At 45.3% G+C, this 143,679-nt stretch overlaps 3 protein-coding genes and 1 non-coding gene across 7 annotated transcripts in view; 2 read left to right on the forward strand and 2 right to left on the reverse strand.

The window, feature by feature from the left end:
* Positions 1 to 15,592: 15,592 nt before the first annotated feature.
* Positions 15,593 to 45,183, reverse strand: DERL1 (derlin 1). Of its 3 annotated transcripts, none has more exons than XM_036263996.1 (8): positions 44,849 to 45,182; positions 29,910 to 30,021; positions 26,437 to 26,501; positions 25,109 to 25,135; positions 24,202 to 24,297; positions 22,511 to 22,563; positions 20,813 to 20,923; positions 15,593 to 16,323 (listed from the first exon to the last, which is right to left on the reverse strand). In XM_036263996.1, exons 1-8 carry the CDS (start codon positions 44,999 to 45,001, stop codon positions 16,266 to 16,268), a joined length of 675 nt encoding a protein of 224 aa, XP_036119889.1. In that variant the 5' UTR covers positions 45,002 to 45,182; the 3' UTR covers positions 15,593 to 16,265. The 3 variants fall into 3 exon arrangements, with proteins under 3 accessions (XP_036119889.1, XP_036119887.1, XP_036119888.1); XM_036263994.1 differs by lacking the exon at positions 15,593 to 16,323 and adding an exon at positions 17,411 to 17,790 and having other exon boundaries at positions 44,849 to 45,183; XM_036263995.1 differs by lacking the exon at positions 15,593 to 16,323 and adding an exon at positions 18,203 to 18,388.
* An 11,969-nt stretch (positions 45,184 to 57,152) lies between these two features.
* On the forward strand, positions 57,153 to 113,677 carry TBC1D31 (TBC1 domain family member 31). 2 transcript variants are annotated; one of them, XM_036264157.1, is made up of 21 exons: positions 57,153 to 57,273; positions 61,277 to 61,423; positions 66,309 to 66,424; positions 69,537 to 69,715; positions 75,579 to 75,730; positions 78,610 to 78,769; positions 81,030 to 81,230; positions 85,439 to 85,615; positions 87,872 to 87,951; positions 88,256 to 88,402; positions 90,807 to 90,940; positions 92,585 to 92,718; positions 93,034 to 93,213; positions 95,117 to 95,349; positions 95,627 to 95,779; positions 96,822 to 96,957; positions 99,141 to 99,233; positions 101,844 to 101,984; positions 103,953 to 104,147; positions 106,751 to 106,889; positions 113,529 to 113,677. In XM_036264157.1, exons 1-21 carry the CDS (start codon positions 57,197 to 57,199, stop codon positions 113,660 to 113,662), a joined length of 3,108 nt encoding a protein of 1,035 aa, XP_036120050.1. In that variant the 5' UTR covers positions 57,153 to 57,196; the 3' UTR covers positions 113,663 to 113,677. The 2 variants fall into 2 exon arrangements, with proteins under 2 accessions (XP_036120050.1, XP_036120051.1); XM_036264158.1 differs by lacking the exons at positions 106,751 to 106,889; positions 113,529 to 113,677 and adding an exon at positions 105,336 to 105,356.
* A 3,450-nt stretch (positions 113,678 to 117,127) lies between these two features.
* Positions 117,128 to 117,200, reverse strand: TRNAM-CAU. The gene has a single exon. It is a non-coding gene; the product is annotated as a tRNA-Met (tRNA).
* Positions 117,201 to 130,159: 12,959 nt separating this feature from the next.
* The window catches only part of FAM83A (family with sequence similarity 83 member A), a 16,404-nt gene continuing 2,884 nt past the window's right edge, over positions 130,160 to 143,679 (forward strand). The window contains exons 1-3 of the mRNA XM_036264383.1: positions 130,160 to 130,789; positions 136,428 to 136,595; positions 138,086 to 138,210. Of these exons, the coding sequence (XP_036120276.1) occupies positions 130,313 to 130,789; positions 136,428 to 136,595; positions 138,086 to 138,210 (770 nt within the window). The 5' untranslated portion in view covers positions 130,160 to 130,312. The remainder of the gene's footprint in view (positions 130,790 to 136,427; positions 136,596 to 138,085; positions 138,211 to 143,679) is intronic.

A 143,679-nucleotide genomic window follows, 5' to 3' on the forward strand; every position in this document is an offset into this window, starting at 1 on the left:
CAGACTGACAAATCTCAGAGGGATGGGGGTGGGGTGGGAAGAGATTAACCAAAGAACTTTTATGCATGTATGCATAACCAATGGACACAGACAATAGTGCGGTGAAGGCATGGGGGGTAGGAGTGGGGTGGAGGGGGTCAGTGGGGGAATAAAAGGGGACCTCTGTAATACTTTCAACAATAAAAATAAATTTTAAAGAAATAAACTAACGAATCACACCAATTAGTGTTCACACAGATGATTTAAGACTCCAGAGAGACACATTGACATTTTCTAGACATAAAAGTTAGAGCCTGGATAGACGAATACCCTGTCCCGAGATGCCAGAAAGGAAAGACATGAAAAATGGAAAGGTCTAGAAAGCACTCTGACAGAGACAGGAAAGGAGTTGAAAACTTCACTCACGAGGAGCACACCTAGGGAGGAAGAACACTGACTTTAAAGCCAGGCGATCCAAAGCCTGTAGTTTCGGGCAAGTCCCTGAACTTAGCGGAGCCTGGGCTCCCTGGGGTGTGAAATGGGAAGGTAATGGCTGCATCCCAGAGGTTGGTGTGGATTGCCTTAGATGACAAAGATGAGGTACTGGTGCAGAACCAGATGGTCAGAGGCCTACGAGGAAACATTACTCACCACAGGTGGTTCACCCGAAGAGACCTCACTGGGGGGACTTCTCAGACACTGTGTGCAGGGTAAGAGAACAAGCAAGGTACCCAGGGGCTAGCATCAGTGAGAAGCCTTTGCCACCTCCAGGGCTAAAGGAACCCGGTGATTTCTAGCACCATGGAGAAGGGACCACGGAGTTGGAGTTGCAGCTACTGCTGGTGACACAATATCAAAGAGGAAGAAATGTCAGGTTCCCCCTCCTCCGGTGTCCTGCCATTGCCTCCCACGGCCACGCTCAACCGGAAGCCAACGACAGGCCGAGACGCTGGACGACGCGGACCCGCTCAGATGCACGTTTCTCGTTCAGATGTCTCAGAGTCGGGAGCACTGACTGCCTTCAGCAGCACCTGCAGCAGGAAGCAGTGGTCCTGCCAGGTCATGGTGGAGCAGGGGCACCAGAGGAGTTCAAAGGGAGTTCAAAAGCTCAAATGGACTCAAGTGGATCCAGCCAGGAATCCAGGTAGACAAGCCACTGATTCAGAGACACCGAAATGCGCGGCGTTGGAACTCATGTAGCCCAGCCCCGGTTTTAGAGATGAGAAAAGAGCAGCCCAGGATGAGTAACTGATTTGCCCAAGGTCACCTTCTAATTATTTTGACATCCAGGACTAGAACTAAAACATCATGACTCCAGAAACAGCTTCTTCTTTTTTTTTTTAAATAAACATTATTGCAGCCATACATCAAAGTTGTCTTTGGTAGAACTACCAGTGCCCTTATTCCTAAATAATAAGGTTAATTATTAGACATAATAATTATTATGAGACATAAAAGGTTAACTGTCCCTTGTAAACTTTGCCCAACAAAAGCCATAAGAAGACAGAGTAGCCTCTTCTTTCACGGGCTCAAGCAAGTAGGAGATATAAACAGTCTTCAGATCTCAAGGACTAATAAAGGACAAATCTTCCTCCAAATTCCAATTCAAATTAATAGTCCAAATTTAAACTGAAGCTTGGTGGGAGAGCAATGAAGCTGAGTATCCCTTAAGGTGGTACTGGATGGTTGTTGATGTCATTTTGATTCATTCATTTTATTTCTCTCTCCCTGCAATTACAGCAAGGTTTCCTGACATTTATTGAGCACCTACTATGTATTCAGCACTGTACTATGTGCTGAGTATACTAATATAAATTGGACGAGATTTTTGTCCTTGGAGCATTTGTCTATTTCTTTATTCTCCCCTCCCAATACATGTGCACACACACAATAAGCACTTAATCTTTCTGCTGATGACAAAACCATCCCTCGGTCCCAAAGTGTGATCAATGGCATGAGTTCACATCACACCAAGTATTTTTACAATCATTACCTGCAGAAATGAGCCTGTGTTCCTTCATCCATCCATGGCAGGGAAGATAGCTGTTCCTTCCTCTGATTTCCTACGGCCCTTTACGTAGACCTCTGTTACAGCACTTACCACCCTGTTGCCATCATCCGCCAGAGCTCCTCAAGGGCAAGAGTCATATCCCAGGCATCTTTGGCAAAAGAATGGATTGATGAATGAATGGATTATGAATATATGGATGGATGGTTGAATGAGTTCATGAGTAGGTAGATGAGTGGATAGACGCTTGGGTGGGCCAATGGATCGATAGATATTTGGGCAGACAGATGGTTGGATGTTGGGTAGATGCATGAATGGATGGATGGATGGGTGAATGGATGGATAGATGATAGATGGATAGGTGAATGGATGGGTAGATGAATGAGTAGTTGGCAGATGAATGAATAGATAAATGATTTAAAATATATTTATTTTCCTTGTGGCTTTAGGATAATAATACGTACCCTGTTTACCTCCTAGGACAATGCCATACTAAGCTATAATAATAACTTCCTAGTGTAGTGGGAAAAAATCTGGGTCAAAAGGACTGAGTTCTATTCCCAATTTTGCCACTTAGTAGCTACATGTGACTTGAACAAATCCCTAACAATGTGGACCACATCTGTTCAATTCGAAAGTGATAGCAACGCCTGCCCCAAAATCAGGTAGTCATTCTACAAGGTGATACACTAATATACACCATGGTGCTTTGTCACAGCAAGTGATGCTGGTTGTGATGATGGATTATATGGGTAGCTGTCATCACATTCCACCATTGCCCATAGGTGGAAATATCAAGCTTCTTCTATTAAACTCTACAGTCCTAGACCTCAACATCCTCTGGTCTCAGCCTTCCCAGTTCCCTAGGCTAGAGGTGGTCCATCAACTGCAAGCCCCTTGCTCATCTTCCTCCTTGTCAGGATGCGGTTCTGTGCCACATGGTACCTGCGCCTCTGGGCAATATGCAGACAGGTGCACTGGGCCTGCACCCACTGTTCTGAAGGAGAGCAGAGCTATCCCTGGGGAAGGGCACCTCGAAAGAGTGCTGTTGGCAAAGCCCTCACTGGTGAGTTACTTTGCAAAGTGCTTTTGAGTTTCTTTTCTTAGAAATTCAATAAATACATCCACAATGCCAAAACCCATTCACTTATTGCGAGCTTACTTTGTGTCAAGCACTGTCATTGCTGGGGAAACAGAACTGAATAATGGCTGGCCCCTGCCCTGAGTGGACCCCACTGGTCTGGGCCCTCCGTAGATTACGGGCCGCTCCCGGACCTCGTCCAGGTCATCCTGACCAGCCAGGACCTAGCACAGTCCAGCTCATAGGACTGTGTTCAATTCACTTTTGTTGAACATAGGAGCTCAGACTAAGGGGGAGGCGGACAGGTCAACAGCTACAAGAGGGCATATGCAGAACTGGGAAAACAGAGGTATCAATTCAAAACAGGAACACGGAGGTGCCTGGAGGAGGTGCCCCCTAAGTTGATTCTGAGACAAATAAGAATCAACCACAAGAAGTAGAGTGGAGGAGACAGAGTTTGGCAGAAGTGAGCCATACAAGCTTAGTTTTTTCTCTCCTCTTGTTTTTGCTGCCTAATTTTCACCTGCCTCTCCTTACTCAGCTGATAGCTTTTACACTCCGAAGGGAAAACAACCCATGTCCCATGGAAATGTCAGTGGGAGCCTGCTCGGTCTCCTTACAAAAACCACCTGTCTGGCCCTGGCCAGTTTGGCTCAGCGGTTAGAGCATTGGCCTGCGGTCCAGAGAGACCCGGGTTCAGACACCCACTCGGTTGCAGTTTGTCCCCAGCCCTGGTTGGTTGTGCGGGTGGCAGCCACTTGATGCATCCCTTTCACATCAATGTTTCTCTCTCTCTCTTTTCCTCTCTCTCCCTCCCACTCTATCTGAACAAAAAATGGAGAAATGTCCTCGGGTGAGGATTAAAAAAAAAAAAAACCCACCTGTCTGAAGGGCAGGTGGAAAACCACAGTGCATTGCTGCCTAGCTTGTCAAACCAAGAAGAGAGGGTGTCAGATTCTGACCAGGAGCAGGCGACAAGAGGTGGAGAAGGTCCTGGCCAGAGCAGCTTCTATTCCTGGGACCTTTCTCCTGCCCGCTGGGGAGCAAAGGGCGAGGGCCAGAGTCCGCAGGGTCCCAGAGGCAGCCTGTCCTCTCAGCTCAGGTTAACACCGGACAAAGGCACAGAGAGAGTTCGCCCCTGAGCTTACGTGCCTCGGGTTTCAAAACAGGTGATGCAGCCACTCTTGGCACTTGGAGCTTGTAAATCAGCCTGGAGCTGGGCCCAGGGCCAGCTGTGTCTCTGCTGGCACAGAGCATGTGCCCGGTAAACCCAAACCCCTAGGAGGACGTGACCTGCCTCACTCAGCCCCATCGCTTCCTCCTCACCCTTTGCCTACATTCTCTGTCTGCACACACTGTCCCCTCTGCCAGGGACCCTGTTCCTTGTCTGGTTAACCCCTGCACCTCTTTCAGGTCTCAGCGGAGAAATCCCTGCTTCTAGAAGTTTCCTGCCATCCCCTCCCCAGGGGGGTGCCTACGAGTGGCTGAGTAGCTTCTGCTCAGCTCTGCAGGGCACCTCTCACGCTGACCAGAATTGCCAGCTGCACACCCATCGCCACTAGGGCTCCTTCGGAGCAGAGACCAAGCCTTTTCTTCTTGGTACCCGGCACCCAGCGCGGCCACACCGGACGTGCCGAATGCACCGCCGGAGACTGGGAGCCCAGGCTGCTTCTACGCTGACGGGCCTTCTCTGGGGACGAGGGTCCCCTCTGCATAAAGACCTCCCCCTTCTCTTTGCCAAGGGCTTTCCCAGCACTGTTCCATTTAACTTGCCCCCCGCCCTCGGGGGTAGATATTAAACAATCCACTTCACAGACGGGGAACCTGAGGCCCAGAGAGGCTAGGTGAGTTCCTGGGACACCCACTGGGAGGTGGCAAAGGACTGGTCCAGGTCTGTCTGACTCCAGGTCAGCATGGTTCCTCAGCATCTTTGCTTTTTCAGACACGTCCTGGGCCTCCCGCGTAGCCTGGGGGAGCCCCTGGAGCCTGTCAGCCTGAGATCCGGGTGAGCGGTGGCTGCTCGGACCCGTCCAGTGACATGTTAACTGCTCCACAAAGGGCCTTGAGGGCCGCCTGAGTCTCCTTGGTGTGGTACGAAAGCCGCCGTTCTCCCGAGTACTTGTGCACGCGCCTAAGCCCCATCCAGGCCTTAGGGTGTCATGGGTGCCCATGTCCACAGGGAAACAGCCGTCGGGTGCTGGCTGAAGGTGCAAATGGAGGGAAGTGGTATTACCCAGAGCTCAGGAGCCCACGCCCCGGGATGCTGCTGCCAAGGGGCAAATCTTGTCTGCCTTCTTCCTGCCTTCTGATCCCACACAGCTGCCTTTCGTTTGCCAAAATGAACTGGAACCCAGTTGGCAAAGGACTTGGGAGATCGAGTTCCTCAAGCGTGGTGGTACAAGAAGACATGTAAAACAGCACTGGGCCCGCCGGTGTGGCTCAGTGGTTGAGCGTCGACCCATGCGCCAAGAGGTCGCCGGTTCGATTCCCAGTCAGGGCACATGCCCAGGTTGTGGGCCCGATCCCCAGTGGGGGGCATGCAGGAGGCGGCCAATTGATACTCTCTCTCACTGATGTTTCCATCTCTCTCACTCTCCCTAAAAATCAATAAAGAAAAAATATTCAAACAGCAGGCATTGAGCTGAACACCAACAGACATCGTACAGCGTTAGGGCCACTGGCATAGGTGCCGGCCCCAAAGGGTAGCGTTGGGCCACAAGCACAGCGGAGACCTGCTGTGTTTCCTGGTTGCCCTGCACCTGTTGGTAGTCTTCATACAGCTGAGAGTTCCTGCTTCTGCCCCAAAACAGAAGCTGTGGTCTCACTCTGCCAGCGTCCCTTGCGGCTGGGAAAGGGCATCCCCTCCAAAAATCAAGTATGCCAGCGGGAGCCCTGGGACAGGGGCAGGCACCTGGCAACGCCCACGTCCTGGGAGATGGCGCGGCTCCAAGGCGAGCTCTTCCTGCAGCAGAGGCCTCGGAGCGGGGGCCGCACCCCATGGCATCCGGTCAGGTCCCCGTGCAGAAGCGGCCGCCCTGCCGTTACAGCTCATGCTCGGTGGGGGCAGTTTCCTCATCAGGTCAGCTCTGCAGCAGAGTCATGAATGGTATTGCCGGGAACTCTGCCTCACGCCTGATTCTCCTGCCCTTCCAACGACCCCCCCAGTTATACTCAATGATCTTTTGAAACAAACATTAAGACTAAAGCATCATGTCCTTACAAAAAGCATACAAATCACGCAGATACAGCTCAATATATTTTTGACAAGTGAACCATCCACCCATGTGAATAAGTAGGAGATTACCCTCAGGTGCACCCCCCAATGACCCCTCCAGTAACTGCCCCCTCTCTAACTATGACCATTAACCTGATTTCCTATTTAGTTTTATATAAGTGGAATCATACAGTGTATACTTTGTTGCACCTGGTTTCTTTCACTCAACATTATGTTTCTGAGATTCGCCAATGTGTCTATGGCAGGGCTTTGTCCGTGTTCCCAGCTGTATAGTAGTCCATTGCAGGAGTGAAGCACAGTGGACCCACTGTGTTCTTGATGGACACCGGGTCGTTTCTAGTTTAGGTTTGTCCTTCCACATGCCCTTCACATGCATTGAAGGGGTAGGTGCAGTCATATGAGGAGAGGCAGAACTGGGGCCAACTCAGGTTTTTATAGAGAAAAACAGATGATTAAAAAACAACAATTCTATCAACAACTGAGTCTACAAACCAAATGAACAAGCAGAACAGAAACAGACTCATAGATACAAAGAACTTTTTGATGGTTGCCAAATGGGAGGGGGTTAGGGGGATGGGTGGAAAAGGTGAAGGGATTAAGAAGTGCAAATTGGGCCCTGGCTGGTTTGGCTCAACAGTTAGAGCATCAGCCTTCAGACCAAAGAGTCGAGGGTTCGATTCCAGTCAACGGCACATATCTCAGTTGCACTTCGATCCCCAGCCCTGGTTGGGGTCATGCAGGAGGCAACCAATTGATGTGTCTTCCTCACATCGGTGTTTCTCTCTCCCTCTCTCCCTCCCTCCCACTCTATCTGAAAATCAGTGGAAAAATACCCTTGGGTGAGGGTTAAAAAACAAAAAGAAGTACAAATTGGTTGTTAGAGTGACAAACCGCAGAGGGGAGGGGGCTGGAGGGGTGCAGGGAGAGATAAATCAAAGAGCTGATATGCATATATGCATAACCAGTGGACAAAGACCACAGTGTGGGGAAGGCAGGGGGGAGGGAAGAGTGGGGAGGAGGTGACCAACAGGGGAAAAGAGGGGGAGACATCTGTAATAATTGCAACAATAAAGGTAAATTAAAATAAAATAGTTCCCTAAGCTAGCTATAAAGCAAGTAGAATTATTTCTAAAGGTGAAATTTAGGGCGACTCCCTTGTGATTCAGTCCACCTTGGTGGCAGGAGGGTGCTAAGTGACATTACTGCTGCTCACTGCCCTGGGACTCGGCAGGGTGCCTGGGTCCCACCTCTCCGAAGCTCGGTTTCCTTATCTGTAACAATAACACTGACCTCATCAAGCTGTTGTGAGGGGCAGGGTGATGGTTGACCTGAAGGAAAGAGAAAGCAGGTGCATTAATATTTGGGGTACACAGTCTTTGTACCAGTGCCTCCCAAACATCAGCTCACTGAGTCTCACACTGATCTGCCAAGGGGGTCTTGTCCTCCCTTTATAGAGTTAAGGCAACTACAGCTCATGGAGGTTTAATAACTGGCTCAAGGTCACAGGGCTGGTACAGGGCAGCCTTAGCCTGGCCCAGGTCAGCCCGACTCCCCAGGCCACACGGACTCCGGACAGAAGGTAGGGCTCTGGATCTGCCTGGAACTGGTGGGGGGTCACAGATTCCTGGGAGCCTGGCGTCCTATTTGCAAGCACAGGGACAGAATACCCTCAGAGGGTCACTGAGGGTTAAATGAGGTCACGGTTGGGAAGGCAAGGGGAACCAACATTTCTGAGGAGAACCAAATGAGGTACATACATCCCCTGACCGGATCCCCACGACAGCCTTCCATGGCGGGAGCCGGATTATTTCTCTCTGGTTCTGAATTCCGGGTGTATTGTGTCTGTGTCACGCTTACGTCCCAGAGGGAGTCCAGTCCCCCACTGCCCCCACCACTCCCGGAGGTTCCGCCTCCTGCCCAGAGAAAGATGCCCCATCAGAATTCACCCCAAGACTGGGCGGTTTCTCTCCTGCCATTAAGGTCAGACCCATAATTTCACCCACTGTCTTTGTTCCTCAGGCCCTGAAGCCAGGCCTTCACCCAACACACACACACACACACACACACACACACACACACACACACACACCCCAGGGCCCTGCACTGCAAACTCCCTCCCGACCCCCCACTGCTATCAAGAAAGCCATTGTCAAAGGCACACACTCAATATGCTAAAAGACTGTTTTTCTTTTTCAAGGGCCTTCCTAATCACAAGAGGCCACTCAGTCTGAGTGGGGACTGGCAATGTTGATTAATGATCATGTATTTCTCAAGAGACGATGCTCAGGCCTCAGTACCTCCCCACCCCCCACCCAAGTGCATGTTAATCAGGGTGGCCAAGTCAGAGCTGTGGCCAGTGACCTTCCTGCAAGAGACTCCAGGTCCCAGCACAGGGCTCACACTTAGGGCCTCTGCTCCGCCCTCTTCAGTGACCCTACACTCCTGTACCCCCTCACTCCGCCACCCCTTCCATAAGGGAATTTGCTTCCTCGGTTCAGCACCTGGTGCCCCCATCACAGGCCAAGTGGGTGTGAATATTAATTAGAACCTCCACTCCTCCAGAATGTTCTTCTGAATGAGTTTTAAGGGTTTTCTCTGTGTGACAGATACAAAAATTGTCAATTTTTCTCAGCTTTCTCCCTCCCAGTCTCCATGGAAATGTTATCTTTACCTAGTCAGCCCCCACCTCCTCCCCTCCCCCCTCCCCATCACCTCCACTTCCTTATCTTGGGGCCAGGCCTGTCCCCACATTTGGGGGAGGCACAATCAGGAGAATGGGCCGAGAGGGGCCAAACTAGAGGTGAGGATACAAACGGAAAGGGGGAGGAAAGTTGACATGTAAAACTTTAAGGTTGGGGAGCAGTGTTATTGCAGGTGGGGGTCAGGGGTTCTAACAGCTCAGACACGAGGGACAAATGGAAAGACGGCCTGTGCTGGCACCGCATACACCACACCACAGGGCAGTGCCATCACTGGGACACAAGGCCCCTTATCCATGGGGGATACCTGCCAGGACCCCAGTGCATGCCTGAAAGCAAACCCTACACAGACCGCTTTTCCTATACATACATACCTATGATAAGGTTTAATTTATAAACTAGGCCCGGGAAGAGATGAAGATCAATAACTACTAATGAAATAGAACAGTTATAACAATGTACCGCAATCAGAGGCGTGTGAGTGTGGTGTCTCCCTCCGATGGCCGAGAGGCTGTGACTAACAGGAAGCTTGTACAGTGTGGAGATGCGGGACAAAGGGATGACTCAGGTCCCAGACAGACGGAGTGGGAGGGTGAGAGGTTTCAACCGGCTACGAAGAATGATGCACAATTTAACTTCTAAGTTGTTTCTCTCTGGGATTTTCCATTTAATATTTTCTGGCCACAGTTGGCTGTGGGTCACTGAAACCGCTGGAAGCAAACCTGCAGACGGGGAGGCTGCTGCGGTTTCTCCTGCAGCTGGACATGCATGTCCTCTGTGGTCCAGCAAGTCCCACCGCCAGGGACCAGGTACGGTGGGTCCCTGTCCAACAGGTGCGCGTCTGCATGTTCACGAAAGATGTGCACTGCTCCTTAACTCCTGAAACACCCGAATGCCCACCCTCAGCGGCATGGATAAATACAGCACGGTGTATTCATACGGAGGAACACACGACAGCAAAAAGAACAAAAGCACTACAATTCCACACACCACCAGGAATGACTCACAAGTGTGATGTCGAATACGGGGAGCCAGACACAAAAGAATACATTTGGTGAGATCCCATTGATAGAATATCCAAAACCAGGCAAAGTGAATCTATGTGCTTACAAGTCAGGGCAGAGGCTCACTTGGGGGCTTAGTGGCTGGCTGGGGTTCAAGAGGGCTTCTGGGGGGCTGCCAGTGTGGTATTCTGATCAGGGTGCTGGTTCCATAGGGGTGTTCCGTGTAAAGACACCTCACGCTGCACACTGAGGATGTGGGCACGTGTCTGCACGCGCAGTGTCCAGTGACATTTCTGTTTTAAACAGAGCAGCAGCGCTGTGGCGGACCTTTCTCCAGACTTCCCAGAGGTCCGAGTGTGAAACCGCTTTGGCTGGCTGGGCTGTGTTGATGTGAAAGTGATGCTGGGCTGAGACACCGCTTTGTGTTCTCACAACTGCAATGGAGGTTCCCCCTGTGCCCTCCACAGACGAGCTGTGGGTTTCTGAGTTGGGACCACGTGACCGAGTGCCAGCCAATAGTACGTGGGCAGCAGTGACACATTGCTTTCCGCCTGGTGCCTGAAATCTCCTGCACAAGCCTCCACTGGCTCTTTCTCATCTGTTCACCACCTGCACAGTTCAGTGGAGGACGCTGAGGTCCTGGAGCTAGTGAAGTGACTGGTCCTTCGTACCATGGCACCAAAATAAAGTTTAAAATCGCTGCACTAAATGAAAGGGAGTCCCCTCCTCGTTCCCCACTACCTCTCCCCCCACTACCATCCCACCTGCCTACCCACAATCCCATTGGACTGTGATTTGAACAAGAACCATACGATATGCAATGGGTTTGCGGGGATTGTTTGTTACAGCTTATGCCCAACCTGACTACTGACTAATACACAGTATCACTAAGAGACGCCATCTGGGTCCTGATCTCCAAGCAGAATCTTCTCTATCTTGTTCTTGGGAATGGAAGTAGACATTCTTAGAGAGAAATGTTTCCTTGCATTTCCATGGAAGAGAGGGAATTTCCCAGGAAGGAAAAGTAAACTAGAAACTCTTAATGTTTCTCCCAAGGGGAAGACATAACATCGGGGCGTAGATGAAGGAACAGAGCCTGGCCCTGGTGAAGCCAGTTGGGCCTCCAGAAGCCGGCTTCTCTGCTCCTGCCCAGGGCAAGCTTGTAGCCGTGGAGGTCACGCTGTCCTTGCCGGCCTGCGCGTGACCAGGGGAGCCTCAAACTCGGGGGTTCTGTTCTAGGATTACCCACGACTTCGCCCCTACCGCGTATCTTCCAGCTCTTCTCGGATATGAAGCTAACATTTTTTATCTCTAATAACTGTGATTATCTCTCAGTGGGTTCCAAACTAAGAGGAGGAGAGCGATTTATCAACCCTCCATAAAACCAACAAAGACCAGGAAAGAAGCTGCTCTCTGTAGCGACGGCCCAGAAACAAGGCCAAGTTAGAAAAATAATTTTTAACAATAGAAGCAGGGTCATTTCAAGGGATTGGTTTTTTTAATGGGAGAAAAAAAGGAACTGAAATGGGGTGAGACACTAGCTGTCACCCTCGCTTCCCAACCAATTCCAGATTACTTTTACTTATTAACATCTGAGATTTCATTAGAGCACCGAGTTCCATATCTACAAATCATTTGAAAACCTCTGATTTAGACAGTCATTTAGGTACCCCCTGGCCTAAAGGATATTTAAGCTTATTAGAAAATGCAAAATTTCATTTCTCGGGATTTTCTTGCCAGCGATCATGGTCTGCAATGACAGATACTGGGATGCAGAGAGAAGCCTCGCAGTTGGCTTCTAAATCCAAGCTCTTTCGGGAAGCGAAGAGACGCATCCAAGTCATCTTAGCTGGTGAGACAGCGATGCTCAACCTTTCCTTCTGTCTTGGGCAGAGTCTGATTGGCTCACCTGAAGATGAAACAGGATTAACACCCCTTGCTCAGCCAGAGCGCGAGCTGAGAGTGTTCCGGGTGTGAGAAGCAGAAAGAGCATGTTGCATTTGGAAATCGAGAGAAAACAGTTGGGAGGTTATTACAGTACTTTAGGGGGTGTATTAGTTTCCTAGGGCTGCTTAATAAATCACCACAAACTTGATGGCATAAAACAATAGAAATTTATTCTCAGTTCCGGAAACCAGAAGTCCAAAGCCAAGGTGTCAGCCGGACCACACCCCCTCCGAAGGCTCTGGGGGCGTCCCTTCCTTGCATCTTGCAGCTCCTGTTGGCGTCAGGCATTCTGTGGCTTCCTTGTCTGTGGCCACACCGTCCAATCTCGACTCCCTCTTCGCATCACCTTCTCCTCGGCGTGTCTGTCGTCTCCTCTTCTGTCAAATATCCCGTGTGCCTCTCATGGGACAGGTGCCATTGGATTCAGAGCCCACCAGATAATCCTGAATGATCTCGTCTCCAGATCCTTCACTTAATTACATCTGCCAAGGCCCTTTTTCCAAATAAGGTCACATTCATAGGCTCTGGGAACTAGTACATGGACATACCTTTTGGGGGCCACCATTCAACCCACTATAGAGAATAGATCAAAATTTGGGGGACTATGTAATAATAAGATGTTTGCAATAATGTTTGAAATAACTTGAAATAGTAGACATGATAAAATAAACTTCTTTTAAAAGCAGAACTGCCCTGCTTCTCCGCCCCAGTCCTGCTTGGTGTTTGGTGAGTACCTGAGCCTTTCTGTGGCGGGTAGTTCTGATTAACTGCACGGCTTTTCTTGCTGAGCGTAGCGCTTTTAGAGCCAGAGTTAAATTGACCCAGACGTCAGAGGGACCAGGAGAAGCGGTATGGGGAAGGAGGGGAAGGAAAGCGGCAGCCAGTTGATAGCTGGAGAGAACTGAAGTTATGAAACGGATCCATTCCTTCAGTGACTGTATCTCAGGAAGCCCACGCACGCCAGCTTTGGGCTAGGTGCCGGGGCTCAGCGATACACAGCCCCTGCTCCCAGCAAGTGCGGGGAGTCACTTTCCCCGTGATGTTCAATGTCCACCTCTCCACGCTCTCTCTCCAAAATCTTCCAGCAAAATCTACACTGCTGCCCTGGCCGGTTTGGCTCAGTGGCTGGAGCGTCGGCCTGCGGTCCAGAGAGACCCGGGTTCAGTTCCCGCTAAGGGCATGTACCTCGGTTGCAGTTTGTCCCCGGCCCTGGTTGGCTTGTGCGGGTGGCAACCACTTGTTATGTCCCTTTCACGTTGATGTTTCTCTCTCTCTCTCTCTTCCTCTCTCTCCATCCCACCTTATCTGAACAAAAAATGGAAGGATGTCCTCTGGTGAGGATAAAAAAAATATAAAAAAATCTACACTGCTTTCTCGTCTCTGCAGATGAGCTTGAGGGAGGAGACGAGAAGAAATCCTGTCTCGTTCCCACACTGGAACGAGGCGAAGCCAGAGGCTCCTCCAGGAAACCACACGTGGTTAGCATGCGCCCCTGGGCCAACTGGGTGTTCTAGTTCAGCATCGACTTCCGCCTCTTCGGAAGCAAGAGCACTTTGACTTGCTTTTGGAAAATTACCTCTCCCCTATTACCAGCAGTTCTATTGGGACTGTCAGTCAAAGGGTTTTCCCTGAATTCCTAGCCAAGGGAAAGCGAAGTCCAAGCTGGGCCCATGAGACTCGGAGCTGAAGCCTAACGGGAAAGAGGGAAGCACGGACTCCAGGGGGGCTGACTTAGCCCAGCAGATGGGGTAAGGAGTGTCCCTGCTGCCTGAATCCAGGGGACCCTTCCATGTCAGGTTTCTCAGCAGACCCTTGGGATCCAAGGTATTCTGTATCCTTCCAATACAGTTCCTTTGGCTGAAGTTAACCAGAGTCCTTTTGGGGTACCAGCAATCAAAGAGCCCTAACTGATGGAAGGGATCAGGAAAGTTCAAAGCCTTGTCCTCCAGGTGATGAGGGCCTGCCGTGGGGAAGATGCATCTCACATCCTCAGAGTCAGGTTAATGCTTCTCTCTTGGGAGTTTCCACTGAAATCCATAGTGTCCCTTAAGCCAACCGTGACTGCACTTACTTAACAGGGACACTCACCAGTCAGCACCAGCCCTCAGGAAAAGCCGACACACTGGCAGGGAGAGAAGGGTCGAACCCATCTAGGTCAGCTGAAGGCTTCAAGCGGCACATCGCGCTTCGTAGACAGTTCCCCAGTGATCCTTAAGCCTTGCACCTAAATCCTGCACTCCCTGTGGGTCACTCTGGCTTGGATGGCAGTGACTTGGCAGGGGTTTCTCCCTTCTCATTGCATTTGCACAGGCCACAGGGGCACTGCTCAGAGAGAAAGCTGAATTCATACCTTCCCTCGCTCTCCCCAACTGCTCTTGCCTGCCTTCCGTCTACACTGGTATCCACACCTACGCGCAGATAATTACACGTTGCGGAGAGAAGCTGCTTGGCTGCTTTTTTGCAAGTATCTCAATTTCTAATCCATTCTTTCTAGTATCTCCAACCTCTCCTAGTATCTTCTTCCAGGAGACCATGACTCCCCTACATGAACAACAAAATCTTGAAGGCTCCCGAGAGACCAAGCTGTTAGCTGTCTTCCTCAACAGGCCGAATTCCTCCCCGACACATTACCCAGTCCAAATTTCAGTTGGGTGCAACACCCAGATAAGCACCTGGTACGTGGCGGGCACTGTGCTAAGTACGGGAATACAATCGTGGTAAGATGTTGACACTGTCCTCATGATGCTTCCAGACCACAGAGAAGACATTAAACAAATCACTGTAGGTGTGATGAGGGTCTAAAGCAGAGACCTGGGTGCCAGAGGACCACATGCGAGAGCCTCTACCTCGCCTACAGATCTATAAAGGCCTCTCCTTTGATGCAACGATGTCTAAGCTCGAGGGACCCGAAACACGGGGACAGAGTGAGCAACACTATTCGAGAATTGTTTCTCTTTCACTAGGGTCTTCTGCAAAGCTGTCCCCAATTCAGGAAGAGAGCATGTTCTAAAAGTTCATCTTCAAATTCATGGGTTTAGCATTCATAATGTATCTTCCCACAGAAACACACACATAGTGCTAGGTTCTCCAGCTGGTCCACCAGCACCCAATTATTTATAATGTGCTGCACCAACAATACCTATAAATAGCATCATTTTAACCAGTCTTGCTTGTTTCTATAGGAAATTTATATCAAGTGGTGATGTCCAGTGGAAACCTCTGTTCATAATCCCTCCCCTTCCTCATTATATCTCAGCAATTCTCTCATGGAGGTCTCTTCAATCCAGCTCCCAGCCCCCATCCCACTGCCGTGGTTCAGTCCAACCTTATACCTGTACCTAACCTTACACCACCTGCACCACAGCAACCCACTCAAAACTCCGCTATCTGGTCTGCAGTCCCGCCTCACGGCAGCACCTCCCCCAGTGTTCTGAAGCATCCAAAAATCCAGAAGTTCTGCATCCAGGAATGAATCCTACAGATATACTCCATCACGTGAACAGAAGTCAAGCTATGTCGCTATAACAGCAACAAATACTGGACATTCCTAAATGTCCAAGAGACCACTGGTTACAGAAGTTATGTAGTATCTCAAAGAGGGAGCAGAGGAGACATACAGAAACTTAGGACAGACAACCGTCAAGTTGTACATTTTAATTTACAATTTTTACCAATAAAAATGATTAGTTACAAAAAGGGAATTTCTCTACACAAAAATAAGGATTTTTTTTTTTTCATTCATAAAGAGAATCCACTGTCGTGTCTTGCCTTGCCAAATCAAATCCCAAACAGCTTGCTTAGCTAAAATTATTCCCAAGAGACAGGTAATCCAGACAAAATTAATAAAATTATCAGCTCCTAAACATGTTTAAGCGGAAGAACGTAATGAACGTTTTGCCTTGACCTGAAGAATTCTGTAACAGCCTTTAGAAAAACCTCCACTCTCAGGCAGTCGAGTTGCTAAGAGGGCGGATGAGAGACCCCAGCTCACTTACCATGAGACTCTTTTCCCGGAGTTTCACGCCTGCACACGGGGCACATGCAACATGGCGGGAACATGGCTTCCAGATTTTACAAGAGCGTTTTATTATGGCCACAGGTCAGCAGCAGAACACATGGCAGTTCAGGTTCAGATGCCCACACCTCCTATTCCACCGTATAAATTAAATGTGGAGAAGTACACACACCCAAACTTGATGAAAGAGGAGGAGCTGTTTGCAGATCCCCACTTCCTAAGACAACGCACATCACGTTTAGAGCAGGGCAAAGAGCAGTCACCCTGTCAGCACACATTTCCGGGATGGAAACCTCATCAACGTGTTCCAAGCCTTTTTAGTTGACTAAAGTATGGCAGCCACTCAACACGACTCCTACAATTTGGAATAAAAACATCAAATAAGAAACTGTGTGGGACACCATAGCCTTCAAAAAACTTTATTCGGGACAAGCCTAGGTCTGATGGAAAAGCCCACCTAGGAGAAGGAGCTGTGGTATTTACGTTGGTCTGATGTACATTCATGACTCAAAAACGCTCAAGACCCTCACTCACAATGATTCTAAAGCCATTACAACCCAAAATTATGTGATTCACTTAGATTTGGTTGGATTAGCTTAAAATATGATCAGACGGAGGATCTGATCTCCTCACAATAAACTGAAGTATGTGGCCTTTAAAGGGGGAGGGAGGTCAAAAAATGACAATTTAAATAGGGTATAAGGTTCTCCCGCCACTCTGCTCAATAAACATATATCCAGAATGAAAATGAAATGGAATCAATGAATCAATGCCCAGAGGCTTCTCAAAGACAGCATCTCCCTCGGGCCAATATGATTTGGAACTTTCTAGCACAGTACAACCCAGCTACTCTGGGTACACGCAAGCAGTGTCTCACACACAATATGGAAAGGGGTCATCCCACCACAGTCTACACCCAGCCCTGTGGAAGATGCAACTCCACTACAATTGTGATCATCTAGGGAAATGCCCAGCACCACCCTCGGGCCTGATTAACACCCGCTGCGGCCTCAGTGACCCTCTGGTGCTTGGTAAATAGGAACATCTGAGGAGGTGGCTGCAGCTGAGACCAGGTCACAGCGACTCCAAAGGCTGAGGAAAAGCTCTGTCCACTGTTCCAGTCTTCTCCCCTATGGTACAGTTCCGCCACCACAGAAGAAAGGTCTGAGCAAGGTTTTTGGGACTGAGCCTTGGCAAAAGTCAATAAATAAGAGAGCTTGTCAAAGGCAGAGCCATTTTACGGGCAACCTCCTCTAGCTGCAAATCTGGAGGCTGGAAAAAGTTAAGAGGGAGGCATGTGTGCAAGAAAGAGGTCAGCGTCCCTTCGACAATCATTTGGTGGCCCGACCCCATACGCCCAGGTTGGTGACAGCAGACCAGGACCCAGCAAAACCCATTATTCAGACGGAAAAGGAAGAGGAGACACCAGAAAATAGAGTTGCTTCTGAAATTTGCAGTTGACATTTGTTCTTCATAGCAGTAAGGACTTGTATAAGAATCACGAAACTTGAGGAACACATATTTTTCTCCAGGATTTAAAAAACGTTGTCTTGTACGGAAAGACTACATTCAGTGTGGGTCAGGTCCACCAGCGCTGGCTGGAACTCGGTAGTTAAGCACGCCCAGCACTGGGAGGAAAACATCTGAGCAGAGTGGCTGACGGGCAGGCTGGAGGCCACTCCTTCACTGGTCCCCAAGTCGAAAGCCCTGTCCCCAGTTGTGCCTGCCGCCTCCACCATTCTGATCAGCAGCTCGCCTCATGCTGGCAGGGGGCACGCCAAATCCTGACACCCCTCCTCTCCTGCTGGGCAGCCAGCGGTACCTAGAGCGGGGGGACAAGGGCGAGAAGACAACATCACTTGCGCACAGTTGTCAGACCACCTAGCGCAGCCCGTCCTGGGGCCCCTCAGTCTGTCACTCGGAATCGGATTAGTCTGGGGCCAGTGGAAGGCTGGAACAAGGTCCTATTCAGCTGCCCTTTCAGCACTCAGCTCACCGCCCTGCCCACAGAAGGCACTCACTTTCCCGTTTCTTAAACTGACTAAGTTTTCAGCTAAGTTCGCACTCTAAAAATTTTTTTTCTGATTATAAAAGTAATTCATGCAGAACAGTACAGAAACAAAAATATTACTCCCATAAGCCTGACCACCAGAAAAAACCACCTATATACAGTATTTTTATACATCTACATATGGATCAAAGGATACAAAATAAATTCACTTTCAAAGGACAAACGTGCAGCCCCCATGGCGTCTCCCCATGCAAGCCGCTGGTCCGCAGCGCCCAGCAGGGGGTCTGGAGAAGGCAGCCTTGGCCCTGGAGTTCAGGTGTGTTTCAAGTTTATCCATCATCTGCCCTCCCACTGCTTCATCTGAGATGGTGGCAAAGCTGAAGCCCAAAGACACTCGCTGGATCCCCGCCTTACAGTGTCATAAATTAAGAGTGACAGAACAGCTATGAGGACTTAAATCCAAGTCTAGCTTCCGTTTTACCTACAATTTCCCTTCCATAACTATTAGGAAACCGAGACTGTGTCTAAACTGATTCCACTTATCAGATCCTGAAGTTTAAAATTTTGCTTGAAGGCAGAGACCGGGATCTGATAGCCATTTAAACCAGGAGGGGTGACTTGCCCGCAGAGCACAGCCTGGCCAGAAAGCGTCTCCCCTACTTACACCAGGGACTGCGTGTCACTGAGTTCATCTCACCTGCACAACTCTAGGAGGTGGGCACTACTGTGAGCCCATTTCATACATGGGAAAACTGAGGCAAGATTGAGCAAAGCTCTTCTAAACTGATGGGCAGAATCCAAATGTGGGCAGCCCGGCTCTGGAGCCTGTACCTAACACCACCGACTGCACTCCAGGCCTCATGCTGCAATGGGTGACAGCGAGGTTCGGGTGACAGCAGCTGCTGACTCAGCCGTCCTTTGGTCACATCACCTCTGTGGTTTCATGCTCCCTCCCAGAAAGACAATGAGCCCCTTTTAGACAGTGAAATAGCTGTACAGCAGAGAAGAGGGTCTGTGTACTCTTCTAGACGGAATGCAGAATGGTGATGCATCTCAGAATTCTATAGCGTATCTTCCCCTGTCAACGAACACAGCTCTAGCTTTAAATCAAAATGCATTTCCAAGCACTGTTTCTCAACATCGGTGTCGCCCTGGTATAATCATATTCCTGCAAAGTATATAATAAAATAGAACACTCAAAACAGGCAATGCTAGGGCCTTCTTGCTTTGGTTCTTGCTGTAAGACAATATGGAAGCCATCTCCATTGCTTAAACAGATACTGAAATTAAATGCAAGTAATTAGTATAAAAAGATACCCAATTAGACATAATCAACAAAAATTTATGGTAATTTCAAAGCAGTTACTGTTTTTTCAAGGAGCTACATTTTGTCATCTGATCTTTATGTAAAAGGAACAGAAGGCCTCCCCCAGCAGAGACAGCTCGAATGGAGGCAGGCCCCAGCGTGCTGCTGCCGCTAGAATCTCGTGCACTTTGTTGCCCACAGCTGAGAAGATCTTCAAGCCGTTAAGTCAGAATATGGCCATTTAAAGTATAACAACTGTTGGCTCCCCCCCAAAGCACCGAGTTTTCTTTAATTGCCGCATCTGCCATCTGACTTGATAGACCTAGATCAAAAATCCAAGCCTGCTGTTACTGTGTGCCCTTTGATAATTAGAAAGCAAACTGGTCATTTGTTTTTTTTTCAGCCTAGAGGCAACTCAAGACTTAGAAGAGAAATAAGTTTCTTCGTATGCTCTTAAGGGAAAACCACAAACCAACCGTACAACAATAGTGTACTTCTCTGTCTGTGAATTAAATTTCACAATGAAATTCTTTCAAAAACCTATCCCTAACCTAAAAAAGGGGGTGGGGGGAACCTACTCAAGTTTGACTGCCCTCATGGCCCCTCGGAAGAATGACAAACTACAAAATATTAAAATCAGCAAGATGTGAAAGGGGCTGGGTGTGTGAATGAAGCTGTTACTGCACACCCCCAGCTGGAGACCGGGCGTGACTGTCAGGCAGGCTGGGACACCCAGATGGTGATGTCACAGGACCCTTCTTCAACAAGATCCTACTTACTACTTACACGCTTGCGGGTGTCAGCACCTCCCCTGGCTCATCGGCACCTCTCCTGCCCTCAGCCCCGATTTCAGGAACAGCCGAGAGCCCGCTGAGTACCCACTCCCGTGCTGCCAGCAGTCCCTGAGCCGGGGCTCCCCCCAACTCACTGACTCGCACCTGAAGCCTGGAGCCTTCATTAAGTACATTTCTCAGTGTCAAAACTGGCGAATGAGGGGAACGGGATTCCAATCCAAGTCTGTCTCAAAACCAAAGCTGTGCCCGAGGCCTCCTCGCCTGAGGAAACCCTAAAGCAGAGGACTGTATGAACCTCAAGTCTTTCATTTCACCTCTGAAAAGTCCCATAAATAGCCTCACCTATACTATTTAATAGGAAAGTGTGTTACATTGCTGACCAGTCAGCTAACGTACCCCCTTCCTCACCCAAACTCCTGGGGAACTGTGGGCACCGCAGCCCGCCGCTGCTGCGCACACAGGAGCTGCCCACTAGTGCCCGCCTTCGCAGCTCCTGTGATGCCCGAATCTAGTCGCAGTGGCCCCTGGCCAGGCTCCCTGAGGAAGACTGGGCTGTGGCTTCCGTTCCTGGCTTCCTGTGGCTCTGTGACAAGGGCAACTCATTTGCTGGCTCACAGTTTTCCATCAGACAGAGAGGTGAATCCTACCCCTCGTGGAGCTTTTATCAGAACACACATGAACACAGGCAGTAAAATGATCGCTAAACAAGAGAAGGAAAAAAAGAAACACTTACAAAAACTGAGGTGTGGATAGAAAATTTCTTCCTCCCAAGTCCATTGGGTATCTGAACATCAGGAAGAAATAAAGATGTCCAACCAGATTTCCAATTAGCTCATTGATGACCCTGTGAACAGAGAGCCAGATCAGTTTAAAGACATTCCAGCACGGAGGTGCAGTAAGTTTTGACCCATAGCACAGGGAGAAGACCCTTCATGGCAACCCATCACTGGTCCCTGGGGGTCTGTGACAGCTTGACAATGAGCCCTTTTGTAGTCTGAGTGGCAAATGGATTCTGAGGGAGAAGGGAAACCAGTCCTGCTGGATCGATGGGGTCTGTGCTCCTCAAGGCCAGCTGCCCCTCTGACATCTCTTTCAAGCCCCAGCTCATCCTCAAAATATTGTTTTTGCCACTTCCTGCCTTAAGAGTTGGGGAAGTTGCAAACTTTTGAATGCTTGCAGGCAAAAATACTGTGTTTGCAAATCGGGGGCCAACAATGAAGGCCCGCAAGAAAGAACGGGGGCAAGGAGAGCAGAGGCCGGGAATGCCTGCTGCCCGGTCCTGGCGCCAGTGAGCACGCTCCTTCGCCTCCTGCATCCTGTGTAAGATACCATGGCGATCGCTTCGGAAAGGCGACCTTCACCTTGCAATCCTAAAATAAGCACTGACCTTCTTCAGCTTTCCCATGGCTTACATGGAGGCCACTGCAAGGTTTTATAGATCCACTCTTACTATTAAATTTCCTCCTCTGTCTTCACTGCAACATGATTCCTGACAGAGACAAACCAGCACATGCAACTGCACCCAGCGCTGCCCTTCTGGGGGCACAGGGCAGCCCTCCCACACTCAGAACTGGCCAAGCTCTGAATACAGTCTACTTGCTTGGTTCACTCATTTCTCCCTGTCAGTGTGCAGGAGAAGCGAGGACCACACACCGCAAACACGGACTGTGTCCGTCTTAGTGAGCCGGACTAAGAACTAGCACTGTTAGAATCTACTGAAACATTCCCAGTATGCTGTAGTGCAGGACATGGGAGCTCTCAGGATAGCTGCCTGTTGCTGTCCTCCTCCTAGAGGTCTGACTGGATGCAGTCAAGGTTTTCCTAAGTCTTCGTTCTCACTCCAGACTAGAAATTTAACCCTGTTTGGTCAAAACTTCTGAACTATCCAACCATTTACAAAGCTACTTCTCATCTGAGAAGATGCATTTCTGTGACTGGTGAGTTTTAAGCATTAAGATTGAAAAACATAGTTACTGTATGCACAGGTCTTAGGTGAGTCAGTTCAGATAAATCAGGTCTATGTTCGCTCAATCTGGAGAGTGAATCCAGAAATGAGTAATTACTCAAAAACACATGTGGAAGCATACTGTCATAAAGAGCTAACCACAAAACACAATCATTCAATGCTAAAATGCACTTCAAGCTTTGCAATTAAATCAGTTACATCAAAATGAAATTATTTTGTAGTTATAAGGTTCCAAAGCATCAATGTTGAGATTCTTTAAGTTTCATAAAAAGTTTCATAAAAAGAAAAGGAAGATAAAAAAGAAAGGAAGTCATCCAAGGATTAGTTTCCAATTAAATAAACCTAATAGGGGACACTATTTGGCTTTGCGCCTGAATCGGTGCTTTGCAAATAGCTTTTCTTATGAATTCAAATAAATGCTTGTTGCCTCTCCAGAAATAAATAAATAAATCTAATATCACTTACGAGCCTCCAATGATGTAGTTGAACCCAAGGATAACCCAAGGCAAGTAACAGGCCTAGAAAAGAACAGAGACACGCAGGAGTGGCCACACCAAAAGAGGATACAGAGTGGGCAATGAACTGACAAGCGCCTTAGGAATCCTTTGCAAAGTCACGCCCCAAATTTCTCAGCGCAGACTAGCATCATTCCTATTATACTTGAAACTTCCTATCTAAATACTTATTCATACATTAGTAACTGGAGAGAGAGCTCTTTGCTGATAGTTACTTTTTTTTTTATCCTCACCCAAGGACATTTTTCCATTTTTTGTTCAGACAGAGTGGGAAGGAGAGAGAGGGAGAGAGAGGGAGAGAGAGAGAGAGAGAGAGAGAGAGAGAGAGAGAAACATCAACATGAAAGGGACACATTGAGTGGCTGCTTCCCGCATGACCCAACCAGGGCCAGGGACAAACTACAACCGAGGTACAGTGCCTTAGTGGGAACCAAACCCAGGTCTCTCTGGACCGCAGGCCAATGCTCTAACCGCTGAGCCAAACCGGCCAGGGCTTTGTTGATAGTTTCAAGTGCAATACATGTCCTGCTGAATCAATATTAACAAACAGCTCCAGGAAGTGGATGAGCGTCCTCTGGTCATCCACTTAAAAACGTGGTTTATAATAGAATCACATTAAGACTCCAACCAGCATATTGTTACCAGTCACTTTAAAATGCCCCATCTTTTCTGGTTCTCCTTTTACATATTTCAAAAAATTACTTGAATTTTTATTTCTTTACACACTGACATCTTGAACTGATACTCTCCGGAATAAGACAGTTCTCCAGATGAACTGAACACCCTACCAAGAGTTAAGGGAGTTGCGAGAAACTTTACAAACCAGTAAAGAAAGGGTTATACCTGCCCTGGCCGGTTTGGCTCAGCGGTTAGAACGTCGGCCTGCGGTCCAGAGAGTCCTGGGTTCGGTTCCCGCTAAGGGTACATACCTCGGTTGCAGTTTGTCCCTGGCCCTGGTTGGTCGTGCGGGTGGCAGCCACTCAATGTTTCTCTCCCCCCCGCCCCCCACTCTATCTGAAGATAAATGCAAAAGTGTCCTCGGGTGAGGATTAAAAAAAAGAAAGAAAGAAAAAAGAAAGGGTTATACCTAAATAACTCGAAGGCAGACGTGGTAAGCACTGTAAGAGGAACACGGAATACTGCAGAAGCCCAAAGGCACAATTAATGCCAGACAGGTGACTTGTGCAGTAAGTATGTTCAGTTAACAGACAGGATTTGCAGGAGGAAGATAACAGAAAAAAGTTACAGCTGGAAAATTGTGAGAAGAGGCACAAAAGAAGTGTTTGGAGGCAAAAAAAATCCCACAATTTTTTGCCAAGGTGTAAGATATGTAACAGGCAGTGATGAGAACAGAGTTTAAAAGAGAGGGCTTCAGATGAGGACCCTTCCTTCCCTCCCTACCACACACAGGAGATCACTCAGGGACGCAGGGCTGAGGGGCCTGAGGTAAGGGAGTGAGAAGTGACAGCAAAGGACTCTGGGTCAGCTGAGGAAATACAGGGACTGAGAAGGTGAGAAGGAGCTTGCCTATGGTATACTGCTCTGCACTGACCTCTTCTGGACGAGTCAGAAAGCACACCTCTGGGCTGAGGAGGGATTTCTGCAAATGAAAAGGAAAATTTCCCAACGAGGTTTAAGTACCTTAAATCGAGTTCCGAACCAAAATGACACAATCATGTCTCTGTTCAGCTGGGCCCAGACATAGAGCACCGACATGATCAGAGGGATCATCAGCAACTGCAAAGAAATCAACATGTAAGGACCGAGCTCCAGAAGCTCTGCACAGGTTTAGTATGAATCTACCTTTTTTTTTAAACCTCTCCCCTCCAAACAAATCCTCACATGGCCATTCAAAAAGCAAAAGGAAATTCAACCTATCAGGATTATAAGTTGATCCTTTTAATGAATCATACAAAGTGTGCTACAAAATCCTATCATAAAATACAACACTTATATTATTTTAGATAGACTCAGAAATATCAGGGCCAAGCTCTGTTACTTGAAAAAAGTAGGCATAACGTTTTACTTACTGTATATTCTCAATTTTTAAAAAATGTATATCCACGTACATGTATAGAAAATACTGGACGCCCTGGCCGGTTTGGCTCAGCAGTTGGAGCATCAGCCCACAGACCAATGAGTCACGGGTTTGATTCCAGTCAAGGGCACGTACGGGAGGCAACCAGTCGATGTGTGTGTCTCTCACATCGATGTTTCTCTCTCTCCCCCTCTCTCTCCCTCTCTTCCACTCTATCTGATGATAAATAGGAAAATATCCTCAGGTGAGAATTAAAAAAAAAAAAAAGAAAGAAAAAGAATGAAAAGAAAATACTGGATAGCCATCATCCTCAATGTTCAATGTTTAAAAAAGCCAGAAATGAGTAAAAGTGAAGTTTAGTAAGATCTTCAAAATAAAAACAGCTATAATTCTATCATTTCAAAATACCACATAATTAACCACATAGTTAATGCAATTTCAACTTCTGTCAAAGGCCTTGAATTTTATTTTTGAAACATACAAAAGGGCAGATGGATAGTTACCACTCACCTGCATGTCCATTGCTAAGCCAGTAATCTTGGTTTGTAAAGTTAAAGATCAGACAGAAACAAAGCATTCTGCACCCAGCCAAAGTTCATTTCCTTCCAGTCTCTGAAGGAACACACTTTTCTATAGTTCAGGTGGCTTAAAACAGTCTGAGCACAAAGGTGTCTAATAATCTTCACTCTGAATATTCTATGAGACTACACGACGACAAGGAAAGGTGGAAAGTATCTGCTTCAGAATACGACTCAGTTTGGTCACCTGTGTCCTCTTTCGCTTGCCTCACCTCTGCACTGGAGCATCTCTCCTTTAATTAGAAGATGGAGACACCTGTGCCCTCTGGAACAAATAATGCTTCTACACGTCAGGCCTCCACAGTGTGGCTGAAGTCCAAAATATTTTTTTTTCTTCTTTTCAAGGAGGGAAGGGCATCCAAAGTGTCACATTTTCTGGCTCTTAGCCATGTGTCAATGGAAGCTAAACCCCAAAGCAAGGACTTGAGCCACCAAGTCCCTTTGCCATCTGTGAAGGTCCGCAGCTGGAGGGCTGCTGACAGCTGTGGATGAAACACAGCAGAGACATGCTGTGTCCTTTCCCAGAGCCGGGACTTAGAGGGACTGCCTTCCTACCCAGGACCTCAAGACAAGGACAGCAATGAAGTCAGAAAAGGGTGCTGGTTGTAAATTAATTTTCTGGCCCTCGCCAGTGTGGTTCAACGGCTAGAGTGTCAGCCTGCAGACCAAAGGGTTGCAGGCTTGCTCCCCAGTCAGGGGCACATATCTGGTTTTTAGGTTAGATCCCCGGCCCTGGTCGGGGTCATGTGGGAGGAAACCAATCGATGTGTGTCTCTTACACTGATGTTTCTCTGTATGTGTGCATCTCTCTCTCTCTCTTACATTGATGTTTCTCTCTCCCTCCCTTCCATTCTATCTAAAAATCAATGGAAAAATATCCTCGGGTGAGGATTAACCAAAAAAAAAAAAAATTAATTTTCTGATCCGGACCAGATTTCAAAAGCTGTCTCAGGGCCTGGAACCTCTTTGTGCTGCATTCAACAAGCTGTCACACATGAGAACACAGAGAACTGGGAACAAGAAGCGGCAACAGCAATAAAGCCCCACTGAATGTGGGAAAATCCGAGAGGCCATGGCAAGAAAACACGTCACTCGGGGACCATGTGCCTTACTACAGCGTTTAAGAACTTACTTATTCTTAATTATAAACTGTAGTAAACAGAGATGCAAATACTGTCATGTGAACACTGTCTATTTTCCCAAACCTGGAAGAGAAACCAAACTGGTGTCTTTCTGGCCCAGAGTGGCCGCCAAGGATACGACGATGCACGCCCAGTTGAAGAGGAGCATGAACAAGTAGTCCGCCGGCCTCCCGTCAAAAGCTCCTGGGAACAGGAAAAAGCCAAATGTCACGGTTCAGAATTTCAGAACAAAAGTAATCACTTCTACATAGAGAACTACTTCAAAAATTATAAAGGAAGCCAAAATGAGAATATTTTAAAATCACTCCTCTCCAATAAGAGTAAATGTTTTAAAATATCTAAATCTGTATCTCAATAAAGCCCGGAACTGTGGTCACCTAGGAAGGCTAACCTGGGTTTTCCAACTGAATTCCCGTGCGCACCTCGCTCTTCAGAGCAGGGGCTAAGACACCCAGTTACTGAGCGCCATCACGGCCCGTCGGCCCTTCCTTGACAGCGCATCACAACTCAATCACACGTGTGGTCACTTGGTTAATCTCCTCCTTGCATTAGACTGTGAGCTCCGTCAGGGGAGGAACCGCACGTCTTGCCTACCACTGAGTCCCCCACAGCAGAACTATGCTGGGAGGTACTCCCTGTTATTATTAGACACACACATACACAAAACCACTTAGTCCAACACTGGGCTTCCTGAGAAGATTCGGTCTCCATTGTCCAGGAGCTTACACTGCAGGAAGAGACAATTGTGGGGGTAGGGGGTGGGGGACAGCCAAACCTTTTCATAGCCTCTGACTCTTAACCTCCACACTACATCTGTGAAATAGAATGGAAAGACCTAGATCCCCTTTCAACACATGGGGAAAAAAAGTTACGTGAGCAAAGTCACATGGCTTGTTAGAAGCAGGGTGGAGTCTAATGCCTGGTTCAGTGCTCCTGTCACTGCACCATGTGCCAACCTCTGTCTTATCACTGGGCACAAAGATCACCACCGCCCAGCTCCCCGTCTAAGGGAGAGCCCTGCCTTTGGTTGGGAGACTAGAAGAAAGGCAGAGAAAAGAAACAAATGAGTAAAGTAAGGTCACTCTAGCTCAAGCACTTACCTTCCCTCCCTCCAATTTAAAACAAGCCTGACAAGTGTCAGAAAGGCAGAAAATAAATACATTTCCAACAAATGTCTCTCCTTTCTCCCTTGTCTCTCCCCTGGCACCTCAAAGGCACACTTTGGCCACAGTGTTAAGGATGCTTAATGGTAAGGATCACTCTGATGAATCAGAGCTGAAATTCTAATAAATGTTTCCGAATTTTAATGATAGTTCTGCTTCTTTCTGATATGGTTTTGGCTTTGTTGATTTCTAAGGATTCTTTAGGTTGAAATCTTAAAATATTGCACTCACATAAACTACGGTACTTTATTCTTTGGCAAGATGACAACAGGGAATATACAAATTAACTGGCCTTGAATTGCAGTCTTCGGTTTAAATAAAAAAATAAGCCAACACTGCTACATACTAATTCAGCCAGGCAGGAAACATGCACATAGAAAACAATTCGTCACAATGGTCCCTTGAGGCTGTATGGTGCAGGGAAGACTGAGGGTCAGCAGATCTGGGCTGCAGTCCGAGCTGTGCTATCTCACAAGGCTTTGTGGCCTTTGGGACACGTCACCTCTCTCCAGACCATTGCTTTCTTGACTATAAAATCTGATTTAAACGAAAAGATCTTAGAAGTTCCTCTCTACACGAATGTTCATAGCAGCATTATTCATAACACCCCAAAAAAGAAAAGTCAAATGTCCCTCAACTGATAAATGGAAAAACAAAATGTGGTAATGGCATACAAGAGAATCTTATTTGGCAATAAAAAGGAATAAGGATTAATATATGCTACAAGGAAGAACCCTGAAAACACAATGGTAAATGAAAGGTTGTCACAATTCCAAAGACCATGAATTGTATGGCTCCGTTTACAAGAAATGTCCAGAATTACACACTTTCAAATGGTTAAAACTGTAAGTTTTATGTTAAGTGATTTTTTTTCTCAATAAAAAGAAAAAAAAGGTTCATTAACCTTTCTCTCTAATAAATGCTTGAAAATTTTCTATAATAAAAATTTTAAAAACTGGTCATGGGTCATCTATGCTTAATCTAGAGTTTACTAGATAGATAGATAGATAGATAGATAGATAGATAGATAGATAGACAGACAGATAGATAGATGATAGAGATATAAATAAATTACTCAAACAACTTAATCCTCAATTAAATCACATCAGTACGGTAGAATGCTAAGCAAGTCCATATCATAAGCAGGTCCCCCTGGGACAAGAGGGAATGAAAATCATCTATTCTGGTGGATTTTAGGATCACACCCTTGATATGGGACAAGGGTCCTGTTGTGATCTCACCTCAGCCAAATTCACTTCCTTGAAGTTCCTGCTCTTCCTGGATTAAACTAAAACAATGGGCTAGGTCCCTCCAAGTAGTAACAGTCTATGACCCAACACTTTGTATTAATGTAACGATTTCTTTCTTTTTAAAAAGCACCTAGTTGCAAATACCAATTTTTTAAAAACTTGTATTTGACACGTAAGTGCCCGCTCTTCTGGTTCCCTGCAGTCAGGAGACTGGTCCGCAATGCTCACACTAACAGATCTAAGGGGAGTGCGGCAGTCCACGCCCTGAGCTAACCACCAGCAGGTTTACAAAGTCTGCAGCCAGCCATCCTTTGCAAAATCATTACGTTCACATTCTGACACAGCAGCATCAAGTTATTGCTTCTCAGGATGAGCAACTCAGAACAGCATATAAGATACTTTAGGAAATAAGTAATGATCAGTAAGAAACCTTGTAAGAAAAGATTTTTATAAGAAAACTTATCCATAACATCGTATATGGAGTCATATCTGATAAACTATCATATTACTAAACCCTAGTTATGTATTTTATCTTATTATTTTTGTTCTCCATTTTTTTTCTCAATTTTTATTAATTTATTTTTGTTACAGATGTTTCTCTCCCCCCCAGACCCCCTCCTCCCCATCCCGCCCCCCACCCCCAGCACTGCCGTCCACGTCCATTGGTTACGCATACATGCATGTAAGTTCTTTGCTTTGCCTCATCCCTGGTTATGTATTTTAAAGTTGAGTGTTTCAATTAGAGAATACGTCTAGGCTTTTAATTGCACAGTGTTCTTCAGCCTCAGCCCAGGAGACACGTGCACTTCAGCCCAACTGTGCACTAAAGGACAAGGACTGCTGTGCGACAGGAGCGAGAGGCCAAGTTCAGTGCAAGGCAAACAGCGCAGCCACTAAGGGCCTGGGCAAGATTTATAAACCCCTGGTCTTCTTGGGGTTTGTTTGTTTTTACATCTATGAAATGGGGACACTAATATTTATACTCCATGATGATGATGTGAGGATTAAAAACCAAATATTCTAAATGCCTGTCACAGCCCTGGCACAGCTACCACTTCCTGAGCACTTACTATCATCATGCCCTTTCTTTACACATGCACCGTCCTCAAAATTCCTCCAAGTAAACATACGGATTAGTAAGTTAAACAGAAACAGTACAACAATTACAGATAACGTACCTGTTTCGAGTCGTGTAGAATACTGATATAAGAAATATAAATTGACCAAATAAAGAAATCCAGTTCCTGGACCCACAGGGAAAAAAAAGGTGGCAGTGATTGGTCTCCAAATCTGTCCAGATCAAAATAAACACAGCTGTTAGTCTCTTTTAGCCTGGTCAATTGTTTTTTTTCTTTCTTTTAATGATACAAAACACTCTTCAATGATGAGAGCTACGAAAGGGACACAACTCCAATATCATTCAAGAAAACAGAAGAAAAGTTCGTATCAGTTACAATCACATCAGTATGCAAATCAATGAATGAAAACAATATCATAAAATAAGCAATGACTATTTCTAAGCAAGTGGGAAAAATTCAATACTGTAGAAGTAAATGGTTAGTCTTCCCTGGAATAAAGCAAACAGTTAATCCTGTCAAAAATGAATTACAAGGACAATTCCCAACAGTACAGGAATATCTCCATTTAGGAAAATACTACTACTACTCACATGACAAACCTTGTCAAAAAATATCATATTCAAAAGGTAGAAAATAAGAATTTTTTTTTTTTACCCAAATCACTGTGCTAGTTAGGCAATACAGACGCTTAACTTTATAATATTAACTCTCCCAAAATAAAAAAATAAAATAAAAAAATCACAGAATGTTCTACATTGAAAAGTAAGCCTCTCTCCTGATCCTCAGTCTCTCAGTTTCCTTTCCAACAATGGGTCGGTTTCTTGTATTTCGTTCAAGAAATAATAGTATGATCATAAAGGCCATATATGAAAGACCTACAGCCAACATCATACTCAATGGACAGAAACTAAAAACATTTCCATTAAGAACAGGAACAAGACAGGGATGTCGACTTTCGCCACTCTTATTTAACATTGTACTGGAAGTCTTAGCCACAGCAATCAGACATGAAGAAAAAATAAAAGGGATCCAAATTGGAAAAGGAGGAAGTGAAACTGTCATTATTTGCAGATGACATGATATGATACATAGAAAACCCTAAAGACTCCATCAAAAATATACTAGACTTGCCCTGGCCAGTTTGGCTCAGCGGTTAGAGCGTTGGCCTGCGGTCCAGAGATACCTGGGTTCGGTTCCCGCTAAGGGCACGTGCTTCGGTTGCAGTTTGTCCCCGGCCCTGGTTGGTCGTGCGGGTGGCAGCCACTCGATGTGTCCCTTCACATCGATGTTTCTCTCTTTCTCTCCTTCCTCTCTCTCCCTCCCACTCTATCTGTACAAAAAATGGAAAAATGTCCTCGGTGAGGATAAAAATAAAAAATATACTAGACTTAATAAATGAATTTGGCAAAGTAGCAGGATACAAAATTAACGTCAAGAAATCGATGGCATTCTTGTACACCAATGATGAACTCACAGAAACTGAAAAAACAATCCCATTTACCATCGCGCCAAAAAAATTACGATACCTAGGAATAAACTTAACCAAAGAAGTAAAGGACCTATTTGCAGAAAACTACAGGTCATTGAAAAAAGAAATAGAAGAAGATATAAAAAAGTGGAAGTACATACCCTGTTCATGGATTGGAAGAATTAACATCATTAAAATGTCCATACTACCCAAAGCAATCTATAGATTCAATGCAATCCCCATCAAAATACCAACGACATATTTCAGAGAACTAGAACAAATACTTCAAAAGTTCATATGGAACCAAAAAAGACCCCGAATAGCCACAGCAATCTTGAAAAACAAGGACAAAGTAGGTGGGATCACAATACCAGATATCAGGTTATACTACAAAGCGACGGTAACCAAAACAGCCTGGTACTGGCACAAAAACAGGCATATAGACCAGTGGAACAGAACTGAAAACCCAGAAATGGACCCAAGGCAATACGCTCAACTAATATTTGACAAAGGTGGCAAGAGCATACATTGGAGTAAAGACAGACTCTTTAATAAATGGTGTTGGGAAAATTGGACAGCTACATGCAGAAAAATGAAACTCGACCATCAACTTACACCATACACCAAAATAAACTCAAAATGGATAAAAGACTTAAATGTGACCCGTGAATCCATAAAAATTCTAGAAGAAAATGTCGGCAACAAAATTTCGGACATCATACGGAGCAGAATTTTCACTGATACATCACCTAAGGCAACAGAAACAAAGGAAAAAATGAACACATGGGACTACATCAAACTAAAAAGCTTCTGCACAGCAAAAGAAACAATCATCAAAATGGAAAGGCAACCCACTGTATGGGAGAACATCACTGCCAATGATGTATCAGATAAGGGGTTAATTTCCAATATATATAGAGTGCTCATACAACTCAACAAAAGGAAGACAAAGAACCCAATTAAAAAATGGGCAGAGGAGCTGAATAGACACCTCTCCAAACAGGACATACAAATGGCCAAGAGACATATGAAGAAATGCTCAACATCACTAATCATCAGAAAGATGCAAATTAAAACAACAATGAAGTATCACCTCACACCTGTCAGAATGGCCTCCATCAACAAATCATCAAACAACAAGTGTTGGCGAGGGTGTGGAGAAAAGGGGACTCTAGTACACTGCTGGTGGGAATGCAGACTGGTGCAGCCACTATGGAAAACAATATGGTGTTACCTCAAAAAATTAAAAATTGAACTTCCATTTGACCCAGTGATCCCACTTCTAGGAATATACCCTAAGAAGCCTGAAACACCAATCAGGAAGAATATATGTACCCCCATGTTCATAGCAGCACTATTTACAATAGCTAAGATCTGGAAACAGCCCAAGTGTCCACCAGTAGACGAATGGATAAAAAAGCTGTGGTACATATACACAATGGAGTACTATGCAGCGGTAAGAAAGAAAGATCTCTTATCCTTTGAGACGACATGGAGGGACCTGGAAAGTATTATCCTAAGTGAAATAAGCCAAGCAGAAAAAGACAAATACCACATGATCTCACTTATATACGGAATATAATGAACATAACAGTCTGAGGAATACGGTAGACCCAGAAACATGGAAGTAGGACACAGACTGACATCACTCAGAAGAGGGGGTGGAGGGGTAGGAAGAGATAAACCACAGAACTTATATGCATGTATGCATGACCAATGGACATGGACAACTAAGCCAGGGACGGGGCGGGTGTGGGTGGGGAGGGGGGTGCCAATGGGGTAAAAAAGGTGAAATATCTGTAACAAAAAAATAAATAAAAAATTTAAGAAAAAAAAAAAAAAGGAAATAATAGTATGTGTTAATATTATCTATTATCCATCCCCTCTCATTGTACCTTATATCACACTGCTCTATACCTAGTTCCCTCAAAAATATATTTATTGCCTTCACAGGATTCCTTTTAGATGTCTAAACTTCATTCAAACTGTTACAATGCCACAATGAATGTTCTTGAATATCCTCTTTTTTTTTTTTTTATCCTCACCCGAGGATATTTTTCCATTTTTTGTACAGATAGAGTGGGAGGGAGAGAGAGAGGAAGGGAAAGAGAGAGAGAAACATCGACGTGAAGGGACACATCGAGTGGCTGCCACCCGCATGACCAACCAGGGCCGGGGACAAACTGCAACCGAACGTGCCCTTAGCGGGAACCGAACCCGGGTCTCTCCGGACCGCAGGCCGATGCTCTAACCGCTGAGCCAAACTGGCCAGGGCTTGAATATCCTCTTTATACATACACATATAAATTACAAATTTCTGAGTCATTCTACTAGATCAGACATTTGTAGATTAATGCCTGTCTTCTCTCCACACCCTCACCAGTTAGTGTATTTTATATCACCAATCATGTTTCTAAAACTTTAATATTCTATTTCTTCATTTTCCTACTAGACTTAAATTTCTTTATAAATTAATGAAAGTTTCCTTTGTTACTGCTGCAGATAGTTTCTGGACTTATTAGACTTATGCATTTATGATATTTTTGCCATATTTGACATGTAAAGGTTTAATTTAATGTAGGCAAATGTATCATGCTTACGAGATACTTCTCCACTCCAAGAAGATAAAAGAGCTCACAGTGTTATTTTAGTACAAGCATGGTTTACCTAAGGAGTGAGAAAGAGATCTACCTTATTTCTCTAGACAGTCATTCACTTGTCCCTGTCCTATTTACAGACTAACCCATCGTTTCTCCATTGATTTGAGAAAGTACTTTTATCATATATATATTCCTTTTTATATTAAGGTCTACTTTTAGACTATTCTGTTTGGAACTGAACTCCTACACCAATACCAAGCTATTTTAATGTCTAGTTTTATAATATGTTTTCATACTTGGCAAAGTTACATAATTAAATAATTCCCCTCCTGTTTTTCTTCCACGTGTGTCACAATTTTCTTGGCTAGTCTCATTTTATTTTTCTAAATGAACAGGAACCAGCATCTGTATGGTATCAGTGTGATACCAGCCAGGAAGAAGTCTTTCACGGCATTTATAGTTTTCCACAGAGCTGCTGCCTCCTACCTCTTCTTTATTTTATTTTATTTTTTTAATCCTTACTTGAGGATTTTTTTCTCTTTATCTTCAGATAGAGGGGGAGGGAGAGAAAGGGAGAGAGAGAGTAACATCGACGTGAGAGGGACACATCAACTGGTTGCCTCCTGCACAACCCCAACCAGGGCCGGGGACAAACTGCAACCCAGGTACGTGCCCTTGGCCAGAATCAAACCTGCAACTCATTGGTCTGTGGGCTGATGCTCTTACCTCTTCTTATACCCTAACCATTAAAGCTGAATTATCTTATCTATAATATTTGAAAACTAAGCCTCTTGGGCTTCCCAAGTACAGAACTCTATCTGTAAATAAAATTGTGCATCTTATTTCATTCTTATCTAACTACCTGCAGAACATGTTAAACCATAGTGGTGGAGGTAGAGGGCCGTCCCAGACTTTTGGCAATGCCAGCATAATGCTGGCTTTGGCTTGAGAGCAGTGTCTTACTCACAAGCACAAAAGGCATAGCCACCACTCAGGGAGTTCACAGTGAGGGAGGCTTCCCCGAGAAGTAAGAGTGAACACAAGGGAGGGAAAGTGTGGTCTTGGAAAAACGAGTACCAAGTCCCAAAGAATGGCATCAGCACAATATATAAATGAGTACTGCTAACAATCGGAGTGGGGCTGGAACAGAGGACATCAGTGATGGGGCCTGGCCAGACAGAGCTGGCAAGTTATAACCCCCAAGTAGTAGGATCCCCAGAGCTTAATTCCCTGGGGAGGAAAATGCACTTTCCACACCCACAAAGTGACTTTGCAAGAACTGTATATTAAAGCAGTACAACAAAATTGGTTAACATCATTTTGGTTTATTCACAATTTTATCATAGAAACAATATAGTCTGATAGGGGAAAAAACAAACACTAGAAAGGTTTTGAAAAGACTCACATTAAAGTCTTAGCTTACAAATTCTCATTTCTGAACCTCAATCCCCATCTATAAAAGGGGATGATAACCATTATAATACTTTCTGTACTTTGGTTAATGATTTCTAAGAAAATAGTGTGGTATTCCATTCATTTACCTGCACTGACTCACTGACTCAGGACGTGGATTTTATAGATGAGGAAACGGGATGAGAAATGGTTAAGTAATAGATAATAAGTGGTAGAGTCCGAATTCTGTCTCAGCCTGACCCTGGAGTTTATACTAAACCCCTATCTGTACAAAGCCTCTCACAAGTAACATCACCATTATAAGGTACATTACAAGTGAACGTTTTCAGTTCTACTATACTGACACAATCCTGACTCTTCCTGCTTATGAAAAGCACTGGGAGTAAAGACCAGCCGCAAGCAAGCCCTCTCTGGCTCTTAGGTGGCCAGGGGCCTTGAAAACTCTGGCCCTTTGAGTTTGTGTCTTCATCTACCACCCGATGCCATCTGTCCTGCCTCCTGCCTCCTTATCTCAGGGATTTTGTAAAAGGCTGGAATTAGGAAAGTGGGTTAGAAAGGTGCTTTGTAGGGAAAAAAAAAAGTTTACGTGTGGGTGTATCACTATTACAATCTTTTAGGAGATGCACCCTGACCTGGTTTTTACAGACACACATTTTAAACTACTCCCATATTCCTGTAAGTTACTAGAGACCTGATCTCAGAAAAGAAACCTCGGTGTTTTTTTTCTGACTACATTTTTTCACTACACTGACAACACGACACTATTTTTAGCACCGTGTGCACCTGTTCTTTGGAAATCAGTGTCTGTCAAAATACCTCACTTCTGTTCCCTGTTCATTAAGCTTACCCTTGAGTTGTGCTTGCTTTCATTGATCTAAGAGTCTTATTATTTCTGTATTACTTTAAATTTATAATTTGAAAACACCAGGAGATAGTCTGTCTGTTCAGAAGGACCCAATGTAACACAGTATTTCTGAAATCCCCATGGAAATCACCCCACTAAATGCCCTCCTTTCCTCTCACTGACATGTAAACAGTTTCGATATGGAAAAGGCCTTGTTTCAGGGCGGGGCGGTGGAGGCATGTCTTCCACCCTGCAAGCCTCCATGGGTCCCTTTAGGGCAGCAGTTCTCCACCTTCCTAATGCCGCGACCCTTTAACACAGTTCCTCAAGTCGTGGTGACCCCCAACCATAAATTTTCGTTGTTACTTCATAACTGTAATTTTGCTACTGTTATGAATCGCCATCAGAAATATGTGTTCCGATGGTCTTAGGCGACCTGTGAGAAAGGGTCGATCGGCCCCCAAAGGGGTCGCGACCCACAGGCTGAGAACCGCTGCTTCAGAGGCAGCCAGGTGCAGTGCAGAGCCCAGGACTTGGAAACAGGTCTGCGTGGCTGGTGTGCCAGAGCTTCAAGGGGAGCATCACGTTTAACCCCAAAGGAATCCCAAGGCCAGAACAATAATCACCCCAGCTTTCTCATGCAGAAAGCTGGTCCCTCAGTAGAGTTTAGGTAACCCACCCAGAGATCTTCACTCAACAAGGGCAAACAGCCCACATGTAAGACCTTTAAAAACACATAAGACATTGTTCTTTAGTCCAACAACCTCCGTTGAGAGAATGTTTAGTTCGACCATCCTTGAACTAAAATCTCCCAATCTGCTACTAAAATAACCACAACTGCCATCCAGAATCTGAAGTGGGGTGTTGCTGTTTTTTTAACTATCAAAAACACTGCCCAGCAGGTGTGGCTCAGTGGTCGAGCGTCGACCCATGCACCAAGAGGTCGCCAGTTGGATTCCTGGTCAGGGCACATGCCCAGGTTGTGGGCCCGATCCCCAGTAGGGGGCATGCAGGAGGCAGCCAATTGATGTTCTCTCTCATCAACATTTCTATCTCTCTCTCCTTTCCTTTCTCTCTAAAGTCAATAAAAAGAAAAAATATTTTTTTTAAAAAACACGAATTTTTCTTAAACAATAAGGATTGGTTGATTTGGAGTTAGAGTCTACATGAGTCACCAAGCAATTAAGAAAGAAGAGCACCCATGTATCAAATGCTGATGTTAGCAAACTGGTCCCCCTTTTTTTTTTTTGACACAGTAGGTATGCAAGAAAAACAAATGAAAGGCACTCAATCTCAATTGAAGACTTAGAAACTAGTAGAAGCCATCAAGTCTGCTCAATAGAAAATGCACACCTATGTTCACCAAGACATGTACCAGAATGTTCCCAGCAGCACTATCATTCTAGCCAAAGCTAGAAACTACCCAAGAGGTCTAGTACCAGTAGAATGGGGAATCAATGGTAGCCTATTTCCACGATGGAACAATATGGGGATGAGCAATCTATAGCCACATGCAACAATATGGGAGACTCTCAAATGCACTGTTAAAAAGAGGAGAGTTACCGTGCTATACACAGATGTTGAATCATGTTGCATGCCTGAAACTTGTATAATGTGATAAACCAATGTTATCTCAATAAATAAATAAATAAATAAAAGTAGGGACAAATTTCGAATCCTGAGGTTGGAAATACAACAAGGAAATTTGCTAACTTTCCTTTCATTGAACACTGTACTGGATGTTATAGACAGTGCACTACAAGAAAAACAAAATAAAGGTATAAGCTTGGAAAAGAAAAAAGAGGCTAGACACAAAAGAAGACACACTGTACAATTTCACTTAGAGAAACAGCGTATGGTCTTAAAAGTCAAGACAGTAGTTACCCTTGGAGAAGGTAGCGGCCAGAGGGAGCAGTGAGAACATTTTGGGGTACTGGTAATGTTTTTTAATCTGGGTGCTGGTTATATATACATGTATTTGATCTTTGAAAATGTAACACACAATAAACATATATAACACATCTACTTTCCTGCTTGTATACTGTAATTCAATAAAAAGTTAAAAAACAAAGCCATGGTCTAAGGGACAACTTTACCTACGAACCAGAACTGTGTCATGTGGACAGGAGAGTAACGAAAGACTGGAAAGCTGTATGACAGACCAAAACACTCACCACTCAAGTTCTAATCCAAACACCTTGGGGCTACTCCTCTGCTCAGCCTACAGACCAAGTTATTCCCCTTCCAGTTAAGTGTGTGCAGTCTCCCTTCCCGGACACACTCCTAAATCAATCAGCAAGGCTTACTGTCAGGGGTTGGCAAATATAAGCACCAGGCCCAGTCACAGGTTTGGTTGGTGCCAATTATTCTTGGAAACAAAGTAAGAAACCATGAGAGTTCTTATCTTCCCAGTTCAAGTCAGGTTGTTGTTTTTTTATAAAGACACTGTTGTTTTTTGTTTATTTGCTTATTTATTGATTTTAGAGAGAGAGAAAGGAAAAGGGAGAGAGAGACAGAAACATCGATGAGAGAGAACATCAACTAGCTATCTCCTGCATACCCCCCCACTGGGGATTGGGCCCGAAACCGGGGCATGTGCTCTAACCAGGAATTGAACCAGCAACCTCTTCCTTGGTGCATGGGTCTATGTTCAACCACTGAGCCACACCGGCCAGGCTCAAGTCAGGTTGCTTTTAAAGAAAGAAAAAAATAGGATAATAATCTAGCAGTTACATTTCAATTTTAATTACAAATTAAAATTAGAATCTTACTACTCATGGAGAAAAGGCAGTAATCATAGGAACTATTATTGGCTAATAAGTAAAAATGACACTATTTCTGAATAGATTATTTACTGGACTATTTACTGGGGTCTTTGCAAACATTTTTCTGTGTTTTATATAATAGAGGCATAAAGTAGACAACATATTTCCTCAATGTGAACATATTATTTTTGTGTTTCTGAAATCAGGATGTATCTTACTATCAATATATTCATTTAATGTAATTTCTACTTTCCTTCCCCTCCAAACATTATATTAAATTGATGGAGCATCTTATAGGCAGTGGAGTTTGAACAGAGTGAACTCTCAGAACACAGTTACTATGGTATTAAATTAGCCCCACTTTTAAAACCTGTTTTTATTGATTTTTAGAGAGAAGAAGGGAGAGGGGAGAGAGGGAGAGAGGGAGGGAGAGAGGGAGAGAGGGAGGGAGGGAGGGAGAGAGAGAGGAGGGAGAGAGAGAGAGAGGGAGAGAGAAAGAAACATCGATCAGCTGCCTCCTGCATGCCCACTACAGGGAATTGAGCCTGCAACCCAAGCAGGTGCCCTAATCAGGAATCCAACCAATGACCTCTCCGTGCATGGGACAACGTTCAACCAACTGAGCTATACGGGCCAGGGCAAATTATCCCCATTTTTAGGTAATGTTCTCTTTCTTGAACTGGGTGCTCATTATATACATGTATTCAGTAATTCAGAAACTGACACCCTAGCCGGTTTTGCTAAGTGGTTATAACACTGGCCCTCAGACCAAAGAGTCTCAGGTTCGATTCCAGTCAAGGGCACGTACCTCAGTTGCAGTTTGGTCCCCGGCAGCCAATTGATGTGTCTCTCTTATATCAATGTTTCTCTCTCTCTCTCTCTCTCTCTCTTCCTCCCTTTTTCCCTCCCTCCCACTCAATCTGAAGATAAATGGGAAAATATCCTCCTGTGGGAATTTTAAAAAGAGAGAAATTGAGGCTCAGAAAGGGTAAACGAATAACTTGCCTAAGGACATATAACCTGTAAGGAGCTAAGTCAGGCAGGCCCAATGACCATGACTTAACTACTTGAAATCCCATAGTCTTTCTACACTAACAGAAAAAGAAAAATAATTTGCTGTGGCTGATTGGGAAGAAATCATTCTCAGTAACGTTAAATATTTACCTATGTGTTTTGGCAGATATTATGCAAAGGAGGTAAATGAGAGCTCAGATCTTCAAATCACTGAAATAGAAACTGAAACTGCAGCTGTCTATAAACTGGGGTAAAACGTACCTCGGGGTGACTGGTGGGAGCTCAATGAGAACATATGGAGAAGCACAATACAGATGGAAGCAGGTGATGCTACTTTGTCCAAAGAAAAACTATCGCTGTGGAGAAAGCCCTGGGAGACATAATCTCAGAAACCACTAGAGCAGCAGGAAATTGTCATCTCTCTTCCAGTTGATCAGGAACCAATATGAAGACATTTCATCACAGTGAACTATTTGATCAGTGGGTGTAAGTGTGAGGGCCTAGGAACTGTGGACAGCAGTAAGTGAGTCTTAACACACACCTATGTATTTCCACCTATCCAAACTAAGAAAATAACATTTTAAATGTTGGAATTCCAAACCAACTGGCTACTCAGAGGCAACTTATAGATAAGGAGAAAAAGAAACTTTTGTCACTTGCGACCTAAATGCACAATTCTAAATCATTCATCCCCATCTTTATTTGAGACTGTTAAAGATTCAGCTTCTAAGGAGAGGATGAGCCTAGCAGAAAGCATACCACATGCTGCTTGTCCTCACGCCTCAGCCTCTCACTTGCAAATAAGTTCCTCCAGGAAGATCTGAAAGCTAAGCTTGTCCAGAATGGGTAGGAGTCACAGCCGCAGCAAGAAGGCACGAAGATTGGTCCTTTCACACCTGGGCGGTCAGTGCATTGTCCTGCCTCCTGCCAGCAGCTTCTCCCCAGGCTCAGGATAACAAGCCCCCAAGAAGCAAGGCAAGGAAGATGGGGAAATCATAGAAAGTGTGGCATGCCTTTCTAACCAGTTTACCTCTTTTAACACTCTACATCTGTGGTCTATTAGAAAGGCTTTATTTTACTAATCTGACTAGACAAGTGAGCAAGATTTTGCAAGGAAGGTCACAGAACCAGTTTTGACCATGTCTTTCCCACAAAGTGAATATCGGCCATTGCTCCTCCTGCACACACATCACCCAACATGCCACCAAGCATGAAGTGCACAACATTCACTCAGTCAACAAATATGTACCAAAGCAAATAAGTAGAAAACAGTACGTAATTCTGACTGCAGATGCAAATCATATTTTAATAGCCACCTGCCTACTTAACTCCTCCATTTGGATGCCTAAAATGCATCTCTCGACTTAACAAGGCCAAAACATAATTCTTTTTTTTTTTTTTTACCACTGAGAAAAAAATTAAGTTTGTATTCAGGATAATGACAATAAATCCACTACATATTAATATAAATAGCATTTTTTTACAAAAACTAATTTTCTTTTTTTTTTTTTTTTTTTTTTTTTTTTTGTCCTCACCCGAGGACATTTTTCGATATTTTGTTCAGATAGAGTGAGTGGGAGAGAGAGAGAGAGAAACATCGACGTGAAAGCGACACATCGAGTGGTTGCCACCCACACGACCCAACCAGGGCCGGGGACAAACTGCAACCAAGGTACGTGCCCTTAGCGGGAACCGAACCCGGGTCTCTCCGGACCACAGGCCGACGCTCTAACCGCTGAGCCAAACCGGCCAGGGCACAAAAACTAATTTTCCAAAAAATAAAATTAATGAGTAAGTGATGCTTGACATTACAACTCTCTTAATGTCTGGCTTCATAGAAGTAAAGCAGATTCTCACATCTTCTCCATTCAACCTGTTACGATATACCGTTTTGGTTGACATATAAGAAGAGGCTGGCTGGTGTGGCTCACTGGTTCAGCATCAACCCCTGCACTAAGAGTTCACCAGTTTGATTTCCGGTCAGGGCACATGCCCAGGTTGTGGGCCCAATCCCCAGTGGAGGGCATGCAGAAGGCAGCCAATTGGTGTTCTCTTTCATCAATGTTTCTCTCTCTCTCTCTCTCTCTCTCTCTCTTTCTCCCTCTCTCTCTCTCTTCATTCTTCCCTTTCTAAAAATACATAAAGGGGAAAAAAAATTTTTTTAACAAAAAAATATAAGAAGAAAATTTGACCTCACACAGATCTGTAGTTGGAAAGGGAGAAGAATTTTAATAATCTTTTCAGGTAATTCAAAACATAACTCTTTACCCATACCCTCCCCTACCCCCAAACCTACGGCTCCCTAAATATTTCTAATCTCTGTACAGGGCTCCACCACCCACTGTGAAAACAGTGACATCTTTGAGTTCTGTTTCCTTCACCCATTCACCTTCATATCCATTCAGCTGCAGTCTTGTGCACTCCAACTCCCAAACCTATCCACCTCTCTCTATCTTCACAGCTATCCTGGTCCAATACACCATCTCTCCTACTTCCTAACCTGATTCTTCCCTCTCCCCCATTCCACATACCAAGTCCGTCCCACAGAGTAGTCAAGGCAATCTTGGTAATTCTTTGTTCAGAGGCTCCAAAGCCTTCCTAGTGTCTTTGAAATAAAGTTCAAGTCACAAAGTCCTAAAAGATCTAGCCCCAGCCTACCTTTCCATCCTCATTTTATTGCACTCACCCCTGGCTACATTCGTCCTCATCTCCAATCCTCATCCCTCCAACTGACTCTGGACTAGCTCTTCAGTCCTCTTTCTGTTTCTGGTGTCTGCCTCTAAGCTTACCATTATTCTTTCTTCCTGGAAGATTGTTCCCAGAGCCAGGATTCCCAAAGCTGGCTCCTCATCATTCAGATTTCAATTCAGATATCTTCTTTGAGACTTTTCTGGAGCACTCTATCAAATGATCCACCCCTTAAGTCACTCTCTAGCCCATGCCTCTCTCTCATTTTCTTCATGGGAGCTGGAACTTTTTCTGTCTTATTCACTATTGTACCTTCAAGTGCCCAATAATTTTCATGCAGTCAACCAATATACAAGCACCTACTATGTACCAGACACTATTCTAGGTAACAAAGACAGTGCTAAACAAGACAAAGATCTGGTTCTTCATGGAGCCTTATTTTCTGATGGTCAGTGGACTAACAAATACCAAGGGGTGGTATGTAGCAAATAATATTAAGGGTAAGAGAGACGAAGTAAAGAAGAGGTACTGTTTTATGTTGGGCAATCAGATAAGGACTTTCCAAATAAGAAGGTATTTATTTGGGGAAAGATATAAAGGTGGTAAGGAGGGAAGCCATGGTTATCTCTCTCAAGCAGAGAAACATGCAAACAGCCCCGAGGAGAGATAGAGTTAGCTGAAGAAAGAACTAGGATTCCATTAAGGAGCCTAATGTGCAAGATGGAGAGTAGTAGAAGATGAGGTCACAGAGGCAGTAGAGGAATTGCAGGACACAGAAAGGACTTGATTTCACTCAAGTGGAAGACAGTGGAAGGTTCTGGGCAGAGGCCTAACAGGACTTGATTTATGTTTTAGAAGGATCACTCCAGCTGTCTAGAAAAAAGATTGAAAGGAATAAGCTGGAATGATACTGGCTTGCAATGCAGAATGAAAAGAGACTGTATTCTTGTAATATGTCTAAAGTAAACAGAATTTGCTGACAGACTGTGGTGTGTGAGAAGAGAAGTCAAGGATGACTCCGTGATTGTTAGCTTGAGTTCCTGTAATAAAGGTGTTTCTATTTACTTCTAGGGCAAAGGGGGAAAGGGTTTCAGTTGGAATGTATTAAGTTTGAGATACTTATCAGTCACTCAAGTGGTCATTTCAAATAGATGGCTGGATGCACAAGTCTGGAAATCAGGTAACAGACCTCCACTAAAAGCATGTACACTTGTATTGAGAGTCTTCAGTTTATAGAAAGTATCTGAAGCCATGAAGCTAAGTGAGATCATCTACAGCTGGGAAGAGTATAGATAAGAGATCCTATACCTGGTCCCTGGGGCTCATCACAACATCTAAAGGTCACCAAGATGAGGAACCAGGAAAGGAGACTAAGAAATAGCCAGGGAAGAAGGGGACAAGAGAGTATTAGCCACAAGCCAAGTAATGGTAATGTCAGACCTTAGTATCTGACCTTCTACTGATTCAAGATTTAAATCACAGAACCCAGTAAATAAAGACAATCTCAAAAATAATTTTAAAAATAATTAAAAAATAAAATAAAATGTAAAAAAAAGACAATCTCCAGGAAACTAATATTCTCTTGCCAGTAATGTTATTCTGGACTGTTTCCTTCGTGCTTAAAAATATAACAAGGGCTTCCATTTCTGGAGCAATTAACTACTTACTCATTCCTTCACATATTCAAACACGACATGCCAGACACTAGGTCAGGGCATGGAAAAGCAGATAAATAAACTCACTCTGCACCTTTGACCTCAAATCACTCCCACAGGTTAAAAAAATCAACAATTCAATTAACATAAAAGGAACTCAGATGGATGTTGGGTAAGTTGACAGCCACAGACCACCCACGTGGCAGAGAAAGGTCAGAAGGGCACCTGCTCCAGGTAAACCCACGCTGCTAATCACCAGTGTCCAACAGATTGACAGCTATCACAGACCTCACTTTCCACTGCCTTCTCTGACTGCAGAGAGCAGGGAGCACAATATTAATAGAAGGACCAAATCAGTCCCTTCGCCAGACCAAATCCAAGCCTCCATGCCTCCAGCTATCCAAGCCCTGGCTCCAGATTCCTTTTGCTGCCACTTCGCCCCCGGACCACAGGCCCCGCCCTATACCACTGGAGCGGTCACACTACAAATCCCACAAGGCACCGCGCGCTCGCAACCTGCCGGTCTACGCTCCGCCGCCGCGGAACTGCCTGGGACCTGTAGTCTCCACTCCCCCGGTGGCTGGCCAGTACCTGGAAGCGGTAGAGAAAGGCTTCGGGCCAGAGAACGAAGTAGGCCGGGCTGATGAGACCGAGCTTGCCAACCAAGGGCACCGCGACAGTGGCGGCAAACCAATAGCGTGTGATGGCCGGGATGCTCCTGAACCAGTCCCCGATGTCCGACATCTTCGCCTCTTAGGTGGCCAGTATGCGCACAGCCGCCCGCCTTCTCGTCCCGGCCCTTTCACGACGCGGCCGGCTTCGCGAGTGGAAGGTGTCGAGGCGGAAGCCGCCCGGGTCGCGGTGCAGAAGGCGGAGACCGACGGACGTGGCGCCACCGAATTCGGACGAGCGAGGGAGCGTTGGGAGGCGAAACTTCCCCTTCCGGCGGCCGCTGACGTCGTTGACCAAGAAGTCCCGCCGCTTAAAGGGCAAGTACGGTTTTTAACCACGGGGCCGAAGCTCGACGGTCTGGGGCGGAGCGATGAGGGGCGGGGCCAGGCGGGATGGTGACACGAATGGTGGAAAACAGTAGTTGCCCGGAGCAACGGCTAATACTCCAGCCAATGGGGAGGCTGATCGCCCTCCACCTAATTCACGGTAATTCAGGTGGGACCTCTTGGAGGGTGTTTAAAGGGGTAGGAGGGGAAGAAAGTACACCGTTCCCTATTTGTTTCTTCGTTCGACAAATGTTTGTTGAGGGCTTACAAAGTGCGAATTAGGATTCTAGATGCCGGAGATGCTGCGGCTATTAGGGCTGCCGTGGTACCTTGACTCCTGGAGCTTACGTTCTAATGAGGCTAGAAAGATAAACAGTTGAATAAGACGGTTTAATAGAGTAATAAGAAAAATATGGAAAATAAAATAGGATGATAGGGTAGAGTGACGGGGTGGTAGCGGAGGGGGGAAATGTGGGGAGAGAGAGCTACTTTAGATGAGAATAGTCAGGGAGAACTTATTGGAGGAGGTGATGTTTGAACTGAGCCAGCAAAGATCTGGAGAGTTTTCCACTCTAACTAACTTGGAGTTGTGAAGGATATGAAAACAGAAATGGTCTTGATTATTAACCTAGTTCAGCGATTTTCAACCTGTGTGCCGCAATAATTTTTAAAACGTGCGGTACCTGCTCTTTAGTCGGGGGCACTGACCTCTTTTCCCTTAGATTGATTATCAAACTTAAAAAATGACGACAGCCAACGCAACGATAACCATCCGGTGTGAATGAATCAAAAGTATACCTACTTTTTTGTCATATAGGCAAAAAATACAATATATGTTGGTGTTTCACAAAATTTTAGTAATTATCTTATGTGTTCCATGAGATGATAAAGGTTGAAAATCCCCGATCTGGTTCATCAAGTTGAATTGAAACTACAGGGAGATGAGAATCCACCTTTTCTCCGAAGAATCTTAAAAGATACAGAATAGGCCCTGCTGGTTTGGCTCAGCGGATAGAGCGTCAGCCTGCCGTCCATAGAGACCCGGGTTGGGTTCCCGCTAAGGGCATATACCTCGGTTGTAGTTTGTCCCTGGCCCTGGTTGGGTCCTGCGGGTGGCAGCCACTCGATGTGTCCCTTTCACCAATGTGTCCCTTTCTCGTCGATGCTTCTCTCTCTCTCTCTCCCTCCCTCCCACTCTATCTAAACAAAAAATGGAAAAATGTCCTCGGGTGAGGATAAAAAAAAAAAAAAGATACAGAATAGAACTTTTTGGGTGTACGTCCTACAGTTGAAGATTGATCAAGCCATCCAGGAAAGATCACGAGGAACACACCAGTTAAATGTATCCTATTGGGACATGGAAAGACCTGGAGAGCATTGTGCTAAGCGAAATAAGCCAATCAGAGAAAGACAAATACCACATGATCTCACTTATTTGTGGAATATAATGAACAAAATAGCCCCAAAGACAAAGAAAGGAGTATGGTTCAGACTGACAGACCTCAGAGGAAAGGGGTGGGGAGCATGGATGAGATGAACCAAAGAACTTCTGTGCATGTATTTGTAACCAATGGACATAGACAATGGGGGGGGGGGGGGTGGAGAGGAGGGTGTCTAGGGGGATAAAAGGAGAAACATCTGTAACAAAAATAAATTAATAAAAAATGTTTAAAAATTTATTATCTTGGGCCAGCAAGGGAAACTGCAGCCAGAGAAACCTCTACCATCTCATCAAACAAAAGAGAATAGGGTCCTTATTGGATTATGAGGAACAGTAGAGTTTTGGTAAAAATTTAAATTTGCATGGCAAGAGCATACAGTGAAGTAAGGACAGCCTCTTTAATAAATCGTGTTGGGAAAATTGGACAGCTACATGCAGAAAAATGAAACTAGACCATCAACTTACACCCTACACAAGAATAAACTCAAAATGGATAAAAAACGTAAATGTGACTCATTAATCCATAAAAATCCTAGAAGAAACTGTAGGCAACAAAATTTCAGACATCATACGCAGCAGAATTTTCACTGATACATCACCTAAGGCGACAGAAACAAAGGAGAAAATGAACACATGGGACTACATCAAACTAAAAAGCTTCTACACAGCTTTTGATACAATCATCAAAACGGAAAGGCTATCCACTGTATGGGAGAGCATAATTGCCAATGATATATCAGATAAGGGGTTAATTTCCAATATATATAGAGTGCTCATACAACTCAACAAAAGGAAGACAAAGAACCCAATTAAAAAATGGGCAGAGGAACTAAATAGACACCTCTTCAAACAGGACATACAAATGGCTAAGAGACATATGAAGAAATGCTCGACATCACTAATCATCAGAGAGATGCAAATTAAAACAATAATGAGGTATCACCTCACACCTGTCAGAATGGCCGCCATCAACAAATCATCAGACAACAAATATTGGCGAGGGTGTGGAGAAAAGGGGACTCTAGTCCACTGCTGGTGGGAATGCAGACTGGTGCAGCCACTATGGAAAACAATATGGTGTTACCTCAAAAAATTAAAAATTGAACTTCCATTTGACCCAGTGATCCCACTTCTAGGAATATACCCTAAGAAGCCTGAAACACCAATCAGAAAGAATATATGTACCCCCATGTTTGTAGCAGCACTATTTACAATCGCTAAGGTCTGGAAACAGCCCAAGTGTCCATCAGTAGACGAATGGATAAAAAAGCGGTGGTACATATACATAATGGAGTACTACGCAGCTGTAAGAAAGAAAGATCTCTTATCCTTTGAGACGACATGGAGGGACCTGGAAAGTATCATCCTAAGTGAAACAAGCCAAACAGAGAAAGACAAGTATCATATGATCTCACTTATTTGTGGAATATAATGAACATAACAGTCTGAGGAATGGGGTAGTCCCAGAGACGTGGAAGTGGGGTACAGACTGACAATCCCCAGAAGAGGGGGTGGGGGGGAGATAAACCACAGAACTTATATGCATGTGTGCATGAACAATGAACATGGACAACAAAGCTGGGGACAGGGCAGGGAGGAAGGGGGAGGGGGGAATCAGTGGGGGGAAAGGAGAAACATCTGTAACAAAAATTAATTAATAAAAATAAATAAATAAAATTTGTAATTTGCGTTGATAGGCTCAAAGCAAAGCAGGACTGTGTGTAAAAGGGTTAACATCAAGCAATGATACTGGGCTAAATTCTAGGGGAAAATGTAGAGCTGTGAGGGAAATAGGTACTCTCATGAATTATTGATAAGAATATAAATTGGTACAGCCCTCCCAGCAAGCAGCTTGGCAATAATTAAATGCATTTTTAGGAATTTAAGTTTTAGATAGACTCCACCTTTTTTAAATGTGTAAGGATAGTCATTGCTTCCTTTTTGGAAATAAAAGATTGGAAAAAGCTGAATATTTGTCAATAAGAACCTGATTATAAACTACGTTTTATCCATATAATTGAATACTATGCAAACTTTATTAGGAAAAAATAACTTTGTGTACCCCAAAATGGAACCATCTCTAATAACACAGAGCATTAAGAGTAGAAAATTAGCCCTGGGCCAGTTTGGTTCAGCGGTTAGAGTGTTGGCCTGCAGAGCAAAGGGTCTCGAGTTCGATTCCCAGTCAAGGGCCCACACCTGGGTTGCAGGTTTGATCTCCAGCCCCGGTCGAGGTCGTGTTGTGTGGGAGGCAACCAACCAATGTGTCTCTCTCACATCGATGTCTCTCTCTCTCTCTCTCTCTCTCTCTCTCTCTCTCTCTCTCTCTGTTTCTCTCTCTCTCTCCCCCTCCCTCCCTATCTAAAAATCAATGGGAAAATGTCCTCAGTTGAGGATTAACAACCACAAAAAAAAATATGAGAGAATAAATGTCTCCTTAAAAAAAAAAAGAATAGAAGAGTTATAGTAGAATCTATACTCTATGCTATATACAAATATACACAACAATATTTGCTTGAGACAATGGTTACCTCTGGGAAGGGAAACTCAGGCTGGGAGACAGAGTGGGAAGGAGATATTTTATTGCATATTCTTTTCTACCGTTTAAATGTTGTCCCAATTATATGTACTATGTGTTTGAAAATTCATTTTAAAAATACATAGAAAAGTTTCTTAGAAAGATTGAGAAGTAGAAAAGATGCCCTTAACTATGTCTTTCCCACTATAATTGAAATATACTTCCTATTGTTTCTCTTCTTAAAAAGGACTTTAAAAAACTGGAGAAAGACCAGCAATTTAGGGTACAGTATTGCCTGGTGCTGAGCTTGGCATTGCACTGCTGAGTGATGCTGACAGACAGGGAAATACCATTCTGTCACAACAATCATATAGGAACACCATCCTCCTGGGATGCCTGCCACGTACGTGGCATCTTTCTTCAAGAAATCCAAAGCACTTTGCAAAGATGTAATTAATCCTTATGTTAAGGCAATCTTGTTGGCACCATCTTACAGATGAAGAAACTACAGCAAGAATAATCATTTATCTCTATCAACCAGCAGAGCCAGTCAGTCATAAGCCTGGGAAATTATTTATTTTTTATCAGCAACCATTTTTTTAATATGTTTTTATTGATATTTTTTAGAGAGAGAGGGAGAGGGAAAGAGAGAAAAACATCGATAAGAGAAACATCAGTTGGCTGCCTCCTACATGCCCCCCACTGGAAATCAAGCCTGCAAACCAGGCATGTGCCCTGACTGGGAATCAAATCTGTGACCTCTCAGTGCACAGGATGACACTCAACCCACTGAACCCACCAGCCAGGGCAAGACTGGGAAATTTTTAAACTGTGGTACACTGGACTGGAAGACAAGAGGATTACTGAACATATAAAGCATTTCCCATTTGTTATTCTGATGTGTGTAAGTGTGTGCGCATGTGTGTGCATGCGTGTGTGTGTATACTAAATAAAGTCAGCCTTCTACATGCTATAAAGGAATTAGTCTGGATTTCAGTCCTGCCTCTGCCCTGTGCTGATTGTGTGACCTTGGGCAAGTCACTAACCTCTTAGCTGATTCATCCCAATGGGAAAATAGTATTACCTGCTGCCTACATGTGTTAGCTTGTTTGTTGTTTGTTTGTATTGAGAGCCTGCTGTTTACCAAGCTCTGTGCTTGTGTTTTTTATGCATCATCTCATTTCATCATCACTGGTAGGTGCTATTTTTATGGAAACAGAGATTAACTAATTTACTGGAGGTCATATAACTGTAAGTGGTGATTTAAATCTAAGTCTGTCTGACTTTGAGACCATCTTTGAACCACTCTGCTGCACTTCTGTGACAAATGTAAAGGCTCTTTAAAAACTCCAAAGCACCCTGGCCAGTTTGGCTCAGTGGTCGGAGCGTTGGCCTGCAGTCCAGAGAGACCCGGGTTGGGTTCCCGCTAAGGGCACAAGGGCACGTACCTTGGTTGCAGTTTTTCCCCAGCCCTGGTTGGGTCATGTGGGTGGCGGCCACTCAATGTGTCCCTTTCATGCCGATGTTTCTCTTTCTCTCTCTCTCTCTTCCTCTCCTCCCACTCTATCTGAAATAAAATAAATAAATTTAAAAAAAACTCCAAAGCATCTCATAGGTACTAGTTTTATTCACTAACCCACACAAAGGACCAGCACAAGGGAGGCACTCAATGGTTCATATATGAGTAAACCATGCTGGATGGACCAGAGATTAGGTAGGAAGTATTTGGAAGAAAATAATCCCTTTAATATCAAACTTCTCTGAACTAACAAATCTGAAAACAAAAATCATTGGAATAACAATAATCCAAGCAATAATTATTGCTATTCATAATTTATATTCATCATCTCATAGTTTACATTTATAATCAGAACAGTATTGAATGATGTTCACGATGTGCCTTGAGGAAGGCCTGCAAGGGTCTGAAATGCCTTCCTTCGACATTAAAGAAAAAACTGTTCAAGCCAATGTCAGCATTAGAATGTTGTATTTAAAATGCAGGATTCTTATCAGCGGGCCTTGGACCTAGGTCATCACCCATGGGGTAGACATCCCACTAGAATTAAGGCACAGGCATAGGCATTCTAAAGGATTAAATACAAAAGCAAGCAAGACCAAAGAACAAACTGTATTAACAAAATGAAAAGCAACTAACACATGCCTTGCACAGGGTCCCAGTCAGTGATGGTTCCATCACCTACCCCACCCGCACATGTTCTCACCTCCTTCCTCACACAGAATTCTCTGAAGGGTCAAGCAGATGGAACCAGTTTTGGGGGCACTATTTCACTAACAGAGACAACCCACCACTAAGGTCTGTAGGTGAAACAGACAATCCATTGTGCACACACCGTCTTTCTCCCATGTGGAAAGTTGCTTGCAGCATTTTTCAAAGCCATTTATATAATGAAAACAACAAAAATACTTGGAGGGATGAAGAAAGCAGAAGGCAGAGGATTTTTTAGAGCAGTGAAAATGCCCTCTATATACTAAATGATGGACACACGGCATTACACTTTTGTCCAAACCCATAGAATGTACAACACCAAGAGTGAATCCTGACGCAAACGGTGGACTTCTGGGTGACAAGGATGTGTCAGTGTAGGTTCACCCATTGTAACAGAGGTACCACTCAGGTGGGGGATATTGGTAATGGCAGAAGCTGTGCATATTGGGAGACAGGAGGTAGATGGGGAATGTATATACCTTCCTCTTAATTTTTCTGTGAATGTAAAACTGCTCTTAAAAAATAGTCTCTTTTTGTTGTTAATCCTCACCTGAAGATATGTTTTCCATTGATTTTAGATAGAGTGGAAGGGAAAGAGAGAGAGAAACATCTATTTGAGAGAGACACATTGATTGGTTGCTTTCTGCTCAACCCCAACCAGGGTCGGGATTGAACCCGAAACCCAGGTACACACCCTTGACCAGAATCAAACCCAAGACCCTTCAGTCCACAGGCCGACGCTCTAACCGCTGAGCCAAACAGGCTAGAGCAGTCTTTTTAAAAATAAAATGCTTCAGAAAGATGGTTTTTACTGCTGGGTAAGGCCACGTAGAAATCAGGAGGGACCGAGGAGCCAGCTGAGATGTGATGAAGTTCAGCAGAGGAGGGGTCTGTTAGGTGCTGTTTCCTGCTGATCATCCTCACTGGGCTCTGTGGCCTCTTCCCCACATAGTGCCCGAGTGGGCCCTGGAGGAAGGATGCCACGCTGCCCTAGAATACTTTAGTGGACAATAAACGCTTAGGTCAGTCAGCTTGCCTTCCTCCCTTACAGTGATTAGAAGCATTTACTCCTGGTTTACCCGCATCCTGTCATGCTTGATTGATAGCCTGTCTCTCAGCCCACATGTGTTATTAGGAGCCTGTGATCAGGCTAATTAGTCAGTCCTGTGGGACCTATTCCCAGCATCCTCCGGCTCCCACAGCGCTCTGCCCAGGAAGGCCTTTGGAAAAAGCCACTACCTACAGAGAATAATTTTGAAGGTTTAAGCCTCCCAATAGAAGCTTCACAAACTGGCTTATCCTAATGCCTACAATAGCACACTTAGACATTAATTTCTCTGACATCAAGTTTGCAAGTAATTCTTAAAAACCCAACGGCCCACAATAGGGGGATTATAAAATTATGCCGTATTCATAAGATGGGATATTATACAGTCGTGGCTAAGGCAGAGGTGGCTGTAGGCTGTGCTTGCTTCTTACGACAGCTTTGGACGTGACAGAGGCCACAAATTCCACACCTGCCTCCTGTCCTGGCCATGGGGAAGGGCTGTAAGGATGTGAAACTTGCGGCCACTTCCCATGCTGCCATGAAACAGGGAGCTTCGCCCTCTGGCCTCCTTCCTTTAGTCTGGAGGAGGCCTTTTAGCAACCCTAGGCCATGGCAGCACTCTGATTGTATGTGGGAATGATCTTACTGCCTGTAAGGTTGAGCATCACATTCCTCCCCCCTCCTCTGATACAGTCCATTTCAGCTGTAGGTACCAACTCCTTCTGATTACACATGAAACACTACCCGTGGCTGGCTTCACGTCTGTCTTATGAGAGCACCTAGGTGTGATTACTTATTTAAGCCACTGGAATCACATCCCTCTGATTTTTCTCTTCTGTCCTGACTCATATTAAAAGGGTGCAAGGAAGCATGCCATGTCACAGTTCACCTGTAGTGGCTTGTGCCTCCTCACCCCTCCTTATAAGACCAAGTAGCTGACTCATCTAGGAAATGGAAAATGTTGCCTGGGTTTCATCAGTCAGCAGCTGGACGCTCATTTCGGTTTTACTGATGAAACAGAACTCTTTCTGTGCAATGTCAACTTTCCTGCGTAATATGTCAACATACCCTGGTCATTAACAGTTGCCTGTTTGGACTCCTTCCACCGTGTCAGACTTGGTCAACCCTTAATCTCTTTTTGTCTCAAGTGGAACAGCTCCCACCCTGTTTCTGTCTCAGACCTCAAGCTCTTTAAAGTGATTTTCCTACTGTAGTCAGAAGGACATGTCTAGAAACCTCAAGTTTCTCTAGAAACTTTCAAGATACAAACTCCTTAGAATGGCGCACCCGATCCTTTATATTCTGACTTTTACATATGCATTACTCTAATTCTCCGGCTGTTCACTTATATAGTAATTTGCTTTGTCACTCTAGAAATGGACATTAGAATCACCAGGAAGTAGCGCAACACTCCTAGAATGGCTATCATTACAAAGATTCATCATGGATGTGGAGTACCTAGAACTCTCCTACACTGCTGGTGGGATGTAAGATGGTGTAACTACTCTGAAAACATTTGACAGTTTCTGAAAAAGTTAAACCTACACCTACCATATGGCCCAGCTGTTTCACTTCTAAGAATTTACCCAAGAGAAATGAAAACATGTTCACACAAAGACTTGTACAGGAATGTTCTAACAGCTTTCTTTGCCATAGCCCCAAACTGGGAACAATCCCAGTGTTCATCAGCAGGTGAATGGATAAATTAATTGTGCTATATCACTACCGTGGAAGACTGTTCAGCACTAAAACATGTGAACTACTGATATGTCCAATAACATAGCTGACTCTCAAAATAATTATGCCACCCTGGCCAGTTTGGCTCAGCAGTTAGAGCGTCGGCCCGAGGACCAGAGAGTCCTGGTTTTGGTTCCTTCTAAGGGCACGTACCTCAATTGCAGTTTGTTCCCGGCCTCGGTTGGGGTTGTGTGGATGGCAGCCACTCGGTTGATGTTTCTCTCTCTCTCTCTCGTCCTCCCTCTCTCCCTCCTGCTCTATCTGAAGATAAATGGGGAAAAAAATGTCCTTGGGTGAGGATAAAAAATTAATAAATAATAATAATAATTATTATTATTATGCCAAGTGAAAGAAGCCAGACAAAAATGAAGAGTTCATAGTTCAGGACCCGTTGATATAAATTTCTAGAAAATATTAACTAATGTAAGAAACAGAAAGCAGATCCGTGGTTGCCTGTGGGCAAGGTAAGATGGAGATAAAAAAAAGATTGCAAAGATACAGGAGGAAACTGATGGTTATATTAATTCTTTTTATTATAATGATGGTTTCAAAAAGTATATGTCAAAATTTATAAAATTATACAATTTAATTATGTGCAGTTTATTGTCAGTTACACTAAATAAAATGGAAAAAATATATACGCATAGGATGCATCAGTTATTGATTGAGTAATTATTTTGGAAAACATTTTGCAAATGGTCTACCAACTTGGGTGATAAGAACTGGAAGATTATAATGAGCAGAATGTTGGCAGCTATGGGTGCACATCTCTTCAGATGCCAACCTGACCTTCATATTTGACCCAAAGAATTCAAAGAATTATGGGAGTCCAGAAGACCTATAATATGGAAACCTCCCTTTCACATATATGAAATTGAATAGGATGGTCACATGGGCTGTGCCAGCCATACAAATTGAGGTACACGCCGTTTGTTTATTTATTTTAATTTTTTTTCTTTATTTATTTTCAAGGGGGGAAGGGAGAGGGAGAGATAGAAACATCGATGAAAGAGAACATCGATTGGCTGCCTCCTGCATACCCCCCCCCCCCCAGGGCTTTGGCTCACAACCTGGGCATGTGCCCTGACCAGGAATCAAACTGACGACTTCTTGGTACATGGATCGATGCTCAACCACTGAGGCACACCAGCTGGGCAAGGTACACACAGTTTAAACCAGAGTAGTTAAGGAAATCATTCTGCAGATTTGTCTCTGCTACTGATAAAAATAGTTTAGTTACTTATATAGGATAGATGTGTGGGAAATAACCTGTATTTCAAGTTAGGTGCCCATAAGCTTAACACCTTAAGTTTCCTGAATGATAATACTAACATTCATACTCTCAGTTCATTACCATCTCAAATCCGATTAGTATAAATGAGGAATGTGGGTGTCTCCTCTGCTGTAGGATATTAAAGATTGTCTTGTCTCTCAGAGTCACCTCTTAGTAACAATATAAGAAGTTATAAAATATGCATTGGTAAATTTTTCTGTGAGAGTTTTGCTTTTCTGATGGAGTTTAAGCTTTTCAAATATCATGGCCATATCATTTTATAAAAAGTCATTTTCTGTTGTAATAAAACACAGGGACCAGGAGCAAAAAGACTAAAGATGTAATCCTGGTTCTCCTACTAACTCAAATTTCCTTGTCTGCAAAACGGGGGAAATAGAAGTACCTGCCTGTAGTGAGTTGAATGGTGGGCTCCAAAATATATACTCACATCCTAATCCCCAGAAACTATGAATGTTACTTTATTTGAACAGTGGTCTTTGCCTGTATAATTAAGTTAGAGATCTTCAAATTAGATCATTCTGGATTATCCAGGTGGGCCGTAAATCCAATGACGGAAAAGCAAAGGGAGATTTGAGACAGACTGAAGAGGAAAAGAGATGGTGATGTGAATGAAGATGGAGATGGAGAATGGAGTGATGTGGTCACAAGACCAGAAAGCCAGCAACCACCAGAAGCTGGAAGAGGCAAGGAATGTTATTTTCCCTAGAGCCTCTGGCAGGAGAGGTCCTGCCCACACCTTGATTTCAGACTGACATCCAGAACTTCAAGAGAATAAATTTCTGTTTTCTTAGCCACCAAGTTTGTGGTAATTTATTACCCCAGCCTCAGGAAAACAGTACATGAGCTCCTGGAGCACAAAAAAATAGGAATAATAGTACTACCAACATTGTAGGCTTGCTATGAAGATTAAGTGAATTAATATTCAAAAAGCACTTAAACGGGTGTTTGATATCTAGTAAGCACTATTGAAGAGCTTGGTGAGTTTTTACAAAAAAGAACTGAGGGTAGTGCAACTGGTTGATGACACTGCTTTCCTGGTTCATGACTGGTGGGCTGGACACCATGATATTGGAGCCTCCTGTTAGATTACGGACTTGAAAAAATAATCATGACGATGGAGAAAAGGTCAAGAAGAGTGGATTCTACAAAGGTTCTTTTGAGCCCAAATTTTCTGTAAAAGGAACCCTTCAAGTCTCTGTATTTGAGTCCTTGGTTCTCTCTTAGTTCTCTCTGCAACCCCTTAATCCCTGAACACTAAGTAGAACGGAATGGAGGGACACAGAAGAAAGTCACTTTTACTGCCTCCTTAGGAGCCTAATACCCCAGGAGGACCCCAGAATGCATTATTCCCAAGCCTATTCCTCGCACCCATGTCCCATCTGCAGTAAACTACGATTCCCAGAAGGCGTTGGTTCCCGGGGGGGAGGGACCTCGAAAGGGGGTGGAGTCTAAAAGGTCGTTGGCCGATTCCATTGTTCAAAACGGGAGGGGCTGCCTGGGCGGAGTTTGGGAGGAAACCGCCTTCCGATTGGTTGTTAATAGAAAGGTCGTGGTCCTGCGCGTGGTTGGTACTGGCCTCCGACGGTCCCGGCCGTCGCTCAAATTTCCCGGGCCGGGAGCGCGGGGCCTGCCGGGAAAGCACCGGACGGTTGTCACCTGCCGGGGTGGGCTTCGACATGCAGAGCACAGACCTGGGCACCAAGGACAGCGGGAAGATCTGGCACCGCAAGCCATCCCCGGCCACTCGGGACGGGTAAAGGCCGCGGCGGGAGGGCGCAGGCTGTGGAGGAGGTGGGGCCGGCGGGGGCGGGTCCGCGCCTTTGCGGAGGCCTCGGAGAGGAGCGCCGGAAGGGGTGCAGGGGCCGGGCGGAGTGTCGGCTTCTGGCTCTGATCTGCCCGCGGTCCCAGGCTTGGGGGACTTGGGGAAGTACAGATAGCCTGAGGCTCGGAGACGCCTTCCCAGGCCGGGGGCCAGGGTCTGACTGAGCAGGAGACAGGTGGTCCCCAGAAACATGTGCACAGCCTCCCCAATATCATTATCCCCCACCAGAGAGGAACATTTGTTATAATGGATGAACCTACATTAGTACATCACTATGCCCAGAGTTCACAATCTACATTAAGATTCACTGTGGGTGTTGTACATTCTGTGGGTTTGGACAAATGTATAATGACATATATCCACCATGATAATATCATACAAAATATTTTTACTGCTCTAAAAACCCTCTGTGCTCTGCCTGTTTTTCTCTTCCTCACCTGAGGACATTTTTGCATTTATCCTCAGACAGAGCAGGAGGGAGAGAGGAAGGAAGAGAGAGAGGGAGGGGGGGAGAGAGAGAAACATTGACATGAGAGAGACACATGGAGGGGCCACCACCCACACAACCCCAACCGGGACCGGGCCAAACTTCAACCGAGGTACGTGCCCTTAGTGGGAACCAAACCCAGAACTCTCCGGTCCGCGGGCTGACACTCTAACCGCTGAGCCAAACCGGCCAGGGCCCCAGCCCTTCTTTTTACTCTGTTCCTAGGCATCCATCCTGTTTGAGGCTCAGCCTCTCATGGGTGCTTTTTTTTTATCCTCACCCGAGGATATTTTTTATTCAGATAGAGAGAGAGAGACATCGACGTGAAAAGGACACATCAAATGACTGCCACCCCCACGACCCAACCAGGGCCGGGGACAAACTGCAACTGAGGTATATGCCCTTAGCGGGAACCGAACCTGGGTCTCTCTGGACCGCAGGCCAACGCTCTAACCGCTGAGCCAAACCAGCCAGGGCTCTCCTGTGTGCTTTTAATGGAAGCCTTTGCCCCAAAGTGATGCCATCTTGGTGCCATCTGCTGCACACAGGTTGATATTATTGCTTCTAATTCCATAGAATTTCCTGGACTTTGTTTCATTGCTCAAGTTCATGTTTCAGTGTGTTTCTTGTTCTTGTCATTTTTCTGTTGAGCCTTTCATTGCTTCTCTACAAATCAACATTTTAGGTGTCAACTGTGCGTGCCCAGAGCACGGTGCTAACTGTAGTAGCAGCTTGTTTGGTTTCCCGTTGCTGTCAGTCCCCTAGCAGTGCTGCTGGCCCTTCAGCTCCAATGAATAAAGTTTTTGTCCAGAGTTGAGATTCTTTAGTAGGGATTTTTCTTTTCAAATTTGGAGTTTATGTAAATACCACCACTACTTCTGATGTTCTGTAAGTACTCTCTAAACATTATTGCCAACCCACAATAATTCTCATTTTTGCTGTTATAAAACATCTAGATATACGTGCAGGATTCCAAAAATGAAAGAAAGAAGTTTGTGTGCAGATGTCCTTATTTGCTTCTTCCACTAAAACATAGCTTTCTTTCTGTTTGTTCAAACCCATCGTGGTGTTGAGAGGGCAGGGGGCGTTAGTTGAAGTAAATATCCGTTTAGTGCTCTGTGACCTTGGACAAGTTAATTCCTAAGACTAAGTGAAGATATTCATACCTACCAGACAGGGTAATCCTAGGGTGTTATGAAGACTTTAAAGTAGTGTCTCATGCCTCCTCATGTTGAGTAAATATTTGATGTTTTTATTATGTTTGAGGACTCAGGAACTCTGTCAGGCAACATGTGAGCAACTGAAACAGTTTTTCTAAAATAAATATTAGTATAAGTAATTTATATGAAAAATCAGAAGGGCAGAATGTTGCTATTAGTTGTGATTATATCTAGATGGTAGGGTAGTAATCAATTGTATTTATATATTAGTGTTTGTATTTTTCCATATTTTGAACAATGATCATGTGATTTTATAATCCAAACACATAATAATGTTACAGAAAAAAAACTGGAGGAAAAAGTCATTTGCTCTGTCTGAATTTAATTGCCAGGGAACCTTTTGATGTTATTCCTTGTCATTTCAATACATTTATTCCTCCCCTCTCCCTTTGGGGATAGCAGAGAAAAACTAGAGCTGGACAGTAGTTAAAATGGTAAAAACAGGTGTTTTTTTTTGTATTTTATCCTCACCCGAGGACATTTTTCTTTTTCTTTTTTTTGTCCAGATAGAGTGGGAGGGAGAGAGAGGAAGAGAGAGAGAGAAACATCAACGTGAAAGGGACACATCAAGTGGCTGCCACCCGCACGACCCAACCAGGGCCGGGGACAAACTGCAACCGAGGTACATGCCTTTAGCAGGAACTGAACCCGGGTCTCTTGGGACCGCAGGCTGACGCTCTAACCACTGAGCCAAACTGGCCAGGGCTATAAACAGGTTTTATTCAGAACTGTTGCAATAGTGGAAGAGAGACCTCAGTATAGAACTGGTCTTAATGCTGAATACAGCCTGAGCAAGTGGGAATTTATAGCCAAGGATCAGGCGGGAGGGGAGGGGGGTGTCAGTGGATGGGAAATTATTAAGAGAAAGCATCTCGGGGTAGAGAGTTCTGGCTAAACCGACCTAACAGGATTCTTGCTAAAGACAGGCCAGGATGATAAGATGTCACCTGGGAGATGGAGGATGAGCAACAAGATCACATATCAAGGAGGATCCGGTACTAAGGGCAGGGGGTTCTGATTAAACTGAGCAGGGTCTTGCTAAAATTAGATTTTACAAGGACATGCACAGATGGGGCCTCTTAGAAGGTTCAAGAGCCTGACTAAAGTTTGGTCAAGCAAAGAATCTTTGTTGGGGGCTAGATAAAAGTGAGCACTATAAGAATTTTGCTGTTTCACCCAGTGAGTCTGTAAAACCTTGTTTAGATAAACTGAAGAAAATGTTTAATACACTTAATTCAATTTAGTATTTGTTAATGAAGTGATAATAAAGAAAATATGTTTCTAATATTAAAATTCAAAAATTTCCCAAAAGTCAACTGAGATAAAAATTTTCATGATTTGAAAACTATTATTGCAATACAGAATGGGGTTATTCTGGCTCATGACCTGAATATACACACATATCTTATTTTAAGGAGTTAGTGATTTTGTGCTGTGTTATGACAGCTTTTTTTTTTTTTTAATTGCGTCTTTCCCCTGTCCCCCACTCCCTGAAGTGTAAACCGGTTCTCAGCTTTCTTTTCAGTATATATATGGTACATGCTCTTCCTCAACAAAAAACTAACTTTAGAGAAATATAGCTGAAAATAAAACTCATGGGCACTTTCACTTTGGAACACTATATCACCAAAACAAAATCTTATTAGCATATATTAAAATTGGGATATTAAATAGAAATTTTCCTTACCTATGGTGGCTTATGATTCATATAAAACTCAGTACTTTTTCCTAATTATGTCGTTTTTAGCATGTGTCTGTTGCTTAATGTAACAATTTAACTAAATAAAAAATGCATTCTCTTATATTCTGTTGTTGTCTATCACTTAATCAGTTTATAAATCTGTTCCTACGTGCGTCTATTTTTAAAAGTTGTCTTTACCACTAAACTGAAAGTTGCATCAGGACACAACCCACGTCTGTCCGCTACTCTTAGTTCCTGGCTTGTCCAGTGTCCAACAAGTAGTGGCTTGTCAGATATTTAATGAATAAATGAACAGTAGCTACTCTGATAATGAGTAACTTTCTGAACTGTTTTCAGAAATCATTGTAAGAGTGCTTCTAGGAGAGGAGAAAGGGCAGCAGCAGGAGGGGAGGGAAGAATGGGTAGGCAGAAAACTTCAAAATTAGTGAAGTGTACCATAAACGCCATATTTTCATAATAAGTAATACCTGGCATAGAACTTAATGTGTATTTGTTCATTTGTTTTTTGGTTGTTTTTTTTTACAGAATTATAGTGAACATCATTCACACCACTTCGGATTACCTTCCCAAAGTTTTGCGATTTTTGAATGTGGCTTTTGATAGCTCAGGTGATTGCTTAATTGCTGGGGATCATCAAGGAAATATCTATGTTTTTGACTTGTCTGGAAACAGGTGAGTAATGCTTTTGATATTTGCTTTATTTAATGTTATTAATTCACTGACTTTTAGTACCTGCTATTAATCCTTCAGAAAGATTTTTTAGCCCTGGCCGGTTTGGCTCAGCGGTTAGAGCGCTGGCCTGCGATCCGGAGAGACCCGGGTTCGGTTCCCGCTAAGGGCGCGTACCTTAGTTGCAGTTTGTCCCTGGCCCTGGTTGGTTGTGCGGGTGGCAGCCACTCGATGTGTCCCTTCACATCGATGTTTCTCTCTCTCTCTCTGTTCCTCTCTCTCCCTCCCACTCTACCTGAACAAAAAATGGAAAAATGTCCTCTGGTGAGGATTAAAAAAAAAAAAGAAAGATTTTTTAAAATTCTTACTGTATTTCAGGTGCCTTGTAATACTCTGTCCTAAATGCTGATGGAAGAAAGTGGGCAAGGGTAGAAAGATAATACGGTTAGATTTCTTAGAGAATTAAATGAAGTTCTGGTTTTAACAGTATCTCTAGTAGTTTGTTTTGCCTTAAATTTAAAATTTTATTATTGCTGATTTGTCAGTTAATGTCTGGTATTTCATTAAGCAATTTAGAAAGAACACAATTTCTTTGTACATTGTGGTCAGAATGCTGGATCCAGGAATCTTAAAGAATTGATCCTCACTCTTCTCTTCCTTTGCTGAACAACAGTACAAAAGCAATTCAGTGAGACTGATCAAGGTAGGCATTCTTGCAGTGGGGGTAGGTGAGAAGGAGACCTGCCTCTGCCCAGCCAGAGAGTCAGAAGGTATCTGCATGGGGGGTGGAGCAATCACCAGAAAGACGGGGATGTTGATCAAATGAGTAAATGTATTGAGGATAAAGGGGGCCAGGTTTCTAACTGTTGGAAAGGAGAGTTAGATGTAGGAAGAGAGGAAACTAGAATGAGCCTGTGGTACTGGATTGCAACTGGATATATCTCTGTGAACTCTAGTATTTAATATGTAGAGATAGACATAGAAATAAATAGAGGTGTATGTACAAGCAAGTGAAAGACTTATATGTACATATATTCCCTAGCTTTCTTTATTCATAGGACTTGCAAGCAACAACACCCACCCCCTTAACAATGAACATACCTGGTGCCCAGTTATTCTTTTCTAAATACCATCCTCTGCAAAAAGGATTCAGGGGTTCTTGCAGAAATGACTACTTTCAGGATGGAGGCAGGGAAAGTATAAGATGAGCCTGGAACATTTTGTAGCTTTCAAGAAAGAATTGTTAAAAAAAAATAATGGGGATGCCCTGGCCGGTTTGGCTCAGCGGTTGGAGCGTTGGCCTGCAGACCAGCAAGTCCTGGGTTCAGTTCCCGCTAAGGGCATGTACCAAAATTTAAAAATAAATAAATAATGGAGATGTTTCACAAGGACACAAATGTCAGCTTGAAGGAGTACGCTCTGGCCATGTTGTAGACCATTTGAGTATCAGAATAAATAATGATAGTAATGGATCATAACCCATTGAATAAATTAGAAATCCAGGCATTTCTGCTGCAGTCAACAAATAGGTTAATGAGAGCAGATATTTGCGTAGTCAGAAAGTCCCTCCCCACAAAATATTTATTAGTTGCAGAGGGAAAGGGGTAATTTTTCAGTGAAGAAGCCTGGCCAACACCACCTTCTCAAATGATTACTGTTAAATTAACCACCAGTAGGACAAATCAAAACTTGTGTGCTACCTGATAGGATGCAGTAAAGAGTACAGTGTCACCTCTGTTACTCCTGCCAAGGATGCGTAACCAGAATCTAGTGGGTTGAATCATCAGACAAAGGTAATTTAAGGGTGTTGTATAACAAGACTGGCCTGTAATCTTCACAAGGGTCAAGGTCAGGGAAGTAGTAGAAAGACTGGAAAACTATTCCAGACTGAGGGAGGCTAGAGCCATGGCAAGTAAAGGCATGATTCTGAACTGATCCCTTTTGCTGTAGGGGACATTATAGGGACAGTTGGCAAAACTGAATGGGGTCTGAGGATTAGATGGTGATGACATAATTGTCTGATTTTGATGGTTGTAGTGTGACTACACAGGAGAATTTCCCTGTTTATAGGGAACATGATCTCAGTAATTTATTCTCAAAAAGTTCAGGAAAAGAAGTCATATGTGATTTATTTATCTGTGGTTTACTAGGTAGACGTCTGTTAATCATGTTTCTCCTCTTTACCAAAAATGTAATGGTCATGCTCTGGCTGGTTTGGCTCAGCAGTTACAGTGTCCGCCCTCGGACCGGAGGATCTCAGGTTCAATTTCTGGTCAAGGTCACATACCTGGGCTGCAGGTTCAATCCCTGGCCCTGGTTGGGGTTATGCAGGAGGCATCCAATTGATTTGTCTCTCATACATTGATGTTTCTCTTTCTCTCTCTCTCTCTCTCTCTCTCTCTCTCTCTCTCTCTCTCCCTCCCTCCCTCTCCCTCTCCCTCTCCCTCTCCCTCTCCCTCTCTCTCCCTCCCTTTCACTCTATCTAAAAAGCAATAGAAAAATATCCTCAGGTGAGGGGGTAAAAAAACGTAATGGTCACAATTCCCCTACTCTTTACTCTTTTCTGAGCTACCCTGCCAATTCCGTCTTAAATTAGTATGCTGTCTCTCTTTGGCTCCCACTGCTAAATGAAATAAAAATGACTGTTGATTGACTGCATTACAGAATAATGACCTTCAACATCAGCAGTGCTTTGTACTTCATTTGCTTTTCTGGTGTTATTTACTTCTTCCATTCTCCTCTGAGTATTTCAGCCCTTTATCAGTTTCTTTGTGTTGGACGCCATGCTTATTCTCTGACTGCCGCCTTCAAGCTTCCCTCCCTCCTCCCCTACTGCAACCTCAAATATATCTGGACGTTCTCCCCTCCTGCCTCTTTGCCACTTTATTCATAAAAATAGGTGATCCTAATTTCTCCCGGCGCTAATCTCTGTCTTCTATAGCCACCCCTGGGACATGAGGTCCTCTCTTTTATTTTTTTTAAATATTAAAAATTTCTATTTTAGAGAGAGAGGAAGGGAGAAGGAAAGAGAGAAGCTTTGATGAGAGAGAATCTCGATTGGCTGGCCCCCCAAATGCTCCCCACTAGAGATTGAGCCTGTAATCTGGGCATGTGCCCTGACCAGGAATCGAACCGGCACCTTTCTGGAGCAGGGGAGGATGCTCGACCAACTGAGCCACACCAGCCAAGCTCCTCTCTTTTATTTTGTCTACTGTCCCTTTTCTCTCTATAAATATTTACAGCTGATCAGAGGAGTAAGTGGCAGAGCTGAAACTTGAAAACAGGCCTGTGTGATTCTAAAACCCACTGCACTGGGCTTCCCCAAGATCTTCCTAATTGCCTAAGCCACTGGTTTCTGCAGTTCTTTTGTTAAATGCTCTGATCTTCCCCTCCTCTCTGAATTTTTTTTTTTTTTTAATTTTTTTCTTATGCTTCAAAGTACAACATTTTGCTGATTTTTTGACCTCTGTTTATTCTTTTTTTTTAATCCTCACCCGGGGACATTTTTCCTTTTTTTTTTTGTTCAGGTAGAGTGGGAGGGAGAGAGAGGTAGAGAGAGAGAGAGAGAAACATCGATGTGAAAGGGACACATCGAATGGCTGCCACCCGCACGACCAACCAGGGCCGGGGACAAACTGCAGCCGAGGTACATGCCCTTAGCGGGAACCGAACCCGGGTCTCTCTGTACCGCAGGGCGATGCTCCAACCGCTGAGCCAAACCGGCCAGGGCAACCTCTGTTTATTCTTTCCCTTGCTTTGCTGGCGCTTCTCCCAGTGTCTGCCCCTTTATTGTTATGCTACTTGGGGATCTGTCCTTGGCCTGCTTCCTTCATATTCCAGGTTTCTCGTTGATAATCTTACCACCATCAAGCCTTAGCTTTCCTAGCTGCCATGTAAATACGGTAACTCAGATCTGCTGTTACCACGGGGCAGCTTCTGGACTGGTTGTCCAGTGTGCTGACCACTGGCTGCCGGGAGCTCTGGAGCCCGTGGAAGGTGGCTAGTCCAAATTAAGATGGGGTGTTAGTGTAAAATGTGCACTGGGTTATTAAGACTTCGTATGCAAAAATATATAGGATATTAATTTTTTAATCGTTGAAATATTATCATTTCAACATACTGAATTAAGTAAAAATAATTTGACTTGTTTCTTTTTACTTTTTTAATGTGGCTCCCAGAAAATTTTAAATTATACATGTGGCCCACATTATATGTCTTTTGGACAACACAGCTTGAAATGTTTTGCAAGGGCCTTAAATTCCACATGTTTAAAATCAGACTTATTTTTTCCTATCCTCAAACTTGTTCATCTTTTGCCCAAGCTTGAAAAATGTATTTTTTGTAAATTAAACTCTAGCTTTGTGCCAAGTACTCTGCTAAGCATTTAACATACATTATTTCATCTAGTCATCGTATGGTTAATCATCATAACAACCTTATGAGCTATCTATTCTTGTCTTCATTGCACACATGAGGAATTCCTGCTTTGTCCCTCGTCACCCATGTTAGATGGGTTGCTAAGCCTCTCTCCACTTGACTCCTGACCCCTCTCCTGTTTGTCCTTTCACTTTATACTCCCAGCTCTGGTTGAGATTCTCTGCAGTGGCTGTTTTCATGATGTCTTCTTCCTTGTCCCTCAGTCCCTGTGCCGTTGCTGCCAGAATCATCTTCTACAAGACATGCCTGGTCGTAACTCTGCCAGCCTCCCATCCTGTATGAGTCAAATCCGACTCCTTTACATGGCATTTAGCTCTTCACAATCTATTCCGGGCCTACTGGAAGGGGAGCTCATTTTTCTAGGTTTCATTTTATCTCTAAGGACTCCTCAAACATAAAACTGGTGGTTATTGGAAGAATTGCTGGTACTAATGCAGTCATCTCTTAATAGGTTTAATCTTGTTCATCGAACAGCACAAGCTTGCACAGCTCTGGCCTTTAATCTTCATAGGAAGTCTGAGTTCCTTGTGGCGTTAGCTGATTATTCTATTAAATGTTTTGATACAGGTAAGAAGTCCTCTTATTTGTCTTTTGAAGCAGGGGGAAATAGAGACTGAAGTACTGCAAGGAGTCTGCAGGAGCATTTCCCAAAAGACACCCCTCACTTCAGACACTTGCCGCAAGTTCAGGGGCCACAGGACCATCCTCACATCAGATTAGCTGGCTGCATACTCAGGGTTCCCCACAACTACCCTCTGGTTTGGTAATCCACTAGGAGGGCTCACAGAACTCAAGAAAGCACTATGCTTATGATTGTAGTTTTAATGTAGCAAAAGGATAGAAATTAGAACCAGCCAAAGGAAGAGACATGGGGTGGAATCTGAGAAGGTTCTGTTATCCTTGGCGACGCATTACTCTCAACATCAGTGTGTGGCCATCCGTACTGAGTATTGCCAAACCAAGAAATTCGCCCAAGCTTTAATGTCCAGAGTTTTTATTGAGGCCTCATTGCATAGGCATAGCTGATTGGATTAGTGCCCTCCTGGTTAAACTCGGTGTCCATCCTCTCCTCCTCTCTGGAGCTCATGCTGATGCCGTGTGGCCCAAAGTCCCAACCTTCTAATCCCTCGCATGGTTGGTATTTCTGTATGGCCAGCGCCCGCTCTGAGGTTCTCTCTTCAGTATGCACTGTCTGCTGTAGTCTGACGGACCTGCCACGAATGACAGACACTCCTCTCACTGGGGGTTCCCAGGGATTTAGAGGGTGCCTCCCAAGAGCCTGGACAAAGACCGCACCTCTCTGAAGGCCAAATTCTTTACTACATGGGAGAGAATAATACTTTAAAAATATTATTTATGTATTTTATACAACATTTTTATAGAGTGTAGAGTTCTATAAAGTGAACCTCTTATTAAGAAAAGGTGTCTCAACTCTATTTTTTCTTGTTTTTAAAGTAAAATTGATGTGTTATATTTAGAACAGTATATAAACCATAATAGTGATAGCTAACATTCATGTAGTGTTCACGATCTGCCAGTTACTATTCTATGGCTTTAGACATTAATTAGTTTTAATCATCATCATAACCCACAGAGATGGACACTTATTGTCCCTATTTTACATGTGAGGACACTGAAGCACAGAAGTAACTTGATCCAGACCCCAGGTTCTAAGCAGAAGAGCCGGGATTCCCAACCTGGTAGTCCAGCAGCAGGGCCCTGCTCTCGGGCGCCACTACACATGCTAGAGAAAAGCATCATGGCAGTGAGGCCAGACACGGTGTCTTTACAACAGAGACTCGTCTTTCCCATTTGCTTTCATCCATGCACCTTTTTACATTCTACAAACATCTGATCATTCTATCTATGTCATTTTCTTACTTCACAAATTCATACAGTGTATTTAACATCATTACCGAATATTCTACTCTACTGATGTTTGCACTACCAAAATTATTTAACCTATTACCTATTGATGGACTTTAATCCCAATTTTTGGTGTTACCAACACTACTGTCGCAGCAATTTCTGGAAAACTAAGTATTTATGCACATCTGTGATTGCTTTCCTTGGATTCTACCCTGTTCTCTCTGTGTTTCATCTTTTTATATACTCTTCTGTCTTACTGACATCCCCCACCATGAAGCCCCTTCCTTACATGTTGTCTCCACCTCCTCAGCTGCACCCGTCTGTCTTCACTGCCCAATCCTGCGTCTTCGCTGCGTCCCCAATGGATTCTGACCCTGGCCCCTCCCCACTCCATGCTACTAAGACTTCTCTCTCCAGGGTCATGAGTAACTTCTGATTGTTTAAATTCTCTTTATACTTTCATTCTATTTCTCAGTAGCATGTAATGCTCTGGATGACTTTAAGAGTCTTAGTTTTCATACTGTTCTGTCTCTTGGTTTTCCTCCTGCCTTTCTGACAGTTTCTATAGTAATCTCTCTCTTGACTTCCTCTAGTGGTTCCTAGACTTTGGGATTTTTGACGCACTTACAAAGGAAAAGCAGAAGAACCCACATAGGTTGTCCACTCTTAGTTTTGCCAATTAACATTGGAAAAACAATATAACTTCATAAAACAAGGGATTTTTTTTAAACATAAAGAAGCTTAGAAGGATGTAATACTAGATTAAAAAGTAATACTTTAAATTTAGCTTCATGAAAAACTCATTATTTTTATTTTTCTCATTTCAGTGAAGACCGGTGGGAAAATTGACCATTAACTAATGCCAGACTTGAGACTGGTGTTTGGAAACCACTATCTCCCTAAGGGTTTATCTGTTCCTCTGTCTTTAATTTTGACCTACTTTGTATCTTAATGTTTCTCAGATTTACATCTTGCTTTCTATTTTCCTTAGTTCCATCCTTCTGGAGGAAAGAGTTCTGATTAAAATATGCCTGTCATAGAAAACTTGGAAACATAAAAATGCAGAGAGAAAATAAAGATCACTTATGATTTTACTACCCAGTGATAATTATCATGAATAGTTTTGGGTATTTTCCCTAACCATACTGTTTTCTCTGCTTGTATGTCATGCACACACATGTACCTCCAAATCAATTTTGCAAATCAAATTTGTTTTGTCTTCTTCCCACACTGTTAAATCTGTCCCTCCTTATGTATTTAGTTAATAGTATCACTGTCTGTTTACATAACTAAATGAGGACCACTGGAGTCTTAGCTCCTCTTTGGTCTCCGCATATCCATGCGATCACAGAGCCCTGTGATTTCCTCCTTCATAGCTCTCGAATGTGTCCTTTCTGTATTGCCACATTCTTAGTTTAGAGCCTTCTGTCTCCTTCATGGGTTGTTACAGCAACAAATGAATTAGTCGTCTCATCTCTTCCCCCTTTCCAGTAGATCCACCAGATACTTCAAAATGCTTTTCCTAAAACACGGATGAGATGTGGTCCTCCAACAGGAGAACGTTCCTCACGGGAGAAAGCCCGAGCTCCCTAGGGCACGCTGAAGGCTGTGCTTAACCCCTTTGGCCCCATCGCGTCCCTCCGTGATCCGTGCACGTTCCTGACATGTCCCAAGCGCATTTTATTAGCTAGACACAGGCTTCCATTTTTGTAGAGGTGAATGGAGGTGCCTCATAAGGCCTAGTATCAGATGAACTAGTTCTTGAATGATACATAGTGTTTGACGCAGGTAACTCTTGCTTTTACCACAGTCACCAAGGAGCTGGTAAGCTGGATGAGAGGGCATGAATCATCCGTGTTTTCGATCTCTGTGCACGCGTCAGGGAGATACGCCATCACTACTTCTTCTGATACGGCGCAACTCTGGGACCTGGATACCTTCCAGAGAAAAAGAAAGCTGAATATTCTCCAGTCTGTGGGTATACAGAAGGTCAGTGAGGGGGACATCTTGGTCTGTGGTGCTTCTCAGGCTAGTTTCTTGATCAGCAGCATTCGTAGATGAGTTAGGGTAATGATGCACTTTGTCCCACATGCCAGTGTTCTCGTGACTGGGCAACAAGGAAGGCAAAGTGACCTATAGAATTGAAGATGTTGCCCGCAGCTACAGCTTAAAACTTCCTGAGCTTTTTTCTTTTTTAAAAACAATTATTATTATAGTATGTAACTTTAGCTTTAGCAAGTAGATCGTTTTATCTAGCTGTTTGATTTTTAGTTTTTAACCCCCAACATTCTGTTAAGAAACATTTCAAACATACAGCAGATTTGTAAGAATTTCACAGTGAGCACGTGTATACCCACCATCTAGACTCTATCATTAACATGTTCCTATATCAGACTTCCCTTTATGTTACTATACTACATTATGGATCTAACCATCTTTCTGTCCTTCTATTATTAATTCATCTTTTTTTTTTTTTGCATTTTAATGTAAGTTACAGATATCATTATACCTGCCCATAACATACTAAACTTTCATTGACTAGGGTTTAGTATGTTTTGATGTAAGGGAAAAAATACACACACACACACACACACACACATAATGAAATGCACAAATCTTAAGTATTCCTTTGTTAAGTTTTGACAAATACAGACACCTTTGTAACCTGTGCAGACCTGTCATTAGCATCCTCCCAGAAAGGTCCAGCTATCCCTTCCCAGGTAAACTTTGCTCTGAAGCTTTTCCAGCATGGATTAGTTCTGTCTGATCTAAAAATTCCCATAGTCATCAATGACATGTATAAAGCTTTTTTTGTTCTACATAATGTTTTTGAGATTTATCCATGTTGTATGTATCAGTAGTTTGTCCCTCTTTATTGCTGATTATTATTCTATTGCATACATATACCATATTTTTTTGAAAAGTTCATTTCTTTTGCTTTTAAGGTTTAATTTTTTTCTATTTGATTAGCTAAATACTATTTTCAGGATTGTCTGAGTCTCCCGTGTGATTACTTACTTTGCTTCAGGTTATGTTATACATGCTGTCTTGCTTTTAATTTCTTGGTTATTAACATGAGCAGCTCGCAGTGCGTGTCAACCAAAAATTTATTTTGTACTCTCCATGGAAATCCCTAAGTTCTTTAGTTTGCCTTTGATAATTAAAAAGAAGATAAAAGTTGTATCCAGTTTATTCACGGGGGATTTAGGCCAAATGTCTTAGTAGGTTGTTTCTTTAATTGCTTTAGTACTTAAATCGAATTTGAAATTCTAAAGAAGAGAATACTGGGAGTTGAACCACAATGGAAACAGTTATGAAACAATGACACAAAAACCATCTGTTCTTTTTACCATGAAATTAGAATTAGTATACATTGGATATTTGCCAATTCTAACCTTGCTCGGACATTTAGACATTTTAGTTTTAAAAATTGGACTCACCCCGGCCCTGGTTGGTCGTGTGGTGGTCCCTTTCACATCGATGTTTCTCTCTCTCTCTCTCTTCCTCTCTCTCTCCCTCTCACTCTATCTGTACAAAAAATGGAAAAATGTCCTCGGGTGAGGATAAAAATTGGACTCAAATGTTAGTGATATGAGAATGAAATTAAATGTAGAGAATGCCTGTGTAGTATGCAGTGTGCATATAAGTGTATTGTTCTAAAGTAAAGCAGCCTTGTCTGTCAGTTACCAGCACATTTTTTCTCAGAAGACCAGCTAGTAAATATTTTTGGTTTTGCAGGCCAAGAGCAAAATTGAGGATATTATGTGTGTACTTATATAAGCATCTATGATGAAATAATTTTAAAATGTAAAGCCCATTCTTAGCTGCTGGGCTATGTAGAAAATGGAGATGGGCCACATGTTGCCATTTCTGGCTTATTCTGCTGAAAATTAGAGATAATTATAAACTAATCTTAAAGAAAAACTTTTATTCTTCTCATTTTAAGTAGAACTTTTGTGATTTTTTTTTTATGACACATGGTGACAGGTGATACTGTAGGTCTCGGTTTATGATGGCTCTTTTAATCTAAAACAGTCTCCTACCATTTTTTTTCTATAACATCAAATTTTTTTTTTTTTAGAGAGATCAGGCTAGTTGTCTTAGAAAATGCCCTGTATTCCGGCTTCATCTTAATGTTTTATCATTGTGTCATCCAACTCAATCGCTCACTTGTGTTTCTTATAAACTAAAGTATAAAGGCTTGAGTTGATGTATGTTTAACATTTTTAATAAGCTATTTCTCTTATGTATAAGATGAAAATAGTAATAATACTTACCTTACATTTGGTTTCAGGATTGAATGTGATAATCTGTGCAAGTCACTCAGTACATGCTTGTTGTATAGTAAGTGCTTAGCAAAAGTCAGCTGCAGCTGCTATTTTTTCTATTGTTGTCATTATTATTAGCTATTACTACTGTTGCCTATTATTGAGCTCTGTTATGGGATTATGCAGTTAGATATCTTAAAAAGCTGTAAGGGAATTATTTTTTTAAATATGTTAAATAGATGCACAATTCCTTATTGGTAATTCAAAGAGATAAAAGTTGTTTAATAACTCACTCAGTGGCAAAATATGATCTGACCTGAATTCATCTAGCAGCAAAGCCTGGACTGGGTTGACTTGAGGCTGAAATATTAATGTGTGAATATGGGGTGTTGTTCCAGGTCACGTAGGGGTTCCATATAAATTTATAGAATATGGATCATGCTACCTTTCTCACATCAGACGTGATTCTGAATTCTGGGACACATCTGGCCCCAAGGGTTTCAGATAAAAAACTATGGACTTTTGATTTCAAATGTTTTTAAAGAACCTACCACTCCAACTTATTTCCCCTGATTTGTGTACCAGTAATAGCAGTAATTAATGCTAATAATAATAGATACCAATTGTTGAGTACTTACTATGTACCTAGCACTTTGTTATTTTTAAGCTTAAATAATCTTGAAAGATAGATACCATTGTCCTCATTGCACAAAGGGGGAAACTGAAGTTCAGCAACATTAAGTAACCTGCCCAGTGTCCACAGTTTATAAAGGAGTTGCGATTTGAATCCAGCATCATTCCATTATACAATCCTGCCTTTCAGGTGAACCAGTTAGTTACATCTCTTTATGTTAGTAAATTTTCATTTTTTTGTTGATGCTTAGAGATAGATTATATAGCTCTTTGTTAGGAGTTTTGAAATAAATCCTGGGATTTCTAATTACTGTGGTTCAGTATGTATCAGAAAAGATTTCATGATGAATATCAGAAAACATTTGATAAAGAGTGTATAGTGAACTTAATTCAGTCTCTGTATATACAGTGGGAGCTCACTAAAATTGCTGCTGAATTCTACATTTGGCCTTAACTTGCTCTTATTACTGTCCTGTACTCTTTAAACTTTGAAAAGAGTTCACACTACTTTCAAAAATGGATTTGGAAAGCACAGGGTTTTCATATTTTATAAGGAAAAATCACAGCCCCATCCTTGTACATTTGTTAGTGCTTTTAAAGTTTTTTCTAAGCTTTTTAGGTTTGTCAGGAGATGACACTATCTAAATAGTGACATGGTTCATTAGGAACAATTTTATAATCATTAAAATCTGGCTAATTAAAATCACAGATCTAGTGATGAATAATCATGTAGGCGAGAAGCTATCACAGCAATTCCCCTAAAATAGCGCCTGATGCTCATTAACTTTTAAGCTTTTGCTTCTCAGTAGAAATAACCTTTATTACTTTTCTAGAAAAATATTGCTAATTATAATAAATATCTCGTCACTTTTTCTGACATTGGTTTTGAAACCATGCTTTAATGCATCCATTATAATGTATTCATTGCCAAATCTTTCTATATGGCCTTTATATAAAGTGCCTTCCTGAATCTTTTGGCAAAAGATCTACCAGAGATTGTCTTTGACAAAGTGAGCCAAAGACAAAAGTGAGGAGCTGGATCAAGCAAGGGCAGTAGTTGAGTCAGTGTTTTTATTATGTCTTATTAACATTAATCCTGAGTAGACTTTTTTTATTTAACCAGTATGTTCCATAGTGTATTATGTATGTGTGTATTATCAGGTTATTTAGCACTGTTTATTACTGAAAAAAGGGATACTATTATATGTGTATGAGAAAACAGTTTATGATAACAGTCTGCAACTTTTGTTAAGAAAATTGTGGTTTATAATCCCCTGAAATTTTTATATTGATATTATTAACTATTAGAATCAATTCTAAACTGTATGTATATAACAGGCTGGGCGACAGTAACACAAATTAGAGTCAAGGTTGCAGACGTATTTCACATGGAACCTCACTGACCATTTAGTTTGTAGCACAGGGAAAAGCCGTGGGAGGTTTGGTGTTGATCCTGCCTTTCTCCTGGATAGTCATTCTGGCCAGCTCTCTCTCATTACTGTGACAGCGGCCATATCTAGATTCTAAATACTCAAGAGACACTCCAGTCGAGTGTTAAAAGACATTGAACACTACTTCATCCCCAAAGAATTTCCAAGAAAAATCGGGCTTCCTTCTGACACTAGTACAATTGTGAAGGCATGTGAAAAACTAGGGATTGGAATGAGAGGCCACAACTTCTTAAAGGTAATCTACCTTCTCATTGAGTCCTAGTCTTCTCTTTACAACACAGAAAGAATCATGTTTTTTAAAAAATAATAGCCTTGGCTGGTTTGGCTCAGCTGTAGAGCGTCGGCCTGTGGACCAATGAGTCACAGTTCGATTCTGGTCAAGGGCACATACCTCGGTTGCAGTTTGGTCCTGGCCCTGGTTGGGGTTATGTGGGAGGCAGCCAGTTGATGTGTCTCTCTCACATCGATGCTTCTCTCTCTCTTCCTTTCTCTCCCTCTGTCTTCCTCCCATTCTATCTGAAGATAAACAGAAAATATCTTCAGGTGAGGATTTAAAAAGAAGAAAATAATAAAGCTTATAAAGACACATCAGTAGAAACAATGGCAAAATAGGTTCAAATACAGTGTTACAATAAGCTAATGTAGTTAAGGAGGCTCTTCTAGATGGGAATCAAAGAACAGATAGCTAGAGATGTAACCAAGGATCAAACCATGTGAAATGTCTCAAGCCATTTGAAGGGATTTATTTTGAGAGGATAGGCAGGAATATTTTTTCCTTAATGCATTGGTTTCTACCCTTTTCTTTCCTTATATTTTTTCTTTCCTTTATTCCTTCCCTCCCTTCCTTTGTGTGCGACAGAGACACATCGATTGGTTGCATCCTGCACATACCCCAAACAGGGCCAGGGATCAAACCTGTGACCCTTTGGTGCACAGGCCAACACTCTAACCACTGAACCACACCAGCCAGGGTGTATCTTGTTATTTTCATTTGAATCTTTTATAAGGTTAAATGTTTTTTACATTGTTACATAGTATTTTATGAATTGCCTGGTCATTGTACTCATCTATTTTTTGTTTGAAGGAGTTTACCTTTTTTTTTTAATCCTCACTCGAGGACATTTTTCTGGTTTTTGTTCAGATAGAGTGGGAGGGAGAGAGAGAGAAACATCAACATGAAAGGGACACATCGAGTGGCTGCCTCTTGCACGATCCAACCAGGGCTGGGGACAAACTGCAACCAAGGTACGTGCCCTTAGCGGGAACCGAACCTGGGTCTCTCTGGACTGCAGGCCGACGCTCTAACCAGCCAGGGTTCTTTGTTTTTAATGGTATGTGAAATATCAGTATTATCCCCTTTCAAATATTGTGAATGTATTTTTTCTCTAGTTTAAGAAAAAATAATTTTTAAAAAGAAAAATCGACTACTTGTATAATTTTAAATTTAAAGAAGGCTGTATGATCCTTATAGGAACAATGACTTTTTTTCTTGTTCTTTAGGTTTTCTTTCTACCATTAAGTAATACCATCCTCAGCTGTTTTAAAGATAATTCCATCTTCGCCTGGGAATGTGACACTCTTTTATGCAAATATCAACTGCCAGCTCCACCCGAAAGCTCTAGTGTGTTATACAGAGTGTTCGCTGTGACCAGGTAATGTGCGTTTTAAGGCACTGAGAATGTTTAAGAAATTTAACTTCCAGTAAAATTTTACAAATTTTCCTTCAGTATTTTATTGTCACGTGAGGAAAAGTTTCCTTCAAACTTAGATCTAGTCTGTAGAACTTACTTTACTTTATTGTGGGAAATTTCAGCTACACACAAAAATATAAAAGTTCACGGAGTCCTAATTATAAGACTCTCACTAGCTATAATAGTCCTCAGGTCATAGGCACCTTTCATTTTACCTATCACTCCACCTACTGCTTTCTACTGCATTGTCTTAAATCAAAGCCCAAGCATATCGTTTTCATCCACAAATATTTCATTGTGTGTTTTTAAAGGATTAGGACACTTTTTGAAGAACCATAGTACTGTTATCACACTTAAAAAATAATTTCTTGATACTGTCGTAAGTCTAGTCATTATTTACATTTCCATGATTTGTCTAGCAATTGTTTTTTATGTCTGGTTTGTTCAAATCAGGAATGAAACAAAGTGCACACATTGTCTTGGTTGATAATAGCCCCCCTTTTATTTTTCTCTTGCAGTTTATTTGTCGAAGAACTGGTCGTTCGGCCTGTAGAATTTTTTATATTTTGGATTTTGCTCTTTGTATCCCTGTGGTGTTAATATGATCTTCTGTCATCTATAAAGAAAGGCAGGATACATGTTTGATTTCCCCTTCTTTTAAAAATTTTTTTTTCTTTATTGAGTTTAGAAAGAGGAAGGGAGAGGAAGAGAGAGATAGAAACATTGATGAGAGAGAACATCAATTGGCCACCTCCTACATGCCCCCCACTGGGGATTTGGCCCTCAACCTGGGCATGTGCCCTGACCGGGAGTCAAACTGACGACCTCTTGGTGCATGGGTCGATGCTCAACCACTGAGCCACACTGGCCGGGCTCCCCTTCTTTTAAAAAAATGTTTTAAGTAATTGGTTTATTGGCATCGTCCAAAGGTAGCATATGAAGTTGTCTTTAATCTTTGTAAACGCATGGATTTAGACATAGTTAGCATGATTTAATCCGTTAAAGTTGTTATTCTTAAAGACAAATACTGTGCGATACCACCTATATTTGGTAAAAAAGTCAAACGTTAAAAAACAGTAAAATGGTGGTTATCAGGAGTTGGGGGTAGAAGGTTAGCTTGATGGTGTTTAAGAGTACAAACTTGTAATGAGGAACAAATAAGCTATAGAGATGTACTATAGTCAATGATCTCGTACTATAAGGATGTAATGTGATAAATATTGCTTCAGTAGCAATCCTATTCAACATGTAAATGTATCGAAGTGAGCATTCTATAACCCTTAAATTTACAAATTATAGCATCAGAATTCTTTTTAAGTTATTCGTAGTGATGTTCTAATTCTCTCTTTTCTGACCAGTGTGGTCCCCTCACGTCGGCTTTGAACCCTTTTGATACCCAGTTATCTGTGAGAGCTTTCATTCTTTGTGGTCTAACAACATGTTCCAGGCTTATCTTACACATTTTCTTTCCCAAACCTGGAATCGGCATTTCGCTAAGGAATCAGCGTTCATTTTAGTGGGAAATGGTATTTGGAGACCTAATCTGGAGGCCGGGGGTACTCAGGGGGCTGGTCATTGTCTGGAGGTCTTTCAGTGGAAAGAGCTAGAAAATAGGTGTTATTTCCTTTTTCTCACCCTTTCTTCAGTCATCAATAAAGCCCATCGACTCGACCAAAGTGTATCTTGAATTAGTCTTCTTTTGTGTCCATTACCACAGCTCTGCCCTGGTTTCCTTCAGACTACTAGAATAGCCCCTTTATGGTCTCCCTGTTTCAGTCTCATTTCCTAAAGTCAGTCTTTACAAAGCAGGTAGAGTGTGGTCTTTTTAAATCTTTAAGTCAGATCGTGTCACTTCCCACAGCACTGAGGCTAAAATCCAGACTCCCCACCACATCCCCCGAGGCCCTTTGTCACCTGCCTAGGCCTCCCTCTCCTTCCTCATCTTATTTCCTTCGTGTACGCTGTTCCCACCACATTCGAGTGGGGCTTCTCACTCTTGCTGACAATTAATTTGTTCCTTTCTCAGCGCTTTTGTACTGGCCAGTCTGGAACACTGACCACCATGGAGTTTTCCTCCAGGTTATCCCCTGACTGGCCCATTCAGGTCGTCCAGGTGCAGACTTCCTCCCTTTCCAGCTCTGCACCACCTCGCTCTGTAGTTCTTCATGGAATTGCTCAGCTGAGATCAAGTGCATGTATTTGTTTGTTTGCCTTTCTGTAGACTGACCATCCCTTGAGAGCAGGGATCTTACATGTCTGTTCACTACATCTGGAACGAGACCTGGCTGATAGTGGACACTTTACAAGTCTGGTGAATGAATGAATAACAGCCTTACAAATCAATACAGCTGATTCTTTACCTTGTAAACATAAAATAGCTTTCATCGAGCAGGAAAAAAGTTTGGGCTTTTTAGTTTTTCATAGAACAATGCTGTACCGATTCAGTATAGTCATATGTGAAGTATAGTGAGTTGGATAGTGGTGCCCGACTTTGAGAATACTCGATAAAATATAAATGTTACTCAGAAGCCCCCAATTAAGTCATCAAACAAGTATTTGTCAAGCTGGTTAGCACAGTAGTTAAAACATATATATCCTATAAACCTGAGCTTTCCATATAGTTGTCACTGGGTGCATGGAACCATTTAAGTTCATTTAAAAAATTTAGAATTAGTTTTCATAGAAGCATTAGCCACATTTAAGTTCTCAGTGCATGTGGCTCATCGTGAGCATGTTGGACGGCGTAGCTACAGAACATTTCCATCACCATGTGGGATCATTGGACAGTGCTGCTGTAAACAATTCTGCTTGTCTTGCTTTCTCACCTTTTTCTTGTATAGAGATGGTCGAATCCTGGCCGCTGGAGGCAAATCAAACCATCTTCATCTGTGGTGCTTAGAAGCCAAACAGCTATTTAGAATTATCCAGATGCCTACTAAAGTTCGAGCCATTCGCCAGCTAGAGTTTCTTCCTGATAGTTTTGATGCTGGTTCTAATCAGGTTAGTAACAGATGCAGGACTTCTGTGTGTTGAGAAGGATCCTATTATTTTCTGAACTGTAATAGCTCTCACATTGAACTTGTACCTGATCGTTACAAGGATTTGTAAAGAGTCTAAAATTGAAAAAAAAAAAATGTTTTAACCTTAGATTTTGTATGTTACTGACAATGGACTCTTTTCCTCAAGGATGCATTCTCATTTATTTTTTTCTAAAATCTGTGTACTTTAATTTCATGTCTTATCATGGTTTACAGGATGCTTTCATGTGCTATTTTTAATTTGATCCTTTAAAAATTCTTGGAGCATGCACAGGGAAGGATTCTCACCATTCTACAGATTATGACACTAAAGCACAGAAACCAACCCATCCCCACTCCTGCCGGTTGTAACGACTGAAGGTGGGACGAGGACTAGTTTTCTCACTTTGCTGAACTGGGTTCTTCCGCCACAACTGGTCCCCTCAGGCCCTGTGACACGTCTTCTTTGCATCTTGCCTTAGTCTAAAAGTGCTTCTCCCACCCCACCCCCGACATATCTTTTTTTCTTTTTAATAATTGAGTACAGTCAAACCTTAACCTTTTTTTAAAAAGGTGTTTTAAAATCACAGTTTGCATTCGATATCACTTTGTTTCCGTTTCAGCTGTACGGCATAGTGGTCAGCCAGTCGTCTGCTTCGCAGTCTCCCGTGATGCTCCAGTGCCCAGCGGGCACCATCATAGTTATCACATTATTACTGACTGGGTTCCCTGTGCTGTACTGTACATCCCTGTGACTATTTTGTAACTTCCATTGACTTTTTTATTTTAAATTGACTGTCTTGAATTTTATACTTAAACAAATTTTGTATGTACACACATTATTTGCAGGGGTGAACAAAGGTAGGTTTACAGTGTGAGTGACATTCTTTTGAGTTAATCAAGCTGTTGTAATACTCATAATTTGCATGTCCTTTTGCCATACAAACATCTGCAAACCTACTTTTACCTACCCGTGTGTGTGTGTGTGTATTTATGGGTGTTTATCGTATTTATTTTGAGGTTTTAATAGGTAGTGCGGTCATGTGGTTGTAAACATAACAAACATATGAAGGCAGGCAGTGAACCCTCCTCTTCCCATCGCCCAGTTACTCTCCATACCCGCTGTTGTCACTCTTTTGTCCCCAGTTTATACAGCTGTGCACCTTGCTTTCCTTCGCTTCACTTACCTTGTGGGTAGTTCTGTGTCGCTGCAGAACCTCCTGTTTTATATTTTTCCGCAGTTTTTTAACTAACCCTTTATTACTGGGCCCTTTGCCTGCTTTTAGTTCTTTTTTCTTTTTGCACACAACATTCGCATAGCCTGTCTGTAGGGTAAAATCCCAGAATTGAAGTAGCGGTGTCAGGGCTATGTGCTCCGTAAATTTGATAGACCTTGCCAAAGTGCCCTCTGGAGAGGTTGTGTCAACCCTGAAGGAGGGTGTTTCCTACAACCTGACCAGCAGAAGGACACGCTTTTTAGATTGTCACCTTCAGAGTACCTTCAACTACCTCCACATTGTAGTCTTTCGTGTACCAAGTGATGTCAGCGTTTTCAGCAACCACACGGTAGCGCTACTGACCAGCTTTGGGGAAAGAACTTGTATGTAGACAAGGCACTAGGGTGTGTAGTTGCTTAATCATTTTTAGTATGTTTTTAATTTTGTAAAATATGAGTTAAAATTTTATTTCCCCTTAAAAAACTAACTTTCCTCTTACCTCTCTGTTCGTTCTCCTTGCAACTCAGACTTCCCCCACTCCCCAAACGTTAGTTACAACAGCTGAAAGCAAGTAGATGGGAGCCTCACCGAGAGGCCAGGTCGTGTGGAGGCAGCAGGGTGGGTGCTGGCTCTGATCAAGCTCCGGGGACGCTGAAGGAACATACACACTCCACCACCTCGCTTCCGACAGCCAGCGTAGTGGTCCAAGTCAGGAGCTGAGTTGTCGATCTTCTATATCCCCGCTGCAGGGATGAGTGGAGATGTGCCCACCTGTGGGAAGGGAGCATTTGGAGGTGACCTTTCCATAGTTCCCCAGGGGGCTCCTTGCTGATTCTGGTTAAAGCCTCTCTGGACCTGAACAGGTGAATCTCCATGAGCTCAAATTAGGGATTTGAAAATACATAATGGTTCTCTGTGAATATAATCTCTGACCGTCCTCCCCTCAAAAAAATACATAAATACACATACATATGTGTGTAGTTTCACTTTCAGACATTTGACTTTCACATTTGTTTCTACTCTTAGGTTCTTGGAGTGCTAAGTCAAGATGGTATTATGAGATTCATCAACATACAGACTTGTAAACTTCTCTTTGAAATTGGAAGCCTTGAGGAAGGAATTAGTTCATCAGTGATTAGCCCACATGGACGGTACATTGCATCTGTTATGGAAAATGGAAGTCTGAACATATATTCAGTTCAGGCTTTAACACAAGAAATAAATAAGGTATGTTATTAAGTAAATAACGTCAATTTTTTAAAAGATTTACATGTATCATCAAAAATAAAGTTTCATGCTATGATCTTCTAACTTCCTTGAACCTTGTCCATTTTTCTGGATAGATTTTGTTTGCTCTTACTCCCAAAGCCGTATCTCCAGACTTGATCTCTCTCACTTATCCTCCGTTCTTAAATGTCTGCCTTCCTCAAGGACATCTGTTTGGTGTCCCTGTCCCATGCCAGATGCCCCACATAACCTCCCCAAAGAGGCCTTCAGCTCCAGTCTCTCCGTTTCTGTCTCACTCTGTCTTCTAGAAACCTCGGAGCACTGTGATGACTCCTCTTCCTTTATTTCCTAAGTCTAGTCAATACTAAGTCATGTAGCTTCTTAAGTTCGAAATATCTGTCTGTGTGCTGCCTGTTCTCTGCCCGTATTAGCCATCCTGTGTTGGTCCTCCGTACCTGCTCTACTTTAAACAGCTCTACTAAAACTCAGAGCCCCCTGTGCCCGCCACTGCCCGTCAGTTAATCTTTTGTAGACCATTTTTCTAAAGTAATATTCATCACCATTTCTGAAACAGTGCTGCTTCAGTGGCTTCCTTTTGCCCATGGTGTCAAGTCCAAACTCTTCTGCCTGGCTCTCCGGGTCCCCTCTGATTGTGTCCACCCCGCCTGTCCCACTGATTTCCCCATCTTCGTCACTTCCCTCATTCCGGCACCGTCTCATTCCTCATCTGTTAGCTACGTTATTCATTTCATCTACAACATACTTCCCTCTTTCGTGGTTACCTAGAACTTGCAGCTTGTGGGCAGGTCTGCTGTCTGGGTGCAGCCTTTCCAGCTCTGGACCGAGGGGCCTGTGATCACCTGGCCTAACCCTTTCATTTCACAGAGGAAGAAGCTGATGCCCAGCCTAGTCATCAGCTGGCCCAGATGTTCTGTTCATACCTTGTTCTATGTGCTTGCTCCTCTTTGTCCTTTTCATCTTTTTTTTTAATTAGACAAGTGATAAGGGTTTTATTGCAGAGACTAGTTCTCGCCGCGTGTCAGCTGCATCCGCACGGGCAGAGCCGTGCTGAGCGGCCCAGCCTCAGGCCCCAGCGGAGGGCAGGCGCGGCAGCACCTGCCTGGACTCCGCTCTCACGCTGAACAGTGTCCTCACCATGGTCCGTCCAGTGCCACATTTTTCATGTTTTTACACTTTTCCTGGGAGATTTCGATCTTCCAAACCGCTTCCAGGCATAATGCTAAAACACAAGAAGGCGGTGATAGTAAACTTTGTTCAGGCGCAAGTTATCATGCTGTTAGCCTGAGTAAATAAGTGTTTTTAAACAGAAACACACACACAAGTTATGTATTGATTGGTTGACAGAAATGTGCCCTAATTCAGTGTTCTCCCCAGGAGCCGTGATTCAGGATTGACTAACTCTGTGTTTATGCTGACTGTTTACCTACTGCGAGTGATGAGAATCTGTTGGCGGTGTGTGCATACATTTTCTTTAAGCGTGTGGAATTGTACTCTACTGTTTTTGTAAACTTTAAAATTTTTATTAATGCCCGGCCTGTGTGGCTCAGTGGTTGAGCATCAATCCATGCACCAAGAGGTCACCAGTTTGATTCCCTGTCAGGGCATATGCCCAGGTTGTGGGCCCAATCCCCAGAGAGGGGCATGCAGGAGTTGGCCAGTCGATGTTCTCTCTCATCGATGTTTCCCTCTCTCTCCCTCTCCCATCCTCTCTCTCTAAAATCAACAGAGAAAAAATATTTTAAAAATAAAAGAATTAAATTTTTATTAATATATTATTTGCTCTCTATGAGAGAGTTTTTGGCCCATCTGAATTTTATAAGAGCTAGGAAAATGTTATTAATAGAAGCAGAGAGAGATCTGAGAAAAACCAAGGTAGGAGGGTGTTACTGACTTCCTCTCTGCTTCCTCTCAATCTGTTATGCAAAATGAAATGGTATTAACCAGAAAAGCTAGCTTTATAGAAGAAATGGGGTAATCTTTTCTCTTTTGGATGCACTGCCAGAACCACTACCGCTTGGTGCTGTCCCACGCCTACACAGATGCCCAGGTCCACAGTCTCTAGAACCTAACCTGCCTGTGTCCCATTCCAAGTTCTGTTTCCTTGCCACGGGACAATTTCTGGTATCGTGCTAATGAAATAAGCCAATTCCCACTTATGTGTTGAAGTTCTGACACTACTTAGATATGACAATGCAGGTCCTATCTCAGGTTCTCACTTTTGGGAGACTGTATTTCATGAAAGAGCATGAGTTTAAGCAGGAAAAAATGTGGCACTAGAATAGAAATTTAATAAAGACTTGGAAGAATGGATTGAGGTTAGAGAGAAGATAATTCAAGGATATTAAAGATGGGCAATATTCAGAAGACAGACTGTTGTTGACTACATTGCATAAAGAATTGGAAAATTTGCCCTGGCCGGTTTTGCTCAGTGGTTAGAGCATTGTTCCGCAGACCAGAGAGGCCCGGGTTCAGTTCCCGCTAAGGGCACGTACCTCGGTTGTAGTTTGTCCCTGACCCTAGCTGGAGTCGTGTGGGTGGCAACCACTCATTGTGTCTCTCTCACATCAATGTTTCTCTCTCTCTCTTCCTCTCTCCCTCCTGCTCTATCTGAAGATAAATGCAAAAAAAAAGGGAGAATTAAATCATAAAATAAGTGGTCATTATACTCTTTTTTTGGTCAGAGCTGTTATTGTGTTTTGTATTATCCTTGTCATCTTGCTTGATGTGAATAAGTAACAGTGTATCCTAGAAAAACACTATTTAAAAACCCTTATAGGTAAAGTTAAAACATTATTTTTCCTAATATTAGAACAAATGCAGTATCTCTGCCAGGTACATCATCTCATTCCCTGCTCTAGTCATACACACTGCAGTTGACGGACGATGGGGAGTACTGCTTTGGTCTCCTGTAGTAGGTGGGCTGAGGGTTTCAAAGCAGAAGTCCTGAACCTCTGAAGGCAGCATGAGAAAAATCTCTGACATCTCAAAGTGGTCTTTTAGTAGTCTTTGTTATAAACGAGAGTCAAGATGTTTGCTTTGTTCTGTTTATTTCTTTTGTTCTGTTTTTTTCTTTTGGGGGTGAGAGGGGAAGAGGTTAAAAAAGTTTGGTTTCTGCTTCAAATAGCTTTCCTGAAGAGTGGTGATTTTTTTTCATTATACCTCAGGAAAAACACCCTTCTGGATTTTGTAACCATTTGAATTCACGGTAATGTGTGTAATAGGTTTTTTTCTGAAATCTTATGTGCTCATTTGGACATATGCGGTGTTCCTTGTGTTCTTGTTCTCATATGAAAGGAATTATCACTTTGTTTTCCAAAAAGTTTCTTAAATCACACATTCATTTTGTCTTTGACTTGGGTCTGGGCTAATTACTAAGGGAACGTTCAGCAATAATGGTCTCAAACACTTAAATACCCTGTGAAAGTCATTGTACTTTCATCATATTTAGAACTCAGAAAGCCTGAGATGCCTCGTCTGCTCATTTTCTTTGACCAAGGAAGATCTTTTGATTTCAGAGTGTATTATTCATGGAGAAAATGTTCCAGTGAATCATTTTACCTTAAGTCAATTGCAGTGGTTAGGGTTTATTTTTCTGTCTTATAGGCCCCGTAAAAATGAAGGGTTAGCATCTAAGCCATGCTGTCTGGACTTTTCTTAAGCCTCTGATGCAGTAATGAACTAAGAACCATCTCTGTGCAGATTGAAAATGTCACCGAGGACAGAGAGGCAGGGCCCCAGGCTTCTTTCCCTCAGAGAAAGTTCACTTGAGCTCAGAGAACATCAGGGTGCGTTCCTCAGCATTCTGGAGGCCATAGGTCTAACTGCCGTCTCTGTTAGGAATTATCACCATGCTATTGACCTTGTCATGGGAATGCAAAACACTGCAGTCCCCATTTAAGGCCAGCTTTCATGGAATAATTAAATTCTATTTGTTGTTGTTAATCGTGTATATTTGTTGTGTTATAAGCAAATTATAATTTCAGAAATTTGCTTTGACTTGTTAGTCAACAAGGAAACATTCTTGGGTATTTTATTTATACTTTTTGCCTGAAGAATAATTATATTATTATAATTATATAATTATATATATTAAGGTTCATTATCAATTTGACCAAAACAAATTTTGTAAATCATATATTAACAGGCCTGTTTGCAAGGGTAGCTACTAGATTTGTTTTTCCCTTCAGCCACCTCCTCCTCTAGTGAAAGTGATCGAAGATGTGCCCAAGAGCAAAGTGACTGCTGGTGATCTCAAGATGAAAGTGACATCAGGCAGAGTACAGCGGCCCGCAAGACCAACGGAGAGCAAAATACAAACTAGAATATTAAAACAAGACCTGACTGGCAATTTCGAAAATAAAGAGGTGAGAGTATATGATGATTAAATTCCTGTTTGTCCTGACCTTGCTGTAGACAAGTCCATGCTTTCTAGGCCAACATCGTTCTTCCCCTCTTCAGAAATAAAAGAAATAAATAATATGAAGAGAAAAAAGTTGTAACTGATATTACAAACTTTTAGACTTTTAAGTCAAACAGAATAGAATTGCACTGTCCAATATGCTAGCCACTAGCCATGTGTTGATGGGTGTTTGAGTCGGGGCTACTCTGTGCTGAGACGCACTGTACATGTGAAACACATCACATGAATGTGAAATACACATCACGTGAAATAAATTTTAGTTACCTTGGGTTAAATAATGCATATCATTGAACTTGATTTTACCTGCTGCTTTTTTCTTTTTTACTGTGGGTCCTAGAAAATTTTAGATTACATTTGTGGCTTGTGTTATCTGTTAGACAGTGATGGTGTAGAAGGTTATAAAGGGAAAACTAAAAGCACACTTTCTGCCTCTCTGTTCCCTAGCCCACTATTACCTTTTTATTTTTTACATCAATGTAATCATACTTTAGCACTGTTCTATAACTTTCTTTTATCACTTAACAGATTAAATATCTGTTTGTTAGTGAATATAGTGCTACAATGTTTATAAAATATTTGCTTAGTACTGCATTATGGATATACTTTAATTTATGTAGCTAGTGCTCTGCTTGCTGGCATTTAGGTTGTACTGCATTGTCAGTCTTCTATTAACACAATCTGATGCAGTGGATATCCTTGGACAGTTATCTTTGAACATTTGCACAAATGCAGAAGTAGATTTTTTTTTTTAAGTCAGAGTGTGTGCATGAAAATTTTGATGGTAATAGCCAAATTATTCTTCAAAAAGAATGGACCAATTTGCCTCTTTGCCTTGTTTGAGATGACCTGTTACCGTGTGTGTGTGTGTGTGTGTGTGTGTGTGTGTGTGAAAGAGAGAGAGAGAGAGAGATTCATTCAAGGAAAACTAAGGAATAACCAAAATGTCTGATAGTAGGTAACTAATCATGTAAATATGATGGAGCTATACTGTGGAATTATAAGAATATTTAGGAGGAAAGGAAAATGATTATAGTATTTTTTTTTTTTTCTGTTCCTTTTTTTTTTTTTTTTTATTGATTAATTTTTGTTACAAATGATTCTCCTTTTTTCCCCCACTGATTCCCCCCTCCCCCTTCCCTCCCTGCCCCTTCCCCAGATTGTTGTCCATGTCCACTGTTCATGCATACATGCATATAAGTTCTGTGGTTCATCCCTCTCTCACCTCCCCACTCCTTAGGGGATTGTCAAACTGTTATGTTCATTATATTCCACAGATCAGTGAGATCATATGAAATTTGTCTTTCTCTGTTTGGCTTGTTTCACTTAGGATGATACTTTCCAGGTCCCTCCATGTAGTCTCAAAGGATAAGAGATCTATCTTTCTTACCGCTGCGTAGTACTCCATTGTGTATATGTGCCACAGCTTTTTAATCCATTCGTCTACTGATGGGCACTTGGGCTGTTTCCAGATCTTAGCGATTGTAAATAGTGCTGCTACAAAGATGGGGGTACATATATTCTTTCTGATTGGTGTTTTATGCTTCGTAGGGTATATTCCTAGAAGTGGGATCACTGGGTCAAATGGGAGATCAATTTTTAAGTTTTTGAGGTGACACCATATTGTTTTCCATAGTGGCTGCACCAGTCTGCATTCCCACCAACAGTGTACTAGAGTCGCCTTTTCTCCACACCCTCGCCAACACATTGTTTGATGATTTGTTGATGGCGGCCATTCTGACAGGTGTGAGGTGATACCTCATTGTTGTTTTGATTTGCATCTCTCTGATGATTAGTGATGATGAACATTTCTTCATATGTCTCTTAGCCATTTGTATGTCCTGTTTGGAGAGGTGTCTATTTAGTTCCTCTGCCCATTTTTGTTAAATATAGAAAACAAGCTATATGAACTATATACTTGGGTACCAATTTACAAAGAATATGAGTACCTAAGTATTCGTTTCTAAAACTCCATAAGGAAGACAAAGATACTAATTACTTTTGAGTGATTTTTGAGAGGTAGAGTTGGGTAGAGAAGGGAGAGAGGCTGTGTGTGTGTGTGTGTGTGTGTGTGTGTGTGTGTGTAGAGTCTGATGATATAAAAGTATTTCTTACTGTGTCTTGTGTTGTTAAAGCCACTGTGGACTACTTTACCTTTTCAGCTTTATGGTTATGTCATTTATTGGTATTTTTTTCTTTATAGAATGAATTGTCAGATGGATTAAATAAAAAGCGCTTACAAATCTTATTAAAAGGCTATGGTGAATATCCAACAAAATACAGGTAAAATTGAAATTCTTTTTTTTAATCCTCACCCAAGGACATTTTTGCATTTATCTTCAGATACAGCGGGGGGGTGGGGGGGGAGACACATCAAGTGGTTGCCACCCACACAACCCCAACCAGGGCCGGGGACAAAATGCAACCAAGTATGTGCCCCTAGTGGGAACCGATCCCAGGTCTCTATGGTCCACAGGCCGACGCTCTGACCACTGAGCCAAACCAGCCAGGGCAAAATTGAAATTCTTTCATGTTAAATCAGTTTACCCCGAGATTTTTCTTGGTAAAAATTAAATTTTCATTTTAGAATGTTCATCTGGCGCGCTCTGCTACAGCTGCCTGAAAACCATACTGCATTTAGCAGCCTGGTAGATAAAGGTGTTCACGTGGCATTTCTCAACCTTCAGCGGAAATACCCCATCAAAAGTAGGAAACTACTCAGAGTATTACAGAGGTATGTATGTTCAGTATATTGCAGCCATGTGTGTCGCCTCCAAACTACTTACCATATACCAAGGGGAAAATAGTCATTTTATAGTAAAGAAACTCAGCAGACATTGCCTTAACCAAGTACTCAAGCGATGAAACCTCGATGTTATACATTACTTTTGTGGTATTCTTGCCAAAAATGTATAACCTCAGTCTAATCATGAGAAAAAAGACGCACAGACTGATGAACCGTCTATGAAATAGTTGTCTGGTGTTCCTCAAAACGTCAGTGTCATAGAAGATGAGAGACTGAGGCTCTCCCATTGAAAGAAGCTGTGATGATGGTAACAAGTAAATGCAATGTTGCATCCTGAATTGTTGAAAGGAAAAAAATGACAAAATCTGAATAAAATCTGTAATTTTGTTAATAGCATTGTACCAAGGTTAATTTCTTAGTATTGATAATTGTACTACATTTATACAAAATGAAAACAGAGTCATTCGAGTGAAAGGAACAGAGGAACTCCACTATTTTTGCAACTTTTTGTAAGCCTAAAATTATTTCAAAACAAAAAGTTAAAAAAAAAACAGGAAGGAACCTTAAAAGTATTAGAAGTGAAGGTGTGAGAATTATAATCCAGAGTTAAGCACAACGTATCCAGAAGATACTGCTATGAATTAAAAAAGTAAAAGTGAGCTCTTCCTCGGCGCTGCCTACGGAGTTGGCAGCAATCTGCTGCTCGGCGCCAGGCTGCCCTCAGGCCCCTCGTGAAACCCAAGATTGTCAAAAGAGGACCAAGAAGTTGGTCGGCACCAGTCAGACGGATCGGTCGAAATTAAGCGGAACCGGCGGAAACCTAGAGGCACTGACCAGAGGGTGCGCGGGAGACTCAGGACCAGATCTCGATGCCCATCATGGGTTATGGGAGCAACAAGGAAACAGAAACGTGCTGCCCAGTGGCCTCCATAAGTGTCTGTTCACAGCGTCGCGGAGCCCGAAGTGCTGCTGATGTGCAGCATCTCACGGTGCTGACACTGCTCACGTCTCCGCAGAGCCGCAAAGCCCCCCGGAAAGAGCCGCCCAGCTGCCATCGGCGTCACCGGTCCCGGTGCAGGCTGCGCCCGAAGAAAACAAATCGACAGATTGTGCACACATTGCACTTGTGTTAATAAAACTATAACATTCTGCCTAAATAAATAAAAACAGAATAAAACCTTGATAAGTAAGTAAATTAATATTTAAATAGGGAAAAAATCTCCGCATGTAAAATCATTCCCAATATAAAGACATATGTAAAATTGAGAGAATATATGCAAAACATATGACAAATAAAAGACTGATTTCTTTAATATATGATTGCTGGCATAAATGTGAAAAGGACCAACTTATATAAAGTGGGAAAAGGGCGCCCAGCCGGTGTGGCTCAGTGGTTGAGCGTTGACCCATGCACCTAGAGGTCGCCAGTTCGATTCCCAGTCAGGGCACATGCCCAGGTTGTGGGCCAAATCCCCAGTGGGGCATGCAGGAGGCGGCCAATCGATGTTCTCTCTCATCAATGTTTCTATCTCTCTCTCCCTCTCATTTCCTCCAAAATCAATAAAGAAAAAAAGTTTTTTTTTTAAAAAGTGGGAAAAGGATTGAACATGTAGTTCATAGCAGTTCATTTCTCACATAGATTAAAGATTCAAAATGAAGGTTGATGCCCCGCCGGTGTGGCTTAGTGGATTGAGCATTGAACCATGGGCTGAGAGGTCCTCTTTCACTTCCTGGTCAGAGCACGTGCCTGGGTTTTGGGCTCAGTCCCCAGTAGGAGGTGTGCAGAAGATGATTGATGTTTCTCTCACATTGATGTTTCTATCTCTCCCTTCCTCTCTCTCAAAAAATCAATAAAAATATATTTAAAAAATAAATAAAAGAAGGTTGGTAATGAGATATGTTGACAAGAGTGGAAAATAGGCATCCCCTTACCTGCTAAGTAGACACTGTTTTGTGGAGACTAACTTGGCAGTGGCTATAGAAATTACTAACACACATGTCCAGCTCTGTACTCCCACATGGAGAATGATGTACATACAAATGACATTAAGCATAGCATTGTGCATTGAAGATTGGCAACATGAGCGGTAGGGCCAAGTTAAAGAGATTAAGGCGTATCTTGTGTCTGTAAAATATCATGAATAAGCTCTAAATATAATGATATGAACTCAAGGTACAGAACAATGTTTGTAATATACCACCATTTGTGATTTTTTTAAAAGGATTTTTACTTTCAACTGTGGTTCTGGGGAAGTGAGCTAGATGATAGGGAGGAGGAATGTTAAGCAAATACACCTCCTGTATCAAATTTAATATGTGACTGTATTGTCTATTCAAATAAATTTTAATAATAAGCTGTTTTCTGGTCTTTATTTTCTTATTTCGTTCACAGAACCCTGTCTGCACTGGCTCACTGGTCTGCCATCTTCGGTGACACACCGTACCTTCCACTCCTGGCATTTCCATTTGTAAAATTATTCCAGAACAACCAGCTCATCTGTTTTGAAGTTGTTGCTACTCTCATAAGTAAGTAAATAAGCTTTAAATAGTGAAACCAAGGGTGGATTCTTCTACATTTTTCTGATGTCTTTGCAACATTTTTCTGATTTCTTTGCAACATTTACACATTTACAAGGAAATTTGGGTAGTTGTATTTTAGAAGATACTGTTATAAGCTAAATGTTGTTAGTAAGAGGGAAGCAGATATGTTACTTACTGGAAGTCAGTTGTCACTCAGAGGACTATGGAAAGTCCGGAAAGCATTTAGCACACGATGCCTGTTGTGGGAAGTGCTGAACCTCATTCTCTTCCATAGCTGACACCTGAGAACTTGCTGTGTGCCCGTACCATCCCAGTGTTTTGTCTCTATTAACTCATTTAATCCTTGCAACAATCCTATAGATGAGGAAGCTGAGGTACAGAGAGCTTAAGTTCCCAAGGTTAGGTTGATGGCAGAACACGGATTTGACCCAGGCAGTCAGACTCTGTAGCCTGTATTCCCAGCCCTTGTGTGACTGTCCTCGTCCTCTACACTGAAAAGTGAGTCATCCTTTTCATATTAGTAAAATCATTTCAGTTGAACAGTTAATAAACTAGAATCAAATTATAGGTTGTTTTAACAAAAATAACCAATTTTATATGTATTTTTAAATTACTTAAAGTGTTTTTTTATACACAGGAAAAAAGAGGTAAGCACTTATTATAGCAATAAAGTTCTGAAAAGTAAAAGTAAAAAGATCCAAGCATATATATTGTGAATATTTCTCTTTACATTGTTTTTTGTTCATTTTAGTACATTGTATTCGCTTTGGTAAATTTTAACTGATCATTGGAGAAAATATAGGAAGATATACAAAAGAAAAGAAAATCTAGCAATATTCCTCTTCCACAGAGATAATCATTGATAATATATTGATATATTTCTTAGACCATTTTTCCCCAAGTTATTAAATATTCCTAAAAAACATAATTTACTGCCTGCATAATATATTTCTTCTTTAGGTGTACTATAATTTATCTGTTCCCCAACTGCTAGACTTTGCGGGATTTTCCTATTTTTTTTATTTTTATAATCATACTGCTTTTATTTAATGTGCTCTATACATTTTCCCTGTTTTTATAAACTTTATAAACATTTTATTGACTAATATTCCATAACGTGCATATATAACACTAGAGTTTTATTTTAAAAGGAAAATAAGTCAAAGGGGTAAGAAGAGGTAGAAGAGGGTAAAGGAGGAAATGGTGATGGAAGGAGACTTGACTTGAGTGGTGACACAGTACATTATACAGATGAGGTATTATGAAATTGTGCGCCTGAAACCTATATAATTTATTAACCAAGGTTACTTCAATGAATTCAATACATAAATAACTATTAGAAACAAATCAACCACAAAGTGCCATGTGGCTGGGATCAGGAATGCTTTGGAAAGTTTTGTTTATTTCTCACTGACTGATCTGAAGAAACTGGCAAATTTCTATTAACCTAAACTATTATGTTAACATGATAGAGTTTTAAAATCTATTGTTCTAGAATTTAAAGAGTTATGTTTTTTTCTTTATTAACAGGCACGAGGAGGACACGAAGAGTGGATACATTTGAGAATTGCAAAGTCCTTTGATAATATAGAAAGATAAAGATAAATTTTCCGTTTCTTTCTTTCATAGTCAATTGGTGTCAACACTGGTTTGAGTATTTCCCGAACCCTCCCATCAACATTCTTGGTATGGTAGAGAACGTCCTGGCATTTCACGACAAGGCGCTGCTGCAGCACTTCATGGACCGTGGCATAACCTCCCAGGTAAGGTCAGGTTCTTAAACTGACAGCACTTACTTTGGAAGCTAACACTGATTCTATCATAAATAAAGCAGTATTTTCTTGAGAGTGTAATAGAAACATACTACTACTGTATTTTTAACAGTATTTCATTCTCTTTCCTCATTAAACTGCTTTCCTGAAAGTCTAAAAAGAAGGGTCCAAATTAAGGTAGTACTTTACATAATTATGTTTTTAATATACTAACTTTAATAACTAAACCAAAACATAAGACAGTATTAGTGATGACATTGTTACGACTTTTCCCTAGAAAACGAATACATTGTTTATTACTTTTAGCTGTACGCGTGGCCCCTCCTGGAAACCTTGTTCTCCGAAGTGCTGACGAGAGAGGAGTGGCTGAAGTTGTTTGATAATGTCTTTTCCAACCACCCTTCATTCCTGCTGATGACCGTGGTCGCCTACAACGTGTGCTCCAGAGCGCCTTTGCTCCACTGTGACCGGAAAGATGATTTTGAGGTGAATATCCTTGTTCTTAGGAGACAGTTCTCAAATTTCACTTATTTCAGTTGAAAAATCCGTTTATTTATTGAGTACCTGGTGTGTGTCAGGTACAGGTGCTAGGAGGTAGGAATATAGTGGAAAGCAAGTTATAGCACATCTGTGTTTTCATGATCTATAGACAGTTCAACAGACAGGTGCAGCAGACTAGTAGTCGTAGCTGTAGAAAATAACCATGATAATGTGGGAGCTCTGCGCTCTGTTGTCTGTGTAAAGGATGTTTAACTTGGGTTTATTCTGTGCATGATCTTATCACAGCAACCGATCCGGTCTGTGATAATCTGGATGCCCATTACACGTGCAGAATGGTACAGAATGCTGAGGCTTGGCAGGAAAGTGACTGAAAGAAAGCATCCGAGATGGCCTTTAAAAGGAAAGCGTCTGCCCTGGCTGGGTTGGCTCAGCAGTTAGAGCGTCGGCCTGCGGTGCAGAGAGACCCGGGTTCGGTTCCTGCTGAGGGCATGTACCTCAGTTGCAGTTTGTTCCCGGCCCTGGTTGGGTCGTGTGGGTGGCAGCCACTCAATATGTCCCTTTCACATCAATGTTTCTCTCTCTCTCTCTCCCTCTCTCTCTGTCTCCCTCCCTCCCTCCCTCCCACTCTACCTGAACAAAAAATGGAAAAATGTCCTCGGGTGAGGATTAAAAAAAAAAAAAGGGAAAGGGTCTGCCCTGGCCGGTTTGGCTCAGCCGTTAGAGCATTGGCCCTTGGACCAATGAGTCGAGGGTTTGATTCCGGTCAAGGGCATGTACCTTGGTTTTGGTTCATCTCCAGCCAGGAGGCAACCAGTCGATGTCTCTCTCTCACATTGATGTTTCTCTCTCTCTCTCTCTCCCTCACACTCTATCTGAAGATGAATGGAAAAATATCCTTGTATGAGGTTTTAAAATAAATAATTAAATAAAAGGAGAGGTTCTTTTGGTAGATTGGATGAATTAAATTGGGTTTTGTTTGTCTGTTACTTAGTTTGTGGTCCCTGTCAAATTAAACTTTATTTTCACTTTATGCTCACGAGATGCATGTGTATGTGGGGGTGGGTGGAGCAAAAGTAGGGTTAGGGTTGTGAGTACGTGGCACATGGATTTTATTCTTGTATTGTTACTTATTAACTATTGTATTATTTTCCATACAAACAAATATAAACCTACTTTAGCCCTACCCTGTGAATTCGGATCTGCCAGCAGAACAAGATAATGTGGAAACATTTCAGATATTTTTTTTTAAATCAAGATAATTTATTTTTAAAGGCTAATTTTTTTTCCAAGTTATTTATTTTGGATTTTAAGGGAAAAAATCCAAGTAGAAGTATTTGTTCCATTGTCAAAGCATTCTTCTATTATACTCAATGCCTTCATTTTGAGTTAAAATTTAAAAGTGTTTCATGTTTATAATATGGTTGTGAAACTTCTACATTTTGAAAATATGAAATTGGATCTTCATTTGGGTTAGTTAAGGAAAGCTTCAGTGAATCAGAGGGGGAAAAAATCCTCTTGATGATAAATTCACATTTACATTTTTATTTATTTATTTATTTATTTATTTTAATCCTCACCCGAGGACATTTTTTGCACAGATAGAGTGGGAGGGAGAGAGAGGAAGAGAGAGAGAGAGAAACATCGATGTGAAAGGGACACATTGAGTGGCTGCCACCCGCACGACCAACCAGGGCCGAGGACAAACTGCAACTGAGGTACATGCCCTTAGCAGGAACTGAACCCAGGTCTCTCCGGACCGCAGGTGGCTGCTCTAACCGCTGAGCCAAACCGGCCAGGGCCACATTTACATTTTTAAACTCCTGTTTAAATTCTGCCTGTAAATGCTATGTTAGGTAAATCTCGATTTAAACACACAGTTTTCTTACAGTATTTTTTTCATCATCGGAATAACCTGGACATAAGTGTTGTAATTAGAGAAGTTTATCATCTCATGGATACCACACCTGCTGACATCCACCCAGAGAAGATGCTTGATGCCTTTGTGGCGCTGACGAAAGGGCAGTATCCGGTATTTAATCAGTATCCCAAGTTCATTGTGGACTATCAGACACAGGAACGAGAACGAATAAGGAACGATGAATTGGATTACTTAAGAGAGAGGTAATCATGGAAAACTTGTTCTTTGATAGAAACAAAATTTGTTATAAATATAAACAAGAATTTTTTAATTAAAAATACATGTAAATTATTAAGTATTTGTATAAAATCAGCATTTGAAGGCTGAAAATATCTTTAAAGATATTTAATTCTTATATATGGAAGTAGAACAATTATATATTAATCAGGTATACGCTTTGTGTTTTGGTTGTTCTTAGACTTAAAGTATTCAATTTTCTTGATTGCATTTTCATATAATAACAAAAATTACCTTCTGAAGGCAGACAGTTGAGAATATGCAAGCTGAAGTAGACCAACAAAGAGTTGAAGATGAAGCTTGGTACCAGAAACAAGAACTGCTTCGTAAAGCTGAAGAAACAAGGAGAGAGATGCTCTTACAAGAGGAGGAGAAGATGATACAACAAAGACAGAGGTATGTTTTACCGCTTTGAAAAAATCTGGACATATGAGTTAGCCGAACAGTTTTTTTTCCTCATTTTTTATTGTAGGAACAACACTATATGTATCATTACTCAACACTGTATGTAGCATTTCCATTAAGTAGATATTTAAGTTAATAAAAAGAAATCTGTGTATATACCACTTTTCAAAAAAAATTGGCATATAATAAAATGTAATTTTAAAGCTATCCTGACTATGATGCAACTGTGCACTGATTATGCAGAAATAATACAAAGATCTTCTGTACCTGGGAGGACATTGTTAGAAACATTATTCTATAGAGAGCAGAAATTATGTGTATTACTATGCTGGATAAATTTCCTTTGGTGGAGCATAATTTTTTAAATTATGTTTTAAACATATCTGTGTGACTTGATAATTGAAACATAAATTGATTATCTCATCATGCATCATGTACTCTGGAGGACGGGGAAGAACTAATAAATACTTATTAAGGTAAAATGTTGAAATGAATTAAGATTATGGGGTGAGCATTGAGACAGCCTCATTGTTGGGAAACCTCTGTAAGTGATTATTGATTCTTTTTCTTGGGTGTGACTATGAAACAGATTTCCAGTGTGGGTTGAAAAAAGTTACTGAACTAAGCCATTAGTCTTCTAAAATTCTAAGAGAGTTAAGTATGCTCTTTGGTACCACCGGAGCATTTTTGGCCTTCTTCCTTCAGACAGGGTGTCACGTGCATTGAGCTGAGCTGAGCAGTAGAGCTCAAGGAGAACGTGTGTGTGAGGAGAGCAGCTGATGTGGACCGTGCTTGTCCATTCTCGCAGGCTTGTGACTGGGCATCTTGCAGCCACACACTGTAAATAAGCTGCTTACAGTGGCACCAGTTACATCGAGAAAAGGGGCCTAAGTAGGCAGCAGGCCCTTCATTGTTGTGAAATGTAATATTTTTCCACTTAAATCTATATTGGGAAATGTTCTTGATGTAATCTGCATGCTTTTGTAATACAAGCAACTGTAAGCCTACTTTTGCCCACCCTGCTGTGTTGAAGACTCGCTGCCGTGAAGAGGGAGCTGAGAGTGCGGGAGATGCACTTACAGGATGCTGCAAGGAGGCGATTTCTGAAGCTTCAGCAGGATCAGCGGGAAATGGAACTAAGAAGACTGGATGACGAAATCGAGAGAAAGGTTTATTATTCTTATCTTAGAATACTCTTGTTTATTTAATAAGTAAATACATTAAAATACATTAAATACATTTGTTTACATTAAAAAAGTATTTCCCACCCTGGCCAGTTTCGCTCAGTGTTTAGAGCGTCGGCCTACGGTCTGGAGAGACCCGGGTTCGGTTCCCACTAAGGGCATGTACCTTGGTTGCAGTTTGTCCCTGGCCCTGGTTGGTCGTGCGGGTGGCAGCCACTCGATGTGTCCCTTTCACGTCGATGTTTCTCTCTCTCTCTCCCTCCTGCTCTATCTGAACAAAAAATGGAAAAATGTCCTTGGGTGAGGATAAAAATATATATATATCTCTATCTTGCCCACTCTTTGATTTCATCCCCAAACATACATTGTAAAAAATGGTTGTACTGTATATCTTTCTCTTTCTTATGGTTGATTAGAATTCCACTGTATGAATATGTCATAGCTTATTTAAAAAATCCTTTGCCATTGGACATTTACGTTGTTTACAGTGTTTTGCTATATAAAACAGTACCAGGTTGTACTTTCTCAGTACAAATCTTTGCATATTTGCACACATGCAAGGTATGCTGATTATCTTCCAAAAAGGAACCCACTTAAGCTATATCAAGAGTATCCAGCCCAGCTGGTGTGGCTCAGTGGCTTGAGCACCGTCCCATGGACTGAGAGGTCCTGTTTCATTTCCCAGTCAGGGCACATGCCTGGGTTGTGGGCTCCATCCTCAGTAGGGGGCATGCAGGAAGCAGCTGACCGATGTTTCTCTCTCATCGTGTTTCTGTCTCTCCCTTCCTCTCTCTCTAAATAATCAATTTAAAAAAAAAAATTAAAAATAAATAAATAAAAGTATACCCTTTTCTGGCCCATTTGGCTCAGTAGTTAAAGCGATTCCGGCCCTCGGACCAGAGTCTTGGGTTCGATTCCAGTCAAGGGCATATACCTCGGTTGCAGTTCCATCCCTGGCCCTGGCTGGAGTCGTGCAGGAGGCAACCAATTGGTGTGTCTCACACTGATATTTCTCTGTCTCTCTCTCTCTCCCCCTCCCACTGTATCTAAAGATAAATGGAAAGATATCCTGGGGTGAGGATTTTTAAAAAGAGTGTCCATACCCTTGTCAATTTGGAGAATATTCCTCTTAAAATTTGCCAGTCTGATAGGTGAAAATGGTATATTTTAATTTGCCTTTATTTATGTATTTATATATTTTGCTAGTGAGGTTAAATATCTCTTCAGTTATTTATCTTTCATTTGTAGAACTATAAATTGCATATCCATAGTATTTGTCCATTTCCTATCAAGTTAGCCTTTTCTTATCAATTTTACACGGCTCTTTGTGTCATTTGGGGCAGCAGTGTCCATGAAATCAGATGTGAGCCACATGGGCAATTTTAAGTTTTCTAATGGCCACATTAAGAAAGAAGAAACAGGTGAAATTAATTTTACTAACATTTTATTTAACTTAATATTTGCATCCGTTTTGATATATAATTAACATAAAGGTATTATTAATGAGATGTTTCCCCTTTTGTTTGTACTGTTACTAAGTCTTTGAAATCTAGTAGTCAGTTTATACTCACATTGTGACGCACCTAGAGTCAAGTCAGTTCAGGTGCTCAGCAGCCCCAGGTGGCTGCTGAGCAGTGGCTGCCCCGCAGTGTAGAGTTGGGGATTAACCTTTTGTGTGCTGTGTTTTCCTCTGGTCTGTTGCTTGTCTCTTAAGAATGTTTATACTGTAGTGTCTTTTTTTATATATATAAAAGTACAGAAGTCTGATAGAAAAAAGCAATAAATACATTTATATTTAATAAGATTTAAACATTCTATATTTTTATCCACCACAAATTTAAATTGCTCAAGTTTTACTAACTTGTAATGTTGACTAATGTAATATGGTAGAAGCCTGCCATCTGTTCTCACAGTCTAAGTAGCGGAGCATACGGTAATTGTGCTTTCTTTCTGGAAAATTAAGCTTAACTTTAACTCAGACAGTATTCCCCGATTCCACAGAAATGTTAATATAATGTCAATTACTCTCGTTTCTTAAACTCAGTACCTATTATTTTAAATATTTGTAGTGAATTGTTCAGATTACAAGATTACTACATTTATTAAACAAAAATTATTTTGTAAACTCTTTTTGGTATTCATAGTTTGTGTTGTTGTTTTTATCATAGATACATATGAGAGATCGAGAAATTGCTACCACAGCCAAAGACCTAGAAATGAGACATCTGGAACTTGAATCACAAAAAAGACTTTATGAGAAGGTATAAATCAGTGATTTCCAATATTAGAAAAGCAGGGTTTGCCCTGCCCGGTTTTGCTCAGTGGTTAGAGCGTCAGCCTGCGGTCCAGAGAGTCCATGGTTCGGTTCCCACTAACAGCGCGTACATTGGTTGTACTTTGTCCCTGGCCATGGTTGGGTCGTGTGAGTGGCAACCACTCGATGTGTCTCTCTCATGTCAATGTTTCTCTCTCTCTCTTCCTCCTCTCCCTCCCGCTCTATCTGAAGATAATTGTAAAAATGTCCTCGGGTGAGGATTAAAAAAAAGAAAAAGAAAAGCAGAGTTTATACAGACTCTTTTTAGACTGTATTTATTTGTGTTTTTTTAATGTTTGTTTTATTTTTATTTAAGAAAAACACTGTCATTCAGGATTGTAAGGTAGCAAAAATGTCTTACTGTACAGTTTTCTTTTTCACTCAATCAAATGATTTTCCCAAATGCTGCATTCTTTTTTTTTTTTTTTTTTTTGCCAGTTCAAGCTGTATTTCATTTTAATTCTTTTTATTGATTTATTTTTGTTACAGATGTTTCTCCTTTTTTCCCCATTGACACCCTCCTCCCCATCCCCCCACCCTGTCCCCAGCAAATGCTACATTCTTTGTAGTTATCATTTGTAGTGGCTTTGATGAGACATAACATAACATTGTTCTGTTGTTGGTAGTTTAAGTGATTTAGAATTTTTGGCAATAAACTTCTTCACACTTGTATCTTCTCTGCATATGATTGAAAAACTTTATTTTTAACTAATTGTATGGTAATTATGCTGCCAATAGATAGTTAGAAAAGTAGAAAAGAATCCCTCAGTCAAGAAGTAGCTGCTAATATCAATAAGGAGAAGTGAGATTATTTGCTACTAACAATTAGCATTTTGCTTTTTTATCTTAAATCTTCATGAATACTGTTTGCTGTTCCCTCCACCCACCCCAACCACTGTATCCACTGGCACTCACTCCCCGTCCCCTGCCCCTGGCAACCACTCACTTACTTTCTGTCTCTGGATTTGCCTATTCTGGACATTTCATGTAAATGAAATCATACAATTTGTGGTCTTTCATGACAGTTTCTTTCGGTAGCATAATGCCTTCTTTTATTTCTTTTTTAAAACTAGAATATGTTTTCAGGTTCATTCATGTTGTAGCTTGAGTCAGTACTTCAATTTTTTTATGGCTGAATAATAAATATCCCATTGCATAGACAAATCACATTTTGTTTATCCATTAATCAGTTGGTGGGCATTTGGGTTGTCGTCACTTTTTGACTATGATCAGTACTGCTGCTGTGAACATTCGTGTACAGCTTTTTGTTTGGATGTATGTTTTCAGTTCTCTCAGATGTATACCTAGGAGTTTAGAGTCTCAGTTTCTCTTTATTCTCGTGAACAACTGTTACTGTGTGTCCTTTTGATGATAACCATACTAGTAGGTATGAAGTGGCATCTTATTGAGGTTTTGATTTGCATTTCCCTTATGATTAGTGATGTCAGCATCTTTTCATATGTTTATTGGCCATTATATCTTCTTTGGAAATCACGTGGTTAATGTCTATTCAAAGTATGTAGGGTTTTTAATATGTTAATTTTTTGGTTTTTAATATGTTAATTTTTTTGTTGAAAACTAGACATTTTAAATAATACAATTATGGCAAATCAGAATCTCCTCCCTCCCCAGAGTCTCATGTTGTTTCTTTGCTTGGTGACTTTTCTGCATTAATTCTGTAAAGTTTCTAGTCTTTGTCGTATATAGCCACTTAAGACCCTACTCCGGTAGCTTAGTGATTGGTCAAGTGTTTGGTTAGATGCCTTGAACCAGTAAGCCTCTAGTCTTTGCCAAGGGGCTCTGTGTGCACCTTGAACACTTAGGTAGTTTGAAATCTAAGAAAGAGTTGTTTACTTTCTGATTGTGCAAAACCTAAGTTCACCAGAGTTGACAGCTTAGGGCCGTCTCAGGTCTGAGCATTCACATAGCCCTTGGTATGTGCACAGCCTTACACATGCTCATGCCTTCAACAGTTTCCTCTAATTGTTTGCAGCAAATGTCCCCAGAAAAAAAGGCTGTTCAAAGTAGTTGAGTTCTGAGTCAGGTCAAATAAAGACAGCCGTGGGAGTGGGGTCTCTCAGAACCATTAGGTCAGTTGATGACAGTTCTCTGGGAGTGGGAGCTTGAAAGAGCTCCAACTCCATTTTCCCCTCCGCTGGCCGCAGGCTGCTGGTTTTCAAGGCTAATGCAGAGCTTAGGGGTAGGGGGGAGTAGGAATAATGACAGTTAAAGATCCATAATGCTTCCTATTCCTACCAAGATTCAGCCATTTTTATGAATAAATGCTCCCCAGGTTGCTGCAAGCCTTCTGTTAATTTCCAGAATTCGGAAAAAGTCGATTTTGCCGGGATTCAGTGCTTTTATGGATGAGAGAATTTTCAGAGGTCCTTACTCTTATTTTCACTGATGTGACTGCTGGTTGTTTTTTACTTTGAAAATTTGATGATTATAGTTTTTATTTGAGTACATATTAGAATTCTGGGGGAAAAGAAAAGTCGTTTTTGTGTTCTAGCATTATTATAGATCAGTGATTTTTTTAATAAATGTTTTCTAACAGAATCTTACTAGAAATCAAGAAACTGTTGCAAAAGAAATAAGAGACGATATCGATGCCTATAGACGAAAAGTGGATCTTGAAGAACGCTCATTTCTTAGACTGATGGAAACAGATCAAACACAGAACCGAAACACTCAGAAGGTAAAAACATGATCCATTTAGTGCTTATATAAAGGAGGAGATTTCTGTCATCATTGTAAAAGAAGGAATTCAAAATTGAACTGTGTAAAGTTAATTCTTTTCTTCAATTAGCACAGTTTCTAGAATCTAACATTATTTTATTTGCAGTTATTTCATTGACAGCCATATACATGTGTCTTCTATACTCTGGAAATTTTAGACTTAGAAAATACAAAGGAAGTAGTAACTTTATAAATTGCAGTATCCTGTGTTATGTCTCAGAAATTGTCCCTGACTAGATTAGTTACAAAATATCAGGCCTCTGCCTAGCATATAAACCAGTAGTTTCAAAGTATATTCTCTAGAATATTAATAACTATTATTCAGTGAAATGGGAGATGACAAACAAGTACTGAAAATTCTGTGTTAGCCCTGGCCAGTTTGACCCAGCGGTTAGATCATCTGCCTGCAGACCGAAGGGTGTTGGGTTTGATTCCTGGTCAAAGGCAGGTACCTGGGTTGCAGGTTCAATCCCCAGCCCTGGTTGGGGTAGCACAGGAGGCAACCAGTCAATGTGTCTCTCTCACATCAATGTTTCTCTCTCTTTCTCTCTTTCTCTCTCTCTCTCTCTCTCTCTCTCTCTCTCTCTCCCCCTTCCACACTCTCTCCCTTCCACTCTCTCTTCTTTTTTTTAAATCCTCACCCAAGGATATTTTTTCCTTTTCTCTTCAGGTAGAGTGGTGGGGCCGGGGAAGAAAAAGAGAGAGAGAAAGATCGGTGTGAGAGGGACACATCGACTGACTGCCTCCTGCACGACCCCAACCAGGGCCAGGGACAAACTGCAACCAAGGTACGTGCCCTTGACCAACCTGCGACTCATTGGTCCACAGGCCGACACTTTAACTGCTGAACCAAACTAACCAGGGCCCTTCTACTCTTTCTTAAAAAAAAAATCGCCTGACTGGTGTGGCTCAGTGGGTGAGTGTCGACCCATGCACTAAGAGGTCACCAGTTTGATTCCCCGTCAGGGCACATGCACAGGTTGTGGGCCAAATCCGCAGTGGGGGACACACAGGAGGTGGCCAGTTGATGTTCTCTCTCGTCAATGTTTCTATCTCTCTCTCCCTCTCCCTTCCTCTCTCTCTCTAAAAATCAATGAAGAGCCCTGGCCGGTTTGGCTCAGCAGTTAGAGCCTCGGCCTGAGGTACAGAGAGACCCGGGTTCGGTTCCCGCTAAGGGCACGTACCTCGGTTGCAGTTTGTCCCCGGCCCTGGTTGGTCGTGCGGGTGGCAACCACTCGATGTGTCCCTTTACATCGATGTTTCTCTCTCTCTCTCTTCCTCTCTCTCCCTCCCGCTCTGTCTGAACAAAAAAAAAAAATGCAAAAATGTCCTCGGGTGAGGATTAAAAAAAATAAATAAAAATAAAAATCAATGAAGAAAAAAAAATTTTTTTTTAAATCAGTGGAAAGATATCCTTGAGTAAGGATTAACAAAAAGAAAGAAAGAAAGAAAGAAAACTCTGTGTTAAAGATTTTCATGCCAAATTTGAGGATATGGTACATTGTGAATCTTTAAGAAAATTTCCCAAACTTATTTTATAAAATTTCTTGTGGAGAAATTCTGGCTTAAATGAATTGAAATAGAATTTGAGAACTTCAAGAAAAAATGTTCTCGATTGTCCCTTAAATAGAATCCTAAGTAGGTCTGTAACAGGGCCTGGCCCTGGTCCCAAAGCCAAGAGCAGTGTAAGAGTCCTTCCCTTCTGTGCTGAAGAACTTTCTGAAAGTACCAACATCCAGCTGCCCCAGAGATCAGCTTAATTGGCTTATGGTGGGTCTTGGGACATCAGTGATTTTTAAACACCTAGAGGTGATTTAATATGCACCCAGATTTTCAAACAGCTGCCCTAGACACTTAGATACATTAAATGGATATACCATAATTATATAGTCTTACCTTGTTTCTGAAATTGCCAACTCTTTCTTAGTTAATTGAAGAAAACCTGGCAAAAGCTGAACAAGCATGTCTAAATACTGACTGGCGAATTCAAGCTTTACATAAACAAAGACGTGATGATCTACAACGAAATGGATGTTACCGGGAAATGGCCAAACTCCTTCAGGAAAACAGAAGGAAAGAAGTGGAAGTATTAAATGCAATGATGGGAAAGGAAACTGAAAAAGTAAGAATGATGTTATAAACTTGTTATTAATTAAGTATTATTTAATTATTAATTATTTAACAAAAGCATCAAACTAATTTTTTGTTGGAAAATATCTTAAAAATGATCTACTTTTAATAGATGTTGCTCAGAGAAGTCCAGTATTGATGGATGCCACCTAAACATGACTAAGCATCTTTCTCATTTACATTAGTGTATCTCAGCTTCTCAGCTTCCTGGATTTGTCCTGGCTGAATGCATAATATTACTACTTTCCTAATTCATTATACTTACAGTGTAAAAGATTTTGAACAGTTAAGAATTATATGGAGTTGCCCTGGCCGGTTTGGCTCAGCGGTTAGAGCGTTGGCCTGCGGTCCTGAGAAACCCGGGTTCAGTTCCCGCTAAGGCATGTACCTCGGTTGCAGTTTGTCCCCGGCCCTGGTTGGGTCGTGTGGGTGGCAACCACTCGACGTGTCCCTTTCACGTCGATGTTTCTCTCTCTCTCTCTCTCTCCCTCCCACTCTATCTGAACAAAAAATGTCCTCAGGTGAGGATAAAAAAAAAAGAATTATATGGAGTTGCTGGCAGCAAAAAACAAAATAACAGTGATGATAAGTAAGATAGAAGTTTTTTTTTTCACATGAAAGCTGTCTGGCGGTAGGCAGTCCAGGTATTCTGACTCCAAGGTCATCAGGGACACTGCATCCTTCAGCCTGTCTACCCTACTTGCTGGTATACGTCTCATTGTCAAGGATTGCTTACCCTCCAAGATGATGGGTTTCAGCCATCCCATGTACATTCCATTCGGCAGGAAGAAGGTAGGACAGAAGGTCACGGTTCCACCTGCCAGCGGAGCAGTTCCTTTTGCCCTGCTTTCCAGAGTCCCCAGATCACACTTCCAGCCACACTTGGCAGCACAGGATGCTGGGAATGAAGTGTTTCTTAGCAGGGAGCATTATCATCCCAAATAAAATTAGAATCCTGTTCCCAAGGAAGAATCACAGAACCACGTTGGGGCCTCTGCTCGTGGGTCAGCAGACAATGGCCTTCCCTAAGGACACTGCAGAGCCAGAGATCGGGAACTAATAACTGGCTTTCATTCATTCCTCTTTCTGCTGCTAGATCGTAATGTCTATTCTGAACGCTTTTCATACTATATTTCCTTCAAGTCGCTGTTCCACTCATCATCTTCCTACCCTGTCCCAGGTGTAACCCTTTCATTCAAGGAGCGGGACGGGTGGCAGTGATGATGCCCAGATCTCAGGCTTTTCCCAGGAAAGCTGTGGAGGAAGCCCAGCGTGCTGCTGCTGGGCGAGGCTGTGGAGAGTGGGCGTCGCTCTCCTGTGGGTGAGAACCCTGAGTGGTGTGCAGAGATCCTCCTTGTGCCCAGTGTCCTGGCTTCCAGCTTGCCTGCCGTGTGGCCTCGGTGGGTCACTCAGCCTCAGCCTCCTCATCAGTAACGTGAAGGGACGGACCTCTGTTAGGGTCCTCCCTGGCCCTAGTGATTCTTTAAAGTTTTTGTTATTTAATGTATATTTAATTCAGTAGCATTTCTATAACAGAAATTTTGCATATAAAAAGCCTGTATGTAAAAGCTGTAGCATCTCTAGAACATTGGTAAACTGCAGGAGTTATATAGTATCTCAAATTGTTAGTTACCCTTTAAGCCAGTTGTTCTCAACCTGTGGATCGCGACATCTTTGGTGGACGAACGACCCTTTCACGGGTCGCCTAAGACCATCGGAAAACACATATTTCCGATGGCGATTCATAACAGTAGCAAAATTACAGGTATGAAGTAGCAACGGAAATAATTTTATGGTTGGGGGTCACCACAGCATGAGGAACTGTATCAAAGGGTCACGGCATTAGGAAGGTTGAGAACCACTGCTTTAAGCTAATTGTAAGATTTTTGTTTTCTCATTTTAGGAAGAAGAAAATAGGGGCTAATAGAGGTTACTTGACTTCCCTGTAGCCATTAAGTGTCCCAGAGCTGGGCAGAGATTCACTCCCCACGACATGAGGGCTGTGGCTACCAGCCGCTGTGAGAGAGGAAAGCTGTCCAGAGAGTAAATCCTGAAAGTTCCCATCACAAGGAAAACACTTCTTCCATTTTTGTATCTAAATGAGACGGACTTAGCTGACCCTGTGGTAATCGTCTCCCAGTATGTGTAAATCACACCGGCATGCTGTGTGCCTCACACTTAGTGACTTATCCAGTTATTTCCCAATAAAGCTAAAGAAAATTTATTCTCTGAATTTTGTAGAATTTATTATTAAGACATAGCAAAGTAAATGAAACAGTTGCCATTAATTTTGGAAACTAAAGCTTAATCTTCTGAGACTTGAGATTTGCAGTGTATTGAAGTGAATCGTTCATTCAGTGACAGTTGGGACCTGCTGGTGTGCACAAGGCACTGGGCACTGAGTGACGTCAGAGGTCCTCTGCTCTCTGGGTTCTTCAGCTGCCTGGGCAGGGCGGGCACCCAGGTGCCCTAGGGCCGAACAGGTGCCTGGGGACTACCCAAGGAAGCGGCATAGCGGGAACGGGCTTCATCCACTGCAGGAACTTGCCTCACCACAACTTTTTCTGTGACTTTTTTTTTTCCACTTATATTTAGTGGCAGGAAGCTGAAGAAAAAGACTTTCAGTTGAAATCAGAAAAGAAAGCCTCTGCCCTTTCGGATGCATCTAGAAAGTGGTTTCTGGAGAAGGAGACACAGGATGCTTTAGGGCAGGCGGAGCAGCCGCGTGGCAAAGGTGAGTCCCTGCTGCCTCTCGTCCTGGCGCCTCTCCTGGCGCCTCTCCTGGCGCCTCTCCTGGCGCCTCTCCTGGCGCCTCTCCTGGTGTTCCTGACCGCACCATTGACTGCGGTGGCTGTACTATCCTGGAGGTGGATTTGGGCACTTTTATTCAAATGATTGCTCAGCTGAAAGGAATCCCTCGTCACTTTTTTTGGTCAGAAGGAGGGGCTGAGAGGTGGCCTGTTAAAAACAGCTCCATCGAGAAAAATCTCTCAGCCGTCCTGTGGAATTCTGTCTCGTTCCGTTGTTCTGGGGTCCTTGGCATCCCCTTAGTGTATTAGACTATGATTGTTCCCAAAGTGCCATTTCTAGTTTATTTTAGTAAAAATGTGCGCTTTGCCAATAGCTGTTCCTCAGCACAATGATATACGAAAGTAGCACAAGGAAACTTACAGGTATAAGCCTTACAATGGCATCCACTGAAAAGGCAAATTATCATTTATAATGAAGTATGGATGCGGGAAACTTATTGTACTGTATTTTGAATTGTTTTGGTCTTTTATAATGTAATTACTACTTTCTTTTAATAACAGCCTTATTGATATGTAATTTACATGCCATACCATTCATCTGTTTCAAGTTACAATTCATTGGTATTGTATTACCATTTATCAGTTATGTAACCATTACCACAATTTTAGAACATTTCCAGCACCCCAAAATAAACCCCATACCCAATTGTAGTCTCTGACAGATTCCTGTCACTCTCCCCTGTTCCCTAGACCCCACCCCGGCAACCACTAACCTGCTTCCTGTCTGCATAGATTGGCCTATTCAGGAAGTTTCATACAAATGGAATCCTATAGTGTATGGTTTTTTGTCTGGCTTCTTTTACCTAGCATAATGTTTTGAGACTCAACCATCAGTATTTCACTTTTTTTTATTGCTGAATAATATTTCATTATATGGATATTCCCATTTTATTTATCCATTTATCAGTTGGTGGACATTTGGGTTGTGTCCACTTTTTGGCTCTTATGAATAATGCTGCTGTGTGCATTACGTTAATAGTTCACAAATTTGAAAAGTAAAAACACAGGTTAGGTTAAATGCTCTCATCATTTAATTATACCTACTTTTGAAACCCCTGATTACCTCTCATACTTTAGATTGAGGTCCCAGATAGCACCCAGGGCACTTGGGGGACGTGGGGAATGAAATGTCAGTCACTCTGCGCAAATTAAATACTAAAAACTGGCTTGCAGAAGATATTACCTGTCAGCAGGAAAACAACACCAAAATGTCACCGGCGATTAGACCTCCATTCAGCAACCTCGGTACTTGAGTTACGGCTAAGAAAGAATTCAGATGCAAGACTCAAATACAAGCAAAAGTTTATTTGGAAAGTCACAAAGGTAGAAGTGAGACAGCTGAGCATCATGGGCTCAGTAAACAAGTTACAAATGCAGAAGAAGGGCCCTTGGAAGTTAGGAAAAAGAATGGCAAAGGTCACGTGACTGGGAAGGGGAGCCTGGGCCCTCCGTCTGAGGGTTTGTCCACTCTCTGAAGCAGGGGTCTTAGGGCGGGTCCCGGGGAGGGTCTCAATAGAATATTCATCAGCTTCCCAGGCGTGTCCTTGAGGGCAGGGGGCTACTGGCCATCGCATCTGGTTCTGACATCAGCCGTGGCATCTCCCCATCTGGTTTTGCTGCTTTTCTGGGCCTGGAGCTGAAACAGCTGAGACCTGAATGTCATCTGTAGTTTAACCAAAACTTTGGTCAGCAGACCCAAGGCTTTGTTCTTAATATTATTTGATGTGGGTCAGAACCTTATTGTCCTCAGGACTTAATGCTTAAGGGAGTGGTCGTGCAAGGGCTCGTATGGGAGTCGTGTATGAGGCTGTCCTCCAAGGAGATCTGAGCCATGTGACTAGCAACATACTAGGGGATGAAAGGTCAGGGGAGGGCCTGAACCACATGCCCCGTAATGTGAAAGGTCAGGACGTCTAAACCCATGACCTGCCATATGCTAGTGGAGTAAAAGTCACCCTGGGGGCAAGGTCCCAGCCTAGTTTTGCCCGTTGCTAAGGACTTGAGGGCTTTCCACCTGGTGACCTTCTGGCCTATGTTCCTGCTCTGCTCATGTCTGTCTGCCTGCCTGCTTATATCATAGACCCCAGAGCTCCACATCTCCCCAGCCTGCCACACTGCCCCTACGCTAGAAAGAAAAACATCTGAGACTTTCAGAGACTATGGATTTAGAAGTAGAAAAAGGGAGAAACTGCAGGAAGCCCCTCTCACCAGCAGGCTCCCTGTACGTTGGCTCTCCTGCCTCCGTGGTCTTCCCGCCAAGCTACCTGCATCTTGTAATCGTTTCTAAAGTTCACCAATGAGAGAGAATTTGATAATCATCCATTTTCTAAAGGTAAATGTGTAAGGATTTTTCATCCTTAATCAGGGTGTATAGATTAAACCAGTCATTTAATCCTAAAACTGGAAGATAATCCGCTGTAATTAGGGAGATGGCATTTTGATGAGAGCGCCCAGCATTGCTGTGTCGCTGAGGCCCCGGAAGGGAGGCGCCAGGAAGAGTGCTGATGACACACTGAGACACTGCTGTGGGCCAGGGAACCATCACCATTTGAAAGTTACAACGTGGCCCTTCGGGAAGGTGAAGGCAACAGCCGCAGGCAGGGTGGATTGAGCACAGATGAGAGCCGAGGACCTGGGAGAGCTCAGATTCGGCAAGACCTGAAGAGCAGAGTCTGAGAAGTGAGTCATCTCGGAGTGGTGGCCCCCAGCCTGTGCCGGGGTAGCTACGGAGCTGGCGAGCTTGGTGCCCTCTCCGTTTTCTGCCAGTGTCTTACTCAGAAGTTGCTGTTTCCCACGTAAGGTTGAGTCTGCTTTTCTTGTTTTTCTGTTTCATTCTCTCATTAGAAATTGTTCTCTGGAGCAATGCAGATGACATTTCCTGCCTCTGCCACGTGGCAGCCCTTCAAATAGTTGAAGATGACGCTCATATTTCATCCCCCACACCCATTCAAATTAGTCATTTGGTAATTAGTCAAATTGTCGTAATGACTCATTGAGCTAAAACAGTTAAAACCATCAGCTAAAGCTCTGGAGAGCAGGTAAAAGGCATCTTACTGAGTGTAACCCAGACATTCTCGCCTGACTCATGGAGACAGCCCTAGGTATGGGAGCGCAGAGGAAGGGACAGTCATAGGTGACATTAGGATGAAAAATCAAAAAGACGTCGGTGTCTTGTTGGGGCAAAGCTGTAGGAGTCGGGAGCAGTAAAAGCACGGCTGAAGGGTGGGTGTAACTCCTGAAATGAGGAGAGTGAGTGATTAAAAATTGGGGTGGGGGTCCCAGTTAGGTGCAGAACACTGCTCTGCTGACCCCCTCAGAAGGGTGCAGGTAGAACGTGCCTGTTGGTGGTTCTGATTATCGGTCTGTTGTGATTGGGCCCTGCCTGGTTGCCCTGCCTGGTTCAAGCCTGCTGTGATCGGCTCACAGTTAGTCTGGGGAAGGCTTGCTAACTACATTTCATAATCCCTTCCAATCAGTGTTTGGGATCTCTAGACTAACAGCTATAGTTAAAGTACTTTATTTACCAAAGCTTCTGCTCAGCTCTTACTTCTAACTGCACTTCTTGGCCCTTTGACTGGTGTCAGCTCTTCCATCATTCTCAGAACAGAAAAGTAAGGGGCTTTTTTTTCTTTCAAATCCTCACCCGAGGGTATCTTTCATTCATTTTCAGACAGAGTGGGAGGGGGGAGAGAGAGAGAAACATCAATGTGAGAGAGAGAGAAGAAATCGGTTGCCTCCAACATGACCCTGACCAAGGCTGGGGACCAAACCGCAGCCAAGATACATGCCGTTGACCGGAATTGAACCCGAGAGTCTCTGGTCCACGGGCCAACGCTCCAACTGCTGAGCCAAACCGGCCAGGGCAAAAGGGGCTTCTTAACCTTGGCAATTTGATGTACTAGGGGCCATTTGGAATTAATACAGGCTTCCACTCACTCCCAAACATCCTGTTTGTCTCCTCACCTTTGTAACAGTGGTTCCCAGATGCCTAAACGGACGGGTCCCCTCCAGCTGTTTGCCTGGAACCGCACAGTTTAATGATGTTTCTGAACTGGATTCCTCCGCACGGAGTAAGCTGATAAACAAGGAAGATGTCTTCTGTTATTTGAGATTGATTTAGCAATATTTAAGCAATTGTGACTTAAATTAAATTTATGGCACGTTGATGCCACTTTCCCAGGGCAGTGGTGATGGAAATCCTGAAAGGGAGGCAGCAAGAGTCTCAAATCTCCAGCCGGGGGAACGGTCGGATCAGACCGGAACCCAAGTCTAGAAAGTTTGCCAAACAATGTTAATGCTTCTCCATTGCTTGGGCACCAACACCACCGCCCAAAACGCAGATGGAGGCTCCAACAGAAGTCTGTCGCCAACTAAATTAATGATATTCATAACTATTTTTACATCCTTGTGGAAAGAAAACCTCAGCGTTAATTTTCAAAGCTCTTACTTACTTGAATGTCCTTGCCTCTGTTCTGAGCTGGGCTCCCTCCAACAACGCTGAAACGTGTCCGCTGTGGGCACTGCGGCCGGGACAGCCGAGGGCACGGGGCTGGAGCCTAGGGCTTCGTGTCAGGGCCTTTTGGTCCCTTGACGTGGTTCACTGGAAGTGTGTTCGTTTGGGAAGGGGTGGGCTGGAAACATCTCGCAGCGATACAGCACTAGCCCGTGAGGGAACTAATTTCCAGTCAGGGACTTGATTTGTTTTGGGGCAGGTTGTTTGTCTGTTATTAAATTTATTGGGTTACATTGTTAATTAAGTAGGTTTCCAGTGTGCAATTCTATAATACATTATCTGTATATTACATTGTGTGGTCTCCTTCCGTCATCATTGATCCCCCTATACCCTCTTCTGCCTCTCCCAACCCTCCCCCTGGCCGTCACCAAGCTGTTGTCTGTGTCTGTGGGTTGTTTGCCTTTTGTTTAATTACTTCACCTGTGTCACTCAGCCCCCCACCCTCACCCCCAGCTGTCAGCCTGTTCTCTGTATCTGTGAGGGGTTTTTTTGTGTTTTGTTTTTTATCCTCACCCGAGGATATTTTTCCATTTTTTGTACAGATAGAGTGGGAGGGAGAGAGAGAGAGAAACATCGACGTGAAGGGACACATCGAGTGGCTGCCACCCGCACCACCGACCAGGGCCAGGGACAAACTGCAACCGAGGTACGTGCCCTTAGCGGGAACCGAACCCGGGTCTCTCCGGACCGCAGGCCAATGCTCTAACCGATGAGCCAAACTGGCCAGGGCTGTATCTGTGAGTTTTTTAAAAGGAGAGATGGAGGGGACAGGAAACTCAGACTTTATTTGAAATGACTTTTTCAATAAAAATATAGATGAAGTGCCCTGGCTGGTTTGGCTCAGCCGGTTTGGCTCAGCCGGTTTGGCTCAGCGGTTAGAGCGTCGGCCTGCGGTCCTGAGAGACCCGGGTTCGGTTCCCGCTAAGGGCATGTACCTCGGTTGCAGTTTGTCCCCGGCCCTGGTTGGGTCGTGCAGGTGGCAATCACTCGATGTGTCCCTTTCACATTGATGTTTCTCTCTCTCTCCCTCCCTCCCACTCTGTCTGAACAAAAAATGGAAAAAAATAGAGAGAGAGAGATGAAGTGGAATTTTACAAGGTCTTTTGAGTGTTTTTAGAACAAAATTTTATATATTGTCCCCTAAAGACCAGCTCCAACAGGTCGTGAGGATCCACTGTTGTGTAAAATATTTCGGCTAAGTCACGCTTTCATCACCTATAAATTCTGTGTTCGAATAGGAATTAAACTTGAAGTCTGTACATAAGTCAAATGAAAATACAAAAGATTCTTAACTCTTCACTATTCCGACACATCAGAACTTTCAGCTAGATAATTCTAAATTCAAAAATTGACTTGAGAGCATTTGATAAGGTTAGGTTATTAGGCAGCAAAATGGAAAAGCATAAAAGTTGTATTGTATTGCTTGGGAGAAAAAAGTAGTTTTCAGAAATTGAAGCTGTTTGAATATGTAACTGAGTTGCAGAGAAGTGTATTTTTAAGGTACTTTTTCAAATCCCAACATCTGCTAGCCCCTCTAACTCAGTATGAAATGGCTCTTACATGTGGATACATTGTAATATTTTAATCTTGATTCTGGACTCGCGTGTGTTAGCCACTGTTAAAAGCATTTGATTATTTTTATTTCATCCGTGGGAAGTGGGGATGGTGTGCACAGTATCAGTTTTGGCGACTTGGAGCGCCTTGCTCGCCCCAGTGAGGAAGCGCAGTGTGTCGCAGAGCCCGGGCTTCTCTGTGTGCAGGCCCTGCTCCTCATCTACACAGTTGTATCTCCAAACGGAAAAATGCTGAATAAACAAGAGCGGGTAAATTGTCGATAGTGTTCATTCAGTTCAACAAATAAATATTTAGTTTGTAACTGGAATCACGTAGGGCCAGGTAATAAATATGTCAGGTTTTGTTTAAGAAATTTGTTTTTTAGAATTTACTTCATTATTGATTTTTATAACACATTTACCTTTAAAATAAGTGCTGTATCATTGCTCTCATCAGAAAAATTAAACTGTCGTTGATTTTAAATTATGTTTTCAAGGTTCTTTAAACCAGAGAGGAAAGCGGGGGGACAGCACGGAACTGGATCTCCTGGAGAGAGTGAGGAGTCTCCGCCAGAGACTCGCCGCGCAGGCCCGGAGCAGGTGTCAGGCGCCCCGTCTTTTGGCCACATAGGAGGCTGGTCACCTTGAAAGAGGCAGAGAGAGAAATACCTGTTTTGCAATCAGTGACACTGATTTTTAGATTATTTATTTTAAATTCCTGTAAAGATCAACCCTTTGTATGGAAAACTTTGTGTATAAAAATTATGTGTTCTATTTAATTCTTACGCTTTTTGGCTTGTAAATGGCTTCCGGTACTTCTCACAATAAAAACATTTGAAGATATTAAAGCTTGTTAGGCTCTCTCAGTTTGTAAGAACCAGCATAAACCTCCATAACTTTAGTTGACGGGGGTTTATTTCAAAGATAAAACGAGATAAAGAGCAGGAAACCATCTCAACAACCTACACAGCCAGGACCGAGAGACCAGAGCACCGGCTGCGTGGAGGGGCCGAAATTGCAGCCGGCTGGCCCCCCCCAGGGTCTCCCCTACAGTGACCCCTGGTTCTCAGCCCCAGGGTCCTTCCTGACAGCACCACTCACCTCCCTTCTCAGCGCCTAGCTGCACCCGTCCGGGCCAAATCACTTCTTCGAACCCGTTTCCAAAAGGAGGGTGGAAGTCGCTCCTGGACTTGGTGTGGGGATTAAACAAGATGATGTACGTCAAGTTCGTGCACAGTGTTTGACAGAGAGTGATGAGCAACACGTAGTGGGAATTCTTTTTTCTGGTGATCACAAAACAATCTTAATGCTAAACCAGATATTTTCAGTGAGCAGAAAGCTCTTTCTGGCCAACTGTCAAAGTTTTAAAATGTCACCATGCAAGGCTTCCCAAGAGCACTTGCCTCAGCTTAACCTTTTGTTCATGTTCAGGTAGTTCCAAAGGTGCCTTAATGGGTCAGGCTGGTGTGATTGGCAGCAGACAGTCACAGGATATAAAATAAATAGGGCATGATGGGAACTTTGGTGAACTAGAATTTGTTTGCTCACCTAAAAGCATGCAAATTCTAAAATATTGTGGTTCTTAGGGATGCAAGAAGTACAGCATAGGGAACCTAGTCATTAATATTGTAAGAGCTATGGTGGACACGAGACTTATTGTGGGATCACTTTGTAAGGTATATAAATGTCTAACCACTCTGCTGTCCACCTGAAACTACTATAAATAATATCAACTGTAATTGAAAAATAAAATGTGATTCTGCCGGCCAGAATCAGCTGTATATTACCAGTTTCTGACCTCTATTTCTGGTCCTCTAACTAGAATTTATACCTTACTCACACACTTCTTTTAATAGTATTACAATATTTCATAATTTTTAAGTTTCTGTTCATCCAGTGAAAGTGAGTTATGCTTATTCTCAACCAAATGAAGAAATTCCTTTGCTCTTCATTTTCTGAGCCTACAGTTCTCCCAATAATAATCTTGATGAAGTCCCTGCCTTAGCAGGTACTTGTCTGAACATCTCTGGCTATAGGTGCTTGGTTGGCATTTCAAAGGTTATCGCATTTCATGAAATACATTTCTGATGCTCTGTCCCTGCTTCTCGACATTATATCCTCAACCTTACCCCAGTTTCTTTACACTGTAAGTAATCTGGGAACTGAATAAAAACTAAACTTGGCGAAAATTCCCACGCTGGCTACATTCTAAAAGCTGCTCTCAAGTACTCCCTTGAGTTTGTTAAAGCAGGGAGGTTGCTGAAGCCTTTTCATGTTTATTACGTTCATGAGGTTTCTCTCTGGTGTGGATTGCAGTGTGGGATAAATTTGGGGCTTTAGCTAAATCCCTGTCCACATGGACTACATTTAAGAGTTTCTCTACGGTATGAAGCCAGTGGTGTTGAATAAATTATTAAATTGGTTAAAGGCCTTTTTGCATTGCGTTCATACACATTTTTTTCTCTGGTAAGAATTCTCTGATGTTGAGCCAGATTTGAGCGTTTGCCAAAGGCCTTTCCACAGTGGTTCCATGTTAACCATTACCGTGGTGATGATGACTTATAAGGACTGCCAAAGGCTTAATGTATTCATATGGGTGCACTTACCACAGATTCTGGACTTCATATTTAATCTTGTATCAGTCTGGGTCCAATCAGGAGACAAACCACAGGATAATTTGAACAGGAAAAGTTTAATATAAAAAGTTACTGAACTGTGATAGGGGAGTAACTAAAGATGTAATGAGAATTCTAAAGGGTGTCTTGGACTAAGGGAGAATAAAGGAAAGATAAACTTGGAAGGGATGCCCCTGCCTTCCCCAGACTCAGGTGCAGACCTCTAGGAGAAGTGGTTGCAGACCACTGGAGAGTGGAGGGGTTGCTAGGCTGTCCAGGCCAGGGCTGGCCCACAGGCCCCAGGCTTCAGGAAGTAAGTCTGGGGTGCAAGCAATCCAAGGCTGTTAGGTGACAGCACATAGGGTCAAGGCCCAGAAGCCTGAGTGTCGGGGGTGGTGTGCACACTGTCCAGCACTGGCCATGGCGGGAGAGCCACAGGACACCACCCACTGGGGACAAGCAAACCAAGAGTGGAAGGCACAAGGTGCTCAGAGCATTCAGGGCACTGCTGCTGGCACTAGACCTGGAACATGCCATGCCCATGTTGGGAGGCCTACAGTAAAGTGGCCATTGGGCAGGGACTGTGAAGTCACTAAGACTGTGCCTGGGCACAGGCTGGGGCAGAGCACCACTAGGTGTCCCTCCACACTCGCACCGCTGATGAACCATGAAACAGGAACAAGAAGCAAAACCGCACTGGGCAGCTGAGACGCCCATTCCGCCTACGTGTCCTGCAGCACCCCCTACGGCCAGTTGAACGTGGTGCACACTGTAAGAAGTGCTTGCAGGGTCCAGTCGATTTGGGGGAGCAGTACCAAGAGGGCATCGTTGCAGAGGCAGCTAGACGGTAACCGGCACACGCATGCACTTGGAAGGAGCTCCAAGTTAATTGACAGAAATGTGGACGCAAGGTGGCCTCTACTTAGTCAGACTGACATGCCAGACTCTCCCTGGCAGGATGTGGATGAAGGTACCCAAAGGCTTAGAAGGTGGAATGTAGGGGTGAATTTATGACCTATGAGCTGCTCACTACCCCCGGGCTGTGCACGTCCCCCACGACGGCCAACGGTGGGGCGTGGGAGGCAGGGGTGCTTCCTCGGGGCACCCCCCCGCCCCAGCACGGAGGTGGTGAGGACAGGGTTCTTCCCAAGAGGCTCACGGGGTCCCACCCACCCGGGGGGGCCAGTCTTGTGCAGGTGCCCCGTCCCCCGGTGTCGCCACGCATCGCCCTCGGTCCGGTCCTCCCCCCGGGCCCAGGAGGCCGGGAGCCTGCGGAGCAGCAGGGCAGAGAAGGGGGGTTTTAGACAGTGAACCCCCCGGGCCGCGTACTTCGGAAAGGACAGGCAGGGCCGAGCTGCAGCCGACACGCCAGCGACCCCAAAGTGGAAGCGTGAGGACGGCCGGTGTCTTCCAGCCCACAAACGGGGTAACAAAATGCCCCTTCCCCGCGGGGCACGGACCTCGAACGAACAAAAGTATTGTGCCCCGTGTGAGGATCGAACTCACGACCTTCAGATTATGAGACTGACGCGCTACCTACTGCGCTAACGAGGCACCTAGAGGCAGACGCCGCCTGTGCAGTCATGAGGCTGGCGCGGCGGCCCTGTGCGCATGCTCGGAGAGCCGGCTGCGCTCGCCCGCGGCCGGGCCAGGACGCTCCGAGCTCCCCGCCCGCCGCCGCTGCGCTCCCCTCCCGCGGGCCTGTCTGTCCGTCCGGACTGCTGCCCGCTGCGCTGGGTGGGGACGCACGAGGCCTGGGCTTCCTCCTGCAGTAGTCAGCGCCGATCTTCACGGAGCATCGCGCATCTGTGATCGGGGAGCACTTTGGGGCACCTCCTGCGCTCCCGGCCGTGCCGGCGCTGCGCGGGGACACGCCCCGCCTCGAAGAGCCGGAGGGGGCGCGCAGGTGCGCGGGATTCGCGAACACCCACGAACACGCGCGCTCTTTCGGCCCCGCCGCAGACGCCGTCCAGCCGCGTCCCCAGCCCCTCCCAGCGCCCCGGGCCGAGGCCACTCTCCTCGCCGGCGCCCGCAGCGCCGGGCGCGACCCTGAGCCCCCGCGTCGGCGCCTGGAAGCCCCCGCCCCGCCCCTGCCCCGGCACAGCTCCTGCAAACACGTGCGTGGTGCAAACACCTTCGTGGTACCGGGAAGCCTGGGCCACGATCATCAACGGGAGGTGGGGGGGGGGTCCCCTCACTATTAACTGAAACATGCTCGTCCGCGTACCATCCAACATCAGCCCGACTGAGGCACACTTAGGATTTTTACATTTCGCTTTATGTAAATTGTACCTTAAAAATAAAAAGGAATTAAAAATGACAGGCATGAAGGGCTCGGGGAGTGTACTGCTGTCCACACCTCGAAGTACTTTAAATAGACCCACGGACCTAAGGACGGAGCGATGGAGAGGTTCAGGAGACTGCGAGCTAGTGTCGATTTGGGTGGTAGATGTGCGATAGTCACCGAGCGAGTCTTTCAACGTTTCTGTTTCTATAAATGTTTTATTATAAAGTGCGGAGAGAGGAATTTTTTTTCAAATCACCCAGAACTTGGGAGATAATGTGGGGGATGTTAAGGGCGGTGAATGGTGATGAGTGTAAGGAAGTGGGGAAATGTTATCTTAGGAAAAAGCCCTAGAATTCCTGGGATTGAGAGAGATGGGAGGGGTGGGGGGTGGAGAGAGACCCTGGAGCGGGAGGCTGTGAGGTCCAGGTAGCTGGAGGAAGGGTGGTCGGCCCCTTGAGCATCCTAATGTGTCCTTGGGAGGCACCTGCTAGTACTTGCTCACTGAACCTCTGAGGGATACACAAAAGCGCAGGTCAGCGATTAAGACGTGTGGTGGAGGAGTGGGAACTGCACACTTGGGCACGGGGTGGGCTGAAGACTTTTTAAAAATAACCTTTATTATTTTAACAGTCTTAGATTTACAGAGAAAGTGCAAAGATAGTTGAGTTCTCATAAAGCCCCCCCCCCACACACACACACACACACACTTGGTTTCCCTTATTCTGAACATCTTAGGTGAGTCTGGTATCTTTGTTACAATTAGTGAACCAGTGTTGATAGGTCATTGACTGAAGTCCATCCTGATTCAGATTTCCTTAGTTTTCCCTAAATGTCCATTTTGTGCCCCAGGATCCACATTCACGCTGTGGGCATGTCTCCCTAGGCTCCTTGGCCATGACGGTTTCTAAGACTTTCCTTGGTTTGGAAAGATAGGACCAGGAGGGGGCAGGCTGGGAGCTGCTCCAGGAAGGCCTTGGGCAGTGCCTAGGCCTGGGCAGCATCCTGGGCTAGGGTGGCCCCGGGGCTGCAGAGGCCTCCCCAGTGCCCTGAGGCTCGGGCTGCGGCCTGTGGAGCTAGAGCAGATGCTGGGAGGTCCAGCCCAGCCTGGGGGTGCCTGCTGTACCCTACCCCCCGCTGCTGCTCCAGCTTCTGCTGCTGAACCTGCCCGAAGTTGGTGATGACCTGCTGGCTACCACTGACGAAGCTGTTCTGGGCATAGGGATGAAGCCCATGAAGATCTTGGAGGGGTACAGGAGCATAAGTCGGGGTGCCTCTCAGGGGACTGTGCCAAGGAAACGCCTGCACCCCGCGAAGCCATTGCCCATAAGGCGGTAGAGGCTACTGAGGGATTCCAGGTCCTTGTTGGTAAAATAGAACCAGCCCATCTGTGACTTCCGGAGCAAAGGCCACATGCGGTCAGCAGCTGATGGGGGAGGGGCTGCATGAATATCTTTGAGGGCCACTGCTAGGTGTCAAGCTCTCACCATGATTCACCCACACCTGGCAAGGCTGGGACCCCTCAGCATGTAGCTGGCGCCCACCAAGGAGGGTTAGCGCTTCTCCTGCACTCGAGGACCCCACTCCAGCCAGGAGTTTGTGGGAGACTGACTGCTGCCCACCAAAGGTCGAGGGCCCTAGCTGGGCTGAGGAAGGGCCCCTCACCCCGCCTTGGGTTACTGTGCCCACCGTGGATGGTGCCCCCGGCTGCGCAGGGGGACCAGGCCAAGACCAGGAGCTACCACCGGGCAGGAAGACAGGAAAGAGGGGCTTATTTGGCAGAACCCCGTACATTCTGTTTGCATGTTCTGTATTAACCCAGTAATATGCTCATCATAAAATACATACACATGCACATACATACTGTATCAGTCAGCTATTGCCACACTAGTGCTGCTTAACAACTCAGCAAGCACGTTTTAATAGCTTTATTCAGATATAATTCACATACCATACACGTTATCCATTTAAAGTATACAATTCAATGGTTTGGGTATATTACATTATTATTTTTTAAATTGTGGTAAAATACACATAACAGAAAATTTACCTTTTAAAGTGCCCGATTCAGTGGCGCTAAGTACATTTTCAATGTTGTGCAACTATTGTAACCACCTATTTCCAAAACCTTTTCCTCCCCTAAACAGAAACTCTGCACCCATCATGTAATAACCCCCTGCCCAGCCCCCTTTCCCCAGCCCCTATTCACCTCTAATAGACTCTCTATGAATCTGCTTATTCTAGATATTTCATATTAATGGCAGCAGACAACATGTGTTCTTTTCATCCGGCTTACGTCACTCAGCACGATGTTTTCATGTAAGCCTGTATTTTTTAGCTGACAGGTATGCGGTCGCTGAGCTCGCTCTCGGCTGAGGTTGGGTACAGCTCTGCTCCTCATGTCTTCATGCTCCCTGCGACCAGCATTTTCCAGGGTATGTTCTTCTCACTGAAGGTCACAACAGCCAAGAGACCAAGCTGTGCGAAGGAAGCGCATTTAAGGCTTCTACTCTGGTTGCCTCCCTCTACATTCCACTGGCCAAACTAAGTCACCTGGCCAAGTTCAGTAGCCATGGGGCAGGAAATAGACTTGGCCCGCTGTGGGAGAGGCTGCGAAGCCAGGAGAAGGGAGGGCGTGAAGAATTGGGAATAATCCAGTCTGCCACCCGTACACGCACACACAAGTAAATCAAGTCCCCCTCATTGCACCCTCGCCCCTAATCCTGTTCCCTCTCCAGAGGGAGCCAGTGGTACCAGCATCATGGTGTCCCGTGACTCACTTTGTCCGATTCACAGTAAGTTGTGAACCCTTTTCCTGCCAGTACTTACAGACCTTCCTCGTTCTGTGTAACCACAGTAGCGACTGGACGCACACAGAGGAAGACCATGTGAGGACGTGGGGGAAGATGGCCATCCACAGGCCGAGGGGAGAGGCCTGAGAGGAAACCAACCCTTCCAACACCTTGGTCTCGGACACCAGCCTCCAGAACGGTGAGCGACCACATTTCTGTTGTTGAATCCCCGTCAGTGGTGCCTGGAGCTGCTCCGGGTCTTCCGACTCGAGAACACCCGTTCTCTCCGGTGAGGACTGAAGACTGCGGAGGACACGGGTGGGCCTGTGGGGACCAGAAAGCATGTGGTGCCCTCCGGTCTCTCAGATCTGCTGCTGCACCCCCGGGGCACGGACGGAGTCTCCCAGGCACCTGCAGGTGAACCCCAGCAGCTGTGCGGTCGGGCTGTGCTGGGCCTTCAGAGTTGGCGGGAGCCAGGACTTTTCTTCCCACCCCTGACCTCCCCCTTCACCCCTGTCCCACCCGCGGTCACTGTGTCCTTCTGCTTGGCAGGTCACAACCAGACTGCGGGTGGCCTCTGTCCTGACCGCAGCCCCCAGCCCGGCTTCCCTCGAACAGCTCTCAGCAGTCGCTGCTCCATTGGCAGGAACTCGGGTGACAGGGTTCCCCAAGCTCACAGTGACTGTCATCATTTCCCCAAGTCTCTCTGCTTTTAAAATAATAATAAAATAAATGAAAAATGTAGAGGGGGTCAAGAGGTTGGGGGAGAGGAAAGGGTATCAGGAAAGGAAGCAGGCCGGGCAGAGGCCCTGTGTGGGGCGAAAACTCCTGGTGGCAATGAGGAGGTGGCACAGGTTCCCAGGCCTGGCCCTTTCCCGCCCCGACTTGGCTGCCGGCCCACGTGTCTCATCGCGTTGTTCTGGCTGTGACAAGCCGGGAGCCAGGGCGCAGCCAGCTGGGCAAGTCCGGGAGGCTCCGGGAGGCCCAGCATGGGGAGGAGGTTCCCCCGGACTCGCCCCGTGGGAAGCTGCGGGGGTCTGAGCCACCGTCCGGGCAGCGGAAGGCCACAGCCAACGGCTCCATTTCCACTGACGCGTGGAGTCTGCCTGCTGCTGCTGCTGCTGCTGGAAGCTCCGAGGGTCGCTGCTCTGAATGGTGCTGACAGTCCTGAGAGGGAGGCCCTGACCCAGTGCGATGCCCTCGCCGGGCCCTGCCCTTCTCCACACCCGGCCAGAGGAAGCCGTTACAGCCGCTAATCTGGCCTCCACCGGGTTCTGTGTGACACTTCAGTAGCTCCCACCATCTGAGACAAAGGCCGAAGTCCTCGTGTGCCCCCTGGCTGGTATCTGACCTCTTGAGGTCATCTCTTCCCGTCCCCCACCTCCCCCCACACCACCTCTGCAGCCCAGGCATCCACTCCCCCCACCCCCAGCTACTTCCTGCTGCGCCCACCTGTCCTGACCCCAGAGACGCCTCGTGACCCCTGGGCCGGGGCAGCCTCCCCGCTCTGTATTCTGGGCTCTAGCTCCCCTGACCTTAATGTTCGTCCTAGTTCAGCGTCATGACTTCTCACTTGCTGCTTTGCCCACTGGACTGTGGGCCCCGCACAGGCCGTGCTGTGGGCTGTGCAGAGCCCTCGCTGGGCCCTGAGCAGCGGATGCTGGAGGAGAACGCTCCTCGGCGCCATCGCAACTGCTTGTCCTTCTTGTAGGTCAGGGACTGTGGTTGGTTAATTTCCGTATCCCCAGCTGTTAGTCTGATCAAAGTCCTCGTTCCTAGTTCCAAAGACAAATAGGCTCTGATTTCAGGAACCAAGTGGGCCTTTCCATGAACTGGCCAGGAATGGACTTCCGGGTCCCTCACTCACTCTCCACATCAGGTGGGAAGGACGGTGGGGTGCCCCGGCCAGAGGAGAGGAAAGGGGTACAGGACTCACTTCTCAGCCTTCCCACCCGAGTGGCGGTGGGTGTGGTCCCAGCAGCCGGGGGCCCCAAGGAGCCGGGCCTGCCCTGTCCTGGTTCAGCCCTGGAGCAGGACCGTGGTTTTGCCTGTAGTTTCACCCGGTGAAATGGCAGTGGCCGGGGTCACAGTGTGTGTCGGGACAGAGTCACGAGGCCCTTCTTCACAGGGCTCATGGGTGTCGTGGTTCTTACCTGTCGTCCTCAGGCACCCAGAGGCTGGGCTGCTTAACATTCATCCTTTCCAATGTTATCACTAAATCTCCCCCGCACCTGCACTTCAAACATAGCGTTCGCACCTGAAATTGCACAACCACGTTGCGGCAAAGTTGCATCATCTGGCTCATAATTTAAGTCTTAGAGGCTTCAATTAATTTAGGTGACAGTCTGCTGGCCAAAGGGAACAAGTCTGATTACAAAGTGGCTGTCACTGGGAGGTCCAGGTCCCCGGCACTCACACGTGCACACAGAGGCTCTCGGTACGTGTCTGAGGCATAAACTAATGATGACGATGGTTTGCTATCCTGAGTCTCTGGGTCTTTATCTACTCAGAAGTCTGTCCCCAGTTATCACACAGACACAAACACAGAGCAGGTCTTTGCTCACTGAAGCCAAGCAGGGAGTTGGCCACCGTGCGCTGACCCACCCTTACGATCTGCAAGTCTCTAGAGCCGAAGATGGGTGCAATCCAGACTCTTCTAGAGCATTGCTTTCCTCTGTGAAAATGAGACTGTCGGCAAGTGCTGGCGGGGGGGCGGGGGGGCGACACGGAGAAGGAATACAACCCACTTGGTCACAGAAGTGGCTGAAGCTGGTGCTTCTGCTCTCCCTTGGGGTAGCTGGACAGTGACCATTTGCTTCACCCAATGGCTATGTAACCTGGTTGTGCCACGGGGGAGCCCCCGGGGATCAGACTGGTTCTTCACCGAGATATTAGGAGGGATGGAGGAGGTGATAAGATTGAAGCTGAAGTCAAAAGATGAGTCCCTGCTGTAGACACCAGAATCCACTCCAGCTGGTTAAGCAGAAGGGCATTTGTACAGAACTTCCAAGAGGCCTAGGGAACCACACTTGGATGCCACGAAGGCCGGGACAACCCAGCCAGGAAGTTGCCCAGACACACCATGGACTGTTCCCGTGGAAACCTTGCTGCTGCCACCACTGTGTACCTCCGACGTCATTTCTGCCCGAGCTGCGGCTGCTTCGGAAGAACCGAACCCTTGCGTGGGGCCGGCTGATGGCTCCCAAGTGCCATCAAGTCGTGAGAGGGTGCTCAGGACCCTCCGGGTTCTGGGAGGTCTGGGGGAAGGAGTTTGAGCTTCCAGATGCCATAGGAGAGCCCACTGGAGGAAGGCTGCAGGGGCCCCGAGGGATCTAGTCCACACGCCCACAGCACACAAGAACATGTCAGTGACGTCCAGTGGTGCGACAACGGAAGAGGTTTGATCTTTTCCTTTCATTCTAATTAATGCTTTTTATTTTGTTTATTTTCGCTTGCTTTTCCCAAAATTGTATAATACACTTGTAAGAGTCACAAAACAAAAGGCCAAAGCCAGCGGAGTTATTTTTAGAAGAAAGAAACTCTAAAGAAAGGAGACAGAGTGGAGGTCCGCAGAGGAGCACGTCCCCGCCCAGCCTGGAGGGGGTCCTTCGGATGACCCCTCCACCCCGATGGCCACCGTGGGCAGCTGCTGACCACTTGGCGACTTGTCCCCAGAGCTACACACACTTCATAAGAAACATGTCTAAGTAGTCACAGCAAAGATGGTCCTGGGATGAGCCGGGTAGACTTTCTCCTCTGGCCTCTTCCTTCCCCCTGTGCACTGACAAGGAGGCAGAGCTACTAGAAGTCTCGGATGCTGCTGGTGGGCTGCAAAATGGTCCAGGACTTTAGCAATGTTTGGCAGTTTCTAATGAAGTTATCTATACACCTACCATAAACCCCAGCAAGCTCACTCCCAGGTATTTACCTACGTGACATGAAAACTTATGTTCATACAAAAACCTATATGTTAATATTTATAGTAGATTTATTCATAAATACCCCAAACTAGAAACAACCCAGTGTCCTTCAGCTGGGAAATGGATAAAACAAACTGTGGTACATCCATGAAATAAATAAATAAAATACTACTCGGCCGGTGTGGCTCAGTGGTTGAGCATCGTCGACCCACGCACCAAGAGATCGCAGGTTCGATTCCCGGTCAGGACACATGCCCAGGTTGTGGGCCAAACCCCCAGTGAGGGGCATGCAGGAGGCGGCCAATCGATGTTCTCTCTCATTGATGTTTCTATCTTTCTCTCCCTCTCCCTTCCTCTCTCTCTAAAAATAAATAAAAGACATTTTTAAAACGACTCGGCAATGAAAAGCAGCTGACCATTGACACACAGCCACAATATGGATGAACCCCAAGCACGTATACTCAGCGAAAGAAGCCAGACTCAACAAGGCTCACACCATATGACTCCGTTATAGGACATTCAGGAATGGTGAACTTTAGGGAAAAGTAACAGATCAGTGATTGCCAGGGGCTGGGGGGTGGGGGAAGCAGTTGATTCCGGAAGGGCCTGGGGAATTTTTGAAATTCTGGAAATAGTCTGTATCTTGATCATGACTATATTCATTTCCACAAACCTCATAGAGCTGTACACTAACATGGATACATTTTCCTGCATCTACGTTATACCTTAATTTTAATTTTAATTTAAAATTTTTTCTGCAAATTTGCTAACCAAAAATGGAGCTCCTGTGATCTTTACGTAAGTCAGAAATCACGAACAATCGACCAGGAACTCCGAAGTAGGAGACTGGCTGCCCTGGCCGGCAGCTCAGGTGGCTAGGACTTCGCAGCTGCGGCCTCTGTGAATTAGGCTGTGGTTTCACTGGGGGCCAAGAATAAACCCACTGAAGGTGGCCCCGGAAACAGCGCTGGGACTCCTTGCCTGCCTGCCTGGGCTGAGCTGATTATACACAGAATGGATTGATCAGTGTTGACAGCGAGCTATGTACCCATCTAGTTAATTACGCCAACTAATTTTCAACCTAATGGCTCGTCTCAGGTCACTGAGTAATGAGACTATTATTCAGTGTTCATGCCACTGCAGGCCTTGATGGGGAAGTAGTAAAGAGAGGGTGGCAGCCGCTCTGTGAGGTCACAGGGGCACCCTGTTCTTCCAGGTTCCCGGGCCCATAGCCCAGGCTGCCAGCTTGGCTCCCCCCGGACAAGCTCTGGAACCCTCTGTGTGTCCAGTCTACCTGGGTAAGCTGGCCTCAGCCTCATGTATGCATCTAACAAGCACTGAGTGAAGGCCTGCTGTACGCCAGCCCCAAACGGGGAGAGGCACTGGGGGGAGGGGTTGCCAAAAAGCTAAGTCATGGCTCGCCTGACCCCCGACCCCGACTCTAAATTGTTCACAGGCTAAAGGGGGAGATTCTCATTTAAACCAGCAATTACAGAATCTGGTCGTAGCCGGGAGCAAAGACTTTGGAGACAAACCCCGTCCGAGCTCTGCCAGGGGGATTTGCTTCACCTCCCTCTGCCTCAGTTTCCTCACCCACACGAACACCGCAGGGCTGTGTATGAGGCCACCCGCTCCCTCCCAGTCCCCGATGCTGTCCCGTCCCCTAGACTGTCGCATGCTCTGGATTCGCCTGCCTGTCTCCTCCTGCTGGGATCACCTGAAAACCATGAAAAAGAAACCGTCGAAACTCAGGTTGTGCATCTTTGGCAGGAATGTCGCAGAAGTGATCTGAGCTCTTCTCCTTGCATCCTATCGGGGGGCTCAAGCTTTCGATTTGTCCCACGCTTGAGGACCCCTCGGATCACTTGATTAGGGTGGGGTCTGACAGATGGCTCGGTTGTCAAGTTTCAGCTGTATCAACTATGGAAAAACCTCAGGAAAAAACATTGGTGCTGTCTTAGGCTAGAGTGGAGCAGAGATGGGGAAGGTCGGATCATTTATTACACAGGCCTTCTCCCTTAGGTCCCATGCCCTTGGGGTTCACCCGTGAAAGAGGCAGAGGGCCCGTTGGTCAGCAGACCACCCACGTGCGGCTCCTGGTGCTGCCACTTCCAGGCCAGGTGACCTTGGGCACGTCAGGCAGGTAACCTCTGGGACTAGCACCGACTATGGGGCCGCCGTAGAAGGGTTAGCACACGCGAGGCACTCAGAGAGCACCTGGTACGCTGGGCGTGCTCCGTGAACGCCGCCGTTACTATGTGATTGGAAGAGGGGAGCTCGGGGAAGTTACCAGCGTCACAGAGCACCACAGGCACCATCTGAACCCAGCGGGCGAGGGGGCAGTGCACCTGTCACTAGGGCGAGACTGGCCCAGACCAGGGCTACCAGCACCTCGTAGGCGCAGAGGAGGGGCAAGCACAGCTGCTTGGGAATTGTCAAGAAAGGCTCCCTGGCACAGGCGGGAATCAAGGGCGACCTTGAGCCCTTGACCGCCGAGAAGGGTTTGAATGAGCAGCGGTGGCCGGTGGCCGGTGGCCGGTGGCCGGTGGCCGGGGCAAGGCTTTCCTGCTGCGGGCAGGGGCTGGACCTCCCGCTCGGTGAGGGTTCCTCAGCCTCAGCACTGTCGCCATTTGGGGTCAGATAGTTCTTCACCGACGGCTGCCCCATGCACTGATCGGCCAGCATCCCTGACTTATGCCCACCTGATGTCAGTGGCATCACACACACCACCCGGTTCTGACAACAAAAATGTCTCCGGATGTTGCTAGATGCCCTCTGAGTGGGAGGGTACAACCCCCCTACCCCAGTAGAGAACCATCGCCCTGATAAAGGGAGCCCCGACACCGCTCACTGGCTCAGGAGCCAGCTTCTCATTTTTCATTTTTTTTGCATTTATCTTCAGATAGAGCGGGAGGGAGAGAGGGGGGAAGAGAGAGAGAGAAACATCGATGTGAGAGAGACACATCGACTGGTTGCCACTCACACAACCCCAACCAGGGCCGGGGCCAAACTGCAACCGAGGTCCATGCCCTTAGCGGGAACCGAACCCGGGACTCTCTGGTTCGTGGGCCAACGCTCTAATTGCTGAGCCAAACCGGCCAGGGCTCATTCTTTCCCTCACTGCCAGAGGTCCTCACGAGCAGAAAAGACTCCACTTCAGGCCACAGGACAGAAGGTAAGTCCTTCGTGACCCTCCGTGCCTGCGACTGACGGCTCTGTGACAAGGGTGGCCCAGTGTCTGAAGGTGTGGCCCTCAGCAGGCCAGCCTTCCTGCTCCGGAATGGCAGTCCCAGGGGGAATCTGTTATTTCAGCCAGTGCCCCCAGCGAGAACGATGACACTTCACAGGGCTGGGCTGCAGAGGCAGAGAGGACGGACAGCGATGACTGTCCCTTTCCCAGCCTGGGCTGCGGTTTACCATCAGTCACCCGGAGCACCTGCAGTTCAGGAATGGGGGCTGCTGGGTATGACAACACCCAGTGTATTTGCCATTCCGAAGGATTCAGCTAGAATCTTGGCACATTACCAAGGGGGCGAGAGGGAGGGAGAAAGGGCGTGTTAGGTCTGTCTGTCCTCGTCAAGGTCCCAGGTATTGTGAGGAGGAGAGAAAACAAAATAAAGGAAGGGTTACCCAAGGTCATGAGTTGAATTCCTTCAATGTCCTTCAAAAGAGGAGAAGAACTTCTTTTTAAAATCCTTTTCTCTTCTTTGGACTGTGCTTTTGAAAATGCTAGTCTACCACTGGACTGAGCCCTCGGACCACAGCTCTGGGGAGGTCACAGATGCTTCTAGCAATTTTCCTCCGAAGAGTCGCTCTGCCACGGAGGGGCCGCTGACTCCGACTGCCGCTGCTCGAAGGCCCCCAAGCCTAGGCTGCGGTCATACTTCTCTGAGCAGGTACCGGCAGGGCCCTGCCGTCCCCCGATGGCACCCGCCGCTCCCACAGTCCCCTGCCCTGCGCTCCTGTGACTGCCTGGGGCTTTCTCTGGCTTCCCAGCTGGGCTTGGCGAGCACCCGGGGCAGCCAGCAGCGTGGGGAACCGACGCGGCCCCTGGAGCAGCCCTAGACGGATGGCAAATGGGGGTTGGTAGACAAACTCTGCAGCATCCTCACCCTTTGGGTAGGAATCATCCAAGATGTGTTCTATACCATCTCCCCACGGCCCTGGCCGTGTGGGACCCCAGGTGCTCCCACCAACCTCTGGATGTCCACGAGGGTAACCTGCTCATCGACATGCCCAAGGGGGCTCTCTTCCCTTCCTGTCTCACTCCCTCCCTGTCAGTGCTTCTTGGCATCGGCTCCCGGCTGGCAACCTCTGCATCACAGGGTCCTCAGCTGTGTGTTCCACGTCTGCAGACTCAACCAACCGCTGCTCAAACGTTTTCAGGAAAAAAAAAAATTACGCTGTTGCTGACCTGTACTGGGTAGTCAGGCCTACGGTGGTTGCCTCTGTAGTGAACATGTGCAGACTTTTTTCTTGTCCTTATTCCCTAAACATACAGGATAACTATTTATGTAACATTTGCATTGTAGTAGGTACTAGAAATAACCTAGAGATGTAAAGTGTAGAGGAGGGAGAATGTGCCTGTTATATGCAAATCCTACGCCGTTTTATATAGGGGCTTGAGCATCCACGGAGTCGGTATCCGCGGGGGTCCCAGGACAAACGCCCTGTAGATACAGAGGGAGGCCTGCGCTTGAATCCTAGTCTCAGAATCTGTTTCTGGCCGAACCCAGTCAAAGCCGGTCGGGACTCAGCTGCTGCGTCCCAGGGCACAGGCTGCCCACCACCCGACCTGGAAGACACACGGCTTCTCCGCTGGGAGCTCCTATGCTTCACCCGCTGCTGCCACCTGCCCCTCAGCTGCGAGAGGCTGGATCCCGCCGTCCGATGGCCCAGACGCAGTGGCAGATTCTCTCAAGATGTTCCCAGCAGCCGGCCCACGGCAGCGGCAGCGGCGCTGGCCCCAGACCTGGAACCTCTCCGGGCCTCTGTTCAAACACGACCATGCCGATCACAATGCAGGAGAGAAAAGGGAGACAAGAGCTTTTGCAGACGACAGGGAGGACCGGGAATGGGGTGTTACCAAGAGAAAGGAGGAGCCCCTGGCGCGCATCCAGGCTGGCAGCTCACACAGGTCGGAAGGCAGGTCTCGGGGGCAGCACACCCGGGGAAAGGCTGGTGTTTGGAGCACTGAGTGTTTGAACTGAGGAGCACAGTAGGGACCCAACATGGGGCAATGGTGCTGGGAGAGGCTCCTGCTTGGTAATGAAGACCCGAGTGTCCCTGGGCGAGTTGTGCAGCAAGCAAGCGGGTCCGGGGAGAGTTGTGCAACAAGCAAGCGGGAAACCGGCTCGCTGAGAGGAGGGGACTCTCCCAGGGCTGTGTGTGCCAAGGTGTGACTGGGCCAGCGCCCCTGGCTGGCGGGCAGGGCAGGTGTCACTCAGAGATCAGCCAGCCCCTGGCCGCAGTTGGTGATCTCTTTGAAGCATCACTCAGAACAGCGGGACACTTCCTTGGAGCGGGTGTGAGGGGTGGCGGCTCGTCCTGGTCGCTGGTGCTTCCAAGAGTCTGGGAGCGCATCCTCCTCTGTGGTGTGGCCGGCTGGCGCCTAACATCAGGGACAGCTGGAGCACCAGCCTCCCTGCCACGACTCAGGGACAGAGCAGCATGAGCCAGTCAAGGCACATGGGCAAGATCCGGAAACGTCTGGAAGATGTCAAGAGCCGGTGGGTGCGGCTAGCCAGGACTGACTTCAGCGACAACGAGAGCGCCCGGCTGGCCACAGATGCCCTCTTGGATGGCGGGCCCGAGGCCTACCGGCAGGTGCTCAGCCAAGAAGGCGAGGTGGACTTCTTGTCCTCGGCGGAGGCCCAGTATATCCAGGCCCAGGCCAAGGAGCCCCCCCATACTCCGGAGACCCCAGCAGGGGCTGAGGCAGGAACCAAGGGGCTCGACTCCTGCTCCCTGCAGTCAGGTACCTACTACCCTGTGGCCTCAGAGGACAGCGAGCCCGCCCTGCTGCACACCTGGGCCTCGGCCGAGAAACCCTACCTGAAGGAGGAGTCCAGCGCCACCGTGTACTTCCAGACGGACAAGCACAACATCCGAGACCTCGTCCGCCGCTGCATCAGCAGGACCAGCCAGGTAGCGATGGCGGAGTCTGCACCGGTCACAGGCGGGCGGGGAGCAATGAGGCCTGGCGGGGGGGGGGGGGGTGTATCCCGCTCTGAGGATGGAGTCAGGGGTGTCGCTTCACCCGGGCTCACTGACTTCCTGAATCCATCTGTCACAGCCTGGGTCCCAGCCGCCACCCTTCCTACAATACTTTCCTGCCTGGCCTTCATCTTCCATCCCGACCCCAAACCAGCCAGGCTCCAAGCTGCTGCAGACACTCTTCCTATACCTCAGATCTAACCCGGTCCCTTTTCTGCCTGACCACCAGCGGATTCAGGCACTGCACAGACTTGCGTGCAGAAAGGTCTAAGCAAAGTCAGAGAGGACAGGGGACAATGTGTCCCCGTGGAGTGGCCCCTTCATCTGGAAGGATGGAGGTGAGGCGCCCGGCTTAGCCTGGGAATTCAGGCAAGGCTTCCTGAAAAAGACTTCGGTCTGGGTCCTGAGAAGGAGTAGGCGTCAGTCAGGCAAAAAGCAGGGAAGGCGAGGGGTCCGAGGCAGAGGAAACCGTGTGTGCAAAGGCCTGGACACAGAGCGTGCCGGGCTTGAGCCTGCAGGTCACTCGGAGTGGCAGGAGGTGGGACAGGAGTTTCTCTTCCCACAGTGGGCAATGGGGTGCCACTGAAGGCTCTGAGCAGGGACCACAGTGTAGGTTCACAGACAGACTGTATCTAGGGATCCAGACCCCTGGCATCTGCATGGGAGCAGCCCATCCGTAAGCCCTCGTGTGTGTGTGTGTGTGTGTGTGTGTGTGCATGCGTGTGCGTGTGTGCGCGCGTGTGTGTGAAGATATCACAAACCCTGCCTGCCTACAAAGGCTTGACAGGCAACAAAATGGGTGAAGTTCATGGGGACCTGGGACAAGAGGGAGTGGTGGGGTCTGTGGCAAAGGAGACTCACCCAAAGAGGTGGCCACAACTCAGCACCAACAGAGCCAGGTCTTCTTCAGGTGAGATCTCCTTGCTTGTGTTGTCTGACATTCAGAACATGCTGTGTTGGTGAGAAAAAGGACAGCAGCTGGCCTCACCGCAGAGGCAGAGGGGAGCCCTGCTCGGTGGGGAGTAGGAGGGAGGAGAAGGACTCAGCCAGGGGATTTTGTTTCACAAGCCCTAACCTGGCTTCTTTCCAGGGAGCGGCACTCACCCTGTGAGTGGCAGCTTCAGTTAAGAATTTCCCCACAGCTGAGGCCCCGCCCCTGGGAGGTCAGGGAACTTCCCACACAGCAGAACAGAGCCAGCACTCAGAAGCTGGCCGGTGGTGCTGGGGGGGACCTCAGGCTGGCGGTGGTGCTGGGGGGGACCTCAGGCTGGCGTGGAATCCAAGGCTGGGCGCTAAGGGACTTGCCCCAGGGTGTGCAGCCAGCCCCGCCTAGGGCCCCACTCCTGGCTGCCTGCCTGGGGCCACCTGTGGATTGGATGGCTGTCCTGGCTGGGAGACAGGAGATGCCCCGAAGCAGCCCAGCAGCTGGAGAGCCCAAGCTCCACCCGCTGTCACCTTCGGTCTAGATTTTCCCTCCCTCCCCACCCCCACACAACCTCCCCACCCCTGGCGGCTTTCTGGAGCCTTCTGATTTCACTCAGCATTAAACCTGGATCCCCCAGCCCCCCAAAATGAGCTTAAATATCAGCTTGTTCTCTTTTGAATTCTTTTCAATGTAACCAAAATTTAGAAGTGATGAGAGACAGAGCCGGAGAGGGAGAATCTTCACAGATGACAAGTCTCTTTCCCTGGAGCCCGTCCCCGCTGCCCTGCAGCTTTGGGAGGGGGCGGGGGCGGGGGCGGGGGCGGAGGAGAGCGGGTTGCAGCTACAGGCCTGCACCTGGGGTGGAAGGAGCCCCAGCTGACAGCAGGCAGCCACCTCTGGCCAGTGATCGAGGACACTGAGAACTCCTGGCCATGTGCCGGTCACAGTGCCTGAAATCCTGTCAGCCAAGCAGGACGGCAGAAGCCTCCTTCCCTTTGGGGAGCCCCCTGCCAGCAGCCCTGGAGGAAGGAGAGGAGGAGGGCGGGGGAGGGGAGGATGCGCTGGTGGGTGGCAGCCCTGAACTTGAGCAACCCTCTGTGCCTGGAAGTGGACGGGAAGGTGACTAAGGCCGGCTTCGCCAAGACGTGGCCTCGGCGTGGAGTCTCCAAGGCTGAGTAAGACTTTGCCAGGCAGAGAGGGAAGGGAGTGTCCAACACAGAGGCCAGGTATGAGAGGGCCTGAGGGTCCAGGCGAGGGGCACTGTCGTCCATCTCGTGGGACAGAGCTTGTGGACATGGGGCCTCGAGGAGATGAGGGTGGGGACAAGGACCAGAAGCTAGCGGGCTACGAGCAGCTGTGCCTTACACTTTGGGCCACAGAGCGAGCAACAATTCTTCGTTCTTACCTGTGCCTGAGATTTGCTTGAACCAGGTGCAGCGAGCCAGGCAGACGTGGAGGAAGACGTCTGTAGGCACAGCTCCCCCGAAACAGAAGGCACAGCGTGCCATGCAGGGCCACAGGGCAGCACGGAGTGGTCAGGGGCAGGAGCAAGGGGAACATGGACACAAGCCCTCGTTGTGGTTTTGCAGGAAAGAGAAGGCAGGCACAGCAAGCAGTTTAAGGCTGGCTGGTTTGAATCATTTTGGTGGCTCTGGGCTATAGGTGGTCCCTAGTTGTCCTAGACCTGGCCCTCGGTGATTAAGGGCAGGGGTGCTATTGGCTTATTGTGTGAGAGTTAAATGGGGTTGTTGGGGGTACTGGCTCTGGATTGCTTGGGTTGCATATCATAGACGTGCCCATAGGCCAGGTGTTTGCTGTCTCTAGGAATCAGTTAGCTCTGGGATGTCGAAGCAACATAAAATGTGGAAAACAAAAACCACGATTAAGAAGTGTGGCCGAGCCCTGGCCGGTTTGGCTCAGCGGTTAAAGCGTCGGCTTGTGGTCCAGAGAGACCCGGGTTCAGTTCCCATTAAGGGCACGTACCTCGGTTGCAGTTTGTCCCCGGTCCTGGTTGGTCGTGCGGGTGGCAGCCACTCGATGTGTCCCTTTCACGTCGATGTTTCTCTCTCTATCTTCCTCTCTCTATCTTCCTCTCTCTCCCTCCCATTCTATCTGAACAAAAAAATGAAAAATGTCCTCGGGTGAGGATTAAAAAATAATAATAAAATAAAATTAAATTAAAAAAAAAAAGAAGTGTAGCCGAGGATCCCGGAGACCCTTTCAAGCGGATCTGTAAGGTCCGTTTCCTTTTAACCACTGATCTGTGTGAGGCCAGTTCATCTTCATAAACTTCCACCCAAACCACAGACTGCTGCAGAAGCAGTCGGAAGGCCGGCTGTCCCTTAAACCAGACACCATGGAGATCTGCGAAACCTGCTCACTACGTTCTGTTGTTGTTTTGGAAGATGTAGCTATTTTACATTAAAATGGTTACTTAAGTGAGCATGGAATGGGTTTAATATTATTTTAAGTAACTAATATTCGAACATTTTAAAATTTTCTCAGTTTTAGTTTCTAATATGGTAACTATCGATAGCTATAATGCACATAAACCAAATCCTCAATCAGTTTTGAGAGTGTAAAGGGGCCCTGAGACCAGAGAGCTGAGGAACATTAGCAGGCAAGCCCCTCTCCTCACTCAACCCCGACCCTCTGCCTCTCCCTGCCTCTCCTTTCCTCTGGGCAAGAAATGCAGATTCTTTGTAGATAAAAAAAAGTCTAATCAGCTCTCTGGGAGGTTGGGTGGGTGGAGGGGGGTCTCCCTGAGAAGCCAGAGGGAGCTCCCCACCTCCGTGCCCACACCTAGGTGTCAAGGAATGGGTGAGAGAATCTCCTCTTCTGCCGATAATTTGGATGAGGTGCCATTTGTCATTCGGCACAGAGGACCTCATGTTATTGGTGCCGCACACGTGAACATGTAGACACTTACCTGTGCCATCACAGGGCAGCTTCTCAAGGGTCGGGGTCTGCCCATTAGAACATCTTTCCCGACTTCCTTGTCGGCAGCTCCTCCCACCCAGACTGCACTCGGGAAGTTCCGAGGCTGAGCCCCACCAGGGGCCGGGATGTCCCGTAGAGCCCACTCCTTGGTCACAGCGTCTTCCCGGTGCCCCCCACGGAGGAGGACCTCTCTCAGGAAAGTCCACGGGTTTTCAGAGCTTGGTGCCAGCAACAGGGCAAAGACAAAGTGTACATTTCTCACTATAAATTACAATATCACAGAAGTAACCCCAAGCAGGCTTAAGAAGAGGAATACGCTGACATCCACAGTGGAAAAGTCAAGGGTAGGACTGGCTTCAGGCATGACTGAAAGCAGATGTCGAAATGCTGCTGCTGGCCATCTGCCCCCCACCCCCCAGCTGCCTCCGCTGCCCCCCCCCCCCACCTCGTCCCCGGGGCGGCTTCACTTTCAGGCCTCAGCTGTAGTTCATAGTCTGCTAACTAAGCAAGTAGGAAGATTGCCTCCTTGCCCCAAGAGCCCCAGCAGAAGTCCTGGGCTGACCCTCATTAGAATACTTTAGATCACGTGACCACTCCTGAGCCAATCTCTGTGGCCAGTGGGGGACATGCTGCTCTCATTGGTCTGGCCTTATTGATGTGCCCGCCCCATGCCCAGCCCAGAGCATGACCCCACCCAAACCACATTGATTGTGGAGAAAAAGTGATTTTCTACATTTTTCGATTATGGTTGACATTCAGTATTATTTGGTATTAGTTTCAGGTGCACAGCATAGTGGTTAGACAATCATACACTTTACGAAGTGTCCCCCGATAGTCCCAGTACCCACCCGGCACCATGCATAGTTACTGCAGTATTACTGACTGTGTTCCCTGTGCTGCACTTTACATCCCTGTGGCTTATAGCTACCAAAGTGTCCTCGATTTTTTCACCTTTTCCACCCACTCCCCCAACCTCCTCCCCTCTGGCAACCATAAGTCTGTTCTCTGTGTCTGTTTCAATTTTGTGTGTTCGTTTATTTTGTTCTTTAAATTCCACATGTAAGTGAAATCGGGCGGTGGAGGAGAGGTGGTTTCTGAAAGCGAGACTGGGGTGCTGTTGGGAGGAGAGGGATGCATGCTGGGCAGGAAGCAGCCCGTCCCTCCCCCTTGCTGGCTATCTAGGGCTCCCGCTCCCCGAGTTTCTGTTGCGATGGAAGATGCCGGACTCCCTTCATCCCACTGGCTCATCTCGGTCTGGTCCAGTTCATACACAAGGTCTCTGCACAGATCATGTTGGAGGCCCAGATTCCAGGGCTTAGAAACATAGGGAAGCCAGTGGCCACAGAGCGCTTCTGAGCTCCAGATGGCTGAGAACCCATGCCCTGCAGTCTGCCCCTCTCCTCTGAACCTGCCCGCCACCTCCCCTTCATCTCTTCCCCTCTCTTTTTGCTTCTCACTCTCTCACTCTGCATTCCCCACTCCAACAGAGAGGCCAAGGGATATGGGGGACTGGAAGGGGTCGCTGGAGGCAGGAGGCTCCTCTCCAGCTCTTCCTTTCCCTTCCTGGAACCCTGCCCTCCTGCACCCCCTCCATCCGCACCAGTGGGACCAGCTCTCCCAGGCACCCGGACTGAGGAAGTTTGGCCGAAACCAGTCTGCACTGGACCTGACCCTTCTGGTATTTGACACCTCTCCCCTGGCCAGGTCCTGGCTATCCTGATGGACGTGTTCACAGATGTGGAGATCTTCTGTGACATCCTGGAGGCGGCCACCAAGCGTGGGGTGCTCGTCTGTGTGCTCCTGGACCAGGGCGGCGTGCGGCTCTTCCAGGAGATGTGTGACAAAGTGCAGATCTCCGACAGCCACCTCAAGGTAGGGCTGCTGAGAGTCCAAAGGCTCTGCCGTGGCAACAGATACCACCTGTGTCTATGGCTTCACATAATAAGGTTCATTTCTTGCTCAGAGGGTAGGTCAGCTGGCCCTTCCTCACCTTGAAGCCACATCAGAGGCAAGTGTGGCCTCCAAGGTTGCAGTGACGGGAGAAGGGGCAGGAGGGTCCCATGGGATGGAGCCCTGACCTGGAAGAGACTGGCCTCACTCAGGCTCATCGCCCTTTGACCTCTCCCGGCTGCCGGGGCAGCTGTTGGGCACCGGTCTCTGCATCACCCTTCCCGCACCCACAGCCAAGAAGCCCAGGACGCTCCACCGGGCAGGGCAACCCCAGCACCTGTGATTCCTGCCCAGGACTCTGTGCCCTCACAGCGGGCTCATCCCCTCGGACTGAACCAAATCCCCCACTTCCTTCTTCTGGGAATGAGAAAAGAAATCCAGAGACAAGGTTCCCTCAGTGTCAACTTTGGGGCAGCTAATTCAGGGTCAAACGTCAAAGCATCCCTAGCTTTCGTGAGCAGGTGTGCCTGAGCAGCTGGTGGCTGCTTCCCTGCTGGCTGCCCTCTGGCTCAGCCTCCTGGAGACCCGCCCTCCTCCTTCCCCCTCCTGTCCCCTCCACGCTGACCAGCCTGCAGCTGAGTCCAGGCACCTCCTGGTGTCACAGGCCTCTGATTACTGGGTCTGCTTGATGTTCCCTGGACCCCACCTGCTCAGCACGAGGCCATGGAAACAGGCGAGTCAGCGCCAGCCTTGCCTTCATGGCTGGGCCACCTGACAGTCCTCTGCCCACCAAGGGACAGGGGGATGTGACCCTCCTCCCGCCCTCTCAGAGCTGTTGGAGGCACTGGGGGCCCCTCCCAGAACCCGTCCAGCATTGGCAGGCATTCTCTGGGCCCAGCAGTGCAACCCCTTCCTCTGAGATCCCACGCCTCGCCTGCCTGTCCCCTCGCCAGCAGGCCAAGGGTCCCACGAGAGCTGGGGCAGCAGGCGCTGCTGGGGAGGACGGGGACAACCAGGACCACGACTTGGGTCATGGACATGCCTTTTTTTAGACAAAACTATTGAGGGCCCATTCGGGTCTCCACCAAGCCAACCCCTCTGGCTTCACTGAGCTTTCCCTCCGACCAGCTTGGGGTCAGGGACTCATGTCACCAAAGTCACTTACAGGGCAAGGCCAGACCTGCCCGACCGTGGGCCCTGGGAGCCTAGACCGAGAGCGCCGTGGGCACCAGGGCTCGTCTTCCATTTCCTGCTTTTTAGAAATTCTACCATCTCCCCCTTCCTTTTTTTTTCTTCCATTACTTTGAGTAATGTCAGGACAATGAAGGAAATTTAGAAAATTCAGCCAAGGAAAAAATAAAAATGGCCCCAATCCCACCAGCGAGAGCGATAACCCTGTCCGTCTAGACCGTGCCCCGGCAAACGTGTGTCTGTAATAGTCAGCGAGCAACCCCTGGGCTCTCCCTCCCCAGAACATTTGCATCCGGAGCGTGGGAGCAGAGGTGTACTGCGCCAAGTCAGGCAGGAAGTTCGCCGGCCAGATCCGGGAGAAGTTCATCATCTCGGACTGGAGATACGTCCTTTCTGGATCGTACAGGTGAGCCTGGCTGTCACCTGTCGAGGCTTCGTGAGGGCCGAGGCTGAGCATGGTGCAGACCAGCCCCTCATGCTCAGACACCCCCACACACTCACACCTCCCAGGAGGGAGGACAGGCCTGGGCAAAAGTGGGGAAAATAGGCCCTTCCTGGGAGGACCTCAGGGTAGAGGCACTTTCTGGTGCCTCAGTTTCCCTTGATAATGCAATAGAACATAGAATCCTCTTATTCCTGCCTCATCTCTCAGGCGTGATTACCAAGCCATGTGATTTGTTTTGGGGTGTGTGTTGTGTTCCCTATTTTATTTTCAAATTTTAATATAACACATTTATTGAGATATAATCCACATACCAGATAATTCACCCATTTCAAGTATGCAGTTCAAGTCTCTATAGCCTTGCTGTTCTCATCTGTGAAATGGGGATAACACTATCTCCCCTTGCAGATAGAGTCTGCAAGCACGTGGCATAGCTCCTGGCCCGGAGTAGGTGCTCAATACGTTACTGTGGCCAGGCAGCCAGGACCCTGGCAAGGCCCCACGGGAAGGGACAGAGCTGAAAGGTGAGGGCGGAGAAGAGGCTGGTCCTGAGGGGCTGCCAAGCAGGCGGGGGGAGGGGATGTGTGGTCCCCGAGAAGACTAGAGGGCACCAAGACAGCCTTCCCCTCACTTCAGCACTGCCGGGGCTTGCTGAATCGTCACAGTGTCCGAGATAAGTAACAAGCATCACTCTCTGTGGCCCCCAACCACAGCTTGCTGGCCCCTTCTCCCCTTCCTGTCAGAGCGCCTCCCACCCACGGCCGCAGGCTGGCCCTGGACACTCGAAGTGGCAGCGGCCACCCCTACAGGTCAGAGGACGAAGGTTCCGGTCCCAGCTCTGTGCTCAGATGCCTTCGGCTGAAGCCGTTTCTTACGTCAGAGTGACATGCATACTTGGGATGGCACAGCCCTTCACCTTCAGCAGTCACTCCCCAGGCCCCTCAACCCCTAGCAACCGCTGCGAGACTGGCCAGAGGCTCCTTTAGCCGTTACAAAGATCTCTGGACAGTTCAAAGGACAGAGAGACTCTGAAAGAGAAAGTGAAGGGGAAATTGGATGTTCAGTGGGAAGAATTAAGCATCTTCGTTTTCATTGGCATTTCTCCTTCCAGGGTTCGTCACCAGGGTGGCCCTTGCCCGTAGTGCTGGCAGGAAGCACAGGTGACCCTGGCGAGCTCTGTGCCAGCCCTGGGCCCAGTGCCCTCAGACCTGTAGGACTGAGTAGGGACTTAAGGCCCCTCGCACCTTGCGGGGGCACCACTCCTCCCTGACAGGTGGGCGCTGGGGAACAGGAGGGTCGGTGATGCCCACTCTCACGCCCCGCTTCCCTGACTGGCATCCCCGGCTCTCCCGTGCCTACGGAGCCAAGCTGGGCTTGTCACCCTGATTCAGGAGGTGCCAGGAGGAGGGGGCAGTGGGCTTGGAGACAGGCGGGGTCGTCCCTGAGCACCGTGGAGAGGGGCGGGGCCGCCCCTGAGCACCGTGGAGAGGGGCGGGGCCGCCCCTGAGCACCGTGGAGAGGGGCGGGGTCGTCCCTGAGCACCGTGGAGAGGGGCGGGGCCGTCCCTGAGCACCGTGGAGAGGGGCGGGGTCCTCCCTGAGCACCGTGGAGAGGGGCGGGGTCGTCCCTGAGCACCGTGGAGAGGGGCGGGGCCGTCCCTGAGCACCGTGGAGAGGGGCGGGGCCGCCCCTGAGCACCGTGGAGAGGGGCGGGGTCGTCCCTGAGCACCGTGGAGAGGGGCGGGGTCGTCCCTGAGCACCGTGGAGAGGGGCGGGGCCGCCCCTGAGCACCGTGGAGAGGGGCGGGGTCGTCCCTGAGCACCGTGGAGAGGGGCGGGGCCGTCCCTGAGCACCGTGGAGAGGGGCGGGGTCGTCCCTGAGCACCGTGGAGAGGGGCGGGGTCGTCCCTGAGCACCGTGGAGAGGGGCGGGGCCGTCCCTGAGCACCGTGGAGAGGGGCGGGGCCGCCCCTGAGCACCGTGGAGAGGGGCGGGGGTCGTCCCTGAGCACCGTGGAGAGGGGCGGGGTCGTCCCTGAGCACCGTGGAGAGGGGCGGGGCCGTCCCTGAGCACCGTGGAGAGGGGCGGGGCCGTCCCTGAGCACCGTGGAGAGGGGCGGGGCCGTCCCTGAGCACCGTGGAGATGGGTGGGGTCGTCCCTGAGGACCGTGGGGAATCCGGCTCCTGGACAGCAGGCAGGCCAGTGATAACGTTTTTGCCCTCAACATTCGAAGGTAACCTGTGGGCCCTTTCCCTGGGACCTCAGAGTTGTCTCCGACAGAAAGGCGAATCAGGAAAGCCTTCTCCCATGTTTTCAGGCTGGCCTCTCTGGGCTTCCAACATTTCGGCCCTTCTCTCTGGTTGTGTCTAGCTCCACCGAACCGAAGAGCTCGTCCGCCTCTTTGACAGTGGGGGAGAGGGGTGCATTTCAACATTTGAGTTATTCTCGAGGGTCTTACCCCAGCATAGGCGCTGTTGCCAGGTGCTGGGGAAGCAGAACTTGTCTCTTTCATAAAAATAAATAAATAAATATGGGTAAATGGCCAGAGAGTTGGGTGATGGACACTCTAAGATCAGCATGAGCTAAGAAGGTGCTCTGGGGTCAGCCGGGAGGGAGCCCCCCTTCTGCTAGCAGACCTAGGAAGGTGGAGTGGGCCTGGGAGGACGAGAAAGGCGGGGTGGGGGAGGGCACAATGAGGCAGCTGGAACAGCATGAGGTACAGCCTGATGGTTGGCCTTCTAACTGGCCCCTGACTCCACTCCTGCCCTGACCCGCACTAACACCTCTGGGGTTTCTCTCCCAGAAACAGAAAGAGTTTTAAGCGCAAACCAGCTAGAATCATCCTTGAGATGCTTCCATGCTCGTCACCACTCTTAGAAAGAATCCACGTTCCTACCACGGCCTCGGGCTCAGCAGGACCCTTCTTCTCCCTCCTGTGCTATAGCCACGCTGCCTCCTCCCAGGGCTTTCGTGCTCAGAGCCTTTGCACTTGCTGTTTATTCCTCTGCTGGAGAACCCACTCCCGTTGTCTTTACCCTGCTAACTTACCCTGCAGGTGACAGCTTCTAGATCATTCCCTAGAGAACTTCTCTGTGGACTTGTTTAGCCAACACTGCATGACATGATGTCAGGGCCCGGACCCTTTTCTCCGCTGCTGCCTGGCAGGAAGCACAGTTAACACAGTGTCTGCACAGTGTCTGTGAATGAAAACCCACGTGAAAGTCCACACCAGGTCTGGCCATCCAATGTGCTGGAGAAGCTCGGTTTTCCAAACGGTGCATCATGTAGGGTAGGACATCAACTTAGCGGGTGCTGATCAGCTCTTTCGTTGTTTCTTTAAATGAAATAGAATAGAATAAAAACAGTCAGGGCACACTGCGGTAAGGGAGGTTCCGGACGTTATCCTGTGGCTGTGTATGCGTTTGTTATGTGAGTAGGTCACAGTTAAAACGATTTTTCCAATGGTAGCCAAGATAAGCTGAAGAAGGACAGGCAGGACTTGCCCTACCAGAGACCAGGATCTGCCATGGAGCTGGAGTACCTGAGACAGTGGAGGAGAGACAGACAAACTGACGAATGAAACAGAACAGAAAAGTCCAGACAAACCGAACACACACTCGACAGGGTGCGTCAGGGCAGTGGGGAAAGAAGGAACTGGAAAAACTAATTCTCCGTATGGAAAACTCTTATCACAAAAAACCAACCCCCAATAGATAAAAAGGACATCAGTGTCAAAAACAAACTTTAACACTCTTAGTAGAAAGTAGACATGATTTTTTTTTAACGTTAGGGTTAAGCACCGCATCTTAACAGAACACAGAAAGCCGTGACTGTGAAACATTGCTGGATTCGCTTCCACTGCAGCGAGGAGCCTGGTTCATGGAAGGACATCTTTCCATGAACTAACGAAAGAGAAGAGTCAGCCCTGGCCAGTTTGGCTCAGCGGTTAGAGCGTCGGCCTGTGGACCAGAGAGTCCTGGGTTCGGTTCCCGCTAAGGGCACCTACCTCAGTTGTAGTTCGTACCCCAGTCGTGTGGGGGCGACCAGTTGATGTGTCTCTCTCACATCGATGTTTTTCTCTCTCTCTCTTCCTTCCTTTTTCCCTCCCGCTCTGTCTGAAGATAAATGCAAAAATGTCCTCAGGTGAGGATAAAAAAAAGAAAATGAAAAGTCAGATTATAAACTGAGAGCAGGTTTCCATGATGCCGTGACAGGGTTAGTGTGAAGAGTGCAAAGAGCTCCTATGATCATAACAGCACAGCAGTGTGGGCAAGGGACATGAGCAGGCATTTCACCGAGAGGACACACGTGTGCAAACACAGGAGGCGAGAGATGTTCAGCATTTGAAGGATCAGGAAAAATGCAAGTCAAGGTTAGAACAAGTTACCATTTTATAACTTTTCAACTAGTAAAAAAATAAGACAATACCAAATGTTGGATTATAGGGTCTTCCATGCATTGCCGATGGAATTTTAAATCAGTAAAGGAACTTTGGAAAGAGTTTGACACTTTCTCTAAAGCTAAATGTTCACCTAGTTTATAATCCAGTAATTCCACTCCAAGGTGTATTTGCAAGAAGAACTGGCTCACAATACAGAATTCGAATAGAAGAACATTCATAGCAGCACTGCTTACAGCAGAAAAACTGTGAAAGTAACCCAAATTCCTATCAGTGGAAGAGTAAATACATAAACCATAACTCAGCCACCAGTAGAATATTATATAATAGTCAAAAATGAATGAACTACAGCAGTAAGAGACAACATGGATATGTCTGAGAATTATAATATTAAGTGGAAAATGCCAAAGGATTGTTATGTTAAAATTACTACAGTAAAAATACTGAATTTCCTGAAAACGCAAAACTTTTTTTATTTATTGAAAAAAGAAAGTATGGGAACTATGACATAGGATTTGAGGTGATGATTTCCTCTAGTGTGAGAAGGCGGGAAAATGGGTTGTGGGAGAGATCCTATGGTTAGATGCAGTTATTGTTAACATGCTAGCTTTTATTTTAGGCGGTAGATTCATAGGTGTTTATTACATTACTTAAAATAATGAAGTAAGCCTGGCTGGTGTGGCTCAGTGGTTGAGCATCGACCCATGCACCAAGAGGTTGCTGGTTCAATTCCTGGTCAGGATACATGCCCAGATTATAGGCCCAATCCCCAATGTGGGGCACGCAAGAGGCGGCCAGTCGATGCTCTCTCTCATCAATGTTTCTCTCTCTCTCTAAACTCAATAAAGAAAAATGAATTTTTTAAAATAACTAAGTAAATAGCTACATACATTAAAATGGGCCATGAACAGGCCAATGATGAGAGTGGGTCTGGAGCCAAAGATTATTATCAATTCTATGTACTTAAGGGCCAAAAAGCAATACAAATAAAGTGTGTTTCATGTCATGGGTGGTGATAAAAGAAAGTGTGAGAGCTA

This window comes from Molossus molossus, unplaced genomic scaffold, assembly GCF_014108415.1.
Source record: "Molossus molossus isolate mMolMol1 unplaced genomic scaffold, mMolMol1.p scaffold_m16_p_16, whole genome shotgun sequence".
NCBI classification, from domain to species: domain Eukaryota; kingdom Metazoa; phylum Chordata; class Mammalia; order Chiroptera; family Molossidae; genus Molossus; species Molossus molossus.

What these genes read in the sequence shown, in the direction of transcription:
- DERL1 (XM_036263994.1), bottom strand. Translation starts at nt 45,001, where the DNA reads ATGTCGGACATCGGGGACTGGTTCAGGAGCATCCCGGCCATCACACGC. An exon ending in CCTTTCTCTACCGCTTCCAG is followed by an intron (nt 30,022 to 44,848) that starts GTACTGGCCAGC and finishes TGATCTGGACAG; the next exon opens with ATTTGGAGACCAATCACTGC. An exon ending in AACTACATCATTGGAGGCTC is followed by an intron (nt 20,924 to 22,510) that starts GTAAGTGATATT and finishes CTCTGTTCACAG; the next exon opens with GGTCATCAATGAGCTAATTG.
- TBC1D31 (XM_036264157.1), top strand. Translation starts at nt 57,197, where the DNA reads ATGCAGAGCACAGACCTGGGCACCAAGGACAGCGGGAAGATCTGGCAC. An exon ending in AGAGTGTTCGCTGTGACCAG is followed by an intron (nt 75,731 to 78,609) that starts GTAATGTGCGTT and finishes TTTCTTGTATAG; the next exon opens with AGATGGTCGAATCCTGGCCG. An exon ending in TTGATGCTGGTTCTAATCAG is followed by an intron (nt 78,770 to 81,029) that starts GTTAGTAACAGA and finishes TTCTACTCTTAG; the next exon opens with GTTCTTGGAGTGCTAAGTCA.